A 144179-nucleotide genomic window follows, 5' to 3' on the forward strand; every position below is an offset into this window, starting at 1 on the left:
TATCCGGAGATAAATGCAATATCTGTTACTAATGTGACTTGGTGTTCAGTCCCTGCTCTAATCTACTACACTACTAGGAGTTAAGTTTCTAAATAGCTTTTAAAAAAACCTCTTAAATTCAGTCCTATAAGAATTTATGCATATACTTAAATTTACCCTGAAAACCCCCAAACAATCCCACTGGCCCAACCCTGTACATGCTTGACATGAGAATAATTCCATTAACTTCAAGAGATATGAAGTCATATGACGAAATTTACAGGATTAGCACTCCAGGGATGCCATACAAACTTAGAATGTTCAGTGTACTACTACTACTACTAATAATCTGCCAGTCCAGCAACTTTAACCTTACTTCTCAGGGAAGCTTTGCAAGTTTCCTAGCAAGCACCAGTAAGCCTTCAATACTTGAAGCATAATTATATTTATACTATTTTGAGGTAAAGACTCCACATTCCAATATTAATTCTGTTAGCTCAGTCCAATTAAAGATGTATTATACTGATACATCTCATAGATTATTATATTAAGGTAAAGAAAAAAAGATTAAGGGCAAATTATAAAAACAATTTATTAGAACATATTATTTCTTAAATCACTTATAAAACCTTACGTTTGCTACAATGATCTCTACAATGTTTAACTGGTCCTGTAATAGGCCTTCAAAAGCCATTCCTGTGCTGGAATCAGTGCTTTATTTTTGCATTTCTTGATGCTTCTGAATTCGTGATTTTTTTTTAAATGTTACGATTTTTCATAATTGCTAGACATACTCTTGAGGAAAAAGTACTAAACTAATATAAATAAAATTGAATGCACATGTAGACAACCAAAATGTAGCAGAAAACACCGGGTTAATGACATGATGAGAAAAACTAATTAAATACGACTATTTACCTGCATACCACATGCATCTGTCCCCCCACAAAAATAACCTTTTAAATTGGGTGAACATTTTAAACAAGGAAACTGATTTCCTTGCTGGAATGGAGACATAGGGTAGCTGCTAAAATAGCTGTTGGGGGCTCTGCTCTGTTTCCAGCCACATATAGAAGGGGCAGAGCCCATGCCTTAGCACAGGGGTGGGCAAATTAAGATTCAGCTGCCACTTGACGAGTTTTGGTGAGCTGTTAAGGGCCACACACACAAAATCTTTCAGAAGATATAATTTTAACAAATTATAGAGAAAAACTAAAGTATACACTATATTTAAAAAAAATCAAATATCTACTATTTTTTTATTTTATTTGAAAAAATAAGTTTTGTGCTGCAGCTGAAGCTGCCCAGATACTGCTCAGTTCCCTCTTCTGCCAGCAGCTTCTCCTCCTGCCCTTGCTGCACTGCTTTGGGCAGCAGGTAGTGCTGGGAAGTGGCAGCAGTGGCCATGGGGATGTGCTCCAGGCAGCACACACCCAGCCAGGTGGGCGGGAGGAGAGCTGCAGCCAGGCAGCTCCTGCCCCAGCTTCAGGTTGCCTTCCAACCACTTGGAAGCTGGAGCTCCGTGCATGCAGGAGCTGCCCAGCTGCACCTTCCACCTCCCTCCACATGGCTGGGAGTGGGCTGCCCTGTGCACATCCCCATGGCCACTGCTACTGCTTCCAGTGCTACCTGCTGGCCAGAGCACTGCAGCAGGGGCAGGAGGAGGAGCTGCTGTGGGTGGTGGGAGCAGAGTAGTACCCAGGCTGCTGTATAGCTTCCCACTGAGAAGCTACGCATGCTGGCTGGGGCTGTCAGCCAGTGCAGTGTGGGCTGGCCTGGGAGGGGCTTCATGCAGAACACTGGGAGGGCAGCTATGGGCCACATGCAATCAACTGGCATCTCATATCCAGCCCCAGGCCATAGTTTGCCCATTCCTGCTTTAGCATCACTCACGCTCTCCTGGCAGTTCCATAACAGCAGGTTTCACTCTGTTACCAGCTGCTGCCAAAGTGCATTAGCTTTTGGCTGAGCTACTACCTAGCCAATGGTGAGCCCAACATCCTATGAAGTGGCCTTTAAGATTCTGGAAAAAAATCTTTCTCTCTATATTCTACCCTCCCAAAACATGTTATGTGTCTTGGTTGCGGGTGTGATGTATGCAAGTAAATATAGTAAGATTTTCCCTGACAATGACAACACAAAGATAAACTTAGAAGGGCACACCAGTAGAATAATACCACATCACATTAGTTTGTTGGGATGAATGCCTTCTTTCAAAGCAAACCCCCCACCCAAACCTGCTGATATACCACAGGGACAGACCATAAAATATTAGTTAGTATTTTGAAATAAGTGAAAAAAGATTATTAAAAAATTTCCCCAAAAAACAAAACTAATTTCAGTTGTATTTCTATCTAAAAAAGACACACAGGATTTAATGTGCAATTTGAATTGTATATTGAGATGTTTAATTACATCTGAATCTATTATTTTCCAAAAACTGTATCACAATTCTGTAATAGTGTTTTATGCAATTGCTATAGCAAACAGCTTCCATATCAGAACCTTTTCTAAATTGGCCCCAATTTAGGTAGGTATTTAAGCATGGAACTACTCTGAAACGTGAATAATTCTACTGACATGAATTATAATATTCATATAGTTAAATTAAGGCACAAACTCAGCCCACTGTAAGGAAGCAAACAGAATATTTAGAGCTTCCATACTATAGTTATCTTAAATTTCTTTCATTTATTTTTTTTACTTCTGTAAAATGCTATGACTAGGATTTCTATTACTGTCAGGGTAGTCAGAGTACAAAATTAATCCAGTAAGATGGCTACAGCAATGGAAGTACAGTAAACGGGAACATGCATCTTTCAATGACCTTTCAGTTTTCCTTTTCACAATTTTTAAGTAAATATATTAACTCTCTCTTCCTATTACAAATGCCACGGTTTGATGCATGATCATCTAGTGTAGCGCATGAGTGTAAAGTCTGATACTGTATAACCTGGAATGGAAATTCCCTGAGAAAAGCTGTAGGTCATGTCTACACTACACTGTGCAGGACAAAGCTAGGAAACCTGCCATTGTGAAAATGTGCCACTGCCCACTAACTCTCAGTCTGTGTGTGCTATATCCCCAAAAATTAATGTGACCACTTTTTGGCACAGCCTTAACGCATCCAGTATTACTCTAACAACAGTTACAAGATATTTTTTTGATAGGAGGTATGTGCATAGCAGCAATGAGTTGGTAGAACATGTACTCCAGCCCTGTCCAATCCAACGACGATGTGCAATTAATGTCAGTATTCAATCCTGCAAAGTGCCAAGTAGCTTCAATTTCCATTAGCTCTAACTGAAGACAAGGGCTCTTTGCACCATGCAAGATTTGGCCCTATCTAATTGAAATAATTTAACCAAACATTGTTATGTATGAGGTTTTCAAAAACTTGATGTAATTCTGGATACTCTGGTTGTGGTTTTCTGATTTCTGGAGTCTGTGCCCTAGCTCTTTCAAGCACACTTCATGATGTTTCTGACTCTAAACAAAGAGAGAGAAATGAAGTCAATTAATAGTACAGTTGAACTAGTTCTTGAAATTTCTAAACCACCTGTCATTTTCTAAAATCTCCATCAGAACTACACAAACAATGAACAGAATGCCAGAACAGCCCCAGAATATTAGATCTCTGCATTATTTGTCTTATTTCACAAACCAGAATTAATTTGTCAGAATCAAATTATAATCTTAAAGAAACTCAGGAATACTATGATGTCCTACACAGCAGTTTGAATTTTGAAACCATAAAAGATTCCTAGCATCTTAATTCCACTTTAAACTCAAAACTCTGGTGTTCTTTTTTTGGTGAGAACATCTGTTACTAACCTCCAAATAGTATAATTTTGTAGTTTAGTTTACATTTTAATATGAAGTATGATTGAGAACACTATTACAATAAAATCCTTGGTATCCGGCAAAAGCAGGGAATGAAGGGTGCCAGATATCTAAAAATACCGGTTACCTGAGAAGCGCAGGTTTCCGGATGGATTTGGAGTGGGGAGGGTGGAGAAGGGGAGAGTAGCGGTGGCTGAATGTGGAGCAGGGTGTGGGGACTAGCAGCAGCAGCACATGGAGCAACAATCTCCCAGGGTGATAGGTGGTGGCAGTGGCCACTGCGTGCGAGCTCCCTCCCCCACCACATGCAGCCGGCCAGCCAGAAATTCTGGTTAGTAGAGTGTTCTGGATAGCAGAATGCCGGATAACATTCATTTTACTGTACTTACTTGATAAAGCCACATATAAAGAATGCAGACATTTTTGGTTGTCTTTTATACTTGTTAGAATATGATTTCAAGTTTGAGTCGGTAAAAAAAAAATTAATTTTCAAAAAGAGGTTAGATTCAATTATAATCTTTAGATTTAATTCCAGCAGCGGATGAACAGGGATCCAGGTTTTCTGTTTCTCATGGAAAAATGGGGTAAACCATGGATTTTAACTTTTACTGGAGGCATACATGGATTTCTCATTTTACTGGAGAAGCCCACAGATTCTGCACTTTTGCAACGAACCCTCTGTAAGGGGCAGGGAAAGAGAGGAAGAAGGGTGGTCAGGCAGGAGGCACAATGTGCATGAAGATGCACATGACCCCAGGCAGCCTGGAGAGCAGCACCTGTAGGTAAGTATGTATGGGGGAGGGAATGGGAAATTGAGCCCCTGTAGGGAGGGAAGTTGAAGAGAGTTGGGCAGGGATGGTGTGGAACTGGGGCTGCTGCCCAACTTGGCAGCGTGTGGGGCTTGGGGCCTGAGGCCACAGTGCATGGCTACAGGGCTCCAGCAGGGAGCAGGACAGGGCCACGGGCAGCTTGCCCGGGGGCAGGGACAGATTTCTGGAGCTGCATACACTCCCAGGGAGCAGGGGGAACCTGTGCAAGATGTGGGGGTGGGTACATACTGCAGGCTCAGGCTCCTGTCCTGTTTCCCTATCCTGGGGCCTCTGCAGCCCAGTGAGCACAATCTGGCATGGCAGGGAATAACTAGGCTGCAGAGGCCCCAGGGGAGGGCAGCAGGGTGGGAACCTGAGCCTGTGTCCGCCCCCACCCTTACCTACCCCAGCGGAGAGCCAGCCTCCCTCGCCTGAATCCACAGCAGGCAGGCAGCGGGGGCAGCCAGGCTCTGCTCTGCTGTCGCAGCCACAGCCTCCTTCCCAGAGCATGGTGCTGTGGACCTGGGTCCCTGGCCCTGTAGCCCTGGCAGCTGGAGGCCCACTCTGGCAGGGCTGGGGTGGGGTGAGGGGCACCAGCACGGTCAGGAGCCTGTGGGGGCCAGGGGCATGAGCAGGGCCAGGAGGCTGTGGGGGTGGGGGAACAAGGGGCACTAGCAGGGCTGTGGGGGGCCTTTTGTTTTAATCACAGATTCTGGGGTTTTAATTTTTTTTAAAAAAACCCACAAATTCTCTATCAAGGAAAACCAGGATCCCTGATGAACAACTGAAGATGGTAAACTTTCTGAACCCTATCCTGTTTCCAGCATCATTATACCAGCAAGAAGAAAACAATACAATTCTTGTTTTTCTTTTCATAAGTCAGTCTCAATTTTATTTTATAGATTTCACAGATGTTAGGGCTGGAAGGGACCTCAGGAGATCATCAAGTCCAGTTCCCCCGCCCAAAGGGCAGGAAGTCAGATGGGGTCATAGGATCCCAGCAAGATAAGCATCCAATTTAGTCTTGAAGGTGTTCAATGTAGGTGCTTGAACCACCTCCGATGGCAGACTGTTCCAGACCTTGGGGGCTCAGACAGTAAAGAAATTATTCCTTACGTCCAGCCTGAAACGGTCTCGCAGTAGTTTATGACAGTTCAATCTCATCATCCCTTGGGGTGCTCTGGTGAACAAGCGTTCACCCAGATCCTGGTAGTCACCCCTGATAAACTTATAGGTGGCCATCAGGTCACCCCTGAGCCTGCGCTTTTCCAGGCTAAAGAGTCCCATGGCTCTCAGCCTCTTGTCGTAAGGTCTGTTTTCCTGACCTCTGATCATGCGCGTGGCTCTTCTCTGGACTCTCTCAAGCTTCTCCACATCCTTTCTAAATTGTTGAGCCCAAAACTGGATGCGGTACTCCAGTTGTGGCCTCACCAAGGCCAAGTACAAGGGGAGAAGGATGTCCCAGGATTTGCTTGAGAAGCATCTATGGATGCAGGCTAGCATTTTGGTCACTTTACTAGCCACAGCATCACATTGCAGGCTCATGTTCATCTTGTGGTCAATGATGACCTCCAAGTCTCTTTCTTCCATAGTGCTACCCAGCGTAGCAGTGCCGAGCCTATAAGGATGCTGCAGGTTTTTTTTCCCCAAGGTGGAAAACCTTGCATTTTTCAGTGTTAAACACCATCAGGTTCTCATCCGCCCATCTGCAGAGACTGTCTAGGTCACCCTGGATCGCCCTCCTGTCTTCGGGCGTGGATGCTTTGCCCCAAAGTTTGGTATCATCGGTGAACTTGGCCAGTCTGCTCCTGACTCCAATGTCCGCATCATTAATGAAGATGTTGAACAATATAGGTCCAAGGACAGAGCCCTGGGGGACCCCACTGGTCACAGGATACTATGACGAGTGACTGCCATCAATTACAACCCTCTGGGTCCGACCACAGAGCCAATTTCCCAGCCAGTGGATCGTGGTAAACCCAAGGCCACAGTTGGTCAGTTTCGCCAAGAAGTGATCATGGGATACCAGACTGAAGGCTTTTTTGAAGTCAAGATATATGACACCAATCTCTTCTCCCTTGTCCAGGTGATAGGTCACCTGGTCGTAGAAGGAAATGAGATTGGTCAAGCAAGACCTACCCACAACAAACCCGTGCTGGCTGTCCCTCAGGATGTTGGCATCTGCCAGTCCATTAAGGATGGCCTCTTTAATAAACTTTTCTAAGATCTTCCCCAGGATAGAAGTCAGGATAATAAGCCTATAGTTAGCCGGATCCACTTTCCTCCCTTTCTTGAAGATAGGCACCACATTGGCCTTCTTCCAGTCTTTGGGCACTACACCAGAGCGCCAGGAGTTTTTAAAGATCCATGCCAGGGTCTGGGCTATGACGCTTGCCAGCTCCTTGAGTACCCTGGGGTATAGATTGTCAGGGCTGGCTGTCTTGAAGGTATCCAGCTTCTCAAGATGTTCCTTCATGAGGTCAGCATTTATGGAGGGCAGGGGATCTCCCTCACCTGGACCTCCCTGTCCTGTAGTGGGCATGGGCATCCCATGGGACTGATGAAAGACTGACGCAAAGTACCCATTTAATAGGTTGGCTTTTTCCTGAGTGTCACTTGTCCCATCTGGTTTAGCAGGGGTCCAACATTGCCCTTGCTTTTCCTCCAGCTCCCCACATATCTGAAAAAGGACTTTTTATTGTCCTTGATGCTCGAAGCTGGTTGGAGTTCAATTGCAGCCTTGGCTTTCCTGGTTTGCTCCTGCAGGACTGGACCAGTGCAGCATAATCGTCCTTGGAGATTAATTCTGTCCTCCATCCTTTGTAGGCTTTTCTTTTTAGCCTTACGAGGTCTGCTAGATCCCTGAAGAGCTAGGGGGGCTGCTGTTCCCTCTTGCTGCCTTTCCTTCGAGATGGAATAGACTTGGCTTGTGCATTGAGGATCACTCCCTTGAGGAGCAACCACTCTTCATGAAAATGTGTTATGAAACTGAAGGTGAACAATGTATGTGTTCTGAGTTAGCTCACAATAACTCTTCTTTCAGATGCATGTAATTCTCTTTATTTTCAAACTGTCAGCCTAGAATGGAAACCATTAGAAAAAAAAACTTAGCCTTAGCTTTGAAATGGAGAGATCAGAGAGATTTTGCTGAAACCAAAGACAAATGATTTCTAGTTCTTATTAGCATCTGAAAATAGCAATTCTCTCAGATCCTCTCTTTTTTGTTTCAGCACCAGGTGTGGTATTTGAAATAATTCAGAATGCAATAGGAAGTCTCTAATTATTTGACTGAGGTTTTTCCCCAGAAAGCTAAGCAAGCTCTAATGAAGCCCCACTCTTCAAACCTTTTCCTTTCTCCATTAAACTGAGTTTCAATAGAAGCATGATCAGGCCCAGACAGACCATAAAAATATACATATTTTAAATATGAACAGATATATAGGCTTCTTTCATAATGTGAAAAAAGAATTTAAAAAGTGACAAGAACTTTCTACCCAAAATCAAAATGTTAGGAGGGAGAGAACAGTGAAAAATTGGGAATAAGTTAGTAAACCAGAACTTCCCTAACATCCTATTGGAAGAAGCAGTAAAGATGACTCTTAGCTTTCTTGCATATTCACATCTACAGTCCTCCTCCAATGGCAGATCTTTCTTCTGGGTTGGGAAGCAACAGTTTTGGGGTTTTTTTTGCATTCGTGAGGGTTCCATGAATTTATTCCAGTAAGATGGGGTACTAAGCTATCATTTAGCTTCTAAATAGTACAGGGTCATCTCTGTAGAGAACATGCATCTCCAACACTAGACTTCATGGTCAGCCCTTGCCACTGAGACTGCTGTTTTATAAGGCAGTGAAACAGGGATTGTGTATAGAAAGGGCCAATTGGTAACAAGAAATACTATTTAGATTCCAGAGAACAGTCTCTCCAACTAGGAGATAAATCCTCATATGGTCCAAGAATCTGGCCACTATAGAATATCAGAACAGCTGATGTACAATAAACCTTGTCCTTGTTTCCATCACTATGACGTGTTCTTGTGTTCATTCCTTAGGCCTAAAAACACTGGGGATTATTGAAATTGGAAGGTATGCACATAGGATGTCTAAAGACCACAAAATGAGAAGTGTCTAAAAAGGACCAACTCTAACCTTCTCTGGTATAGCAATTATGATAAATATTTTCTTTTCTTTGGGGCTTATGAAGTTTATGGCGGAGTAACCCAACTTGAGAAATATGTTTTGAGTTCTGCTGTTTATGGGCCACTAAGTCATTAAAAAAAAACTGTCTGCTGAGAATATTTTGCCAGGATATTCTGAAACTCTGGATAATGAGAGACCTTTAGAGTTATGTCATGATGAGGACAAAAAGTTCCAAAGCCTGCTGACATATCACAGTGGATCTTGCTCCCCCTGGCTGTCATAATTCTTAGATGCATAAGAATAAAGCAATACTGTGAAGAATGACTCTTGGCACTGGAACATTTTACAGGAAACTTACCACTTGAACAGTTTGTATGCACGTTTGCAGGTTGTCCAAATGGATCTCTCATCCTATTATTGCTAGCTTCTTTGACGGAATATAATGGAGAGCAGTACTCCTTCACAGACTATCATTGGGTCCATCCCATACCACTTTAATGATGACAAGGGCAGCTATAGGGAAAGGTGTACTAGCTTCTCCAGAAGATGTTTGTTTAGCTGATATACAGACTAGTTGCCCTTGCAAGAAATGAAAATAAAGTCTGGTGCAAGTCCTGTAGGTGCAATAAAGCATGTGGCCTACCAGACAGATGCAAGTAGTCATTGATGTCTTAGAGTGGACTGCAGGTAGGGACAAAAGTCTGGTACACTTTGGAGTCTCTCTGGTGGCAGATAAGAATGTCAAGTCCAAAATCGGTCCTACAGATACTATTTTTCTGTTGAAGTCAGTATTGATTTCTCTGAACACAGCAGAGTCTGCTACTTGTCTCATTCCCCACAAATGAGCCAAGCATTTAAATCAAGGGATAAGATTATACCGGCAGGGATCACCACATTGAACATAAGCTTGCATATGAATGCTGTAGCTACCTCAAGACAAGAATGACTTTCTTCTTCAGAGTCAGGAAAGAATGAAACCAAATCTTTCCCCTTTGTTGATGGCAAACTTCTTTCCACTGCTCCAATAACAAAAAGTGTAGCATACTCCCATAGGAAAGGGAGTGTGAGAGTGGTTAGAGCTGATCTGTGAAGCTTAAGCCAGGCTGGGCCTACTCACAAGTTAAAATACAGAATATTGATGACAACCGCATAGTGCAAGAGCATGTAAGTTTGTGGCTGGACCTTCTGAAAAGAAATAATGAGACATCACTTCCAACATATCTTACTATACCTATGATGATTTTAAACAGGCTCCTATGTGCCTGGTATGTTACTGTGTGAAATGTCTATCCCTGATTAATTATTCTAGTAAATATTTCTTTGCAATTAACTCATGTTTATGTGCAGGAAGAGACATTCTCCATATAGATTTTGATAGGTGTTTCCTCCTGATTTACTTTACTTTTGCCTCAGTGGTTCCCTTGATCTTCCAAGAACAACTCAAAACCTTTGTGTTTTCCCAGTTGTTAACCAATTTCTTGGTATGTTCCAACTCATTAGAAATTGATAACCTCCTATGACTGAGAAAGTCCCAATTTTGATTGAATAACTTTTCTGATAACTAGTAATGAACAGTTTGATTAACAGGATTTTCATATTAATCATTGCTTAGGTTTCCCTCTTGACTTACACAACTGCAAGAATGCTTTGAAGATGCTGAGTGCTAAAGGGTATAAAAAAGGAATGAGCGAGGTAATAGAGCATGCTTCAAGAGTGAAAAATGGCTCAACACAAGAACTTCTACTGCGCCCAGCTGATCTTCTGGTGAACAGAACCATGCCTTGAGAAGTAGACAAGACTGAGACCACCTCTTTGCCTGTATTGGTGAGATACTATCATCACTTTTACAGCTAAATATATTGGACTTGGCTTTGCTGTAGGCTCATTTAACAGTGACCAGTTGTAGTAAATAAAGCCTTTCTGTCTTTTATCAAACAGGTTGTCATGTCAATCCTTTGACTAGTCCTGAATCCCATTTCATAACTTAACAGATGGCACAACTAATCTTAACTGTTTCTAGCAACCAGAGATGTATAATTAAGATGTTACAGAACCCACAAAAATGAAACAAACTGAACGCATGTAGAGGGAGTATGATAAAGTTTAGAGGGATGTGTTCTGCTGTCAAGCAAACTATCACATTTCTTGCTTGGATGCGATGGAGGCTGGTGAACTGACACAGGTGGAATCAGAAGTCTTTATCTAGGTAATATTTGTCTTTTTTATGCATTGTGGACAGAGGGCATTTTTACATGTGCCTTGGGACATGGCATTGAGTGCCTTAATTAGTAAGCTGTGCTAATTAAAAGCACCCACACATCATGTGTATTAGCCCTGCACTGAAAAAATAGATGGTGGGGCACTTTGAACTGAAACTCATCTTTTTTTAGCACAGTAATGCAGAACACTGCCAGAGCGCATCAATTTCCGTGCTCCAACAGACTTGATTAATCTGCTCCAACATGCTGGATTTCCACGTGTGCTGTATTTCCACACATCTGTAGGAGCCCAGTGTCTGCCACCACTCTTGCTGATGCCTAAACTATTTATTCTTAAGTGGAAGAGTACATAACCATGTTCCCTCTAAGGAGTAGTGGTCCGTAAGTGCATTGCTCCGGTCTGTGAATGTGCCACTTCAGTCCTGCCTCCCCCTTTCGGTGTAGTGTGGGACACTTACCAAAGGTAAGCTCCTTGGTCAGGGTAGGCAGTGAACACCTGTACGCTCTGGTTGCTGGTCCTGTGTGCCTGCCACGACTTGATGTTCCTCTTCTTGGGGGAGAGATCCTTGCAGGGGGTTTGTGGGACCCCATGTCTTAATTTCTTCGTGGGGCTCCAACCTCCCCTTTACTTCACCCTTATCATATCCATGGCCAAGACGGACCTTGGTATCCTGAGGTCTCACTTATAGATAATAGCTTCGCATCTGTAAAGTCTTGCCACTGTGGGGCAGAGACCTCCCCGGTGTCAGTTCCTTGTAGGTCATCCTTTGTCTGTGGACTGTGGCCTCTACAAATAAACTCACCTCAGTCTCGAGGTAATAGGAAAACTCAGAAATATATTGACAGAAAACAATCGACATCTGGTGGTAGGCCCCTGGCTCTTGCCTCCCAGGTCCGTAGGCCCATGGACTGGGTGTCTTGTGCCTCTCCCTTTAAGAGCTGTGCCTTGCAGGCTCAGCAGCTCATTGCCATGCCTCTCACAGCTGTCACCCCTTTCCACATTGGCATGAACGACGCATGCCCCCAGAGGCTGGGGGGTGCGGCGGTGGTAAGCTCCCTCAGGCAGCTGAGGGAGAGGGGCTAGCGACCACCCACAGATGCCGCAGGCAGCAGCAGCAGCCAGCAGGAACTGGGGACCACCCACAGACACCGTCTGTGGTGGTGGCGGTGAGGGGAGGTGGGGTAGCAAATGGTGACCACCTGCAGATGCTTCTGTCAGCACTTCTGTCAGGGGGTGCACCACCAATCTCAGGGGGTGCATGTGTTCCCACATGCACCCCTATGGGTTGCCAATGCATATTGCCCCTGTCTGACCTGAGGCTGGGTCTGTCTGTGCTGCTCCAGCCACTTGCCTCGGTGACCTCGCTCAGCTCATTGTCTTGCTCAGGCCCAGGTACCATAGCCCCATAGGCCTCACGCCACCAACCCCTCCACCCCCATCTCAGTCCCAGGCTTCTGCCCCTCCTCAGGGGCTCACCACCAATTTGGTGCCTCTGCCATACATGGCCTACTCCCCATGCCCTCAGTGTCGCATGCATCTTCCTTATCACACTTGGTGGTGCTCCCCTGTCCTTCTCTCAGGGTTTCTCTGGGGCATGCCACTGCCTCTTCCTCGCCATGCTCAGTGGCTTTTCCAGATCCTTCTCCTGGGGTTGCAGTGGGTATGCCGCTCCCTTTTCTTTGCCATGCTTGGCAGTTTTTCCCAGTTCTCCTCCTGGGGTTACATGAGGGTGTGCCACTCCCTTGGCACATGGCACACTCTCCCCAGCAGCATCCTGCAGCATTCCCCCGCCTCACTCTCCTCTGCGCACCCCCCAGCTGCTATCCCGGCCTTCTTTTCACAGGCCCGTTCCTCTCTCAGGCCCCGCCCTCGCTCCCCATTGATTCACAGGCTCAGGCTGCTCTGAAAATATCATGCCTGAGCCTGCCAACCCAGTGTCCAGCCACAGCTGCCCCTCATCTGTTCTCCTGTTGTAAGTGATGGGGAGAGTCAGGGTGGGCTGTCTCTTCCCCTTTCACACTATGGGCACCTAATTTTAGGCACCCAAGATGAAAAGTTTCTGTATAAATTCCTGGTAGAATAGGATCCTTTTTAACAACTCAGAAAAATATTTATCCATATGACCAAGTGATTATGGACTTTTATTGTCAGAAAAAAGAAGAGCCTGCTAATAAATACCTTTTTCAGCTCCAATTTAAGTTCAGTATTTAAGCCCAGTAGAATAGGCTGCACCATTACAGAATAATGCACTAGGCGTTCTGGAGGTCTTTCCTCAAAGCTTTTTGTAATTCTGTACACAAATTACGTTCTCTTTCTAATAGATTCATAGATGTTAGGGTCTGAAGGGACCTCAGTAGATCATCAAGTCCAATCCCATGCCCTGGGAAGGAAAGAGCGCTGGGGTCAGATGACCCCAGCTAGGTGCTTTTCCAGTCTCCTCTTGAAGCCCTCCAAGGTAGGGGAGAGCACCACCTCCCTTGGAACCCATTCCAGATTCTGGCCACGCTTACTGTGAAGAAGTTCTTTGTAATGTCCAAACTAAATCTGCTCTCCATCAATTTGTGGCCATTGTTCCTAATTACTCCAGGGGGGAGGGCTAGTAACTAGAGCATCTCCTATTCCCTGCTGCCCTCCCCTGATGAATTTATAGGCATCCACAAGATGACCTCTCAGCCTTCTCTTGCGAAGGCTGAAGAGATCTAGGTTCCTCAGTCTCTCCTCATAGTTTAATTTATGTTAACTAAATCATTTGGATGCTTATCTTGCTGGTATTCTATGACCCCAGCTGACTTCCTGCCCCTCAGGCAGGGGGCTGGACTTGTTCTTTTGAGGTCCCTTCCAGCCTTAATGTCTATGAAATCTATGAAATTATGATTTAGTATGTTCTCTCAAAGTACATGGCAATTCAATAAGAAATATTAATTAGGAATGTACTACTTTGCTTAAAATGTTTCAGTGTCCATAAGCAATGAAAATAGTTAAATAATTTATGATAACCAAAGGTAGTTAACCAAAGACTGAGGCACTGGTGTCATCAGGAAGGCTTTGGCTTCCATGACCACAGCCCACTCTTTGGTGAGAGAGGCAGTGAGCTTCTGGGAAGGGACAGCTTCCACCTCTCTCCTCTGGGGAGGAGGCTCTTCTCAGCTAGACTGGCTGACCTGCTCCACCGGGCTTTAAACTAAGCCCACTGGGGGAAGGGCCACTGCTGGCCTGCTAAGCAACACTTGCAAAGCCAGCAGGTCAAGGCACTTAAGGGAGCCCACCCCTGCCCCAGCCCTGGAATGAACTGTAGGCAAGGTAAGGGCCCCCAAGGGGACACTTGCATACCTATACACAAATGCCAGGAGCTTGAGGAACAAACAGGAGAAACTTGTCCTGCTACTAAATGCAAATAACTATGATGCCACAGGGATAACGGAAACCTGGTGAGACTCCACCCATGACTGGGCCACAGGTATAGATGGCTACACCCTGTACAGGAGGGATCGAGTGGACAAAAGGGGCAGGGGCGTAGCTCTCTATGTCAAGGAAAGCTACGCGTCCCTGAAAGCCAACATTGGCACCCATGGTGGGCTTCCGTGTGGAACATGGCACAGGGGATCCTATGGTAGGAGTCTACTACAGACCCCCTATCCAGGGTCAAGACCTTGACCGGGAGTTTGCCAGGGAATTGGCTGAGGCCATGCGCTCCCGGTGTATAGTTGTCATGGGAGACTAACTACCCAGACATCTTGTGGGACGAACGCTCAGCCAAATCTGAGTGGTTGCAAAGATTTCCCTTGTGCGTGGATGACCTCTATCTGACGAAGGAAGTCTATGGGCTGACAAGAGGTAAAGGGCTGCTTGACCTGGTACTAGCAACCGGGGATGATCTAATCAGCAACCTAATGATTGGAGGAAAGCTGGGTGACAGTGACCACGAGCTGATCACCTTCACCATCCACTGTAAAGCTGGCAAGTCAGTCAGTAATACAGAAGTCCTCAGCTTCAGGAAAGCTGACTTTGACAAGCTCAGGAGGCTTGTCAGTGAGGCCCTAAAGGGCCACAACCCAAAGAGGAGGGGAGTTTAGGACAAGTGGTTGCTCCTCAAGGAAGCGATCCTGGATGTGCAAGCAAAGTCTATCCTGTCTCAGAGGAAAGGCAGCAAAAGGGCACAGCAGGCCCCTTGGCTCTCCATGGAACTAGTGGATCTCCTACATCTTAAAAGGAAGACCTACAAAAGTATGGAGCCTTCAATGTGATGCTGCAGCTAGTAAAGCGAGCAAAATGCTGGCTTCTCAAGCAAATCCCGGGATGCCATTCTCCCATTTTCTGCAGCCTTGGTGAGGACGCAGCTGGAGTACTGCGTCCAGTTTTGGGCTCCACAATTCAAAAAGGATGTGGAGAAACTTGAGAGAGTGCAGAGGAGAGCCACGTGCATGATCAGAGGTCAGGATAACAGACCTTATGACGAGAGGCTGAGAGCCCCTTTCAGCCCGAATGTCTATGAAAACATAAGTGTCCATAAAGGGTTATATACTCACATGGTTTACTTTGCAGACCAGTTGCTTATGCTCCTCCTGCCTCTCTCTCAATTCAGTTTCAAGATCTAGTATTTTTGTCTGAAGAGTTTGTTCCTTGGATGACATTTTTTCCATTTCTTCAGACACCTGTAATTATAAAGACAGAAGCTATACTGCTATATCTAGGCCTCCAATTAAATCCCTCAATAAACAAACTTTTAGAAAACTAGATCATCATTGCTAGATCTCTTTAATATTTATAATCTGTTAATAAATTTATAATTTGTAATCCTGTTATAATCTTTTGTCTAGCCCCTGCCAATTAGTACTTTATTGTACCTGAGTACACCTGGGAAACATTCTGTTGGAAAATGAAGTTGCAGTATATGGAAATAAAGTAGGGTCAATAGAAAGAAAAAAAGTAAATGTGATCTGAAATAAACTTTTTTTTTTTTTTTTTTTTGAGGAAAAAAAATCAGCGTGTCACTATTATTAGAATGCAGAGGACAAAAAATAACAAACTTGCACAGATATTTTATTATTGCCAAAAGCTATCCCTATTCTGCCCAGCTGTATATGAGTCTGGTTATTCAGTCTGGGAAGTCAAAGGCTGCCAGACGTGATAGTTACATCACTTCCTATGTTCTGTTGGCTATAAAACCTGTTACGTCTTCATCGCGCCAACTCAAAAGGCTGGTAAACTTAAGAACAATTTTGACCTTTCCAGTTATATTTTCAGATGTATTTTCTGATTGTTACAAAATAAAATTTCTTGTGACATAAGTTCCTACACCTCTTAGGCTTTTTGGTTTACTGCTTGTAGTGTATCCTTTCTGCATATGATTATGCAAGGAGTTATAAATCTGGAGTGTAGAAATCAGTAAAGCTTCAGCATCAAAGTCCTTGTGGCCTGCCTATTCTAAAATGAAAAGAAAATGAAAATTGGCAAGATGAAGCTTTTGATCAGAATCTCTCACTTCTGCAGATTTAAACACTGGATGGCTGAAGCCCTTTATGTGGTTTGAAGAAAAGCATTCCTTTGCATAAAGATAAATTCCCAGTTTCAATAAAGTCGGCAAAGTTCTGCCATTGACTTCAATAGCACCAGAATTTCACCCAAGGAGCTGAATCCTGAAATTCATATTTACTTGGGCAAAAATCTGTCTCACTAAAGTTCTCTCACATTAGCCCTTATATAAATAATATTCTGCTCATCTCTGGTCTAGTTTTCACACGTACTTGAATCCCTTAGCTTTTGGGGGTTTTTTTGTTTTTAATTTCAAACTGGGGAAATGGCAATCAAATTTAGAAATACATTACAGTGTTTTTACCATTTTTCTCCCTTCTTCCAAAGCAGCCTCCAGCTGTCTTGTTAAAGCACCATATTCTGTAAATTTCTCTTTAAGCTGCAATTCATTATGCTGAAGACTCTTTTCTTGGTTTGCTAGCTGATGTGCAAGCACTTCATTCTGTAATTCCATTTTTTCTAATTGTCTTTATGCAAGAGAAATACATATATGAGATTACGACAAGAAAAATGTAAAAATGAGAAGTAGTCAGTTACCAGATTTTACCTTTTAAGATCTTCATATTTCTTCTGAATATTCAAATTTTCCTCTTGTAAAGAATGACCTCTCAAGGAACTGTTACTGTCTTCCATCTGTGAAGATGATAATTCCACCCTATGAAATGGAGCTGGAGTCTGGACATTGTAAGCCAAATAAATTTACTGTTAAAATCAAATGAAACTATACCATCAAAGCAAGAGCTGGCTTACATTTTAAAGAAGTATAATACAACTAAAGCAGCAGACTAAAACTGTAAGTGAAGATTTATTATGGCATTATTGTGCAGCAGCACTAGTAGCATAACTACAGGTGGGCAAGTAGGTCACTAGCCCAAGGTACAGACTTACAAGAGGCACAAGAATGGCAGCTGCTGAGGCCACCACTGCTGCCCAGGACAAAAAACATCCTAGTTACATCTCCAAGGAACACTTCAGAAGAGCTGGCTGACAGATTTCAGAAAAGCAGTGAAGCATTGATATAAAAAAATAATTAATTTTGCAGAAAGATATGCTAGAGGGAAAAAAAAGGAAGAAAGTCAAACTGTTGCCCACTGAACCCTGAGCCTCATTAGGCAGTCAGTACTAAAACAAAATAAACTGGCCATACATCTGTGCAGATAGCCTCCAGTGTATTCCAGAGACTGATGCAGAACAGCCCTAGCATCTGCGTAGCTGGGAACATGCTTAGCCACAATGGAAGAATTCTCTTTTCTGGGAGGGTAACCTAGGTCATTGCTATTTTAAAGCAAGAAAAGGAAGAAGAGTCACTTCTGAACACTCTTTGATGGGTTGTCAAATTCTAATGTGCACCCACTCCCCTGGCCACTGGCCTGGGAACAACTCATTTGCACTTGAAAAATATGCTTGTGAAGACCACAGCAATTACATATATATAAGTTGTTAGAAAAGTATTTAACACATTTTGGTGTCTTTTGGTGCAATTTTTTACTTACAAAACAAGAAGGGAAAAAAGGCAACATACTGCAACTCCTAGCAAGTGATACATAATCCTATTTTGCAGAATACTGTGAAAAAGTGACAAACTATTTATCATAAACAGAATACTTACCTTATCTATTTGTAAATATTTTGCTTCTGTTATTTTGTTTTCATTTAAAGCTGTTTTGTATCTAGTTTTCAGGCCTTCTGCTTCCATTTGTAGTTTTTGTACCTATGATACAACATATTTTACATATATATGCAAGTAGTATTTCATCCACTCCCTTAAAACTGGAAGCATGCATGTCTGGCAGCAAAAAAACCCCCCTTTAATTTCTAAATTGGATCTTTGTTTTTCTATCACACTTCGTTACTACCTGCATTCACTCAGCGTATGAACAGACATCACATTTGTCCTGGGATCACACAGACCTACAAGTGTTCTCTCCCACTTCAAGTCCCTCTGAAGGATGCCAGATGAAATGTACTAGGGCTGTGTGAAACAGCACTGTTCTGCTTTGACTTCTGTTTTGATGGGACAGTGTTTTGTTTTGAGTTTCGTTTAGTTTTGAAAGCACTGTTCTGTTTTGTTGCATCAAAACTGTTTTACTGTTTCAATGTTTTGCCCATAGGCTATAATGGGAAAGCACAAAACTGCCTATAACTTTGTTACTTCTTGCCTGATTTGGATGAAACTTGCAAGGATGGTAGCCCATTCTAAGGGCATGAAGCCTGCCAAGTTTCAAAGACATAGATACAGAGGTTTCTGCAAAACTGCACCTCAAGTTGTTGACAAACAAACCTGTCATTTGCTAGCAGTGGCAGCCTCCTGTCATCCAGGAGGCAGATCCGGGGTCTGTACCCCTGGGAGGGCTGCGGGGCTCTGCTGGACTCCTCCCGGGGTGTGAGCCCCCAATCTGCCTGCCAGATCGTAGGACGCTGCTGCTGCCTCCTGGGACCTGTGGTGGGTGCAGCCTGCACCCAGTGCCGGGAAGATTGGTGCTGCCACTGGCCTCAGCTGGGTGTGTGGGTGGGCCCCTGATCTGCCTGATGGATCACAGTAGGCTTCTGCTGCCAGCTGGGACCAGTGCCAGCACCAGGAAGATTGGTGCTGCCGCTGGCCCCAGCCGGCAGCGACAGCATCCTGTCATTCGACACGCAGATCTGGGGGCCCATACCCCCGGGAAGGCTGGGGGATGTGTCAGAATCCTCTTGGGGGAGGGGAGGGGTGTGGCCCCGGGATCTGTGCTGGATGACAGGAAGCTGCTGCTGCCGGCTGGGACCAGTGCTGAAGCCAAGTAAGTTTGGCTTTGAAACTCAAAATGTTTCAAAACTTTTGAAATGTTTCAAGTGCCCTTGTTTTGTTTTGAAGCTGTTTTGAAGGCTTTTGTTTCATTTTGATTTTACTGTTTCAAGCTCGAAATGCTTCAAAACAGCTTCAAAACAAAACACCCAGCGAAATTTTGCACTGCCCTAAAATGCATTTTTCCCTGGGCACCCTGTTGTTGTCTGTGCAGTTATTGCAGTTCATTCCAGGGACAAGCCTGTTAAGCTGTGTGCTCTTGCTGGCCACCTCCTGGTGAATTAGCAGCAATGCAGCTTAAAAGGGCTATGCTTGTAAATGACTGTGCCACTCCTGTTTTGATACAGGCCAAACCCCAAGACAGTCCCAGGACAGCTGAAGCATCTGTTCAGCCTTACTCATTCTTCTCCCTTGCTCACTGCAAAACACATAACTGGGAATGCCTGGGCAGAAATCAGTACTACAGAAAAAGGACTGGGGAGCAGGGGAGGACAGAGGTATATAGTAGACCACAAACTGAATGAGTCCTTTGGAGATTGCTCCCTATTGCAAGCAATGCACTTTGCTCTTCTACAGATTTAAGCATCCAATACTGACTAGGTGGCCAACAAAATTTATTTATTTTTGAAGGCAAACAAACTATGACTTCACAACAATGCTCATATGGCCCCAAGACTTCCATGCACCATCTAGTAACCACAACGTGTGCACTCTTTATCTTCTGTACCAGACCACTCTGTCTTCTGAAGAGATTAGGTCAGTTAGGTGTAAGGGCCCCTCTATGCATGCATGTAAAGGCGCCATGGGATCTAATGTGCAATCCACATAATTCTGTGGATTGGCATGCATGCATGGCAGGAGGTACAACTGTGGTGCTGCACATTAGACCCCATCCCCGGTGCAGGGGGAGCCCAGGATCGTGATCCTAGGCTCTCCCTGCATTGGCTCCCATGGCTCCAAGCCCTGCAGCTGACAGGGTTCACAGTGTCAGCAGTGTTCTCCTCGCTGCCCCTGCTGTGAGCCCTGCAGCTGATGAGGCTCGCAGCAGTGGTTGCCTTCTCCCTGCTGCAAGACCCGAAGATGATGAGGCTCACAGTAGGGGCAGCACAGGGAATGCTAATGCCTTTGCAAGCCTTGTGAGCTGCAGGGTTGGCAGCAGGTGGTGCACCCCTGTGGTTGGGAGCCCCTCAGCTGATGGGACTCCCAGCCCCAGGGGAGCACTTGGCCACATGTTCAATTAATTGCGTGATTAGAATACGCTACAAAGTTATTAGACACTTTTTGTGGAATAACTTTGTAGCTTATTGATTGTTTTATCTTGCCATTAATGGATTGACTGTGTAGCCGGGTCACAACTTATGGTGTGATTGGCTGGTTAATCACACCTTATGTGTAATGCGTAGAGGGGGCCTAAGTGCTAGATATATTCTTTAAGATAAACACACAAAACAAGGCCCTGAGTTTTCAGATGAAGACCCTGAGTATTAAGTGAAACACTTCACTTACTTTACAGAGACTGTTCTATCATAAAATCTCATCTAACAAGGCCGAAAGTCTATGTAGCATTAACATATTCATTTAAAGACACAGACAGACTAAACAAAGTTCTCTGTGCTTATCATGAAAAACCCATACACTCTGAAACAACTCACATGAATCCATGCAGGCATTCTGGAGATAACTGCAGTTTAACCTGCAATTTACCTTATTTCAACTAGTAAATATAACCTGGAAAAGGTTATCTTCAAGCAACTCAGGTGTCTGAGACAATTGGCACTGATCCTGCAGTTCTAGGACAGATGGGCTACAAGAGTTTATAATTCAGGAAAGTATAACAGACACAGAAGCTATGCAGTATGTCAGAGAGGCCGATGAGAGACAGAAGACATGAGAGAGAGAGAGAGAGAGAGAGAGAGAGAGTGCGCACATGCCTACTGACTTAGAAAGCTCTGGGAAGCTGCAAGTACATGGGAGTGGCATGGTGGGACCCAGATATAGCAGCCTAGAGAGGATCCAGTTGGGGAAGTTAGGCAAAAAACAAAACCAAACCTCTCATGTGTAATTTCAAAGGATAAATTGGGTCTACAATGTTTAAAAATCTATAATAATAATAATAGGCTCATTCTGTCTGTCCGGAGCAACCAGAGTGCTCCGGACAGGTGGCAGGCTCTGCCCTAGGGAAAAAAAAAAAGCAGTGAGGGCCCCGGTGCTTCCCTCTGTGGTGGTGACACCCCTTGGGACTGCTGAGGCAGGATGGTGGTGGATGCTGTCTGGGGGGGTCCCCCTCAGCTCAGGGCCCACCAGCAGCTCACTCCCCATGATGAGGCCCCTTGCTGCTCCCCTGCCTCGGTAGAGCCTGCCTGTGTGAGCTTCTCCTGGGTCACGCAGCCCCTGAGCTGTGAGCGGGCCTGGTGCTTCCCTCCAGGCGGGGTGTTAGTTGCACATATGCAGCTTTAGCTCTCAGGCAGCACCTGCTGGATCTAACAGTGCATGGGGAACTGGAATCCCAGGTGTGTCCAAGCTTTGCAGGCTTCCAGCACCCCGTGCACCATCCTTGCCACCTTCGCACTGTCAGAGATCACCCAGGCTGCCCTGGGAAGTTGGCAGGAGGGACAGTGCCTGTCAAGGGTGAAAATTTTTTATTCCGTTACAGTATTCGGTCAAAGGATAACTAAAAATCCTATATTTAAAGAAATACTTTTGCAATAAAAATTTAATCACAAATATTTGGTGGGTTTCAGCTAATGTAAAAAAATTTCTTCTTCTTTTGGGACACCATGGTTTCATGTATTCCAGTTTCAAAGATATTCACCACCCTAAACACACAGGACAAATTCATCCGTGGCATAACAAATTTATTATTCATCAAGGACAAAATTAAACTTCCTTTAATGTCAAGGGAAAGTTTGTCTCAGACATGTTGGAACAAGTCCCAAAAGCCAAGACTTTAAGAACTGAGGTATGCAAATTTAAAGTCCCTAAATCTATAATCTGGCATCCACATATGTGGCATGATTTTCAAAGGGGCAGAGTACCAGAAGTTCCAGTTGAAATCTGTGACCACAGTTTTAAAGTTACGCAGCTGTACCCTCTTGTTCAGACAGTAGTAACTGAATTTCCATTTCTTATGTATGTAAATTATTTATAATTTAAGTTTAGATTTGGTTAGAGGAGATCTTATTGCAGAATGGGAAATTCTGTCTACAAAGATAACTGTGCTATGCATTTAAAAGACAGATTAATATTCAGTTAAAGTGTTTTTACAGTGAAACAATTAAGTATAACCCATCCAGGTTATTCCCATCCAACCTATTTCATGAAAATTATAGCAACAGGGTGCAGGGGGGCATGTGCAGGAATTTCATCCCAGCCTCATGTGGCAACCAGCAAAGCCCAGAGGCCTGGGAAATACCAGTACCCACGGTTCTGCTTTGTAGCCTGGAAGACAGCAAGCATAACTCTACACATCTCACCTTTTACTGGACCTTACTGAAGTATCAACCAGGAACAGAACCTGGGCAGAGAAAATGTTCTCGTTTTGGAATAAAAATAACCAACAAGAAGCAGAGGCAGATCTAGGAGAATTCAGAAACAGCAACTTGGACTGCAGGCGGTAGCTGAACCTCCTGCTCCCAGCTTCCCCTGCTCCTTACATCAGGGTGGGAAGACCATGCCACAGGAAGTCCATGAATCAGATAAGAATCCCCTTTGCATACCCTGCCTTCCCCTCTGTGCTCAGCAGCACATCCCTTGTCCACCCTCACCCACCAGTGCTTCTGCACCCAGATGCCCAGGGGTGCTCTGGAGCCACTCCTAACTTGCTCCAGCTGGGCTGTATGAGGAGCCAGACTCAGCTAGTCCCCAGCCACTGTTCCTGCAGCATGGTCTGAAAGTGAAGTGTGATCATGCTACTGCACTGTCTCTATAGCTGCCCCTAAGCAGAAGCAATTATAAGGAATGAAATCATAAAATTATATTAGTTATTTTCTTTTTTCTTCTCACTGTCTTCTCAATTTGCTGCAGTGAGAAAGGCCCTCTTTACAGGAAATATTTTGAAAGGGAAACTCTGACTATAAAACCAAAATGAAATTCTAATATAATGGCTTATTATCAACAATGGAGAATGAACTGCAGCTGTGTTGTGGGGGCAGTAAGCATGACTCATCTCTTCCCTCCCCAGATGAAGGATGTCAGCCAATGGCAGTTTCCATCTGGAGTCAGCCTAGCCACTGGCTTGAACTTGACCCTAGTAACTACTGAAGGTTGACTGCTAAGGAACCCGCTGCTTTCTATCTTAGAGCTGGCTAGGAGTTTTATTATGGCTCTCTGCTCCAAAGACTAGGCCTGCTGGTTATGTTTAAAGTTTGCAATAAAATTGTTCTCCGGCCAATAATCTAAAAATAAAAAACAGGATGAGTCAGGTTTGTCAATCTAATGCATCCTTACACAACAGAGCTATATAAAAAATCTCTGAATAACTGAAGACTTTTCTTCTCTGTCAGCAAAGTCACATACTACAAAGGGACTGTTAAGGAACATAAAAACAGATTTATTCACAAAGTATGCCCTCATGGATTTTTAGCTGGTGTTTTCCCAGCACATATAAACATATGTGCTGATATAAACATATGCCTGAAAATGGGACTGTTAAAACACTACTCGTTCCAAAAACCCCAAGGCTGTTGAAGCAGAGGTACTTACCTTTCCAATGCAAAACAACATTGGCAAATTATCTCACAATTTTATATTGGAGCCATACTTTTCACTAGAGCCTACTTAGCCCTAATCTCACCTATGCTTACTGAATAAACTCTATGAACATAAAAATGCTATTAGTTCTACTGAATGCAGTGAGAACTCAATTCAGTAAAAAACATAAGAAGGCAAGTTTGCAGGATTACTTTTAAAAACCAATTTCTGTTTCCAGCTGTAACTCTTTTGGTTACAACTGACCTATGCATTAAAAATAAGATTTACATCACTATCTCTAACTTGCTTACAGACAGAAAATGATTAAGTAGCACCCTAGGTCCATTAGTCACCTGAGTTCCATACTGCTCAACCAGGTTCTCCTGCTGTTTTGCTTTTTCTTGCAAAACTAATAGCTCAGCCTCAGCAGAAACAGTGTTGTTTTCCAGAACAGCAAGGGAAGCCTATATTAAAATACATAAAGAAAATAAGATTTATATTCTTATATTGTAGAAAATTATCAAACCAAAATACATTTATAAATCACTAGTGATTACACTGCTGATATTTAATTGTAAAGTTATCACACTTTTATATTTGGCATGGTAAGTAAGTACATCTGAAATCAATAACTCAAAGTGCGCTCTCTGTTACCATGCTTGGAATTTTAGTAAAAATTGTTTCAAATTAAAAAAGGTCATTTGGACATAAGTAATTGTATAGATAATTCTGGTAAGAAGAACATTTGGCAATCTTGTTCAGGAGTTATAGCTGAGCGATCCTATTTCTAGCTCTGCCTGCCTGACTTCCTGCATCAATCTATTGATATTCCTTTTTCACCAAATGTAGACATGGATTATAATATCTAATTCACAGAAGTCTTGTGATGTCTGGGATCATTTGATGGAAGGGCCTACCATCAAATGCATAGGATTACTAAAGGAGACCTTAAGATAATAAAAAACCTCTGATTAGCAAAAACTAAATTAGACCTAATTACCCTTTATTACTATCTCAGAAATTAAGGGGTTTTCAAAAGTGTAATAACAACACTCTACCTTTAATCTTGCATTTTCAAGATGAATATTTTCAGTTTCAGAGTTGACAGAATTAAGCTTTCCAAGAATTTCTTTGTTTGAAATTCTTCTGCGATCCTCTATGTTTTCCAGTTCCTCCGAAAGATTTGTGATCTGCCTTTATTAAACAGGCAAAAAACTTCTGTAAAACTTATACATGTTTTCTATTAACTTAATTTATTCAAATTTAAATTGTGCTCAATGTGTATTCCTTTTGCTCTTGTGCATTTTTTTAAAGGAACTTCTTATTTTTTTCATTCTCAATGTTTAGAGAAGCAATAGAGAGCAATATTTAGAGAAGTGGGAACTCATTTACCCTTTCCAGTAAATAGTAAGATAGAGTTAGTGGTTCCCAGACTTTTTAGACCAATTGACCACTGTTAACTTTCAAAATTTCTCATGGCTCACCATGCTCCTCTTACAATCAAATTTTCAATGAAGAAGAGATAGTGTTGGGTAGTGTAATCTTCAGACCACTTCCCATCACCTCATGGACCATGGCCTGGAAAGGATGTGAAACAAATGGGGCTCATGCAATTCTAAATAAGATGATTAGATGGAATGCACAGTCAGACTTCCAGGCAACTACAGGACTGAATATAGTCATACTATGTATGACACGGTGATACAGAACTTTAAGGGGATGATGAATCAATTAATAAAAAAGCCACCTTTAACTATTAAAGATAATAACAGGTTCTACTTAACTCTTCCCTATTTATATAATCTATTTTTTGTAATACAGTTAGATTGGACAATGAAAATTATTTTGATTTCTGGTTGTTACATGCTGGCATAATGCTACTGTTATCCTCTAACCCCCCACCCCAAGTTAAATTCCAAACATAGAAAAGTTTTAATTGAAAGTTTATTTTTACCCATTAAATATTTGAATGCACCTTTTTAACAGACGTTTTATAAAACAAACAGTCTGTATGAGCCCTAGCTTAAATGGATGGGCAGTCATTAGTCTACTTTGCAAATTTATGGAAACCTTGTTTAAACTACCATTCATATTTCTACCCATAAATATGTATAAGGGTATCTCTTTCCTTCTGTTTTATTACAGGGAATACTTGGGTAAATGTACACATCTGAGGGTAAATCTTCATAGAGAGCCCAGCCTGTAGGGGAACTGGCACAGTTCCTACATAACAAGATTGAGATAAAATACCAGGAACCTAGGTTGAGAACTTTTTCTATGCTGCTGTTGAGGAAAGCATTGACATTGGGGCTTGCAGCAGAGCATCACTGTGTTATCAGTGCTTACACAGGTCCCCATTAGCTATCCCCCACTGTAGCAGAACACCAAGATGTGTTTGCTCCTGTAAGGCAGAAGCAGCCTGGCCTGGGAGCTGTGTAGGCCAAGCAGACCTCTACAGTGGCCTGTGCGAAGCAGCTAGTATTTACTTCAAATTCATATTCAGCTGATTCAGAGGACAGTGATTCAATTTGGTGATTCCAATCACTGTCCTGAATCAATTCAGCTGAATCTGATTCAGACATTTGGCTACTTCCAAATGAGCTGAATCTCTGAATCAAACAAGGCCCATCCACTGCTCGCTCTCCCAGCCCCGTCAATGACTGCCCTGCCTGGCCCCAGTGTCCCAGCCCTTTGGGGGGGGGGGGAGGGAAGCCCTGCACTCACTGGCTACTGCAGCATCCAGTAAGCGCAGGGCTTTTTTTGCTTTTTTTTAAAGCGCCAGGATGCTGAGGCCAGGTGAGGCAGCTATTGACAAGGCTAGGAGAGCAGGTGGGGGTCAGGGGTTAATCAGGGTGGCTCATTAGTGCCTGGAGAAAGGGGCACACAATTTAGGTAAAACCCATAGTGCTTGAAGGGCACAGCTACCAGAGAGCAGAGAGCCCACAGCGCAGACTGCAGACTCTCTATATGTCTGAACAAGGGTGTTTGTGCCCAAAAGCTTGCCAAGAACAATTTTTCCAGCTATTCATGGCTATCTGCCCCTCAGGCACTATGGGCTCTACCTAAATTGTACACCTCTTTCTCCAGACACTAATGGGGCCTTCAAACCTTCCCTTACAGCCTCATCTTGTTCCTCTGGTATAAACAGTAACACAAAGTATAAGCCACTATGCTATACCTTAAACCTTAGCAATGCCAACAGCACCATGCCCCTTTATGGGGACAGACTTCCACCCTAGCAATGTGCCCCTAACCCAGTGTACTCCCTAGGTACCTGGGAGGCTTCTGGAGTCTTGCAGCACTTGGGTAGTATAGCAGGCAGCACCAGGTCTCAAGTAACTTCATCATGCAGGAGCTCCCCTGGCAGTTGCCAGAGAATGAATGGCCCTGCAAGCTCTGGACCTGGGTTTATATGTCCCAAACCTGTCTCCTTCCAATCATGTGATGCCAGCAGGTGCTGCCCAATTACCCCCTTAGGCTGTTACCCCAGCAACCTGCAGCTGTAGAGTAAATTTGTGCAAAGCTTCAGTTACTGATTTGATTTGGAGGAGATTTGGCAGGATCTGGCAGACCACAGACTCTATATATGCCTGAAGAAGGGTGTTTGTGCCCGAAAGCTTGCCAAGAACAATTTTTCCAGCTGTTTAGTTGGTCTAATGAAAAATGCCACCCAAAGAAGTCTGTCTGCCTATGTCCTTGCACCAACATGGCTGCAAACCACAAAACTGATAGCCATGAATAGCATTTGGGACAGAAAGTGCTGTTTACAAATGTGGATTACTCAGTTACACAGGAACTTGCTAAATCCATGTGAAAAAAAGGCCACTGTGTTTACATATCTTTCTGTTTCTTAAGGTCTAAATTCTGCCTAGATGTTAAAAAAAATGAGAATATGCATATGAAAGAAATAGAATTGTTCATATTTTTCACCAGTTCCAGTAGTATTCCCTGGAAGCATTACAATGATAGAAATTATTGTGATATATTATTTCATGGTAATTTGCAAAAAACACTTTTAGTAGTTTAACTTACTTCTTCAAGGTTTCAGTTTTAATCTCTAACACCATCTTTTCTTCTACAGCCTTCTCATGATAATTTTTCCAGACACTGGATGCTGAGAGTATCTCAGACAATTTGACTTCCTGGAACACGCACAAAATACAGATCATGTAACATAAGAACTCCTTTTAATTTTCACAATTTCCTAAATGCAAGAGATGCTTTAATATAAAGCCTTTTAAAACTGAGTCTCTGTAGTATAAAGCCATGTAAACTTTTGCCTGCAGTTATAAGATAAATTAAACGAAACAAAGCTTCCCATAAAATTTAAAAATACAAAATTCCAAAGACAGAATTAAGAGCCCACAGAATGTAGTCAGAATTATGACTTTATAGTGTTTACTAACTGCAGACTACAGCAAGACTTCAAAGGATGAGGCAGAAATGCTTTCTTAGAACAAAGATCTTTGACTGCTTTATCTCTGACCTCTCCTAGACATGCAGGTAAAGGCACAATGGGATCTGGTGTGCAGTCTACACAATTGTGCTTTCTGCCATGCCACATATAGTATGGCAGGGGGTGTGCTTGTGGGATCATGCATCAGATTCTATCACACATTGTTGCTGTGCAGGGGGAGCCAGGAATCACAGTCCCAGGCTCTTCCTGCACCAACAAGTAGCAAGCTTCCATGGCTGGAAGCCCCCTCAGTTGATGGGGCTCCCAGCTGCAGAGGCACACCATATGCTCCCAGAGCTGGGAGTCCCATCAGCTGATCCAGGCTCCCAGCCATGCAAGTGCATCTGACCACATGTTCAGTTAATGGTGCCATAGAAACGAGCCACAAAGTCATTACACATTTTTTGTGGAATAACTTTGTGGCTTATTCCTTGTTTTACGATGCTATTGATTGCTTTAACGTGTGGCTGGGTTACAATTTAAGATATGATTAACTGATTAATCACGCCCAAAGTATAACATGTGGCAAGAGCCTCTCTAACATGGTCAAATAATATTTGTTAAAAAGATTAAACAACAGTCAAAATAATTCTGGGTCAGCATATTCAAACAATGCAAATAATAAAAATGAGGGAGGCCTTTCAAATTTAGAACATGGAAGCTTAGCTGATGTCTCCTGGGTCTGGGGGTGCTCCCCAGTAGATCTGGAAGTGCTTCTGGTCCACTTCTGGGTCTGCTGCTGAGTGCACTGGGGAGCCCTTGCGCTCCTGTGGGATGCTCCACCTGCCCCAGCTTCGCAGCGTTCACAAGCCATGCCTGGTACCTCCAGGTATGTAAAAAAACATTTAAAGCTGTGTCTATGACCGAATCACTAATTCTCCGGATCAGCATCGAATCTTCAAATTTGGATTCGGCCAAATAGAATCGGGACAGTGATCTGAATCAATTAATTGAATCACCATCCCCGATTTGGGCTGAATTTGAATCAAAATCAAATATGGCCCATTTCACACACCCCTAATACAGCCCATTAAAATGAACTGCTTTGGAAGCTCCATCTCAAATGTTACAACAGGAACCCTCAAACTTGAGGATATAGACAAATCACATGCCTCACACACAATAAATGCAATGAAAGGATGCAATACATGTTTGAAAATAAATCAAGCCAACAAAGAAGACAATAAAAAAGCTAATTAGATCATGATACATTAATTGGCAAACATACTATAGCAGAGTGGAGGCTACCTTTTTGGCAGGCAGGCTGTAAACTTGCCCTAAACCTAAACCCAAAGCCTTCTCAAGTGCCATTTCAATCCCCTTCCCTTGTCCAATTTGCTGCTTGTCTTCTGCTTCCTATCATACCTGCCACTGTACTGCCTGTCCCCTCCCTGATCTACCGCATGTCACATGCAGAGACTGCACATGCCCCTTGTGGCATGTATGCCGTAGCTTGGCCACCATTGCTACAGCATTATAACATCATTTTAGACCCATCAATTCTATGAGATTCTGTGGTCAAAACATATTCCTATCTGTTGGGAAGAGCGATGGAAGGTATTGACCAGGCATTATATGCAGCAAAAATGGGCTATTTATGGCATTTGGAGTTATAATCCACCAACTCCAAAAGGATTTTTTGGCAAAGCCCTGATTCTCTAGGCCTTTTGAAGTGTCTAAACTGGGAGGAAGGGGGGTGGGCACGGGCAGGGAAGCAAACAACTCTCAGCTAGATCCCAGAGACATTCTAAGAGAATTCTACTTATGCCTTCAAAGTGTTATCAAGCTCAGGGGAAACAGCTTGCAAATAGACATTTGAGCACCTACAAAACCTACTACCTGCTAGATATATATTAGAAAAATATGATGTTTGAGAAATAGAGAACTAAAACATCAGAACCCCAAATCAGCAATTTAATCTGCATGGGTAAACCTCTCTGTTTAGGCTGAGCTCCAGTAACTTCATAGCCTGTTCACTCAGATCAGGATCAGGACCCAACTACAAGAAAAGAAGCTTCTCCCTCAGGTCTCAGGAATTAAAGGCATCAAACCCAGCAGCATTAACCGGACCTGTCTTGAGGAAAGATCAGATCTCCTACCACACAATTACAAAGTGCACAAGCACGTGGTTCTAGTTATTCACTAAATTAACTCTAAATATTTTAGGTAAAAGACAGACAGTGAATCTAGCCATAGTTTGTCTGTCACCAATTTTAATGACCTTTTCTAAACTGGGAAAAAAATTAAAAGGTAGAAGTGCAGCATGCAGTCACTTATTATTATTCTCCAAAGATGAGGTAATCATACTGGTGGATTGTACTGATTACTTAAAACCAGTGTTCAGTTATACCAACACAGCACTTACTCGCTCTTTAATTTTGGAAGCTACATTTTCAACAGCTGCTTCAGAATGGTCAGCTCTTTGTTTCTGGACTCTGGTTGCTTTTTTCAGGGCGTTCTTCTTCTGTTCACTTGTCTTCTTTAAAGCTAAGATCTGGTGTTTGTGTTCTCCAATTTGAAACTTCCACTCAGTTATTTTCTTTTCAAGGCTCTGCAGTATAATTAAGCAACAACTCATTTCATATTATGAATGTTATACGATAGATTTTGATTTGCGTATCATAATTATACGTAGGAGAAAGACTCAGGAGTTCCCAGTATCTCAGATCCTTGTACAAGTATTACAGCAGGGACTGCAAAGAAAGGGACAGCAGGAACAGAGTAGTAACAGAGGTGTGAGTGGATCTATCTATTACTAAAACATGCTCCTGGAATTGAACACGAGAATCTCCACATTTCCCCTCTTTTGCCAAAAAACAACTGAAATCCATTAGAGAAAAAAAGCATCATCAGCTACTCCACCTTTCAGGGCTAGTTCACACAGAAAATAGCAGCTTAATATCAATACTGATTTCTCCAGTAGTTCAACTGGTAGAGGTCTGTGCATTGATGACAAGCTGGAGATCCATATGGTTTCACAGGAAATCCTGGTTGATTTTCAGTTTGTTTTGGTAAAAAATAGAAAATTACTATTTTTAAATGTTTAAAAGAACACAGTCTAGCACTCAAAAGTTAGGGAAGACCAGGATCCCCTTGAATACCTGCATTATTATACTAATCTTTACTTAGATGGTCACATACTATTCTGTCACAGGACTGCTGCCATTCGGTAAATGAAATGGTCCTGGTCAGGACTGGGTAGGGAAGAAGGCTGCCTGTACAACCTTCCTTTGTATTACAAAAGTTAGGAGCAGTTTACTAACTGAGGCAGAGCATGGTCTCATGCGTTCAATCCTGTTCTGGCTGTTGGGAAAACAGCATTTGATCATATAATTAATCAAGACTGTATCATTATGTCTAAACACATGAGAAACAAATTAACATTACAAGGATAAACTTAATTCTGGCATTTCCTAACTTCTGAATGTCTTTCTTTAAAAGTACGGTGATTTCTGTGATAGTCTTGGAGACCCCTGCTACATACTGAAATCCTATTTAATTACGTATATTAGAAGAACATTAAAGTCACAAAGTATGATCATTACAAAATCATTTTATTGCTAAATATTTCCATCTATTTGGATTTTTAAACCAAACTGTTCAGCATAGCATCTCACCGCCTACCCCAGTCCTGCAGTTTACATTTGTTTGCCTCCATATCATCTCTACAGATGGCAAAGGAAGATGACATTATATATTAAAGCAAAGTACAGTGACATTCAGGAAAGACAGCAATCACATGCATGCTTTCAGTCAGCTTTAAAAAGGACCTCACACACAATTCTGTTTAGTATACTGCAAATCCCTGATGTTACCAATAACTATAAGCATACAACTATTTCCATATGAACAATCTTAAATCTCTGCTAATGTTATTCAGTTTTTCCACCACCCAGTGAAACAAACATATCAGTTACACATAACATATAAAATACTTTTGGGGCCCTGTTAGTTTAATACATAGAAATAATTAAGGTCTACAGGAATATAAACTAGGCATTGAGCCCTCTCATGCAAGCTTAGGCTGACAATCCTTGTAATGTGTGTTCTTGATATGACGGGCCAGAGGCCAACAATCCATAGAGAGGTTTTTTTGTTCACAATAAGAGTTGTGTTGTACCCATACAATAAGAGTCATAAAATGCCCATATTCTGCATGTGGGGTAGATGCCTGTCAGTTCAGATATACCAGAGACAATGTGTGGCTCCCAAAACTTATCTTTGATCAATATAATGGTCTGTGAAGTCACCATGAGTCAGATGGTTTTGCATATGGAAGACAGCTCCAGCTTGTTGGGGTGGAGCACACCCCACACTAGTGGAACACACTATTTACTGAAACAGATGGATCAAAATAATTCAAAAGTGTGTGTGAAATGAAGCATTCTGCACTTACTTTTCTTTACTGTTTAAAAATGTGACAGATGTGATAATACCTTCAGTGAATGAAGGAAATTTTGGAGAAGACAAAAAGTTCAGATGTAGTCAGTTTGTTGCTTATAACAGCAGAGAAATCCATATGGAATATAATGGTTACTCACTTGTATCCCCACAGGAGGTCACTATCACACTATGAAACTCAGCTTTTGGTAGCATTCAGTTATGTAATTTTCAAAGACTTAGGTAAATTGAAACTTAAAAAACTGATTTCCTAACATGCAGAAAATAGCCAAGCCCTCCCAAGATATGAACAGTGAATTTTTAAATTAGTTTGAAAATCCATCTTAGATGACTACTCTCACAGAATCTTTATATAAGGTTAAGATTACTGCTTTAAATAGATCATTTAATAATATTTGCTTAGAGATTAATAATTTTGCTGCATGGCTTCACAAGAAAGTTCCCTTCAGGAAAAACAAAGCATCAATAGCTTTGTTTTTTTAGATGAAAAATAACAGGAGAAAACATATTGTTTGAAAACTCCAAATAAAAAGGAAAGATTCTATCCTACTTCTAATTTCTAAATGTTGACTTCTTAATGGTAGACATTACATATAAATGGCAGTAGCCATCATTGTTCATAAACACTGATCTTGATTTTTTTTTAAATCCCTTCCATTCCTAAAGCATAAATCCATTATTACTAAAGTGTAAGAGCTACTAGAACAACTTGTCCAAGAAACAAAAATAACAGCTGTAAATCAATGAATCTTTAAAACTATGTCAACTGGATTTATCTTTGTATTTCAATAAGTCTGCACAGTATTTATATAATCATTAAATCTCAAACATCAGATTCCTCAGTCAAATCAAAGCCCTTGCATGCAAGAGACTCATGGAGCCCCCACCCCTGTATGCCAGATCCAGTAATTGCACTGCACGCAGTGCCTGCCCCAGACCAGGAAGAGTGGTCGCTGCATGTGGCTGCATCCTGGACTGGTCACACTGGGCACTGGGTGTGGCACAACCCCAGACTGGGCAAAGCGGGAGCTGCAGCTGCTGAATCTGGAATGTGGTGGGGAGGGAGGGGGTCCTAGACTGGTCTCACATAGGGCCAGAACCAGGAGCTGCATGATGTGGATCTCTGGGCCATATCCACCCCATTGGCTGCATCTTTGACACCCCTGGTCTAGAAGCTTACTGTGCCCATTTATCCAAAAGGCCCAAACTATATAAATAAGATTTCCATTAATTTTTCTGAACTGTTTACCTAGTATACCGTTGATACAGTCTCCAACTGCAAAGCCCTGGTTTCTCAGATTATATAAACCTTCTCTTCCATTAAAATACAAGGAAAGTTGTATTTTTCCCCCCAGTTGCTCTAATTTTACATAAAATGGCAAAATTAATCCCAGGTGCTTGAAAGTTCAGGTAAATGACATGTTATATCACTGTGCGGTAAATTTTCAGACATTTTAGGTATCTATGCATAAAAAATTAGCACACCTCCTTGCTGGTAGCTTAAAATGGCAGAGCAGCTATGAAAACTGGTGTTCCCCTGCCAGTAGAATACGATTCCACTCCCACTAGGTTTGCAAAGAAACTTGCACAATTTCTATTTCCCTCAGATTTTATGCAGGGAGAGAAATCATGGCCCATTAAACCATGATTCTGTAGGTTAGAAAGTAGCACTGAATTAAATCAACATCAAAATAATTAATCTTACTTATGCTGTCCAGGCTGTAGAATGCTTTGAATTAATGGTGAATCAAACTGGCATGGCAACCAGTCCTACAAGCAGAACAAAGTATAAAAACACCCAAATAAATCTGGTTTATTTTTAATGGGAGTATGGTAACACAGTTTTACTCACTGTTGTTGCCATTACTTAATATACAAGCAAGAATGAGTTTCACTGAAGAGATTTGACATTATCAGAAGTTCTATGTCTTGGAGTTTGACCAGGAGAGAAGTGTATGCAGCACTGATAACTTTAACAGCATTGATCAGTAAAAGTGAACAACTGATTTTTTTCTCTACTCTAAGGCAGAGGATCGGGATCCAGATAAGCAAATGACTGACCATGTAAAGGTAACTGTGACAGACACATTTGAGATTATATAAATTAACAGGGGTAGTCTACTTTTAAGTAAGTCTTAAATTTCACATTTTTTGCAAATCTCAAATACTTGAAACAAAAAAACCCCCCACCAAAACAAAACAAACTGTGGCTACATTCAGTTCCTGCCTCCTTGCCTCATGATCTTCTCTCTTGTGATTTTCTAGCACTGAGAACTACTACAATAGCTGTATTCCCTCTCTGCTTGTTAGTGCCAAATGTATGTTCCTTTCTTTGACCCTGAAACTGTAAACACTTTTAGACATATTTAGGCATCTAGGTAGTTCCACTGTCTTCGATGGTAATATTCATGTGCTTAAGTTTAAGCATATGATTAAATGTTTGCCAGGACCAGGGTATTACTTTGGATACTTTCTACATTGTTTCATGAATGTCTCTAACAATATAAAACTCATTGTCATTAGATAAATGTGTTGCAATATAGCTCAAGAAATACAAATGTCATGATTTTTCATTTCATAGATTTCATAGACATTAGGGCTGGAAGGGACCTCAGAAGATCACCGAGTCCAGCCCCCCCGCCCCGCCCAAAAGGGCAGGAAGTCAGCTGGGGTCATAGGATCCCATTTTTAAAGTGTTGAGTTTTTTTATTCTACAGGTCTAAACCAAGGATTTATATTAACTATAATACAATTTTTTGAGTTCTGCCCTCTACCCCCAGCATACTTTCATTAATTTACCAGTTAACTGAATCTGAATCTAAAGGAAAAATATTTGTAACCTGTATTTTTGTTTGCAACTGACTGTTTTCCATCTCTTTTCTTTTAATCTGGTATTGTAGATGGCCTTGTACTGCTTCAACTGACTTGGACAGGTGGTCTGCTTTCCGTGCATTTGCCTAGGGAAGACATACAAACACAAATCTTTTAGTCATGCAATTTCTTTCTTTCAAGTACTTCCACTGCATCATTGATTATGAACCAATCAACATTGTATGGGTCATACATGTGCACTACCATAAAACACATTGTTCACCTGCACCCAGATACAGTACATTTGGAAGAGCTGTACCACTTTATTGAATACCCCATGATACAATTTACACTGAATCACCTCCCTTTGCTGGTTCGGAGTGAATGGGCCTTCCATCACCTTTTGGAGATAACAGATCTCCCATCAGGACTAGCTCAAGCAACTGTTGATTTAAAGGGCAAGGATGGTGACTGTGACCAGCGATTCACAATACAAAACTAAACCTGGATCCAGCTCTTACAACTGGGGTCCTCCTGTTTTAGAACCAGTGACCTAGAGGAAGATATTTTTATATAATTTTTATATAATGTTTCTGAAATGAAATATTACCTATACCATATTTTGAAAAAACCTGTTTTAGTGATAGGCATCTAGTACATTGAGATAAGCACACACATTGTGAGGAAAACAATAACTAACTTTTTCAAGTTGAAGCTGAGAAGAAAGTTCCTGAATATGTCTCTCTCTTTCCAGCATTTCTTTTTTGAGAGCCTTCAAGGAAGATAAATTAAAACAAAATAAAAAGGTTAGACAATACACATATTAGGCTGCATTTTTACAATCTTGGACCAGGATTCCACACTTAGGGGAATCATTTCTTAGGGTAACTGAGTTCTCATTTACAGAGAGACAACCCTAGCATTTTCAAATAAAGGATGCTTAAGAACAAAGCAACTGTGACCCTGAATATTGCACAATTGTGTCTGAAGAGGCAGGAACACATTTAAGTGTACATATGCAGTTAACATAACTTATTACCCAAATTTAGCAAATGTACAATGCTGGTTTATACTATATTACTAAAATATTTTGGGATACTGCCTGTTATATTTACCTCTAATTGCTGATGGATATGATATATTTACAAGTTGAAAAACAATTTTTGTTTGTTTAAAATTACCTTCTGAAGGGCCACAAGAGGGAGACTGGGCAGAGAGAAGGAAGACAGAAGAAGGAACAAAACACAGAATCATAAAGAAGTAGGGCTGGAAGGTCATTTAGTCCATAGATCATCTACTCCAACCCCCTGCCTGATGCAGGATCATCCTTATCCTAGCTATCTTATACAAATCGGTTGCCTAACCCAGAGGTGGGCAAAATACGGCCTGACAACAATTGGATCCAGCCCGTGGGCAGGCACTTGCCAGTTGATTGCATCCAGCTCACAGCAGCCCCCACAGCGCTCTGGGGCCAAGCCCCACCCAATCCCACCCAAGATAGCTCATGCCACGCTGCTGCCTGCACCTGCCCTTTGCCCCCATGCCTGCCTGCCAGATAGCACCTGGTTCCAGCCCCATCCAGCATGCACAGCTTCCCAGTGGGGCTGCTGCTGATGCTGCCCAGGTACTGTTCAGCTCTCCCTGCCTGCAGCAGCTCCTCCTCCTCCTCCCCCTGTTGCACCATTCTGGGAAGCAGGTAATGCAGGGAAGCCATGGGGACATGCGTCAGGCAGCAGGTACCCAGCCCAACAGCGGGGAAGTTGCAGCTGGGCAGCTCCTCCCCTAACACATGGGGCTTCAGCTTTAGCTCCCAGATGCCTTCTACCTACTCCACCTGCCTGTCATGATGAGCAGCCACCTGTGGGCAGCTAAGTGGCCACACACACACAGACACCCACCCCACACCATCACACACACATACACACACCCATCACACTTCCCCCAGCAACACATAGAAGTAAGATTTTATTATGAGCTACTATGCAATTGCCTCTATAGACACTACTCAAAAAATAAATCAGAAGAAAAATTATTTTTGAAATCAATTTAAAATATGTTATAGCAGATGTTTGATTTTTAGTACAGGTTTCCCTCGCTTTATGCTGTACATGCATTCCTGGAAACCAGTGCATAACTTGATTTTGCATAAAGGGAACCCACTTTACAATGTAACAAATAGGGATATATTCCAAGAGACCCCCAGACCCATTTCTACCACTTTTACAAGACAATTTTGGTATTCACCAACAGCAGACAGTTCACACAAGCACAGAGTGATAGTGAATGTTACCATAATGGGAACTGCAACTACAGAAACACATGTAGCAGACAACGAGCGAGGAGCAAAGATCCACATAGGAGACTATATTTTGGTGCACATCACTCCCATAATGCACTGCACAAAGCAGCTGACTGCAGGCTTCCACCACACTGATTACCTAAGAGTGAATTTACCTTGCATATAATGAATTTTTGGTATAAAAAGGGTCATCGAATAAGAAAAAATTTGCACATACAGAACTCATATAAAGCAAAGGAAACCTGTATATCATTTGTTTGTTATCTATAATTTATTAAAATTATATATTCTGAAAGATTGTATGTGTGTGGCCCTCAATGGCTCACCAAAACTTGTTAAGTGGCCCTCCAGTCAAAATAAATGCCCCTGCCACAAAGGAAGGCAAAAAACCCCATGGTCCATATCAACCTGACCCTGAAGTAAAATTCCTTTCTGACCCCAAATATGGCAGTTGGTTTGACCCTGATAAGAGAGGCGAGACGCTCTACCAGGAACCTCTGGGTTTAAGTCCCAGCAGGAACAGTGGCAAACCCCACTCAAAATCCCCAAACCTAGTTACAGCCACCACCCAGTGCCTCTAAGAAAGCTTAAAAAAACCCAACCCTGGCATACACAGCAGCAGCAATTGGAAGGAAATTACCTCTCAGCCCCACTACAGCAACCAGTTAAGTCCAGAGGTACAGGATATACCCATAGTAGAACATAGGCACAGCTACACCTACATCATTCCTGAACAATGGCTGTCCAGTAGGACCGTGTGAAGCTTTGGTCCCTGATTCAATTCGGTGCAGATTTGGCGCGAATCACCGGCTGAATCTCCGAATCCAAATCAAATGAGGAGACCCTTTAATCTCTCCCAGTTGAACTGGAACCCTCCGAATTGATTCGAAGAGATTCGAAAAGATTGGCGATTCGGATATAGACGCAGCTTTCAATGTTTTTCCTACATATCTCAAGGTACCAGGCGGCTTGTGAATGCTGCGATGGTGGGGTGGATGGAGCATCCCACAGGACTGCGGGGGGCTCCCCAACGTGCTCAGCAGCAGCCCCAGAAGTGGAGCAGAAGCACTTCCAGTCCACTTCCAGGTCCACCAGGGAGCGTGCCGGGCCCCGCCCCCCACCGGCTTGGCGACTGGTGCTTCCTGGGCTTGGTGGGGCATCTGGGGTCTCCCTGTGGCTAGTCACCGAGCTGAGGGGGTGTGGGGAGCCCCCTCCAGTACACTCCCTGGCAGATCCAAAAGTGGATCAGAAGTACTTCTGGTCCACTTCTGGGTTCACTGCTGACCACGTGGGGAGCTCCCCTGCGCTTCTGTGGGATGCTCCATTTGCCCCAGCATCGCAGCATTCACAAGCTGTGCCTGGTACCTTGAGGTATATAAAAAACATTTAAAGTTGTATCTATGAGCAAATCACAAATACTCTGAATCAGCATCAAATCTTCAGATCTGGCCAAACTGAGTCGGGGACAGTGATTAGAATCAACGAACTGAATACGGCCCATTTCGCACACCCCCTATTGTCCAGCCTCTTCTTGAGCTGTCTTGAAGAGTCCACAACTTCCACAGGCAATCTATTCCACAGCCTCCCTGATCTAATGTGAAATATGTCTTTCTTAATATCTCTACTTCGCTGCAAATTCAAGCCACTGGTCTGTATCCTATTCTCTGCAGCAAGAGAAAAACGGTATTTTCCCTCTTCTTTATGGCAGCACTTCAAGTATTTTAAGACTGCTATCATGGCCCCTCTTAAGCACCTTTTCCACAAGCTGAACTTGCCAAGGGAAATGGTATATTGATTAAAGAACTAAAAACAAAGAAAAATGAATGAAAATTAATTTTCTGGAGGCAAAACTAAAAACCTTAAAGACAGATCCAATAACATTTATTACCAAACTATTAGTAATCTTTTTTGTGAGGAAACACCTCCTAACTGTAAAGAGTATTGGCTGGAAGGTTTTCAGATACATGTATATTCTACCCCTCATTCCAGACTGATCCTGCTTTATAAACTGCCTCAAAAGTGTCATCTGTTCTTAGGGTTGCCTAATATTGCCATGTATCAGGAGATTGCCTAGGTGCTTAGATTTCATTCAATTTCCAATGCAGTCACTTTTTCCCAGGACTGGAAATCAGGTGACTTGGGTTAGATTTCTGGCTGTCCCTTGCTGTTTTGTTATAGACAAGCCATAAGACCACTCTGCACTCCAGTTTTTCCCCACCTGTGAAATGAAGGTAGTACTTAATTCTAATCTGTGTACAACAACATGAGATTTTTCACTGAAAAGCACTGTGTAAAGTGCATTGTTGCTCCTCTTGAGTATTCTGGTAAATACTCTGGTAAACCAACTTCAATTTCCAATACCTTAACATTAAAAAATGCTACTGAAAGAATGATGTGTTTTGTTGTAATATTCATATGACACAAAAAATATTGTGGTAGTGTTAGAATGATGTTGTAATTATGATGATCTGGGAAAAATATGAGGGGCAAGGATTTTTGTGAGTAATATCTGTTATTGGACCAACCACATAGTTGGGAAGGACACAGACAAACTTCTGGGTACAACAGTACCCTTCCTCAGGGTGAGACTTCCTTGAGAATTTAAATAAAGACCTGAGGAATGATAACTTTGGTAGAAAAAACTTCTTATGTCCCTCCCAGGAATACATTTGGTCAGATAAAAGATAACACTCACAAAATTCCTTGCCTCTTACAAAAATTATTAACATTTCACATCTCACAAAATAACCATCTGGACTCATCTTTCATTCTAAGGCTCTCATTACTTATATGGTTTTGCCCTTTTCTCATATGTGACTGATGGCATAACTGAGGGGCTAATTCACCGAGTTTTAATGCTTCCTATTTCCATATTCTTTTTCAAAACTGTGCAGCCTGCTTACAAGTGCTGCTGTCTGGGTAGGAATGTGATCCCATAGTGGCATGAAATATTTTATGAATTACAACAAAAATGGTAAATCATTGGGAACAATTAATCCATGTTTTTCTTCCTACCTTATATCACCTGTTCACTTATATCAAAATAAAAAGATTATGGCATGTTTGAATAAACATAACACTAATGTAAAAACACCTTGACTTAGAAAAATAAGACTAAACTTTCATCAGTGCAAAATCAACTGTTGTTCCATTAAAGTGTCTCTGGATTTACATTGACCAATATCTGGTCCATATTGTTTACAAGATAATGTACAGAATATTCAGGTCTGAGTAACACATTTTAGTTATAGTCTTGCAAAGTATCACTACAATGTATAACTCACTTCCATAATCAAGATGAGATCATACTCCTGCAAAATATAATTTGTGAAATAAGTAATAAAAAACAAAGTGAGAGCTAGGCAAGTATCCCTAACATCTTCATAAATGAGCGTGCAAGACAAGCATCAAAGAGCCCTTCACCTCCAGTGTCTGAAAACTGCCTGGTGAATTGTAGGAGATTGTGATCTTTTTGTTTTGATATGCCTGGATATCATAAAGGGCTAGACATTGCAGTTTACTTACATCAATTTCAGTTTCAGTTTCAACTAACTTCTGCATCAAAATATCAATACGTTCGCTGCTTACCTGCAAGAGAGAAAGACGCACATTAAATTAATTTAAATGAACAACTTCCATAGCATATTACTATACTTCCAATGAAATTTTACACATATGAAACTCTAATCTAAAAAGAAGAGCAAAAATGAAAAAACCGTTTACTTAGATATGCATGAGCAATTGGTCAGAAATATCTTAAGTATTCCATTTACTTTGAGAACAGAATCTCTTAATAGGGGAAGCACATCAAGGTTAGTTCCAGGTCAAACCAAAGTTAAACACACACTTAAATCCATAATTATTTAATTTCCCTCTACAAACAGTCACTTAAACACAAGTACATATTTCATGCATCATATTTTGAAGACTATACAAAGCATTTGCATCAGAGTGTCTGAAGTAGTCCGATGCTACAAATGCTGGTTTTGTGAACCAACATGAAACAGCACCAAAAAGATCCCAAAATCCCAAGTTACTTTATGCCACAAAAGCAAATGAATTTGGAACAGCAAAACAAATGTACATAAACATAACCACTATATAATTGTCAATTATATGATTCGGCAATTAAATTGCCCTTATTTATTAGTTTTTTTCATTACAACTGAAATTTTAAAAATTACAATGTAATCAACCCACAAATCAGGTTGATGGAACTTCCGGCTAGTAAATCCCAACTATTTTAACTTCAGCATGCTGAGAACGAACCTATTTAGGTAACTCAGCACCTCACAGAACCAGGCCCAGAATGAATAATAAGTAACAAGAGAGAGACAAGCAGCAAAATAGGGTGTCTTGAACCACAGATGGATCAGAAATAAAGTAAAAAGACAGAGAAAGTTAGAAAAGGGAACAAAAGAGAATTAGCAAATTAGACTGTACTCTAGGCCTAACATGCCTGCTCTACTGCCATGATGATGGATTTTAGGGAAAACATTGCTTTTTGGGGTCATGACTTGAGATGAAACATACATGCATGAACAGACAGAGCATATTTATGTATTCCCTTTATGAATTCACTCTATACCTGCATGAGTAAGAACATTTATGAACTGGACTTTTTCAAATACAAATGAAATAAATGACGCCCATACTTCTAATATAATGAACTTTATATATTTTTCATTTTTGTTTTAGTGACAAATAATAGAAAGCAGACATGTTTTTTCTCCTTTCTTTTCTTTTTGTTCTTTCCTTAACATTCTCTCCTTCCCTGAATATTTTATGCATACAAGCTGTAGAAAAGAAGAAATATATCCTTCCTCCTCTGTTTTTATTAAAAGCTATTTAAAATCTTCTTTGGAAGTTAAGCTATTTGAATTCTTGTTTTAAACCTAACAGTTATCTGAACTAAAGATTAACAGACATTATAGTGAATTAAGATATTCTACAGTTTTACACTAGCACAGCACAGATTTTCCTAAAAAGCTAACTCTTTCCAGAGTAAAAATGTGTTTTAAATAACCTGAAAAGGGATTGTTTTTTAACTTGAACAGTAAAAGATATTTGAAACAATATTTTGTATTTTTTATATAACAATTTTGTCTTTGAAAACACAGCTAGAAAAGAACAAGGATCATTTAAAATGTGTTTCAGTTTACTCTTAAATTAAGTCAAGATTGCTTTGGATCATCTTACTTCTTTATGGTCTGTTGTTTGTAGTAGGTGCAGTAACAATTCCTTTGCGTATCTGAATGCTTCTAGTTCTTTAAGCAATAAATCCTCTTGTTTAGAAATCTTTATCACATCAGATGTCGAAAGATTACATGCCTAATAAAATATTGAGCCACAAATGTATTAGACTTTTACTGAAGTAGTCAAAATAATAAATCATTTGTTGCCGTTACACTACAAAATAACAACAGGAATGTTCAAAATATTGCTTAATTAGGTTTATACATTGTAGCATGAAATACTGAAATGCACTATGCACTCTTCAGTCTGTGAAAGAGATAGCAAGCATATACTACACTTCAATTTAAACTCTTGCTGACAAAAATGAAATTCTCTTCTTGTAGTCAAATTAGTTATACTGCTCTAATGAGACAGAATTGGTCACTAGATCTTTTAATAAGAAGTCCTACCATAAAAGTTAATTTCATTTTGGTTTACATATTACTTATTCAGGAGACCCTTTATTTCTATACAGCTGGAGATAGATGGGAACACTGTTGGAAACAGAAAAGTGGGAAATCCCAAGAACAAGTCTTAAACTGATTACTTATAAGGAAATGCAAAAATATAGATGTCTCAATCTTAAATGTAAAACAAGAAAAAACAAAAAATGTTAAGGGAATATCTTCAACTAAAGGTTGAGTTCTATTTACTCCTGCATTGTTACTATCTACCATACAACATCATTTGTAAATATTGGCACAAACAAGCTTGCTCACAAACCCACAATATGCAATAAGTTTCTGCTCAGGTAGCTTAAAATAGCTTAAAAAATGCTGACTTTTAAATACACAGATGGCACTTGGGTTCAAAGTTAGTGTTGATTTTGAGATGAAAACAAATCATCTCAGCTTTCAAAGCTACTTCAAGATACTTGGCTACAGTATCAGATTGCATCAGTCAACATCTGGCAAGTTTCCTATTCAAGCAGAAATTTCACTTCTGTAGAAATGAGGGGAGATAATTGTGCCTGCCTATGCTCAAGCAACTGCTCCCAAATGGCACAGGGCCAGGTGATCCAGGCTCAGACTTGGTCTTTCTCTGGCACTTGTGCTCGCTGTGCACCACATCCTCAGGGAAACCCCAATGCTTGCCATGTCTTACTCTTAAATTTAGTTGCAAGAGGTTCCCATCTGTCTTGGACTTGCTTGGAGGTGTTGCATACGGACGCCCTTGGTGCTCCATACGGATGTCCTTGGTGCTCCACCTCCTTACACCCCTTCCATACCCAACCTGGTGATCTTGGCTGTTTAGCCGATACCTTCAGCCCACTTGGACACTGCTGAGTGCGTCATCATGCCAACTGGTCCTCCGATGCATTTTAGTAAATACAGTGTCTGGTTGCATGCTGGTCACAGGTCAGCCAATCCTCCTGCCATGCTTGGCCTGTAAAATGCCCAGCAGACACAGAAGAACAATCTTCCTCCTTGCGACCATATTTCTGGGATCAGCCGAGCAAGCTGGTCTGACCGAACTGGCCTTCAGACTCAGCATTCCTGAGGGTTTCTTGTCCATCACCCCAGCCTCTTGCCCAGGAGTAATGCAAAAATCACAACAGCAACAAAAAAGAATCAGGAGGGTAGAGTCTTTCCTCCCTACTCACACGTCCCTGTGTGTTGCTGCGGCGTTAGTCCCTTGGCAACCTTCTATTGTCCAGCACTGGGCGTTGCTCATCAGGGTGGCAAGCTCCTCTTCAGAACTCTACGTGGCATCCCTGGCTTGCGGTATGGCTGGGCGTGCTAGCCAGAAGCATACAGCTGCCTCCAGGCTGTTGCTCTCTGGCTTCTTCCCGGCAGACGGCTTTTGAAGATGGCTGCTGGTGCTGACTGATGACATCATCCTCCTGTGCTGCCCCCAGCCACACTAATAAGCAGCTGATGAACCATGAGGGTGGCTCCACTTGCAGTTCCCCACTCCTTGCCACTGTGCCTGCCAGGTAGGTTTTTCAGGGTCATGGGCTTTCAGGGCCATTTCCCCAGGACTATGGGGTTTTCCTGATGCCATTCTGGCCTGGGAAAGGGGTCTCCACCCCTTCACTCTTATCACTCTGTGGCAATAATAAAAATACTAGCAAAAGATGTCCTAGGACATTAATTCATTTTCAGTTCTAAGGATGGATACCTAAACAAATGATTATACAGAATTAAAATATAGAAAAACAAAACACGTGTGCTTACATTTGTAATTCCCAAAACAGTTTCTTTAAAAGTTGGCAAAAACATTTCTGTCGAGCTGACTGCCATCTCTGCTTCAAGGAGTTTTTCCTGTAATGTAGCCTTTTGCATAAGGGCTTCTTCTGTCAATCTGATTACAAGAAAAACTTCATAAGGATATCTAAACATACTAGCTATACATGTTTACTAAATAAATATAACTTTTAAGCAATAAAAATATGTGATCCGGAAAACACAAATATTCTCAAATCTGATCAATGAAACTTGACTCCAGCTTTTTTTTTAAATCAGTGCAAATGTTACTTAAGTATGATCCTCAGATTTTGGCTTTCACACAGGCCTCAATCCCTTTAAACGGTGCATTACAAAGAATAATTACTTTCTGCTGCAGAACTCCATATCACCATAACCCAATACAGATGCAAACATCGTGATTTAGCCCATAGTACTAAAAACTTAAGGTTTTTCTTTTTCAAAGTTCTCTTTGAAGTATTAATTTTTGTAAGACCATAACATGAATTGAAACAAAATTAAATACATTTTCACTTATGCAATGGTTTGCTTTTTCATTCCACCTAACTTGGGGACTGAAAACACTCAGTGTCACTTGGTAATTCTCATTCACCAGCGTAATGGAGCCACACATTAAGGGCAGAGTAAGGGCAGTTGCTGACATTCCCAATGTCAGCAACTACAGAGGAAACAAATCGTTCTTCAGACAGCCTCCAGAATACCACACAGACCTGAACCTTTCTGTTTCTAAAATATCTAAGTGGTATTTACATGGCTTTTAGGTATCTACCTATCATATTTTCTTACATACCACACATCCCTGAATAAGACATCCACCTTGTTTTTGGGAAGGGAGAATGAAGAAAAAAAGGAAGAAAAGTGGAAAAAACAGTTTAAATTGGGGAAAAATCAGTGGTGAGGCAGGGAGGGAGTAAGGCTGGGACTAGGGAAGGGATGGTGGGAGGGGTGCTGTGCAGCCCGATGGCTGTTCCCGGGGCTGCAGCAGGGAGCAAAGTGGGGGCACCTGTCAGTGGGTGCGGGGTGTGGGAAGAGGGGGCACAGCACTTGCTGCTACATGCCCCTGGGAATGGGCAACAGTCTGTGCAGCACCCCTCCCACCATCCCTTCCCTAGTCCCAGGCTGGGGGGTTTCGCTGGGCTCTTCCCAGGGGACACATGAGAAGTGTGTATTCAAACCCCTTTGGGTTGAGTGAGTCTAGAAGCCCAAACTTCCATTTCTTGAACTAGTGTCTTAACCCCTAAGCTACAGGGCAAAAGGTGGGTGGGCTTTCATCCTCCTCCTCACACTGTGCTTTACACTGAAGCCCATGCTGGGATCAGGTAGGCCCTCTTTGAATAAGTTGGATCCCAATATGACAGAAGTGCCTTCTCATAGCCCTGACTCAGATGCCTAAGCTCCAGGGCATTCAGATCCCCCTCTTCCCAGCATTTTCAATTGGTTGTTTTAGGTGCCTCCTTGATAAGTGCTTAGGTGCTCTGGAGGCACACAGACTACCCATTGAGAGCATGGAACTCATACACCTCCTGGGAAAGAACACATTTGCTCTTCTGGAATGAGACAGAACTGGGCCAAACCTTATGATAGTCCTTGACCCAGGTATGAATGGCATTTGTAATAGGTACGTAGTTTTGTATTGAATACAATGCAATTTTCCAGAATTGAATGAGGACATATAAATGCTGTTAAGAATAAAAAAACTTTTATAATGAAATTTTCTAATCATATTTTCCTTGACTAAAGCGTACCGTCTCATATCATGTTCACTCAGATTTTGTGGTAAGCAATTTTCCTGTGATCTGCGTTCAAGTTGTAGCGATAGTTCTTTCAGAATCATCTGGTGCTTGTCCATAAATCTGGCATGTGGACTCAAATTCTGCCTCAAGGGTTCCTCTTCCAAGCACACTGAAAACTTAGACATTTAATTTTGTTTAATTTTTATCCTCTTCCAATTATGAAAAGCATAGATCCTCCAGCAGTAACAAGATGCAGTCAAAAAGTTAAAAAAAAAAAAAGCTTAGGCACTTGCTGAAGATCTCCATGCATCATCTTTTAATTTTATTCTTTCCATGCATCATCTTTTAATATTATTTTGAGAAATAATATTCTCTCCAATAGCCACTTTCTCCACAAACCTACTCTCTCTCTCTCATCTATAGGTGAGAAGTCTTGTCTGCTGTTTCAAAACATCTAAGAGAGATTTTTATACCTTGAAAATCACTATTTCATAATGAGAAAAACAGAAGTCCAGAATCATGATTCATCTCTATTTCCTTTGATGAAAAGGCATAAACAATATTATGCATCACAAGAGCCAACGCAGTAGCATTTTTATAATTATGTCCATAGATAGTTTAATTAACTCTTTAAAAAGACTAGAAAACTATACAGCTATGATTTAAATTGAAGACTAAGATCATGGGCAGATGTAACTTCAAATTGTTTTTAAAGTGGGGACTTGCTGGGCAGAAGCATGTATCAACTGTTCTGATTTAACTGTTACATCTGTCTTTAGGGATTAAGTATAGATATTTGGGAGGTTAAACTGGTTTGAAGTGGCTGCCCGATTTAAACTTAGCTCATCCCAGTGCTAAATCAGTCTAAAACTGTAACTGTACAGAAGCTTCATGAACACAAACTGGTTTAAAAATTGCAGACCCTGGTTTAAGATAAACCTGGATATATGCAGTATCAAACTTATTTGATTTAGATCAAACCAGTGAACAGAACTTCTGTGGGCTTGCCCTTCACAGTAGGGCTGTACAAAATTATGCCACCAGTTTTGTTTCGACACTGTTTCGACTTGTTTAGAGATTGAAACAGCAAAATCAAAACAAAACAGATATCGTCGAAACAGCCCCAAAACAAAACAAGGCAAGCAGAAACATTTCTCTGTTTTGCCCATAGGCTATAATGGGGAAGCTCGAAACAGCCTATAACTTTATTTCTGGTCTGATTTGGATGAAACTTGCAGGAACAGTAGCCTCTTCTGAGGGCATGAAGCCTGCCATGATTCAAGGAGATAGATGCAGGAGGTTCAGGGAAACTGCACCCCAAATTCTTGAAAGTAAAACTCATGTCACATGTATGTGTTAAGCCACAGCAAGGTCAAAACTGCAGGCCTGCTAGGCCCTGCTGTGGCCACAAAGCCTGCCAGCTGTTAAGCAGACAGGTTAAGGGGGGTTCCAGCAGGCAAGCAAAACTCATAGCAGGGCTGCAGTTTTCACCTCGCACTGCCCCAAGACAGTCAGTTGCACAAGGACCCATGACACAAGTTTTGCCTGTTAGCAGCTAGACATGCAGGGCCCCAGAACCCCCCTGCACCTACCTCCTTAGCAGCTGGCAGGCTTTGTGGCCTCAGCAGGGGCTAGCAGGCCTGCAGCTTTCACCCTGCTCCACCTTAACACACATACAGTGTTACCCATGTTACGAGTTTTACTCGTCTGCAGCTTGAGGTAGTTTCCCCCAACCCCCTGCACCTATCTCCTTAAAACATGGCAGCCTTTGTGGCCTCCACAGGGGCTAGCATGCCGGCAGTTTTGACCCCGCTGTGGCTTAACACGTACACGTGACATGAGTGTTGCATTCACGATTTTGGCGTGCGGTTTCCCCAACCCCCCTGCACCTATCTCCCTGAAACTTGGCAGACTTCATGCCCTTAGAAGGGGCTGCCATTCCTGCAAGTTTCATCCAAATCAGGCCAGAAATGGCCAGGTTATAGGCTGTTTTGAGCTTCCCCATTATAGCCTATGGGCGAAACAGCACTGAAACGGTGAAACTGTTTCAATGAGACAGAACAAACCAGCTGTTTCAAATCGAAACCAAATTTGAAACAGAATGCTGTTCCGTTGAAACGCTGGTCAAAACAGCCATTTCACATAGCCCCAGGGCTGGAAAAACCCAGCCACTGGCCCCAACACTGCTCTTTTCATCAGCCCCATGCTGGGCTATATTTTGCACTCTCTGGCCCAGCTATGCCTCTCCACTGCCATCCTACAAAGCCGCTCTACGTACAGCTACCTTTATCAGCATTTGCTGCTGGAGCTGAGCAAGGAAGTCCTGGTGTGGGGAGGGGTGGGAGGAATGCAGGTGTAGGCTTGCCAGCAGGGGGAGCTAAAAGTAGCCCCTGATTCTACCCCCCTCCAAGAACCCCCATGGATAATGTTAGGCACTCCCAGACCCCAGAAAAACCCTGTGGGTTATGCCAGGCCCCCTACCCCACCCACAGGTCACAGCTGCTCCCCTAATCCTCACAGGTCATGCTTGCCCCCAACTTACCTGCAGGTCGTGCCTGCCCACCCACGTGTAGGCAGACACCTCATCCCCTCCAGACTACTGGATCCCCAATTCCTTGCTAGCCCCCACAATCCTGACTTACCTAATAGTGGGCAGCCATTTTGAGCTGATTTAACTTCCCTCCTAATGCCCCCAAATGTCTGTATTTAGCCTGCAAGTGGAAGCAAACTGAATGAAACATGGTTTAGTTCTACTACAGTGGTTTAGTTCTACTTACATGACAATATGAAAGGACAGACATAACAGTTCCATCAGAACATCTTATACTGTGACAATTTAGTGCTGGTATAACTGTTACACCTGTTCACACCCTATTTATCTTATGTTTATATCTACCCCGATTCCTTACTTGGTTCCCTGAACTGTCAGTTTCTTCACTTAAGTCAGAGAAATATTGTTCGTGTTGGTTGACTCCTTTTGTTCTAAAATCTCTCTCATAGGATTGTATCATGGAATAGAGTTTTGCTTCCTCTACAGGTGAAATAGCTTGTATATGTTTTGTTCCCTGAAATAAAGATATTGATAATTATGTAATAGTTAGATTAAACTAGAATCATTGCTAAGTTGGCATTATAGACAAGCTGTCTTAAAAGTATCAAGATAAAACAAGTTACTATGCCAATAAGTAGAACTGTTTGGTCCTAACTGTGGCAGGTCACTATTAGTGCCTGCCACTTTGAGGGGGAAGATGTGTGGCAGGGTACTGTTGGTGCCTGCCACTTTAGGACCTGAGCTGAACAGCCAGCAGGTGCTTGACTGCAGCGGCCATTTTAGATCTCTGGCCACCTATATAATCAGAGCAGTTCCCTGCTGGCAGGCCAGGCAGTAACATTGCTTGGCTGCAAGGCTCTATGCAACATTCTGGAGGTAAAGGTAAAAGCTCTAGGGGATGGCTTGGAGGATCCTGGTCCAGGGCATGACCTAAAACTGCACCCTGCTGGGAGTGGGTGGCCTGGTAGGGCTCTCAGTGGTATGGAAGCCCCCAGGAAATGCCAGGCCAGTTATCACCCCTGTGAAAAGCGGGTTGGGGTGCCTTAACCCCAGCCCTCACCTTTGGCTGGGTCATTTATCATCAGCAGTAGTTGGGGCCAGGGCTGTGGCCACCTGAGCCCTGTGGGGTGCAAGACCCCGAGAAGAGAGAGTGGGGACCAGTTACGGTTATGGCCACCTGAGCCCTGTGGGTGCAAGACCCCAAGGCGAGAGAGTAGGGGCCAGGCACAGCTGTGGCTACCTGAGCCTTGGGGGGTGCAAGGCCCCGAGGAGAGGTAGTTGGGACCAGGCATAGTTTTGACCACCTGAGCCCACCAGGGAGGGAAGCCCCATGGCCCCAGTGAGGGGGTGGAGATGTGGAGCCCCTGTCAAATTGTATTGAATTGATCAACCTCTATGATTGTATGAACAACTAAAACTCCATTTTGTGCTTGTTCCCTGCTTGACATGAGTAGATGGACTTTGTATGCCCTGTGTGCATGAGTCTGTGTGAGATGGTGAATGGTGAAAGAATAGTAACTATTTTCATGAAAGAAGAAGATTTAATTGATTGTGTAAGCAACAATCCGCCAATATAAATTACCAGACAGTAAACAAATTAAGCTAATTAATGGATGGCTGAAGAACTCATCTGTGATCAGGTCCAAAGAAGAAGGAATTTTGCATATCCTGCCATTTGAACTACACAATACTTCAAGGGAAAGACACCAACTACAATGCTTCAAAGACCCAATGCTTCAAGGCAGAAATCAAGACTGAAATACCAACTCTGAGATAACCAACTTTACTGGAATGACCAGAAGCAACCTCTAATTAAAAAAACTGAGCATGGAAAACCCCAACGCTGAATAAAGACTTGAAATCCCTATAAAAGTGAGATGCAGACATTCCAAAATGGAGAATCCACTCTCTGCAACCTCACTGAGCACAGGCATGCATGCCTGTATATCCCCGCTTGTATTGTTTCACAAATTGCCAATTGCTTAAATCACAAACGAGACTTTATAAAGGGGGCCAAGGCAAAATGCCGCATTTATTGATTACATGAATTAGACAGAGGTTCTGACACACCATTCATACAAACACACAGCGATTATCATACACATCATGCATAAACATACACTGATGCATTGGAGTACTGCATCCAGTTCTGGCCACTGCACTTCAGGAGGGATGTGGATAGCATTGAGAGGGTCCAGAGGAGGGCCACTCGCATGATCAGGGGGCAGCAGGGAGACGCTGTGAAGAGAGGCTATAGGACCTGAACCTGTTCAGCCTCCACAAAAGAAGGTTGAGAGGAGTTCTGGTGGCCACCTATAAACTTGCCAAAGGGGACCAGCAGGCAGTGGGAGAGTCACTGTTCTACTAGGGGTAACGAGGGACAAGGGACAATGGCCATAAGTTGACAGAGTAGATTCAAGCTAGATATCAGGAGGTACTACTTCCCAGTCAAGGCGGCTAGGATCTGGAACCAACTTCCAAGAGAAGTGGCGCTCACCCCTACCCTGGGGGTCTTCAAAAGGAGGCTAGACGGCCACCTAGCCAGGGTCATTTGACCCAAGCATCCCTTCTTGCCCATGGCAGGGGGTCAGACTTGATGATCTGCTTAGGTCCCTTCTGACCCTACCAATTATGAAACTATGAGGTTATCCTGGTTGTAAAAATGGGTCTCAGCCTTGAAGTGTTCTTGTTGCCCATATGGCAGCATTCCTTCCTCTGTTATCTCCTTCATGCTCCCGGGGCTTCAAAGGGATTCTTCAGCCTTTTGTTATTTAGTTACTGGCTGGTAATTTACACATCTGGTACCTTATTGCTAACATAAACAGCTACATCCTTTTCCTTGCTCTCATGTAAAAACTCCCATTCACTTTTCACTCACCCCTTCACCCATACTTCTCTCATGCCCAGGGCATACAAAGTTCATTCACTTGTGTCAAGCCAGGAGCACTATAAAATAGAGTCAAACAGCTGCTTCATAGAAGACAGAGATCAAATCACTAAATTCATATTGAAATATTCTAAATTAGATTCAATTATTAAAGTCCCAACCACGTGCCACAATATCCTCAATAAGCTTGGATCCGGGCATCCAGTGCTAATATTGAGAAACATTTGCTGGTAACTATAACATCTTACTGGAGTGGTTTGTATGTCTGTGTGAAAAAGACTTACCAGATAAAGCATAGAGGCAGTGGGACGCTGCACCGGGAGACAAGCACAGCAAAAGTGAAACCGCAGCAGGTAGAGCGAAGATCAAAGAGGAAAAAAACGGACAAGCAGAGAGGAGCCAGGAACAACTCCCATGTCAGCCTGGGCATGTTTTATAAGAGCGTGCTGGGGCCAATTAGCCAGTTAGATTGGCTGGGATAAAAGATCCGGCAGAAGACCAGCAGCGGGGACCAGAAGTAGAGTCCCCAGCTGGCCTAGAGGGGCTAGAGCGCACAAGCAGTCACAGCAAGGGGACTTGGTGGGTACCCCAGGAGGGGGTCCCTCCAAGAACGCAGGGCCAGAGAGGGCCCAAGGATTTACCTATGGGGTCAGCATGGGCAGAGGAAGTCTACAGTGAAGACTGGAGTCCGGTAGGACCCAGCAGTACCAGGATCCAGACGCAGCTGGATGGTAGATATCAAACCCAGGGAAGAGGTAATGTGCCGGGGGACAGAACAGTGCTGAGGCCAGACGTTGTAAAGGCAGAGAGAAGGGGGCCGTAGGAGGTGCTCGGGATAGAAACATCACCACTAGCCTGCAGCCATAAGATCCCAAGAGCCCGAGCGCTGAGAAGGTTTGGGACATCAACCTCAATGACACAGGTGACAACATCGTGGTTGGCGTTATGCGCGGTGGAACAGCGGGAACGACCAAGGGAAGGCGCCGGGGAGGTGGGACCAACCATCATTCTCTTGATCCGAACAAAATCATCATCAAAGATGTAGCAGGAAAGGCCCCTGGGGGACCCGACCCAAAGTCACTCAGTAACCAAACTGTTCATTCCAAAGAGCTACGAGGTTTGAAAAAAACCAGGGGAGAGACACGGAAGGTTACAGTCTGTCTATGTCTGTTTGTATGACTGATTATGTATGTCTGTTTGTACGACTGGTGTGTCCAAGTTTATGTAGCGGTTTCATGTAATCAATAAACACGGCATTTTGCCTTATCCCACTTTTTAAGGTCTCGCTCTTAATTTAAGCTATTGGCAATTTTAAGTGGCATTAGCTGTTTATAATCCAATCTTGCAAGTTGTTAAATTTTCCAGTGCAGGCGTTCAGCACTCTCAGCTTCTATAACAAGATTGGTCCCTTATTAATGATAGAATATATAACAATGAGAATTATTTAGGAAGAATGTTAGTGTGGCAAAGTGGGGGTCCCAGACCAGCCATAGTGCTAGTTTCCTCACGTGCCTTTGGACATGCCACTCACCTGTCTTGCCTGCCACACCTTGTTGTTAATTAAGGCAGGAGGCTGCCCATTCTTGCCCTGATGCCAGGGGGCGCTATCTGCAGCTCCTTTTCTCCCCTGCATTGCAGCCCAAGCCTTGCAGATGGCATCTAGATGACAATACTTTCGGCTTACAGCTAGGCCAATCTTAGGCCTTGTTGTAAGGCTTCAGTTGCACACACATTCATACTGCCCTCCTCTCACTAGGGCCTCACACACTTCACCCCCTCTCACAGGGTCTCTTTCATACATCGACAACTTATACTGCCTTGCTCCGTCTTGGAGCAGGCCCCTTAGGCCATAGGCTTTAGCTAGTTTGTACCTTGGGTGGCAGATGTACCTTCTTTTGGGCCTCTCCTATGACCCTCAGTCGGGTAGTGGCCAGCCAATTACCTGACCGAGTCTAAGCTTGCCCTGGCTCGTTCTGGGGCAACTCTATACATTCAAACATACTGGGCTCCCTGCCCTCTGGTTTTCCCCCTCACTGGGGCTCCACACCACCCCCTCACCGGATCTCCATATCTCACACTGTCCCCATGCTGAGGCCATGGTGAACTGCATAACATGGTACTTTGCAAGGGCCAGGTTCACAAATCAAGCATTATGGTTACAGGTTAGGGGCTGACCCTCTCGGCAGCACTGAGGCAGAGAGGGATCTTGGAGTCAGGATTGACTCTGGGATGAATGAGTCACCAACGCGACAAAGCAATAGGCAGAGCCAACTGCACCCTGTCATACATCAACAGGGGCAACACTAACAGGTCCAGAGAGGTTTTGCTCCCCCTCTATGCGGTGCTGGTCAGGCTGCAGCTGGAGTACTGTGTCGAGTTCTGGACGCTGCACTTCAAGAGGGACGTGAAGAACCTGGAGAGGGTCCAGAGGAGGGCCACTCGTATGGTTGGGGGCCTCCGTGGCCAGCCCTATGAGAAGAGGGCTGAATCTCTTCAGTCTCTGCAAGAGGAGACTGAGGGGGACCTTGTGGCTGCCTACAACCTTATTACGGACCACCAGCAGGGACTTGGGGAAAGTCTGTTCACCAGGGCCCCCCTTGGAGTCACCAGGAACAATGGCCACAAGCTGAGGGAGGATAGATTTAGGTTAGATATTAGGAAGAACTACTTCACTGTAAGGGTGGCCAGAGCCTGGAATAGACTCCCCAGAGAGGTGGTGCGCTCACCTTCCCCGGAAATCTTCAAGAGGAGACTGGATAGGCACCTGGCTGGGGTCTTATGACCCCTGCCACCCCCAGTGCTCATTCCTGCCCATGGCAGGGGGTTGGACTCGATGATCTGTTTAGGTCCCTACCGACTCATTGAGTCTATGATTGAAACCTGAAAACATTTATGAAATCAGATGGAAAAAGAAAGCTTAAATCAGGGGGAGGCAACATTTTTGGGCAGAGTACCAGAAAACCTGCAATGTCTACCTTGTAAGGTGCCGGAGTGCCAGCATGCCAGAAAAACAAAATCAGGGAAGGGGGTACATGACAGGACACACTGCATATTAATTTAGTTAATAATCATAAATGTTGCTTTATTATGGTAAATACCAGGCTTTCTAAAAATTCTAAACTTGGTAGCAATAAATAAAACTATGTATACTACCTTTTTTTCTTGTGTATTTTTTTGTTAAGCATGTTGTGATGACAGAGAGAAAAAAGAGAATATGAGAAAGAAGAAAAAAAGGAGAAAGGAAAGGGAGAGAAGAGGGAGAGCGAAAAAAGAGGTAAAGGGAAAAAAAGACAGACAAAAAAGGGGACAGGAAAAGAAAGAGAAAAGGGAGGGAGAAAAGAGAAGAGATAGAAAAAAGAGAAAAAGGAGAGAGAGAAAAAAGAAAGAGGGGGAAAGAAAAGAGAAGAGAGAGAAAAAGAAAAGAGGGAAAAAAGGAGAGAAAAAGAAGGGAGAGAAGAAAAGAAAGAAAAAGAAGAGAGAAGAAAGGAAAAAGAGAAAGAGGGTATGTCTCTCACTCCCCACATCTCCCACCGCTATCAGCTGCGGCTTGGGCTCACTGGTCCAAGACAGTGTCCAGCGGAAGGAGAAAGTGACATCCCAACAGGAGCTGCCAGGGCTGGAGCACTCAGGCTTCCCCCATGGTCCCAAAGCAGGAGAATCTTTTACCTGGGGCTAGGAGGGTGTGCCCGACCAGGGCACAGGCAGATGGGCACTCCATCCGACCCAGGTGGGGACAATACCAGGACTCTGAGCACCAGGTGCTCAGGGCAGGGTCCAGGCTGCACGGGAAGAAGCAGAGATAGGGGGAGGCACCATAGGCAAGCCAGCCCCTTCAGAAGGCAGTGGCCAGACAGGAAGTGGAGCTACCACAAGACTTGGCAGACCTGGGCTGCAGTGGGTGGGCAGGTGGGTATGCCCAGCTGCACCCAAGGTGGGGCCAGGCCTGGCCCAGCCTAGCCTAGCCCAGCTCACCCCACCCCACCCCACCCCACGCAGCTCCACAGGGATGTGGCGCAGCCACCCTGACCATGAGTGGACGCTGTCAGCCAGGGTAGGACCTCGAGCTTGGTGGGGTTCTGCCCAGCATACAGGAAGGCTGATCCCAGAACATGAGCCAGTGTGGGGGCTGGGCCATGGGTTCCCGCCAGGCCCTGGGAACGGCCACCAGGTGGCACTCGGGGCCAAACTGGCCAGAAACCTGCAGCACAGCCTACCCTAGCCCTGTCCCCTGGAGGAGAGCTGCAGGTGGGCAAGACTGTGGCCTGAACAGCCAGGGTGGCAGTTCCTAGGGCCCCTGGGGGGTTCCACAGCCAGGCCCTGGCACCAGGGACAGCTCCACCTTGCTCGCACGTGGGAACACATGCACCCCCTGAGTTTGGCAGTGCACCCCTGACAGAAGTGCTTCCAGCAGCATCTGCAGGTGGTCGCCACTTGCCACCCCACCTCCCCTCACTGCTGACACCACAGACAGTGTCTGCGGGCACTCCCTGATTCCCACTGGCTTCTGATGCCAGCGGCGTCTGTGGGTGGTCACTACCCCCTCCCACAGCTGCCTGAGGGAACTTGCCACCACCACACGCCCCAGCCTCTGGGGGCATGCGTCGTTCATGCCAATGTGGAAAGGGGTGAGAGCTGTGAGATGCATGGCAGTGAGCTGCTGAGCCTCCAAGGCACAGCTCTTAAAGGGAGGGGCACAAGACACCCAGTCCATGGGCCTACGGACCTAGGAGGCAAGAGCCAGGGGCCTACCAGCAGATGCTGATTGATTTCTGTTAGTATATATTTCTGAGTTTTCCTATTACCTCAAGACCGAGGTGAGTTTCTTTATAGAGGCCACAGTCCACAGACAAAGGACGATCTACAAGGAGCTGATACCCAGGAGGTCTCCACCCCACAGCTGAACCTCCTGAGATTTCTTTTGGCCCAGGACTCCAATTTGTCTAGGTCACTCTGAATCCTAGCCCTACCCTCCAGCGTATCTACTACTCCCCCTATCTTGGTGTCATCTGCAGACTTGATGAGGGTGCACTCTATGCCATCTTCCAGGTCTTTGATGAAGATATTAAACAAAACCTGCCCCAGGACTGACCCCTGGGGCCATGGGCAACCCGTGCCACCTTAGTCAGGAGGGGAACATGCCCCCCAAGTGACCAGTCAGTGAACAGGCGGGGGTCCTGCAGCCAATTGCACTTACTGGGACAACCATGGTGCTCCCACTCCCCAGCCAGCGCTTGCAGGGGGGACACCAGTGCTCCCGCCTGCCCCTCACCCATCACCTAACCGGGGCGCGCTATCTGTCAGGGGGTGTACCAGCGCTCTCAGGGAACCCTCATGCACCCCCTTCACATCGCCACTGCTTGGGGCACTCCACTTCATACCAGCTGCCAACTAGACATTGAGCCATTGATTATTACTCTCTGAGCCCAAGGCTCCAGCCAGTTTTCTGCCCTTTTCCAATCATCCAGGACTTCCCTTATGAGGAAGATAATGGCCATCTTCAAAGATAATGGCCATCAGCTCTGCAATCACATCAGCCAACTCCCTCAGCACCCACCGATGCATACAACCCAGCCCCATGGACTTGTATATGTCCAGCTTTTCTAAATAGTCCCTACCCTGTTCTTTTGCCATTGTTGGCTTCTCACCTCCTCCCCAAACTTTTTTTTACAGTAGTCTGGGAGCTGACCTTGCCTGTGAGGACTAAGGTGAAAAAGGCAGCAAGTCTTTTCTGCATCCCCTGTCACTAGGTTGCCTCCCTCATTCATCAGTTATAAAGACCTGTAAAACTATTTAATACCATCTGAACCACAGTCACTGCTTTTAGTGGAGGATCTTTTTCCTGGGGTATTTCTATGTGACTGACCCGAGATTACGTTATTTCACTTCATGGACTTTGGAGAAGCATCTGCAGGAGTGGCAGAATCTTCATTGCTGGCTGGATTCTTATGAGAATGAGAATTGTACTTAGGAGGCAGGATCTTCCCATGCATTTATTTAAAAATCATTTAGATTTGAGCATCCTGCCTTCTTGAAAGAGATTGAGGATTTCCTATGTATAGACTGGCCTGTCATTGTTTTATAATAAAAAGTATAATATCAGAATCAGGATTATGGGTTGAATCTGTTCACCCCAGCCAGTGACAGTGGTTTTTATAACATAATCACTGTTAATAAAACTGTATAATTCTCTATCAGTTTTTAGGTAATCTTGTCCTTCCCACCCTATTATCCATGTTTGAAACCCCAATACATGACTAGGGAAAATATAGTCCAAGTTTACAAGCCTTATATTATTAGTATATTATTATACAGTACTGTATGACACTGAAGAGACTCAGGACAGGACCATCATGGCTGCAAAAACATTCCAACCCTATTATTATTATGCAGCACTTACACATTACCAAAGAGTGTGGTAGGTGCCTCACTGACAGATTAAACAACACTAAGGGCACACCTATATTATCTCCATACTGAAGACAGGGACTGCTGCCAGGAAGCTGGTTCTGACTACCCATTCCCACTCAGCATACACCAAGTCTTTGGATGGGAGCCACGTAACCCAGGAAGCTTTCCCAGGGCAGCCAGCTATAGGAAGTAACTCCTGCATAACAGCTGTAGACAGACTGTGAAGCGGTGAAGAGTCACGTTAATGCACTCAGTCTTTGGTAACTGTCCTTATATTCTGGCAGTCCCAGTAAAGTTGACTACTTGTATTCTGCGAGTCCCAGCTGATGAATTGCTTTGTGCATAGTAGATGTTTTGTAGTCAATAAAACTTCTGACTGTTTGTCGGACAAGTCATAGAGTTCTCCTTGCCCACTTAGAAGTAGGGCTTGAATGAGTTTCAGCCCAATAAGAAGCGTTTAAGTTCCTGAAGCAAGTAAGAATTTCCTCTCCTTCCCCCTTCCCCTCCATGCTCATTCCCCCTCCCACAGCCACTACTGCTGGTGTCTCCAGCTGCCACAAGGATAGGGGTAGCAGGAGGCTCCAGAGCCATGCTTCAGCCAAGCTCCAAGTGGAGCTGCGCTCAGCCAGGAACAGCAGCAGCAGCAGGCAGATCTCTCCTCCCTGCCTGGTCTCCATGGTATTCCTTGCTACCCTGGGACCTGGCACAGGGGAAGGGAACCCCACCTCCTGCCGTGTCTGTCTCCAGCTGATCCTGGCTTCACATGCAGCTCAGCTGAAGTGGGACAGGAGCAGCTCTGGGGTCTCCCCTGACCTGCCCCAGGTCAGCTGAGGACAGAAGGTAGAGGAGGATGGAAATGGGAAAGGAGGGAATGTGGTATTGAACAGGGAAGGGCAGGGAAGGGGTGGGAAAGGAGATTCTTACCTGCTTGAAGGACTTAAAAGTCCCCCATGGCTGCTCCTGTCACGCAGTCTTCCTGCTCCGGTTGGGCAGGGATAGTGCAGCATGGTAGCTGGCCCATCCCTGCCCGCCTTTTTCTGAAGGCCTGGATCTGCCCTTGAAGACAGCTGACCAAATACTAATTTACACTGGCTAGTTTCATTTGCATCTCTCAAGGTTTTTTTTTTCCATTGGTTCTACAAATTAAGGTTTTCAAATTTACATTTCATTTTTAGTTTTATATTCTGAAGACTATCTTTTTAGTGACTCCATATATAAAACATACCATGTTTTATATACGGAATATATATATTATACTGAATGCAAATATTTCTCATGTCTTTTGAAATAAGCTATTCTTGCTAATAATGTTAAAAGACTGTTTTGCTACATTCATGTAAAGCACAACAAACACAAAAATGTACAACCGAGATCAGTCACATTCCTTCAAAGCAGTATTTTGGGAGAATAAGCACAACATTTAATTTATCCCAGTGTAGCCACAGCCAGGGAAACACAAACCTAAGTCTACCCATTTTTTCAAAATGGAGTTTTGATAAGGGCATCTCTAGCTGATTAATTACAACCTGGTGAAACAGGCATGAAGCCTTTCTGAAGTATAACTACTTTTGTAAGCCACTTTGTCTGTTCATCTACTTGGATAAACTGATTCTATAGAGAAATAAAGGGTCAGATCCTTTTTCAGCGTCTTGAGATGTAAGCAGGTAGCTTCCAGTGACCACTACCTAAGTCACTACATGCGCCTTTTAAAAATGGTCCAACAGCAAAGGTAGGATATTTAGAAGTGCAAGGGATGAAACCAGTGGTTCTCAACTTTTTTAGGACCCAAGGCCCCACCACAGCTTTTCTAAATTGAGTGGTGCCCAGTTTCATAAACTAACTGGTATATCCCCGTGCTTATCTTTTTTTATTATTATTATTCTTAATATATTTCATGTTCCAGGTCAAATCAGCTCTAAATCATATCAATTGAGCAGGACTCAATTGTTCCAAAAAACCATATTGACTGAGCAGGCAAATCTCAATCATCCTAAACGCCACCTAGGGTGCACCCGCCAGCATCTTCTGTCGCAGGCCCAAGCGTGGATTCGGATGCCAGAAACTACAGGCCAGCATCCTCCATCCCAGACTCTTTAGCTCAGGACTTCAGATACAAAGCAAGTGCTCATCTCCTCACACAGGGCTAGGGGATTCTCCAGGCAGGGTCAAGCCAGAGCCTGGATAGTCTGCTGATCTCCTCACAGCTCCTGGCACCCTTCAAAGCCTGCGGCAGCCCCCACGGGGCCCTGGTTAAGAAACACCCCTACCTCCCGCTGGCGTTCAAGGGGGGCTGAGCACCAGAACCCCGCAGGCAGTTGCAAAGTCAGGCCAGGGAGACTGCCTCCCATCTCCTGTCTAAAGGCACGAGTCAGGGCAGGTCGTGGGGCTAGGCCCGGGAAGGGTTTACCTGAGCCACGCTCGCCTGAGGCCGAGGCGGAGGCGGAGGCGGAGGTGGCGGCGCCGCCCCGCGCCCGCCCGCTGCCGACATCCCGCGGAGCCAGAGCCGATCGCCGGGGCTCCGCGCACGGGACCAGCGCGACCCTCCCCGCCAGGGCCCGTCGCCGGCCCGCGTCCTCCTCCGCCACAGCCGCTGCCCGGGCAACCCGCACGCGCCGCCAGCAGCGCCCGCCCCGCGGGCGGCGCCCGGAGCCGGGCGGGAGCACGCGGTGCCCGCCGGCCCCTGAACCCGCGCAGGGCACCCAATGGGGCTCAGCCAGCCGCTGCCGCTGGCCCCGCCCTGCGCACCGCAGGCAGCGCCCGCCGGCCCCCGGCTCGTGCGCGTGGCGCCCCCAGGCTGGCGCGGGGCGTGCGTGCCCGCGCCCACCGCAGCACTGGGGATCGGGGGCCACACACGGCCCGTGCTGACCCCTCCGTAGAGCAGCCGCGATCGGGGTTGGCCGCAACTGGGCCTGCACAGAAGCTCATTGGGCCTCCGGGGCTGCATGAGTTGGACAACCCCGGCCTCACAAAACACAGATACGCGCGTTCCGGCGGCCCCGGGATTCAAACGGGCATTGTCTGCTCCAGGTTTTGTACGCTACGAAGCATCCTGCTTTTCATGTGTACGTGGGGTGGGTCGACAGGGGTGCAGTTACACCCCCTTTGTTTCTGCTTCACCCAAACTTTAAAACCCACCTTCAGGGCCAGGCCCGCTTCCCCTTTCCCCACTCTGCTGTGGGGCCGGGCTGGGCCCACCCCACCTCCCTACTGCCACTTCTGGGCCAAGCGTGCCCCCCCACATCCTCCGTTTTGGGGCCAGGCCTAACATGCCACCCCCACCTTCCCCGCTGCCATTTCAGGGCCAGGCTGGGCTACTCTTCCCCCACCGTCTGTTTCATGGAGGGGCCAGGCCTGGCATGCCCCTCCCTCACCCTTCCTGCCACCATTTTGGGGCTGGGCCCACTCCTCCTACCCCCGGCCCCCCCCATCGGCCCAGGTCTGCTGCTCCCCCCCCACCCCCGGCCACCACGGTGGGCTGGCTTCGCCCCCCACTTTGGGCCTGCTACTCCCCCTCACCACACCCCACATCAGGAAGGAGCAGCATGGACGACAGAGGGGGGGTGAGGCCCTCCTATATTCGCCACCTGCAGGGAGCAGCGGGGAGAGGGGCTAAGCGAGAGCTGCCCCACCCCCCACATGGCGTCCCGACCCCATTTCCCCCCATGCCGATGCAGTCACATCCAAGCAAAGGGGGAGGCTAGCCTCGCCCCACCCTCGTTCGGTCCACTCTGTTGCTGCTGCCTCCAGGGAGCAGGGAGCTGTGCTGGCCTTGCCCCACTCCAGCTCCATCCCGTGTCCCCACTATCATGCTGGTGCTCCACTGTGCCACCACCTCCTGTCCGAACTCTATTCGCACTCTGATTGGTTGTTTCCATCAGGCATCAGAGTGTGAATGAAGTGTTATGCATAGTCAGACTACAGCTTTTATAATATTAGAATACAACTGAAATGGACCACCTGCATCACCACATGCAGTCCTTCAATATAGGTCTTATACTCGTATAAGACTGTACTAGCTATACAAGGCTATATGCATTTAAGGCCTAGTTTTAGCATGCCATATCAAGGAGAGTTTGTTGGAAGGATGATGGAAAAAATATATAATTCCATATACTGAAGTTCCAAATACAATGGAGGATAAATCCTGCCTTCTTTTATACTAAGGGAAATCTCAAATTGCTTTGTTTTTCTTTACTTGTTGTTATATTTGTTAGACACCGACTCCATGCGGTGCCCAATGACTAGGGACATGATGATCCAATTGCTCATAGATCCTTTTACTCATTAGCCAGAGCAAGCAGAGAGCAAACACCAGCACACATTGCTTGCAACAGCATTATTCAGAATGGAGACAGCTTCGGACTCGCTCCCAAAAAACCACAAACCAGGGAGCCGCCCTGAACAATAGTTTTCCCACATTTTAAGCACGTTGGTTCGTGCTTGTTACCATTTATTCCACCCTCACTTCTCCTTTGTTCCACCCATTTCTCCTCCCATCTCAAGCTCTGCCTCTGTTTACTGTTTGCTTCTTTAACATGGACTTGCCTATGCATTTCCTTCATTTACATGCCTCTCTGCTAAGAGTGCCTGCATAGGGCCATGAACTTGGCTTCTCTCAGTCACTTACTGGTTCTTTTTGGTTTCTTGCTGACTTCAGCAGCCTCTCCAAGGTCTTGCTTCTACTTTATCTCGTAACGATAGCTGTTGATCTGCATGCTGTTTCCTTTTACCCAATGATTTATTCATCCTGTATACTATTGCTTTGTTAAGAAACTTACTTGCCTAGCATTTGCAAGGTTATTTTAATACATCATTCTGCCTTGTGGTCAGCAGCTTTTGCTGAGACACAGATTAAAGCCTAGCTTCAGCTGAAAATCAAGTGTTCCCCAAAATCCAAATATTGTCACTCTAACAATATTCATAGCTATTGAACTATGAACAGAACCTGCATCATATGTCCAAAGGTACTTGCAAAGGTACATTTGGTGCTTTTAGGAACCATAGCTTTGAGCAACCTGAATTCTGGATTGAAAATCTCAAAACCTGACTTCCCATTGATATATGTCAAAGATCAAAGTCTTTGATTTCGGATGCCGATGGCAAAAGGTCAGAGGCTAACACAACAAACTCTGCAATTGTAGTCTATCTCTCTGTATTAAGAGTGCTGCATATACATACCCCTGTCTGTGCCTCATTTCAAATCACTTGAGCTCCCATATGAGAGAGAGAAACTGACCTTGACAGGCCAGCACGAAAGATAAAGTACCTATAGTAACGAGATTAGCTGACTTTAATGAAACTGTAAGATCAGAATAATGTGTCGTGCTTACCCTCTTGTGACCAAACAGGCTCAGTACCACCTAAACTAAAAGAAAGCCCCCCCCCCCCCTTTCTTGAGGGATGGGCTGCCAGCATGAAACCTGAGCAAAAAGAGAGCACAAGTGCCAACTCGTTAATTATTCATGCCTGGCATGTAGTAATTGGTCACCTGGCCAAGTATAACTTTGAAAGAACTTCCGCCCAAAGCAGAGAACTGCGTATACACTCAAGAAGAACAGTTTGTGCACAAATATTATCTCTCCGCCTTCGTATCTTTCTGGCATACCCCCCCGTCCTTGCCAGCCCGTCTATCTCTGTCGTTATCTTTCTTATCAAGAGCTCTCAGTAATCTCAAACTGCAATGGCTTATGTGAATTGCTCGGAATCTGTAACAAGCAACTTTCTTACCCACCCTGTAAATGCTGGGTAACATGATATCTGCATGCTGTAACTGAATAAATCAACTCCTCTGCCTACGCTGCATCACATCAGTAGCGTAAGTAAAATAAACTTTCTGTGTAACCAATGCGCTTTAAATCATCTGACTCCTGCTCCCCGTTAACACCCACCTGTCCGGTCATAAATCCCCCCTCACACCAAGCTGGTCGTGCTGACCCAGGCTCGCAGGTCAAGGGTGCACCGGTCATCGAGGCGCGACAATATAGAGAATGTATTTCCTTATATGTTACCCATCATATCTCTAATGTCATTGGAGTCATTTCAGAGACAATTCAAAATGTTATTTTCTCAGATGGTGATACACCGAACACTTGATCTTTAAAATAATTAGACCTGATTTTCCAATAGAAGGAGAAAATTGTTGCAGTAAATGATAATGAAGGTGCCTGAATACTTCTTATGTGATAAAATATAGGCTCAAACGCAGCATACTTTCATACATGAGCAGTCTTGATGAAATCTCTGAGATTGATAATGTAAATTGAGCAGGATTTGGCACTGACTACAGTAGAATACAGATTATACAGTAAGTAGGAATAATAAAATGAAAGTGTTACACACCCATGGTGCTAAAGGATTGCCAAAGTGTAATAAACCCAGAGTTTAATGGGGAATACACCTCATACAGTTCAACTTAACTAAAATCTAACTTTTATTAATACATTAAATGTTATCTTAATAGAGACAGAGAAAAAGAAATTTAGTCCATTGATCTTACCAAATGCCTCCCCCTCCCCCCGTCTTTTATGTTTTTTCTTTAACTTTACTCCTCTGATGACTCTCCATTTCTGGGTACCACTGATTGGGTTCCCTGTGATCTGTTCATGTTTTATCCTGTCAGCATATTCCTTTGTTCCAACAAACCCTTCACATGCACACATCTTAATTTATTCATTTACTAGTGACCTAATTTGGGCATGCCCTGGACTCCTAATTTGAGCTGTCCATCAACTCTGGAAATTCCAAGGGCTCTGCAATTGGGCACTGTCCAATTGGTCCCCTCTTATCACCTTTCATTATCAACCCAAACAAAAGTGCTGCTGTTCCTGTGTTATGTACACACAAAAGACACATTCACTAAAAACTACACTGAAAAGACTTTGAGGCAGAGAACATTAAAATAAAATTAAAGGAAGGTTAGGAAGTAGTACCATGCAATTAAAGGCCTTAAAAATAAAAGGTGAAGTGGATGGGTGTATAGGGAAAAAAAGGCTTCTTTAAATATTGTGTAAACTCTGCTGAATGTTTGTCAGGACTCAATACCTTATCTAAATTAAAGACTATAACAGCTCTTCTGATTCCCATTTTAAGAAATCAGAGCCCTTAAAGCATTTCTTTGTTCATTGTTTTATTTTGGCAATAGTATCTGATCAAGCAAAGTCTCCATTTTCGCTTCCTAGTCATGGATTTGGCTGATGCTTAGCTGTGGAAAATGTGCACAAAATATTTAACTGATCTTTTTAAAGGCAGTTTCTCTGATTCGATCTCAATATTTCTTTTGGGAAAAGAAGTATCAACTTCTTTAAAAAAAAAGATCAGGCTATCCTGCTAGTAATTTTTATTGGACAGGAGGGCTCAGAGAGAGGAAAGCCAAACTTGATAGATCCATGTTGAAGGAGGGGACAAAAGGGAGGCTTGTCTGTTCTATGGTGTTGTTACTGATTCACCTCCGTAAATTGCTTAGCAGTCTTTCTCTGGGAGGCTAACAAGAATCTAGCAGAAATGAGTCAACAAAACTTCACCTACCGCTTCCCATCAAGATCATTATCTATGGAAGGGAGAGGGGGAGGAGTGTCAGGTTTATATTCCTAACCTATTACATTTCCCAACACCCTACTTCCCAAAATGAGATAAAGAAATAAAACTGTAATCATAATTCTGTTTCATAGATTACAGGTTTTCTAAGTGTTGCTAAAGAAATAAGATTTTTCACTTCTTCAGTCTTACACTGTTTGCAAAATGTTCTGTTCCCCTAAGCTCCAACACCTGGACAGTGCACTGCTTCTTGGGCTCCCTCCCTGCAGCAAGCCCCTCTTTACTGATCATATTCTGTCTTGGATGTGTGCAGAGAGCACAGAATTTCTTTATACATAATCCTGCAAAACAGATATATGTTTACTTTTTATTTCACACAGCTCCCCCTGCTTAATGACAGCTTCTCTCTTTTCCCCTTTGCAGCATGGTAAATTCTCAGATGGGTACTGTGGGATTCTTTCACTCCCCTAAAGAAGGAAGCTTGAAAATAAATAATATCTTAATGTAGTTGCTTGGCTGAGGTATAATATCACAACTCTGTTGTCTTCAATGGAGTTAGGACAGTCTATCTAAGGGTATCCTTTCTTTCTCCCTCCAAGAAGACTTTTGTGAAACAGTGGGTTGTCTTCTTACACAAGGACCCTGTTAGAGTGCTAGCATATCACTCTTTACTCACCTTACAAAATGGTAGGAACTCAAACAGATGGATAAAACAATTGGAAGGTTACAGAATCTATTGTTCTCATGGCCAGCATATTGCAATATGAATGGGTTATAGAGCCATTTTGACATCACTGATTCATTTTTTACCAGGTAGTTTTAGCCAAGAGTCATTTTCTGTAGTTGGGAAATACTCACCATGTATCTGAAATATGATGAATGTGGAATTTTACTTACTGCATGCATTAACTTGTCTTGACACCTAGATCATTGGATCAGGATTTCCAGGCTTCTTTAAGCTCACTGTAAAACCGGTTTTAATGGCGCCACTGCTTGTTTTTTATGAGACATTTCTGGTTTCTTAGCCAGGAATTTCAAGATGAGATAATTGGAAATCTGAGCTACTTGTTAGAGGCCTCTGAGATCTTAAAGGAGAAAGAAAAAGATGTTTGTTTTATTCCTCTTATATTAAATATTATTTTTAATGTCTATTTGTGTTTATTCATCTTTTTTTGTATTTGCTTTCACTGGTTTCTGTAATTCATACTCTTGGTTTTTCCTGTCTTCAGTTTGCTTCTTCAGTAACTGCTTGTATTTTTTATTATTATATGGGATATAAGGCAATATATTACTGTATAAGTATAGTAATTTAGTGTTATTTAATATGTCTGTGAGGCACCTACCACACTCTTTGGTAATGTGTAAGTGCTGTATAATAATAATAGGGTTGGAATATCTTTGTAGCCTTGATGGTCCTGTCCTGAGTCTCTTCAGTGTCATACAATACTGTATAATAATATACTAATAATATAATAATATAAGGCTTGTGAACTTGGACTATATTTTCCCTGGAAGTCATGTATTGGGACATTAAGCATGGATAATAGGGTGACAAGGACAAGATCACCCAAAAACATATCTAGCAACAGAAAGTTCCTGGCAAGGGAATTGAAATGAATGATAGAGAATTGTACAGTTATATTAATACTGATTATGTTATAAAAACCACTGTCACTGGCTGGGGTGAACAGATTCAATCCTGGTTCTGATATTATACTTTTTGTTATAAAACAATGACAGGCCAGTCTATATGTAGGAAGTCCTCACTGTCTTTCAAGAAGGCCAGATGCTCAAGTCTAAATGTGATTTTTAAATAAATGGGAGAGGGAGATGCTGCCTCCTAAGTACAATTCTCATTCTCATAAGAATCCAGCCAGCAATGAAGATTCTGCCACTCCTGCAGATGCTTCTCCAAAGTCCATGAAGTGAAAGAACATAATCTCAGGTCAGTCGCACAGAAATACTCCAGGAAAAAGCAGCGACTGTGGTTCAGATGGTATTAAATAGTTTTACAGCTGATGAATGAGGGAGGCAACCTAGTGACAGGGGATGCAGAAAAGACTGATGTACTCACTGTCTTTTTCACCTTAGTCCTCACAGGCAAGGTCAGCTCCAAGACTACTGCACCAAGCAGCAAAATTTGGGGAGGAGGTGAGCAGCTAACAATAGCAAAAGAACAGGGTAGGGACTATTTAGAAAAGCTGGACATATACAAGTCCATGGGGCTGGGTTGTATGCATCGGTGGGTGCTGAGGGAGTTGGCTGATGTGATTGCAGAGCTGATGGCCATTATTTTCGAAGATGGCCATTATCTTCCTCATCAGAAGCCCTGGATGATTGGAAAAGGGCAGACATAGTGCCCATCTTGAAGAAAGGGGAAATGGAGGTTCCAGGAAACTACAGACTAGTCAGCCTTACCCAAGTCCCTGGAAAAACCATGGAGCAGATCTTCAAGGAATCCATTTTTAAGCACTTGGAAGAGTAGAAGGTGATTAGGAAGAGTCAGCATGGATTCACCAAGGACAAGTCATGCCTGACCAACCTGATTCCCTTCTATGATGAGGTGAATGGCTCTGTGGATGTGGGGAGACCAGTGGATGTGGATTACCTTGATTTTAGCAAGGCTGTTGCTGGCAAGCCAAGAAATGAATGGACTGTACGGTGGATAGAAAACTGGCTGGAGCCTTGGGCTCAGAAAGGAATAATCAATGGCTCAATGTCTAGTTGGCAGCTGGTATGAAGTGGAGTGCCCCAAGCAGTGGCAATGCATAGGGGGTGTATGGGGGTGCCCTGAGAGCACTGGTATACCCCCTGACATGCAGCGCTCCCTGGTTAGGTGATGGGCGAGGGCAGGGAGGCAGGCAGGAGCACTGGTGTCCCCCTTGCAAGCACTGGCCGGGGAGTGGGAGGGCCGCTGCCATTTCCTAACCAGTGTGATTGGCTATGGGGGGGGGTCAAGATTGGCCGCAGGGGGTGCCCCCCCTGTTGCTGACTGGTCACTTGGGGGGCATGTTCCCCTCCTGACTAAGGTGGCACCAGTCGCCCATGGCCCCAGGGGTCAGTCCTGGGGCAGGTTCTGTTCAATATCTTCATCAAAGACCTGGAAGATGGCATAGAGTGCACCCTCAGCAAGTCTGCAGATGACACCAAGCTAGGGGAAGTAGCAGATACACTTTAAGGTACGGCTAGGATTCAGTATGACCTAGACAAATTGGAGGATTGGGTCAAAAGATATCTCATGAGGCTCAACAAGGACAAGTGCAAAGTCCTGCACTTAGGATGGAACAATCCCATGCACCAGTACAGGCTGGGGGCTGATTGGCTGGGCAGCAGGTCTTCAGAAAAGGACCTGGGGGTTACAGTGGACAATAAGCTGAATATGAGCCAGCAGTGTACCCTAGTTGCCAAGAAGGCTAATGGCATACTGGGCTGCATTGGTAGGAGTGTTGCCAGCAGGTCAAGGGAACTTGTTATTCCCCTCTATTCAGCACTGGTGAGGCCACATGTGGAGTACTGTGTCCAGTACTGGGCCACCTACTACAGAAAGGTTCTGGACAAATTGGAGAGAGTCCAGTGGAGAGCAACAAAAATGGGCTGAGGCACATGACTTATGAGGAGAGGCTGAGGGAACTGGGCCTATTTAGTCTAGAGAAGAGGAGACTGAGGGGGGATTAAATAGCAGTCTTCAACTACCTGAAGGTGAGTTCAAAAGAGGCTGGAGCTAGACTGTTCCCAGTGGTGGCAGATGACAGAACAAGGATCAATGGTCTCAAGGTGCAGCAAGGGAAGTTTAGGTTAGATATTGGGAAGAATTTTCTTACTAGGAGGGTAGTAAAACACTGAAACAGGTTACCCAGAGGGGTTGCAGACTCTCCATCCTTGGAGGTTTTTAAGATCTGAGTAGACAAAGCCTTGGCTGGGATAATCTAATTGGGGGTAGTCCTGCTTTGAGCAGAGGGTTGGACTAGATGACCTCCTGAGGTTTCTTCCAACCCTAATTTTCTATGATTCTATGAAAAATATGAAGTTATTTCAAATTAGTTAATTGTCATGTCAAGGGGAGCTTTGGCTAAGGCTGAAGGATTTTACTTTTCATCTAGTTGGATGCTATAAACAATATCCACAATTTTTTAGGTGACCGTCATCATTTAAAAGAATGCATTCCCACATCAGACTATGAATTACTGATCTTTCCAACTCCCATGTTTTTGTATGATCTTATTAAATCTCTCTTTCCCCATTGAAAGCACAGGTTAGATCCTGGTGGCTGGATATCAAGGTATCAGGGGTAGGCAATGTTTTTGGGCAGAGTGCCGAAAACACCCACAGCCTCACATGCCAGAGGCAGGTGGGGGGGAGGGGGGGGAGCTGCAAAGGACCCAATCCTTGAGGTGGCAGCACAGCCCTAGCCGCTTCCCCAAGGTGCGTGTGCCAAGCAAAATCCTTCACGTGTCACAGTCTGGCACGTGCTGGGGGCTGCCTACCCCTCATTTAAGGTGTATGCATCATGAAATCACTCTGGTGCCTTGTTCCCAAGAGGTTTCCTAACACCAGAAAACAGGCTCCCCACAGTTCCCGCACCTCTTCCCTCCCCCGGAGTGGATGCTGCTCGTGCTGGGCCGGAGCCCCTTGGGAAGGACTGGGCTGTTTCACTCCCGTGTTTGGATTACGTAGGGGTTTTGCTGTTTGCTGCTCAGGGGCCGTTTCCCCTTTAGGTGCACTCTCTACACTCATGTCACTGCTTGCTGTCACCCTTCCCTTGCCCTGCCACCTCCTCAGGAGGATGCTGAGGTCCTTCCTCCATCTGCACCTGAGGACTGACCACCCCAGCGTCGCCTCTGGCCACGGGCCGCCTCGGGGCGCAGCGGGAGCCTGCCCTGCCCCTCGTGCTGGCTGCTCCAGCCCTGCGCCGGGCCCCGGGGAAGCCGCCTGGCGCCGAGCCGCGGAGGCGGGCGCCGGGGGCAGCGGCCCGGCAGGACCCGCCCCGCGGGGGCGACGGCGGCGGCGGCGGCGGGGCAGAGCCGGGCCCGCGGTCCGCGCAGCATGAGCGGGGCCGCGCTCCGGCCGCTGGCGCTGCTGGCGCTGCTGGCGCTGGCGGGCGCGGCGGTGCTGCTGCAGGACAGCGCCTACGACGGGCTGCTCCTCGCCGTCCACCCGCGGGTGCCCGAGGACCCGAAGCTCCTCGCGAGCGTCCAGGTGAGCGGCTGCGGCGCCTCCGCAGCGCTGCCCCGGCGGGGCGGCCGCGCGTCTGGCCGCGGGGGGTCGGGCGCCCCGCTCCTGCCCGCGCGACTGAAGCTCTGGCCCGGGCCCGCGCTCCTGGCCCGGCTGCCGAGGCGGGGGCTTGGCCGTGCCCGGGCTGCCAGGAAGCGGAGCCGGCAGGTAGAGCTCAGAAGCCGACTGTGCCCGGCTGCTGGGAAAGGGAAGGCCTGGCAAGCCCGGACTGGGCCAGGTCTTACCGACCTCAAGTGAGAGCGTTCAAACATTTTTTCCAGCAGCAAATTAAATGTCAGGCTTTATGGCCTGTGGTTTTGTCACCCCAAGGGGGTGCGCGCAGAAGCCGTGGTCTGGGGTCAGCGCTCAGCTCCTGGCTGCCTGGGAGATGACATTTGTGGGCTAAGGCATCTTTCTTAGTCACAGGGGAGAACCACTTTCCCCTGCAGGGGGTAGTACGCTGACCGAGGTAACGCATTGTTAGCCTCCCACTTTCACTTCCAGTGGGAAGATCTTGGCTATAGGTGGACTTTATGTAAATCGGAGACTCCTCCCTAGCTTGCTTCTGTTGCCGCATGGCTGAGAGCAAGCAAAACTCGGGGGCATATGAACCCCAAGCCACATGCTCGGGGGCTTGGGCCTACATAAAGGATGCCTGTCAAAGGATTTAGAAGCATCTGAAGCCTCAGGCAGGGGTGGAGGATGCATGCCAGTAGCAGGGCAACATAAGTTCTTGAATGACTCACGGATTTGGAGTTGATTTGGTGGATATGGCTTGGAACATGAAAAAATTTCCATTAAAAAAAAAAGGTTTGTGGGCTAAGATCAACCAAAAGCATCCGAATCCCAAGACCTCCGGACTTGGGCCTACACATAGGACACCTGCCAATGGATTTGGGAGTATCTGAAGTCCTAGGGTGAGAGCCTGGGATGGAGGATGCTGGCTGGTTGTAGCGCTGTACATGGTGTTTAGAACTACTGAGTTCTCCCAGCTTGATGGATATGTTTTTTGGAACAATTGTATTTTGCTCAGTTGATATGATTTGAAACTGATTTAGCTGATTTCACCGGCAACATAAAATATATTAATTAAAAAGTGAAGTTTGTAGTCCTGCCATAAACCCCATGATTTATTTTAACCTAAAGCAGTGTGATGTGATAATGCCTGTTCATAAGATACACTGAGATCCTTGTATGGGAAGGGGTATTACATACACAATATATATATATATTCAGTATTTTTCCTTTTTCAGAATTATTGCCTAACACTTTTCCTGCTTACTGACTAATAGTAACATATAATAAGCCACAGAACTAATACCCAAATAACATAAAATAACAAACCACTTAATTAATGGTCCTGTTGACTTACTGTTTTTCTTTCTGTTAATTTTATTACTAGGATATGATAACAGAAGCATCTTTCTATTTATTCAGTGCTACAAAAAATAGATTCTATTTTAGGAATGTAAAGATTTTAATACCTCCTACATGGAAAGCAAACAATTATGAGAAACCTAAACAAGAGTCCTATGACAAGGTAAGGTTCAAAGCCTGTCTTAGAAACTAAAATATTCTGACAATTAAAAAGTTGTAATTGTTTTTAATGTAATGTTCAGGAACATTAAAAGGCAAAGTACGTACACAACAATATCTGTAACAACCAGGAGAACACCAGCCAGATTCTGTGATCCAATAAATAGTAGGGACAAATAAGGAAAAAAAGAGGTTGTTTCATTGTTCCCTGTTCCTGTCCCACTGGCACAGGACTAGTTAGGAACATAAGACCAAACTAATTGGTGACTAGTTAGGTCTTATATTCTAAATATCTGTAAAGTAACATGTGGTTTTAAGGTATAAGAATAACATGAATAAGAACAACAACAACGTCATGGTTAAAAGTGAGAGGTAGCAGAAGCCAGTGGATTTGGCATGGGTCTGGAATACAGGAAACCTCAAACTATAATACTGGTGTCCCCATTCATTCAGTGAGTGCTTTGGATAACTTATTTGAGGCCAAATCCTATAATCCTCATTCATTTTTAATTAGTCATGATGCAAAAGTCCCTGAGAAACATCACGTAAGTATCTATGTAGATAGTGATTTAAGATTTGCCCTTAATCACTAATCGTGCCATTTCTTACCTATAAAATAAGAATAATGATATTTTCTACTTATTTCACTAAAATGTTGTTATAATTAGTTAGGGTTTGTAAAGGACCATGTAAGGATTTTAAATACATAGTCAGGTAGTTTTTAACATGTCATTTTTCCCCACTCTAAGTTATTCATTGACCCAATCTCTTTAGATGTATTTAGTCTTCTTTTACATTTGGATTCTGGCAAACAAAAGTACAGTATACGAGAGATAGTTCAAGCTCAGACAGACTTAGGGCACTGACAGATGTGCAGTTAGGTCCCTGTCCAGTTACAGCATTCCCCTGGACCCATTAGACATTAGCTGTTGGGTCTGGGGGGTTGGGGATTGTCCCGGCACCCGAAGAAGCTGGGAAAACTTACCAGAAGGATGGGCGGAGAGGAACGCCGCGGCAAAGGGAGAACCCTCGCGGCTTGTCAGCCGCGTCTATGTACAGCTGCGGCCGGCAGCTGACGATGACATCAGACACCAGCCGGGAGATGTAGAAGTGGCGGCCGCCGCTTTGGGGGCGGTGGATGGCTCGGGGATCATGCGGCGGGACGGGAAAGCACTGGCAGAGGACCCCAGGGACAGAGCCCGCCAAGCTGGAGCCCTGGAGGAGGAGGCGACCCTGATCGAGAGCCCAATGACAGGGATGACGTCTGATTGTGCGAGGAGCAACACATCGGGTGAGCGATGAAGGATCGGGATGATCCAAGAAGAGTTTGGGGACTCCAAAGTAAGTTCTGCAACGGTGGGTGCGGGACTTACTGAAGAGGGGCGGAAGACCGAGAATCCCTGGGCTGAAGGGAGATCGGGGCGGGATCGCCGCCAAGACCCAGGGACGTCGGGTCAAGGATCAGGAGTGGGACAACCGGAGGGCTACTGAGGGGGGAATCCCTTCCCCTCCCGTCCCAGGCTACTTAGGATCTGGTGGAGGGATAGCGATATAGTTAGTGACGACACAGGGGAAGAGCCGCACTGGGTGGAGGGCTTGTGGCGAGGGGTCGATAGAGGGTGCAGATTAGGCTCCGGTGTAGGTCACGGTGAGGAGGTCAACCGAAAGGTAGCAGCATAGCGGCATCCTACAGTCTGTGGGATTGAGTAAGTAAGCTGTGGGAGAAGCCGGTAGAAGCAGCGAAGCCGGATCAGAGAAGCGGAGCCCAGAGGTGGTGGGAGGCTGGGGTGTAAGGGGTGGCGAAGCCCTGTGTGCAACCGGCAGGCCAAGCCCAGGCCACTGAGGGACCCGTGCACTAGCCCCGCCCCACTAAGGAAACACCAAGTTGTGGCCTCAGGCATCCAATGACATGCCTGGACCCCTCACCTGTCCCTTCTATGGGGTAACCCACCAGGCTGTGGGGGCTGAGGCTATACAGCACCCCATCTTTGCCTTTCACTAGGGAGGCACTGGTGTGGCATTTCCTGGGACCACCCTACCACAGGCAGCCCCACCACACCATCCTGCCGCAGCAGGGTGTAGTTTTAGGTCATTCTCCAGGACCAGCAACCTCCTCCATCCCCACAGTTTCTACCCTTAACATCCAGCTGTTCTGGGAGCAGCAGTACTCCAGCCAGAAGATGTTCACCCTTTGGCTCCCCAGCTGCAACTGCCAACTCAGCTCCTAGGGTCTAGGCTTATACTGAGGCTGCCCAGGCCTTCATCCAATCCACGAGCCCTCTTGCGATCATGTGACCACCTCATTAGGCCTCACCATACCTGCTGGCAGCTCCACAGCCTGTTTAAGCCACTTACAGTGGAAGGCACTAAAGGTGCGGTGGGACACATAGCAATCCCCTGGAGTTTTGCATACTACTAGACTCAGATAGTTGGCCATGTGTCAATGTTTTCTTTTTTCTCTATTGCTTTCCTAATCCATTGTCCCATTAACAAAGCTTAAAAGGGCAGTGATACTTGTTTGGGTGGAGACTTTGAGACTCAGAAGACTTGGCATACAAATGAAATGCAAGACAACAAAGAGAAACAAAGATGGCTCATTGCAATAGACAGAGCTAGAGCACAGTGGTTCTTAATGTTTGGTCTTTTTTTCCTCATCAGGAGTTCTGATCTTTGTTTAGTTTGATTTCAGTGAATTAGAAACATCCCACCCATTACTCAGAGCCTTAGCCCATCTACTAGGAACTCTGAAAGCAACAGATAAATGCAGTATACTTTAACCAGACTCAGTAATAGGACTAGTCAGAAACTATGTACCCTCCATTCCATATAAATTCTTAAGAAAATAGATAAATTCCCAAGTGGATGGTGCCATTGCTCATTTTCTATATTTTTAGGTGGCAATTGGATAATACTATGGTAAGGATCAATCCGGCTTAGCTTTGACTTTATCACGCAAAATATTTGGCTTCAGTCTTATAGGAATTACAAAAATGGTTTGAGTTCTGGAAAAACTGTCTTACCAAGAGAGACTAGAAAAGCTTAATTTAGTTAGTTTATCCAAGAGAAGTTTAACAGGTACATTAATCACAGTTTATAGTACTTACCTAGTAAGAAGATTTCTGATAGGAGAAGTCTCTTTTAAGTTAACAGGCAAAGGCACAACAGGATCCAAAGACTGGGAGCTGCAGCTAAATGCATTCATATTAGGAAGAAGGTACAATTTTTTAAAGTGACTGTAAGTGCTGGATTCTATCACTTTTGTTTAAAGCAAGACTGTACAGCTATGGATACACAAAAGCGAAATAAGTTTGAAGGACGTCGTAAATTTCTATGGCCTGAGTTAGGCTGGAAGTTGGACTAAATTATACCAACTGTCCAGTTTGATCATGAACCCGTGAATCTTATTGACTTAAGATATATTTTTCTTCCCTTCTGCCTCCCAACAGTCACACTTGAAAGACATCAAAAACAGCCCTAAGAGTGGTCCTTTTTTAACCCCATACACACTATCATCCCTATCTACTATCAAGGCACTTACAATACCAAACCACTCCACAGTATACACTGTTTACATTTCTGCACTAAGGCCCTGCTGTCTTCCCATTTTTATCTCCTTTCATGGTTAACTATTCGATACTAAAGTGAAGGCTCATTAAGGTATTTCTGGTCTTGCTTTTCTTTTGGCCATTCTATCTCCAACTGAGGCTGCTGCTCGACTACAAAACCTCTGGATTATATGAGTATATCCAAGTAATAACTAGTATGCAAGTTTGCTGCTCAGTAAATCCCTCTTAATTCTGTAGTTTGTGCACATTCCTTCATTCCCTTGATGGCCTTAAACCAAGAGATTTTTTGGGTACAGACAGTCCTCAACTTACAATGTTTCAAGTTACAATGTTTCGCACTTGCGTTTATAAATTGACACCCTGTTTCAATTTTATGACATCAGTTTCAACTTTACAACACTTGATCCAATGCAATGCTGTGTCGCTTATCTCCCTGGAGAACATCTGTCCAAACTTCTTTGCACAGTTTCTTTAAGAAAGTAGACAAGACTCCAGAAAAACCTGCAGCCAAGACTCCTGAGAAGACTCCAGCCGAGAACCATTCAAAAAGTCCAAGCAAGAGCCTTTCAAAAAGTCCAGCAAAGTATCCTAAAAGAAATCTTTCCAAATCAATATGATTGCTATTTACAATATAAAAATGTTAATGTATCTATATTACTTATCTATAATAGATCAAGTACAAAATTCTGGAGTGTTTTTAGTGAAAATAGGGTATCGGGCCTTGGTTCCAGACCCAATCCCCCATTTATAACATTGTTTCTTATGAGAAAATTGGTTCCGAGTTACAATGTTTCAACTTAAGACGCAGTTTTCAGGAACCAATTGTGTCATAAGTCCAAGGACTGCCTGTATTCTTGTTGAAGTTGCCCCAATTTTAGGTACAGGAAACCTGTCCTACAATTTTATACTGATTTATTTTTTATAATGTTTTATCTCTGGGAAAATAGAATATTAGAGAAAAAATATTGAAACGGCATATTGCTGATTAATGGTTTCAAATCATGTTGTGAAGATGACTAATGGCATACTAGGCTGCATTAGTAGGAAATCAAGGAAAGTGATTCGGCCCTGGTGAGGTCACATATGGAGTACCGTGTCCATTTTTGGGCCTCCCACTTCAGAAAGGATGTAGACAAATTGGCAAGAGTCTAGTGGAAGGCAACAAAAATGGTGAGGGGGCTGGGGTACATCACTTATGAGGAGAGGCTTACTTAGTCTAGAGAAGAGAAGACTGAGAGGGGATTTAATAGCAACCTTCAGCTACCTGAAGGGTGGTTCCGAAGATGATGGCTCTCAGTGGTGGCAGATGACAGATCAAGGAACAATAGTCTCAAGCAGCAGCAAGGGAAGTTTAAGTTAGCTATTAGGGAAAACTTTCTCACTAGGAGGCTAGTAAAGCACTGGAACAGGTTATCAAGAGAGGCTGTGGAATATCCATCCTTGGAGGTTTTTAAGACCTGGCTAGACAAAGCCTCAACTGGGATGATCTAGTTGGGGATGATCCTGCTTTGAGCAGGGATTTGTATTAGAGATCCCTTCCAACCCTAATTTTCTATGCTTCTAAGATTCTATGTTATCAATACTAGGCAAAGATTAATATAATGAAAATAATTCTAAAATAAACTAATGTGTTTTTGCTGTTACAGGCAACTAGAAAGTATAGAATAGCACATCTGAAACGTAGAAACTGACTGTATCTTTCTTGGCTTGACATAGGAAAAGCAGCAAGTAAATTGGATAACTTCTTGTTTGGCAGTCCCTCATAGTTGAGAATGATTGTCTTCCATGTTTGTCTTATCTGCGTGTCTGAAGATGGCTGATGAGGCCTATGTTCAATCAACAGACTACTGCATCTTGGACACGTGTTTCCATGGCAGGGAGGGGGTGGCACTGGATTACCGATTTGGTCCATGACTCACTGTTTGTGCTGCTCCCACTTTTTATCTCCTGTTGTTATGATTTTTCCAACCAAATTTACAATAACAGTGATTGCTAGACTGTAGTGTCTGCCTTCTTAAACATAGGAAGACTGATTGTTATTTCCACTAGGGTCATATTATACCACTCTAGCAATTTAGAGAGGTCTTAATATGGGTGTAAATATATATTTTTCCCATTTTCAAGAACTTTTATAATGCTAGGAACATGTAAAGTGGCATAAATGTAAATGTAAATTAGATTCACAATGCTATTTATTGTATAGGATAATAGAAAAATAGGATTGAAAGGGAGCTTAGGAGGTCCTCTGATCCAGCTCACTGTTCAAGGCAAGATCATCCTTGTCTAAACCATGTGTTTGTCTTAAAAACTTCCGGGGATAGAGATTTCACAACCTCTCTGGTTATCCCTTGCAATGCTTAGTTATACACCCAGCTAGGACACTTTTCCTAATATCCAACTTAAATTTCCCTTTTTGCAATTTAACACCATTACTAGTTGGCCTATCCCCTGTGGCCAAGGGCAGATCCAGAGCACATACAGCAGTGCAATCATACTCCCCCTTTGGCTGCATCTTCTTCTTTGAGCAGGGGCGGTAGGACTAGGGTGAACTCTCAGCACAAGTGCTAGCTAGAGCCCCTGCTTTCATGTAGCCCAGAAGGTGATCACTGCCATTCATCTGCTTTTCCCTGCTGCTGAATTCACCAAGGAGCAGAGAGAGGGAGAGGAAGGATGAACATAAAAGCAAGATGTCTGGGTAGACTTGCATCAACTTGTGAGCTCAGAGCTCATTACACACATGGAGCTTCAGCAGGAGTCCACACTTACCAGGCAGTCAATTCAGAGCTCACTGTGTATGTGTGGCACAGCCAGAGTTGGGAAGGGGAGGGAGGCACACCCCCTGTCCCTATTCCTGAGTATATAGGTCATCATCCTCTTTAAAACTATCTTTGATTTGCTTGAAAGACTATTTTAAAATCCCTCTTGTGTCTTTTCTTCCCCAGACTATATAATCCCAGCTTTTCCAACCTTTTCTTGTAAATTATGTTTCCTAGAACTCTAATCTTATGTATTGCAGTAGCATGTAGGAACTCTAGTAATTTACAAAGACCCTACTATATTAGGTGCTGCACAAGCACAAAGCAATACACGTCTATGCTTAATTCATTCAATAAAACATTTTTATAATTTTAGGCAGATGTCATAGTTGCTGCTCCTTATTGGAAACACGGAGATGATCCATACACCCTACAATATGGAGAATGTGGAAAAATGGGAAAATATATACATTTCACACCTACCTTCCTATTAAATGATAAGTTGATTGCTGTCTATGGATCACGGGGTAAATTTATGACATCATTCTTGATATCTCATTTTTGTTCTTAGTTGTATCTGGCAAAAGAAATGTGTCCATGGGAACTCTCTATGTAATGGTAGTTGCTGTCACATTCACAGATGTAAAAATACAATTAATAGGCCAAGAATAATAATAAATACTCTGCCCTTGTATAGTTCCTTCCAGCTGAAAATCTCAACGTGCCTTACAGAAATTAATTAAACCTCACAAAATCTGATCTGGGCACTTTGTAGAACAGAGTTAATATATTCCTCTGAAATATACTGAACTCTCTGAAGAGAACTGTAAAAAGTTATTAAAAATATGTTTCTGTTCTGCGTAGTGAATATAGACACCATATTTTGACACTAATAGAAATATAATATCCACTGTAAGAAATTGACAGATTTATAATTATTATTTATAAATTGTAATCCATTATTTATAATTTAGTGGCTATTTTATATAAAATGAAGTGAAAAAACAAAGCTAGGTTAGCTCAGAAATGGAAAATGTATGAGAGTTTTGCATATAAGGAGGAGCATATCTGATTTTGTAATAAAATGAAGAAAAATGTATGCTTTAACCCTTTTTTGCAAATGGTCCATGAACCTTTCCTTAGCATGTACGACTTGTCCTACCACTTAGAAACTCATCCTATCTGGAGAAAATAAAGAACTGGCTCTTGGAAGTGGCACTGAATACCTTGGATGTCTAATTGCAATTCAGTGTGCATGTTCTTCCACTCTGTCACTGCACATTTCTTTAAGCTTGACAGACATATAATGAAGTTAGAAGCCCATTTTAAAAAAAAACAAATATTAAAACAAATAAAACAAATACATTTTCAAAAGCTGACGCTTGAAGTTAGGCAAGTAGACATGTTATAGAAGCTCCTAAGTAAATTAATGCCTCTCCCTGTTTCCTCTGGGAGTTACTGGATACTTTGCTAATGTGATTACTATTCATCTTTATTGGCTAAATATGTACACACTGATCTTGTGCACTACAAACATGTACAGTCACAGTAATTTTAAAGTTACCACAGTTTACATGCTCTATTCCCACAGGCAGAGTTTTTGTCCATGAGTGGGCCCACCTTCGATGGGGGGTGTTTGATGAATATGATAGTGACAGGCCTTTCTATATAACTGGACAAAATCAAGTTGAAGTTACAAGGTAATTAATTAGTTTACTTTTACATTCAAATTTTGGTGGGCTTTATCAGTAGGGTTTGTTTTATAAGGGCCCAAATCTGGTTTGTTTCTGTAGGCACGTCATGTGTTCTTTTTTCCTATGACTGTTCAAGTGGTAACTATAGAATAAAAAAAACCCCAAAACAAAAATAAATTCTACAGTCTTAGTATTTTTTATTGGCTTAATGGATTAAAGCGACTGAGGAAGAAAAAATTAGTAGAATTTTTTCTTCTTTGCACAGACAAACGTTACTTCTACAAAAAGCTGCCTCTGCATTACTGGATTCCTGCAAGGCAAACTGATTAAAATCAGGTTCCACCCTGAATTGGGGCCAGTCTGGCATTTCTAAATAATAAGTATTCCATTTTTACTTCCAGGTGCTCATCTAATCTCACTGGCATCTATGTCTGTGAAAAAAAATCCTGCACTGAAGGAAATTGTGTCATTAATCAACTAACAGGACTTTTTATTGAAGGATGCGCATTTATTCATGAGAGAAATCAAATGGCAGCGGCATCAATAATGTACATGCAAAGCTTATCATCTGTGAGTACAGATAGAAAAAAAACAGATTTCTGATAATTTGTCCTTAACCATTTCTTTTAGAAATGCTAAGTTTATTTAAAATGTTAAAGTTGTTTAAAGCAAATGATAAAATCCCAAAGAATACTCAATTGTTTTGCACCAAGTGATGTCTCAAATATATGTGACTGGCCATAATTCTAGGATATCTAGAATATCTCTGGGACATTTGTTATAGTTGACAAATCACTTGGTACAGCTCAAGTCATTGTCAATATGTACATAGTAAATATTTGAGGATGTCCTTAGAATGACTGTATTAGCCATGTCCAATAGGATGATTGTATTAGACATGTGTTAAAACAATTAGCCATATTATTATTTTTACAGGGACAAATTCTGTGATCCTTATTCCCATGATAGTTCCACTTTGTTTCACTGAAGTTTTGCCTGAATAAGGATTGGTTTAGGTTGCTCTTATGAGCTGAATTCTGCTGTTTATGTGGTATTGCCGTGCTGTGCATGAGAGAGAAGTGCACTGCTTAAGCAGCAGTATTAGATGTCATGCTTTCTATGAGGAAGCAGTAGCCCTGTGGCTTGAGCACATGCTGACAAAATGACTGTTTTTATTTTTTATGCCTCACTGCTATCACTAAGTGTATAACCTTGGGAACTTATTTGACCTTTGATGTTTCTGTTATCATATTGATAAAAGATATAATAGTGATAGCTTCAGATATTTTCAGATCAAATGCTGGAAGGCACTATACAAATCCAGATTATTATTTTTCTTACAGCAGTACTTACTTTCTTTCATTGCTGTTTGGCTTTCTTTGGGTTTCTTTATTTTTGGTCTCTCTATTTTGCTCTATTTGTTTCTATTTCTAGGTGGCTGAATTCTGTGATGAAAGTAACCATAATAGAGAAGCTCCCAATATGCAGAACAGAATGTGTGACTATAGAAGCACATGGGAAGTAATAATGAACTCCATGGATTTTAAGAACAATCCTCCACTGAATACTACCAACCTCATACCTCCTCCTACCTTCTCATTGCTGCAGAACAGAGATAGAGTGGTCTGCCTGGTTCTTGATGTTTCAAACAGCAAGAATGGGGTAAATTCTCATTCAGATATACTGAAATCTCTTTAGTGGAAATGTATTTTCCTTTGTGCACTTAGACAATTTCTTTTTATTCACTTGGAAATATTTTCACCAAAGCAAAGATTTGCTGAAACATCTGCATATACTGTTGCTCAGTAAAGTATTTAGATTTGTAATTTTATGTATTTAGTAGGGTCCTTGGAGCCTGTGCAGCAACACTTTTTATTGTTCTAAATTAAAATTGTTCTTGAATATACACTGTGGAATATTTTATGCTGTTTTTGTCTCTTTGATTCTGATCTTTTCAGTAGAAAATTTACAGCTGCTTGGCTTCTTTATTGTGAGTTATTTGTTGTTTGTTTTGAACTTCTTTATATAGACTAATTGGATCAATCAGCTGCATCAAGCAGCAGAGCTGTATATTCTGCAGATTGTGGAAGAAAATTCCTATGTTGGTATTGTCACTTTCAGTCACTCGGGAGAGATCAAAACTCAGTTGCGTCAAATTGTCAGTGATGATATAAGGACACAGCTTGCTTCATTCCTACCAACTGCTCCAACTAGTGAGGGAACAAATGTTTGCGCAGGCTTGCAGCTGGCATTTGAGGTAATGGAAAGTGCCTAATTTTCTCTCACTTAAACAGGACAGTCTTAATTTAGCCCTTATTTTCTCTTCTTATTTTGTAACAGGTATAAAATCCAGAAGTTAATTAATGCAGGAGAATTTTCAGTATATTTCTTTTGATTTACTTCCTTTTACAATTTTGCATTTTCCTGTACCAGACCAAATAACTGTGCAGAGTGCATAATACATTAGCTTCATATTAATACTTGGTACTCTGTTATTAGGTGATCAGAAAACATGATGGAAATACATATGGCTCGGAAATTATATTGGTGACAGATGGAGAAGACAGTGCTATAAAGAAATGCTTTTCTGATGTGATTAACAGTGGATCAGTCATTCATACCATTGTTCGGGGGCAGTCTGCTGCAAAAGAAATTGAACAGTTTTCTAAAGAGACAGGTAAATTTTTTAATGACATTTTGGCCCCAATCTTGAACACAACAGGTTTTCTCAGTTCTGCATAAATGTTTGCAAAACTGAGATTCTGTCCTCGCAGTTTTGTTTTAAACAATCTAGGCAACTAGATTATCATAGTTGGTGTCTAAGGGCAGATATTTAAAGGTTCAGTTAAAGCCACTTAAAATGGTCGTGATTGATGTGGGCTTTCAATTTCAATTCCATCTGTCATTCCTGTACCATTCTCAGTATTAAAGGCACCCCATCCCGCAGTGTACTGGCTAATTCATGCAGACACAGTTTGTGCTCAGCCATTCGTACCACCTTATGCATCCTTACAGAGCAGTTATATTGTACTCACATGGCCTGCAGGCTCACTTAATTTATCAGTTGGTTGCTGGTCAGCTTCTCTCTGCTAATAGCTTTGTCCAGTACTTTTCTCTTCCAGCCACTTTTCTGTACTGTACTAACAGTAGTTGAGATGGGTTACAGGGTTTAGCTCAGGGGCGGGCAATTATTTCAGGCAGAGGAACACTTAACAGGCTTTGGTGAACTGTCAGGGGCCGCATAGGTAGCCCTGCCCGTCAACAGTTGCTACATCGGGAGCAAAGGTCCTGCCCCCTAATGCCTGACCTTTGCCCCTGGAAGCCCTTCCCCTTGCTGGCCCCCTCCCACCAAATACTCCTTTTGGGAGTGGGGTATTGCCATCTTAGAACCAGAAAAAACCCAAATCATACAGGACTCCATGGAGAAGCAGGAGGTAGGGCTCCCTCCACTCCTGGCAGGGTGTGGAGACCTGCAGGGGAGACAGCAGGCTCCAGTGTGGGGCTCCTCCTGCTGCAAGTGTTGGAGCTGCAGGCGTGCAGTGCAGACCCCTAGCAATAGAGCAGGCTCTGCTCCCTCCCCCCATGCCAGGCATGAACTCCCTGATTTCCTGCATGCCATGTGGGGGGAGTTTGTGGGGAAGTCTCAACACCCCCCCACCCACACCCTGCCTAGCTAAGCTCTGTGCTCCTGCTGCTCCTATGGGTGAAGGCTCTGCACTGCACTCTCGCTTTTGCCCAACTGCAACTCCAACCCACCACCAGCCCCCCACTTCCCTACCTGCAGCCACAAGCAAGCAGGTTCTGGCTGTAGCAGGAGCCCTGCCTGGAAGCTGCTGGCTGGGCAGAGCCCTTCTGCCCAAGAGGTTCCACCCTCGTGCGCACAAGGGCTGGGCAGGGTGCAATCCATTGTATGGGGTGCTGCAGGCCAGATGAAAGTGTTTGCTGGGCTGGATTTGGCCTATGGGCCAGATTTTGCCCACCCCTGGTTTAGCTGATCATGGTGTATGTCAGGCAAATAGCTTCTTGCCAAGCAATTTGGCAAACAAGCTTGTAAATGGCTTAGATAGTATTTAGGTGCCTAAGTATCACTGAAATCAATGGGGATTAAGCTTCTAAATACCTTTAACATATGGCCCTCTATTCTTGAAGAGTTCAATAATTTAAGGCATAATTACTAATTTGTGATATTTTCCAGTTTTCTCTGCTTGAAATGTTCAGCAGCAGATTGCAAAATTCTCAGATTTAAACATTATTCAGATTTTTTTGCAAATTTCTTCTTCCTGTAGAAAAAAGTTCTTTAACAGTTCTCTGCAAGTTTTTGACATGCTGCCCTTGCCCTTTATTCCTTGGACATATGCTCGTAATTCACTTGTTAATGTTTCTCTTCTTATGTAACAGTCAACATGGCTTAGTTCAAAAGTGACCATTAATTTTGGATTGTCTCAGTTTTTAGATATCCTGCTTTAGATGTTAAGCCTAAATGATGCTACTCCTGAGCCATAGATGCTACTCTTGTGCCATAGATGACTTCAGTAAAACCAGTGGGTTTTATTTGGGCAATTACTTATGAGCACAACTTCCAGAATCTTGCCCTTCATGTCCAGCAGGACACCCAAAAGCAGGGATATTCCAGATCATTAGTTGTTTTTGAAAATATTATCCTGGAGGAGCACCCATGTCTCTAACTGAAATGAATACTAGCTATGGGTGCTTGGTACCTTTGAAAAATCTAGCCTTGGACATCTGAGGTTGCCAGGCACTCAGAAATTGTGACAAGCCAAAAAAAGTGAAAATAAAGGAGACTTCTGAAAATGTATAAATGTAGTGCCCTAAATATATAAAAGTAGTGCCTGATTCTTATTCCTGCAAGTCGCCTTAGCTTTGTTCTATTCATTTAGAGATGTTGTTTTGGATCTACATCATTGCTAGAATACTTCCTAAAAGCAATGCAAAATGGTTTTAAAATAACAAGAGTCATTATGAGATAGTGAACTCAGGGTGTCCTGATTAAAGGAACCTTTTGGAAGTATTAGGAGAGCTTAACTGAGACCTTTCAGTTGCTGCCTCATTTGTCGTCATGAATGCACAGGTGCCTGCAGGAGCCCCTTTTCTGTGCCCCCCTCCCAAGTCAGCACTGGGGCAGTTGCTTCTATTGACCCCCACCAGTTACACCACTGACCTTATCAGTGATATACAGTATCCCTCTCATCCCCTTATACTGATTTGAAAAATGTTTAGGTAAGACTGTTTATCAGTTTCATGAATTAAGTATTTTGAAACAGTATGCAAAATTTGAAATTAAGTTCCAACTTGAAAATAAAACCTGTGCTCTTTTTCAGGGGGGTTAAACTTTTTTGTCTCAGATAGACTGAAGTCCAATGACCTCGTTGATGCTTTCTGCGGAATTTTATCAGGAAGTGGAGATACCTTTAATCAGTCCATTCAGGTCAGTTTTATAAGTGCAAATAATATTTCCATTTCCTTCTCTGTTGATATCACCACTGTGTTCACAATAGTTCTGCATTATATTCAGTACATTATTTTGAATGAGTCTTGTAGAGAATGAGATAAGAAAACTAGCTCAAGCAAAGTAAGAATTAAATCTTTTGTAAGATTTTAATCAACTCTTAAGCCCTTTCTTTTCCTCTTGTACAGCCCTAAGCAACTTCCTTATCTCCATTCAACTTTACATTGACCACCTTTACAGTCTGGTTTATAATCTGCCCCTTACTTGAATTCGTACTAGGCTCTAATGCTTCCACACTGACTTATGTACAGTCTATCACACTATAGTATTTTATCTCAAAGTCTACTACATGTTGAAATATGTGCATGTTTTTATATGGAGGTGCCAGGGAGTTATTACATACTCAGCAGGTATCCCACATTGCCTACTAATTTGACCTAAGAAATTTAGAAGACAGAAGTATTTCTAGCAGAGTTCCTTTTACTGGTATGAGGAGAAAGCCATGGAAATGGAACTCTTGCAAATCCATTTGAACCAAACTTTTAACCATTTCCAGTTTCCTTCTCATTAGGAATAACTTTGCTATAGAACACATGGGCTACACCTCTGTCAGGAATATTGAATGTATCTTAATCTTTTGTATTCTAAGGTCGATATTAGAGAGAGACAAAAAAGATTCAGAATGCGATCTGAGCATATGCAAAGAGATATTTGGGAAGTTGACTCAATAATACAGAATATCATTGGGTTTGACATGACAAGTGAGGCAAAGAAGCCCCGAAGGGAAATACCCAGATACTGTAGGGAAAGCTTAGAGTGGACTGTATTAAGAAATCTACTCTCAAATGTAAATGAAAAGAAGAATATTATGAATAGACAGGGCCCAATCATCAGTTGTTGGTAATCCTCAACTAGGGATTGCCTGTACATAAAATCTGTAGTACTTTATTTGTCCTCCTACCTTACTGTGGATAAAGTTATACCAGTGTACATGCTTATGCTGGTATAGTTTATTCCTACATGGAAGAGAAAGTAGCATAGCTATATAAAATACCCTTTTTGCCAGTATAACTTGCATCTGCACTAAGTATTTTTATTCTGCCTAAATATCTTGCTACTAGCTGGTACACTTTTCAAAGGTAGAACTGGACTTAAATGGAGCACTGAAGCTTTGTGTTGACACTAAGTGAACAATAATTATTAACATGAGAGCATTGACCCCAGCAGTCTTTCCTGCTCAAGTGCAAGGGGGGGTGGACCCGATGATCTGTAAGGTCCCTTCCAGTCCCTGACAGCTATAAAACTATGAAACACAAGAGAGAATTTACAGATCTAACTACTATCTTCCTGGGAAAGATAACACAGGTCCTTCATAGCTGAATAGTTACAGAGTAGTGGAATCACCATCCTTGAAGGTTTTTAAGGCTTGGCTCGACAAAGCCCTGACTGGAATGATGTAGTTGGGGGATGGTCCTGGTTTGAGCAGGGAGTTGGACTAGATGACCTGAGGTCCCTTCCAACACCAATTTTCTATATATTTGAGCATATCTGAAATTTTACCCGGTAGAGGATATGACATCCAACATTTTGAGAAGAAACATGTGGAAGGTCTTAACATCAACTCAGTTATGCTAGTTTTACTTCATTGACTTCAATGTAGTTGCTGCTAAAATCATGTACTGTGGTGTAAAAGGAGAATTGGGTATATATGTACACGATAAAGATGAATTTGATTATGTATAGTTTCCTTTTTCAGTATTGGATATAATTATTATGGGTAAGATGAAAAACTTTTACTTATGAGGTCATGCAACTTTAGGACTGATGGATAATACAGTAAATATGTTTTTCTGATAGATTGAAAGCACTGGTGAAAGTACCAAGGGTTATAAACAGTTCAGAAGGACAGTGACTATTGATAGTACAGTGGGAAGGGATACCTTCTTTGTAGTTACCTGGCAGACCACTGAACCACCGAAAATAACTCTTCTTGATCCCCATGGAAAAAACTACACCAGTGAGAACTTCAGCATTGATACTATTTTCCATGTAGCTCGTCTTCAAACTCCCGGCATTGCAGAGGTAAAAATTAAGCTCTCTCTTTGTCATTCAAGTCTAACTGATGTATGAAATAAGATACATATATCCAGGCCTGAGGAAGTGCGCATCATGCCTAAAAGCTTTCCTAACATCTCTCCAGGCTACACAGTTGGCCTGATAAAAAATATCACTATAAACCTTGCTTTTCACATATTTCCTGGACCATTGTGGCTAAAACAACACTCCAACTCTACTATATTAAGTTGGAGTCATTTAACAGTATAAGATAAGACTTTTCAAACTATGATAGCTGACCCTGATTTTTCCACTTTAGTGGAGAGTTCTCTCTAAGTTTAAAGAAACAATTTGAGCTCACAGCTATATCATTCTGAACTTTCTTTATAGTAGAATTCATTTCTTTTTCTCTGAATCAGGTTGATACCCAGTATGTCCATTCTTTTCTTCTTAATTTGCCTACTTAATATCTAACATTAAAATAGCTTAAATGAATGATTAAATGTTATAAACCCACTTTAAAATAACACTGTTGTAGATAGATATTTCATTTCTTCCAAAAGCTATGGAGATTTCTATTATATGGCACCTAGAATAGGTCACAGATTTTGACTGTATGGTCTAACTCAGTGGTGGCCAATCTTTTTGGCAGGCATGGCATAAACTAAGCCCCGTGCCCTCCCTAAGTGCTACTGAGATCCCTTTCAATTCCTGACTTGCTGCTCTGTTTCATACTCCCTGCCCTGTGCCCCGGTGTTCAATCTGATGCTCTGCTTTCTGTTCCTTGCCCTTTCTGCTGCTGTGCCACCTGCCGCCTCCCCTATATACTGCATGCCACACAGAAGCTGCCTGTGACGCTTGTGACGTGTACTGTGGGCTGGCCACCCCTGATCTAATCCTTCCTCTTAGAAGTAGTCCTTCATTGCATAATTAAAGAAGTAAGAATAAAAAAAAATCATTCATAAGCAAAGCCTGATCCCATCTGAAAGGATTTCCAGAATTAGGGCACGTGCTCTGAGTGTGCCAGGGATGCTTTAATTAGAGTGGCTCCAAGAGCCACTTAATTATGGCTGTGGCAATTACCACACTCCAGCAGCCTCAATTAATAAAGCCTGCTCTGACATACTGTAATTGCAGTGCATTGGAGCAGCCTTGCTGCTTGTGTATAGGTACCCTTACAGCCTAAATTGTAATCATATTCATACTGAGTATTTACTCAGTGAATAGCCCCTTTGATTCAAACGGACCTACTTAAGAGTAAGACTACTACATACCTGAAGATGAGTAAGCTGGACCTCACAATTAAAACATATAAACAAAGGGGACTTATTTAACTCTTAAATATATTTTTTTTCAGGCTGGGAAGTGGACATGCACACTCACTAATACTCATCTGTCCCCTCAAGTCCTAACAATAACAGTAACTTCCCGAGCAGCAAATTCTACAATACCTGCAATAACTGTGAAAGCCCACATGAACAGGGATACAAACTACTACCCTAGTCCAATGGTTGTTTATGCACAAGTTAGTCAAGGACTTTCACCTATTCTTGGAGCAAATGTGACTGCCATTATCGAACCAGAGAATGGAGACCCAATTATTCTGGAACTTTTTGACAATGGTGCAGGTAACAAAGACTTTGTGATACATTTGAAAAATGTTATAAAGCAAACTTAAAGGGTTCTTTTAAAGGGGATATTTCCAGGGTTTCCTAAAGCAGGGTATGGCATACAAACCTTCAGACCATACAGAGATGGGAGCCAGGTATGGCTGAAACCCCCTGGGCTGGCAGGGGACACCAGGGAGCCGGGCATGGAGTAGGTGCATGAAGGGGGAGAACCTGTTCCCCTGCCACTCTCTCTGCTATTGTCCCTGACCGATCTGGGGGCAGGGGGAGCCCCAGAGACTGGATCTGGCAGAACCCCAGAAACTGGTGGCAGAAAGGGGGTGCACCTACACCACTGCACCCATGCCCCCCATACCTCCCAGGTCTGCCCCCAATTGCTTTTGTATTGTGTAGTTCACAGTGAGTTTCTTATAATAAGTTGAGAGATACTGGCTAAGATTTCATTTTTACTTATATGACTGCATGCGACTTTACTGGAGATATTCCTAGTTAGGTCCCTGTTCAGCAAAGTACCTCATCAGATGCTTAAATTTAACTATGTGAATATTCTTGTAAAAGCCAGAGTTATGCAATGTATTTTATTTGAGTTAGGGCCCAGCCTTCAATTCCCATTTGAATCAGTTAACAGTGGGTGTGTCTACACATGCATTAATGTGCCTTTTTTAATGCGCATTACATTTAGTATCTCCAATGTGAGGTACTAAATTAATACGCACCAGACTGTGCTAATGCACAGTAACACATTTGCATGCTTTTTTAGTGACTCAATGCACAGTAGACTACTTAACTGTGCATTAGTGTAATGTCATGATTTTTTACATGATGTTTTAATGTGCAGTTAAGTAGTCTATCGCACATTAAAATGCATGTGGAGATGCACCCAGTAATAATATCCTTCACTTTATAAAATTATATCTTTAAATGTAATTATTTCGAGCTCACACTACTTTTGCATTAGTAAGTATTCACAGGGTCAGGTATTTATAAATATAAAGTTCCTTCGGTTAGGAACGTGGTCTGGATTCTCCATTTCCTTGCACAGTGGGTAGTAATTTGCACAAAATATAAAGCATAACAATTCTGATCTAGTACCATATATACTCATTATGAATTTACTTTGCATAATTTTGATGACTACATAGAGTACAGGACAGTACAGAATTGGTCTCTCTGTGTAGTTAGGTATTTGATGAAGTGATGTGTGCTTTTATGATGTACCGTAAGTATTATAAAGCACAGGTTTTCAATTGACACTTGGTAATTATCACTATATTATTTTGTTTATAGAATGTTAACAAATAGAAATGTTGTTGTCACATTGCATTTCACAAATAGAAACTATCCAGTAGCTATTGCTGTGATGAAACTGATCTCAGTAACATCAACACTCATTTATTTAATGCATGGCTATAATTTTTGCATACATCTTCACAGCAAAGACCCCAGTTATTGGAAGACATCTACAAATATGGAACTGTAATACATCAGGGTCCCAGGGGCAATTGTGATGCCTCCTGGTGGCTCCACAACTGTGCCTTGCACTGCCCATAGGGTGCCCTCTCTTCTATCTCGCTTGCCACATCTTCATGTTTCTTATGATTTTAGAAGAGAGGCTACCCCTAGGCCTTCACATGGCCCCAGGTCGACTGAACCCATGCTAAGGTTCCCTGGCACCCTACTGGGCCGCACAAACTGTGAAACTACAGGGCACCTCAAGCCTCAGGGGCTAATTGCTTGGCTCCAATCTTCTCCTACACCACATCAAGCCTTGCAGGTGTTATTGTAGTGTTGTTCAGTTGTTGGGGCTTCCCCCTCTGCCTGTTTACTCTCACTAGGCCTTCTAGCTTAGGCCCACTGTATCAGACCTGACTCTGAGGCACTAGCTCTGGTTTGGCCTTTTTGGGCATCAGACCCCTGGCCCCTGCCTGGCTCTGTGGCCTCACTTTATGCCTGCTCTGGGCTTAGTAGTCACTTGAGCCTACCCTGGCCGGCTCAAGGGGATTGCATGCCCCACATTCACCAACAGGACCCCTGTATACCACCCCTATAGTCCCAACCCAAACTGCCAGTGTAAACACAACAAACACAAGCCCCCAAGCCATAACATAAATGCAAAGGGAAAGCAGCACTCTGCCCCTTTAAGAGGGAAAACTTTCCCTCATCCCTCACCTAGGATAGCCTCCCAACCTTGGGGTATACCCTAGTGAGATCTCCTAGCCTCACCGGGGATCCAAATGCAGCACCACAGTCCCTTCAGGAGCCCTGCTGCTGGGAGCTTTTCACCCTGCAGCTACTAAGGAAAGGCTAGCCTGCTAGCCTAAGCTTCAGGCTTATATCCTCCCAGGGCCCTGCCCACTTCTGGTCAGCAAACTGCCACATAATTGCCCTGTTGCCAGTATGACCTGTAGCTGCTGCACCCTGCCTGGCCTGCAGTGCCCCCTCACTGAGCTGCTTCTTTCTCTAAAAGAACAGAGCGCCCCAGGCTCTGTTACAGGAACTAAAATTTATGTCTAACGTCAGTGGGATTCCATGGAAAAATAAGATGAAAATCCAAGAATCATTTTGCAGGATAGAAACCTCATTGTTTCGTGTTTTAATTTTTCCAATGGGCCTTGCTTTATTTGTCTTCTACGAAATGTAGCTGTTTTTTCAGAAAAGAAATAGAGTTCCTTGCCCTGCATTATGTAGTAATTTAATTTACCTGAACAATTTCTGAAAGCATAGTTTATATCTGAAAGTAGCCCAAGAAGTGTGCTACCCATTTCTTGTTCTGGCACTCTTGAGTTGTTGGCAACTGTTTTATGCACAGTTTATCACACTGTACTTACTACTGAATCAGACACCTGCTTAGTTTCCTGACACTTGCATCAGTTTTAATGGGGCAGGGGAAAGCAGGGGTAGCACATAAGGAAGAATATAATACAGGATACTTTTTGCTGATGTGCAATATCATCTAGAAGAAGAAGCAATCATGACTTTTATACATGACTTATCAACAGTGATGTGTATTGCTCCTCATTTACGAGGGTTATCATATAAGTCTAATACCCTGTGTACCAGGTGTACTTATGCTTACAAGGGTGAAGTCTTAGGGAATAAGGAATTTGTTCTTTTCTCATTAATCAAAAATGATTTCTCATAATTATTCAGGAGATAGCACGGCTTATCAAAGAAATGTTATTAACCAGTGCTTTACCGGACATGGGGCTTGTCTGCATTAGAGCCTCCTTGCACTCTGCTAGGCTGGCATACCTATATCAAGACAGCCCCCTAGTGGAGATGTGATTCCACAAGAATTTTTATGCCAATGAAGCTACCCTGCCTTCTGGAACAGAAAAAGCGAAGCAGACAGAAACAATCTTCTGGTGGCACAAATGTGTCCTCACAGAGGTATAACAAGCATATTTTGTGTCCTGGGCAGCAGCAGTAAAGACAGCAGCAGCCAAGCCACCAATGGCACTTGGACCAGCAGAAGCAGCTCTGTTCTTGCATCCCTTCTAAGTGCCCAGAGCGTGTGTCTCAGCAGTATTGCCAATCCCACTGTCAAAAATCATTAGACTAACTCTTAAAAATCAAGAGGTTTGGAATGTAAATCATGAGATGCTATTTTTAAAGTGTGTGCATGTGTGTGGGGATATTTGTGAAGGTTTGGAGGGCTGTGGGTTTGTGTGTGTTGGGGGTTGGAGCCTGGGGGGGAAGTCCCCGCAAACCCTGGCAGGATGCGGGGCACTGTGGGTCAGGAGTAAGCGGCAGCAGCAGGGCTAGATGGGCTGTGGCTTGGGAGTGAGGGGCAGACACACACACTGACACATGCAGACAGGCCAGGGCAGGTCATTTGACAGAGCTGTGGGCGGCTTGTCCAGGAGTGTGGGGGGGGCAGCTCCCTGCCACTGCACGCACCCCTGGGGGAGGTATGAGGGGCACATGCCCCCCAGATTTGTGCATGGGGCAGAGGCAGTCTGCCCACTGTAGGATGGGGTTCTGCACTGTGCTGCTTTTGCCCCAGGACCTACACGAAGCTGCCTGGCAGGCAGGGGATACACAGCAGGGCTCAGAGCCCCAAGCCTGCAATGGGCAGCCTACCTCTACTCTGCACACAAATCTGGGGCTCTGGAGTGTGTGCAATGGCAGAGAGGTGCATGCCACCCTCCAACCCCTGTGCTCCTGGACGTGCTGCCTGTGACTCTGTCGCACAGCCTGCCCTGGCCCCAGAGCCTCGTTCACCCCAGCCACTGCCCCCATCCCTCCCTCACCATGGGGGCTTTGGTCTGCCTCCCCCTTCCCTGTCCCCCCACCAACTTGCCAGAATGGTGCTGTTCTACATGTTCCAAAAGACAAAATCCTGAGATATGATCTCTCTATCTGGAGATCATGAGTCAGAGTTAATTTGACTTGGAAATTGGGAGTCTCATGATTTTTTCACAAGAGTTGGCATTACTGTCTCAGTCACCCATTCCTCATTAGACAACTGTGTCCACACTGGGGTCTTTGCTGCTATAGTGAGGGAGTGTAATCTCTTCATGCCCTTAGCCAACATGGCTATGCCAGCAAAACTTCGTGGAGCAGATCTTCATGAACGACCTGGATGAGGGGGTGAAAAGCCCATTGGCCAAGTTTGCGGACAACACCAATATATGGGGTTGCATGGACACACCCGCAGATAGGCTCCAGATACAAGTAGACCTAGACAGGCTGGCATGTTGGGCAGAATAGAACCAGATGAGGTTCAACATAACGAAATGCGAAGTGCTGCATCTGGGAAGGAAGAACCCCCAGCACACCTACAGGCTGGGCATCTCTAACCTGACCAGCACTACAAATGAAAGGGATCTGGTGGTGACAACAGACCTCAGCATGAATATGAGCCAGTAGCGCATCTCCAGTAAATCCAAAGAAGTGATTCTCCCACTTTACTCAACATTGGTGCGGCTGCAGCTGGAGTATTGTGTCCAATTCTGGGTGCCATACTTCAAGAAGTACGTGCTAAAGCTTGAGAGGGTCCAGAGAAGGGCCACCCATATGATTAGAGACTTGCATGGCAAGCCATATGAGGGGAGGCTGAGGGATCTCAGATTCTTCAGCCTAAAGAAAAGAAGGCTGAGAGGAGACCTGATTGCAGCTCACCACTATATCAGAGGCATACATCAGGGGCTTGGTGAACAACTTCACCAGGGCATCCTGGGGGAAAACTAGAAACAATGGCCACAAACTCCTGGAGGATAATATCAGGCTGAACATTAGGAAAAACTTCTTCACAACTAGGGTGTCCAGACTATGGAACAAGCTCCCCCAAGAGGTGCTGCAATCACCTACCCTAGAGATCTTCAAGAGAAAACTGGTCACTGGCTGGGGTCACCTACCGCAGGTGTCTTTCCTGCTCATGCAGGGGGCTGGACCTGATGATCCTTCGGGGTCCTTTCCAGCCCTATGATGCTATGATCTGGATTTACTTCATGAAAAATATTCTAAGCAGTCTGATGATAGACTATAATGTTTAACTGGTATTATTTGAAGCATAGAAGGGAAGAAGGAATAGTTAAATGGAAAATTTCTTAAAATTTTTGAAATATCTTTTATGAGGTACATTTCAGAGTTTGTTCTTTGTGAGATCCTGGAATAATTTCTTTCTAAAATGAACAGTTTCGCTATTTTCAGAAAGAAAAGAATCTCCAGCAAAGGTAGTAAAATTAACCCAAATTTTCTGTACATTTTTGGAAGATTATTAACAAGGATTCTCTAAGAGTTCCCTTTAGATGCACCTTCCAGTCTGCTTGAAGGATAGCATTTGCCTTGTTGTTATATAACTGAATGTTGTGATTTGGTTATGTTGTTCTTTTTTACTGTAAATTACTTACATTTAATGATATATTTATTTGTTCATCTGTGCATGGAAGTAGTATCCCCAGGACATGAAATTCCACCAGTGATTCTCATACTATGAAATTGTAGCTGTTTCAGTCACTATGCAATGCATTCAGTACATATCCCAATGTCAAACAACTTTATTGACTATCTAGTACGAATTACTTCCTAATTATTATGTGTCACTAAAGACAGTGAAGCAGCAAGGCGATAAGCAGAGGAAAATTTGCCTGGCATTCCTGTTTTATGCTTGCTTTATATGAAAGAAGAAGAGCTAAATAAATGCAATATTTTAGTGTCCTGTTAACTCTGTCATCTTTAATGTTTAGGGTCAGATGTTGTCCAGAATGATGGGGTCTATTCCAAGTATTTGTTCTCTTTCCCTGGAAATGGGAAATACAACCTGAAAGTCCAGGCTCAAGCTAGCAAGATCATCAAACTGCATGCTGCAGTGCCTTGGAGTCATGCTTTGTATATACCAGGCTACGTAGAAAATGGTACGACAGAGCAACGTGGGGTGAGCCATGTAAAATTCCAGTGTTTATATGTGAAGAAACAGTTACATCACGTTCACTCACAAGTTCCAGTAGAGGGCATTACAGCAATGGTAGTTTGGTTAAGGGATCTTCGCAGGCGTGTCTTGGCACAGGTTACTTGTGGAACATCAGACATCTGTGGAATGTTCTGATGTCATATGTCATGGCCCAGACTCTGCTCCACCCCTGTGCTGAGAGAGGAAGGGAGAGGTGGTGGGAGACAAAGAAACCAGCATGGGGTCAGTCCTCCACATCCAGCAGGAGCCCAGCCAGAGCAGAGGGTGGGAGGAGAGAAAACTTGAAAAACTGTTTGGGGGGCAGGGCAAAATAAAGAGAAAGAAGTGAGAAAAAAACTATTTAAAGGAGTAACATTTTGAATGTGTCTCAGTGAATTAGGATTGGGTTAGAGGGGAGAGTGGTCTTAGGAACAGCTGGGATGACTGAGAGTGAGGAGCTGCCTTGGCCCAGATGGTGAGACCATGGAGTTGGAAAAGATGCTTTCCCCAGCTCTTGGTTCCCCCAGGGGTTAAGCTGCTCTTGGAGCAGCTGCATCAGTTTCTGCCTGAGCACAGAGCCTCAGGGGGCCTGCTTCTTTGGGACGCTGTTCCCTGCTCAGAGTAGAGCAGCAGGGACTCAGCCAAAGCACAGAGCCCCTGAGAATCAACCTCTGCAAGGCTTTGTACTCAGGCTAAAACTGAGCTTCCTGAAGCCAGATTATGCAGCTGGAGGAAGCAGGCCTCCCTGGTTCCATGGTCTCTCTGCAACTAAGCCCAGAGCAGTTGTTCTCAATGGGAGAAAGAGGGGGGACCATCAGAGTTTTGGAGGGTAGGAAGGGGTAGAGTGGCTGGGAGCTGTGCACCCTGGGAGGAATGAAAATAAAGCATTTTACCTCCCGTGCCCATTCAGACAATACCCTGGAATGGCATGGGTAAAACATTTCCAAGATCAACCATTTAATACCCCTTAATTAATTGACTACTCACATTTTAAATGCCTTTGTGGTGTTTAAGGTAACTTGTGCCAAGGCCCTTAGTTTTGAGTGTTTCTAAGGTACTGTTTTTATCTAAGTTATGCTCCGTTTAACGAGTAACAATACTGTGCTAACTAAAACATTTTTAAAAGTAGGTTTTAAACAACTATTAAATCAAGCAACATTGCTTAAATAGTTGTTTAAACAATTATATAATCAAACAATTATATAATCTAGGTGGGAATGAAGATAGTTCATTCCCAGAAGAGTTTAAGTTATGTCTGTAAAAAGATCAGGTTTTGGAAGTTCTGCCTCTTATGTCTAGCAATAATCACACTGTAATTATAATCAATCTTCATCTTAAAGAAGGTTTAAGCAAAGGTAAAACTCCTTTCAGTATTTTTAAGTCCCACTTTCTTCCCTTTGATATTATTTTCATTCATATTAATTCATCGTTCTCAAAGATGTAGAGAAATAGACACCATGCTGCGAGTAATTCTGGTCTCTTAACTCCATAAGGTTCAATTTAAGAGCTTAATTCTGGATTTATTGCAATATAAGTGAGGTCAGAACTGGGTTTTGTTTATCTGCAGAATTCTGTAATATATAAAGTTCAACCCAAATCCAGGTTTTTTTGTTTATTTTTGTATGTTTGTGCATGGGTTTTAGGTACGATCCAGATGAATGGACCAAGACCCTCAGTTACGAGTAACGATGATATTCAAATCAAAGTAGGAGGCTTCAGTAGAACCATCTCAGGAGGTTACTTTACAGTGTCTGAAGTACCAATGGGCCCTGATACTGATGTGTTTCCACCCTGTAAAATTACTGATCTTAGTGCCAAAACAGAAGATGATAAGGTCATTTTATCATGGACAGCACCAGGGAATGATCTTGACCAGGGACAAGGTAGGTTTTGTGGTTTATTTACTGCTCTTTTCAGTGAAATTAAATTGCAGTAGAGCAGGTTAGCTATTCCCTGGGCCTGGGCTCAAAATTTACCATTTTATGTATGTAAAGAGTGCCTTTGTAAATACCAGCACTGATTTTCCTATATAGACAATGTGCTTCCAAGTTTTGTGTCGTCAGCAAGTAAAGACAGTCTTTGAAAATCTGATTCAATATTTCTAGTCCTTTGAACTAAATAAAATAGCATAATGAACTACCTTTTTATTAATTATAAATGAGTTTTGCAGATTGACCTCATCAGACAGTCTGAAACATATTTCATTACACATGACCTGGGATGAAATCTGGTTTTGCCATAAGTTTCAGTGAATTTAACTCTCAGTTTGGGTTTGATTTCAGACACATTTTGAAAGAATTGCAGCAACGGTGTTCACAGTTTTGATGGGAAGATTAACCTTTGCTAGTTCTAAAGTCTTCTTGCCCATCCAGAAGGGAGTCAGGTGCTCTCTAAGTGCAAGTGAAAAGTGTGGAAATAAAAAGAGAAAGCTGTTGGCTCAGAATGAAGAGGTCTATGCAGTAAAATGACTAGGCCAAGTTCAGGGAAGTCACAGAGCTGGGAAGCTTTGGCTAAGTTGATAATAAGATGCCAGTATCTATTAATTTCAAAGTTTTTAATCTGTGACTTGAGCAGTGGAATCAAGTTTACTGGTTCTCAGTTTATCTGAGTAACCGCTGTATTTTCTCATATACCACGTGCCCCAAATAAGCAACACATCTTGTTTTGGGAAGGCAGAATGAAGAAAAAAAAGTTTTTTCCAGAGACCTGACTGTAGAGCAGGGGCAGGCAATTGTTTCAGGTGATGGGCCACTTACTGAGTTTTGGCAAACTGTTGAGGGACGTGTTTCCCTTTCCAGTGCAGGGAAACAGGAACAGCCCCATGGTCCTAGGCCGGAAACTCTTGTAGGCAGGGGTTTCTGCTGGGGGCGGGGGAAGAGCAGGGCTGGGCAGGTCTTGCTGCTAGGTCTTGCCACTAGCTTCCTCTGGGTCCTACTGCCCCTTGCTCCTCTCATCTTTAACAGGCAGCTAGGAGCAAATAAATATGAATTTTCTAATTTTTTTAGAGGCCTCATGGGCCGGATAGAATGGTCTAGTGAGCCAGAACTGGCCCCTGGGCCGTATTTTGCCCACCCCTGCTGTAGAGTCAGCGTCAAGTGCAGCATCAGCAGAAGTTACAGTTTTAACCCGCTTACAGCTGCTGTTGATTTGGTAGCAGCTTAACACCATAGCTCTGACCCTGAACAGTGAACTCTACCCTTTCCCACTTGGGCCACCAGGGAGAGAAACATGGCATCCATTATAGCATCTCCATGCTTTTGTTTCAATGGTTCTCAACCTTTTTTTTCCATTTGTGGACCCCTAACAATTTTCAAATGAAGGTGCGGTCCCCTTTGGAAATTTTGAATGGAAGTGTGGAGCCCTTTTAATTGTAAGTATGGGTATTCACATACTTTTCATTGATCATAGTTATCTTTCACAGCCTCTGAGACATAGTATACAGACCCTTAGGGGCCCGCAGACCACAGAATGAAAGCCACCATTTTATTCCTCCTTGGAATTTCAGTACAGAAATTCGAATGTTCACAGAAATGCCCCACTTAAGTTATGCACCCTAATTTTGGAGGGCTGATTTATGGGGAAATGTGCATGTGGTATATTAGTAAATATGTTATTAAGAGTCTGTCCTATATGCTATCTTTACACTTCAAATGACTGAAGCACGTAGCTGAGAAAGGCAGCCATGAGAGTAATGACTTGATTACTTGTAAGGAAACAGATCAATATCTTTGATGGGAGGTGCTGCCTGTATGCTGCAAAATCTGTTTTAACATATTTCCATTTTCAGCTGCAACTTATGAAATACGAACAAGTGAAAGTCCTCTGGAATTAAGAGACAACTTTGATGAGGCTACTGTTGTGAATACCTCCAGCCTGACTCCTCAGTATGCAGGTTACAAGGAAATATTTTCATTTAAACCAGCAGCTTTTGCAACAAGAAACACCACAATAATTTATTTGGCTGTGCGTGCCGTTGACAAAGCCTCTCTGCACTCTGCTATATCTAATATAGCACAAGCAGTAATGTTTGTTCCCCCAATGGACTTGCTAACTGCTAATAATAAGTATAGTGTCTCAACTATAATCTTGATATTATTTGGCCTATTAGCAACAGTTTGTCTTATTACAGGTGTGACCTTGTCTGTTTTAAAGATAAAGAAGAAAATGTCTATTAGAGAACCTGCAACAAAGTTACTGTGACTTAAAATGAAAGTTTCTTCTAGTTATTTTTTAGCATGTGTTTGCTTGAAAGTGATATGCAAAAATAAAATGTGCTACCACTGAAAATGGCTACGTAAAAATAAATGGAAAGTCATCTATGCAGTTCTGTATAAAATTACAGCAATTTAGAAGCAGTATCAGACTGCATGTAACATACCCTTGAATGGCTGGATCATATACAAACTTCATTGCATGTACATATGTACAGCAAATAATGCATATGTACATCCATAACACAAGCTAATAAAACTTTATGCTATGTTTACCTATTCTGTGTTTACAATATGATAAAAAGCTGTAACTAAAGTGAGCAAGATCTTAATTTCACGTGCAAAAACTGACATACAATAACTCTGTCATTCAGCCATTTTGGCCATCATGATGACACTTCAAATGGCTCAGCTGAGTATCTGAAACAGGCACACACAAAGATAAAGATTTGATTACTTCTAAAGAAATAGTTCAGTAGTTTTAATAACAGGTGCTAACTATGTGCTGCCAAAAATTCTAATATTATAAAAGTCTGAGTCTGTCCATAATGCTTTATTTGCACTCTGATTGGCTGTCTCAGCAACCAGTCAGGTTGTTCTACACAGACAGAGACAGGCAGTGGAGCACCGCCATGACAGTGCAGACTGAGGGGCCAGAGGGGAGGGGGGCGAGGCCAGTTCCCCTGGCCTCACCCCCTTCCCCTGCTTCTTGGAGGCAGAGTGAGGCTGCCTTGCCCCCCCAAGTCTGCTTCTTGGAGCCAGGGTCCAGCGCACCCCCCTCCAACAGCCAGCAGGGAGGGGAGGTGGCAGGGAACAGGGGAGGGAGGGGAGTGACATGGGGACAGGGGGTTTACCAGTGGCTGCACCCCACCACAGCCACTGTCACCACTGCTGCTGTGGTAGTGAGCCCTGGCCCAAAGCCATGGGGGCAGGTGGGGAACAGCCCAGGCCCTGGCCTGAAGCAGCAGGGGGAGGTGGGGAGCAGCCCCCCACAGCCCACCATCCCTGTTTGTGCCCCTTGCCCCCCACCCACAGTCTCTGCCCCTGCCCCCCAGCTGCCAGGGCTATGGGGCAGTGTTTGCCACTGCCACCTCTGCTGCCCAGCGCATGAGCTGTGGGTGGGCAGCAGCAGCAAACACTGCCCGGCGTGGCAAGTGGGGGGGGCTACAGCTGCTGCTGCCGCCGTGTGCAGCCCTGACCGGCGAGCCCGGAGCCATCGCGGGGCCCAGGCTGGCAGCAGGGCTGGGTTACAAGCTGGTGCTGAGTGTAGGAAGAGTGGCCCTTTGCCCACCCCATGGCCAGCACCCTGCCTGAGGCTGCCTGTGCCTGCTCAGGACAGTCTCGCATGGGTTGTGAGTGACTGAAGCAGGGACGACCGGCCATGGGGCAGGGGAGGGGCTGCTTTTCCCCAGACTCCTTCCCTGTCCTTCTCCCACCCCCCCTACTGCCCCTTACCTGAGCTTCCTGCGCCGGAACAGCCACGTGGTCCCAGGCCAGAAGCCCCTGCTGGAGGGGTGGGGCTGGATGGGCCCTGCTGTTGTGGGAGCCCGCTGGGCTTCCCCTGGGTCCTACTGCCCCTGGTTCCTGTCATTTTTGACAGGAGCCAAAGAAAGAGAAATATTAATTTTCTAAATTTTTTAGGGGCCCCACAGGCCTGATAGAATGGCCTCGTGGGCTGTATTTTGCCCACCCCCTGGCACACCTTGGGTTCCCCTTGGTTTGGCTAACTAAGGGAGACCACTATTTGTGCTTCAGATTGAGGGAAGCACCCCAAGTTCTTGAAGTGAGTCAAGTACCCTTGAGGGCTGTTAAGTCTGTGTTTTTCAGGGGGCACAGTGCCAGGATCAGGCCAGTCCCTGGGTGTTGGCAGCTATACTCCCAGGCTAATGGGTGTGCTCCAGGAAGGAGGTCAGCCAGACATGAGGCACCCCCAGGGAGGCACTCAGAGCCTGGAAGGTGGTCGGGTGCAGTGAGGTAGGTGGGTCAGCACAGTAGCACCCCCTACTGGCCCACCACAGGGGGGACCTGTGCCCCCCAGATCTGTCTGAGGGGTGGGGGCAGGGCAGGTATGTGCTGTCCCCATGCACACAGAGAAAGTATGGCCAGGGCAGCACAGAGCTTGCAGAGGCAGGCAGCTTTCATGCATGGCTCCACTGTGCCCTGTTGCACCAGTCACACATGCTGTGCTCCGGAGGGCCTGGGGGGGAGGTGGGGCAGCAGCGCAGGGAGTGCAGCATTTGTGACCCAGGCTTTGAAGCTGGCCATGAACTGCAGCTGGGGGAGGGAGGGTTTGCAGTCTCTCCAGTCCCAGCCAGAGATCCTGACTAGCTGCAAACCTCTCCTCCTGACCAGAGAGTGCCCAAGCTGGCTGGGGGTTGAGGAAGTGGGGGAGGCTGCAAATTGCCCCCCACTCCTCCTGGCCAGAGTGGCAGGCCATCTGCAAACCTTCCCACTCCCTCAGCCCCCAGCCAGCTGAAACACTCCCCAGCTGGGCAGTCTGGCCAGGAGGCGGGGTTTGCTGCTGGCTGGGAGCAATGGGGTTTGCAGGCGGCTAAACACTCTAGCTGGGAGTGGGCAGGATGCAAACCCTCTCCTGGCCAGAGTGCCTGGCTGGAGAGTGCCCAAGCCGGCTGGGGACTCAGGAAGCAGGGAGGCTGGAAACCTCCCCCGCTCCCAGCTGGAGTGCCCAAGCTGTCTGGGGGATGAGGGAGAGGGGAGGTTTGCAGTCTGCCAGGCACTCCAGTTTGCAGCTGGCCAGGAGTGGCAGAGATTTGCAGCCAGCCAAGCAGTCTGGCCAGGAGCAGGTCGGCTACAAACCCCATCCCGGCCAAAGTGCCAAGCTGGCTGCAAACCTCCCCATTCCCTCAGCCCCTACCAAGCTTCCCCCCACTGCCCTTCCCTGCAACCATCAAGCCCCACTTACCTACAGCAAGAAGAGTGAGCCTGAAGCAGCCTCCGGTAAGTACGAGTGTTGGCCCCCACCTTCCCCCTCTCCCTTCACCTCCAGGCAGGGTTGAGGGTTTCTCTGCCCCTTTTGCAAACAGCTCTTGTAGGCTAGAACTCTGCTAGCCTGCAAAGCTCTTTGCAAAGGGGGAAATTCATGGGTTTCTCTTCTAAAAGGGAAAACCCGCATTTTCGCTGATAAAAATGGGAAATCTGTGGTTTTCTTTGTTTTTCCATGGGAAATGGAAAACCCGGATCCCTGCTTATAAGGGAGGATAAGGCAAGATGCTGCATTTCTTGATTAAGTGCTTAATATGCACACATACACACACCATATTTATACTCCAATTTTTGTTGTGCATTGGTATACGTTGCCAGTTTTATCAGTGCTTGGATAAACTTAGTAGCCAGCCAAGTTGATGGGGCTTTTGCCGATTCTTCCCATTAGGCAAACCGATGCTTTAGGATGACATGCAGAATAACACCCAAAATTGATATATTTTGTCCCCCCCCCCCCCTTTTTTTTTTTTTTTTTTTATTTTTTTTTTTTATAGCCTTGTTAATTTACCCAGGGTTTTTTGGCTTTTGCTGGGTTATTACTGTGGGCTTTTTGAAGATTGATTGCCATTTTTCTTTTGCTGTTTTGGGTGGATTTTTTGTTTGGTTTTTTACTTGTTTGTATTTTTTAAGCCAGTTGCCAGCTGATGTTTTTCTTTTTCACAGACATAATTTTACCCTTTTTTTTTTTTTTTAAACCACATACAGCATACAAAGAGTAAAAGTTTGAGCACTTCTGTTAAGCTACAGAGCAATAGAAAATGGAGTTTCTTAAGGCAATGCAGACCTTATGAAAATATAAAAGATTAAAAGCAATAGGCAAAAAGTGTATTTGTCTAACATATTTTCCTTGATGTTTTAAAACAGACCAAAAATCAGGAAGCTATACATATTAAATATTTATACTATTATTTTTTAATTTAAACCATTTATTATAACTTATAGTAGATAGTTTATTTTAACCTTTAGTAAATATTTATATTGCCTTTGTGGGTGGGAGGAAAGTTTGATTTTTTTTTATTTAAAATATACGCCTGTATTTTGCCACATTTAAATTTTTTTTTTTGCCTGTGGTTTAAGAAATGCCTTTGTTAACTTGTTTTGATTAACTTTATTAATTACACTAAGAGCCTTAATAGCTGACACTGAGTTTTTAGAACTATTTTTGTTTGCTTTAATAAACTGTTAACACTTAAATCTTTTTTTACACACAATGTTTGGAGAGTGAGGGGAGGTAAAAAAAACCATTTTTTACCTCCTTTACCAATGAGATTGCAGGTACACTTTTAGCAGGGTTTTTTTGCTGTGCAAGACATACACAGAGCAAACATACCACACTGCTTACATGTTTTGTTTTGCACTAACACCTTAACAGTTTTTGCAAAGCAGCTTGGTTATTAGGCTTTTTAAGCTTTACTTTTGTACAAACATTTGCAGTTTTTAGCACAGGGGTTAATTTTTTTTTTTTTTGCTACTGATTTTTATGGGACCAGCAATAGAAGGTATTTTACTTAACCATTTTAGACACTTTTCGAAATTAAGTTACAACTTTTTTTTAAGGTTGCTATATATATTTTTTGCTCTAAAGCAAAATTGTATTTATTTATTTATTTATTTTGCTTTTCTTTTAATGTGGCACCAAGATGTATTTTGTCACACTTTTTTCCCTTGGTTTTTGCCAAGGGTTTTTTTTGTTGGAGTATGCTTTGCTTTGCCTTTTTTTAAATGAAGGGTAACGCATAAGACAGTGGGAACTAAGGTTTTAAGGCACCCCATATTTGCCCCTGGCTGCATTCTCCACCATTTAAACCCCCAAATGTGGGCCAGTGGTAGGGCCACGAGGCAGCTTGGCCCTGGCCTTTGGCATTTGTAACAGGGGTATGTAGGGGTGCACATGCAGCGGTGAAGGAAGGAATGGAGCTGGGGGAGGGGCAGGTGCTACACATCTGGAGAGAGGCATGGGACTAAGCCATGAATGGCTTGTCTGGAGGTGTGGCTCCTGCTGCTACCCACCCCAGGAAGCATGGGGAGCATGTGCCCCTGGATCTGCACGGGGAAGAGGGTGGGCTGCTCCTGTGGGCTGGGGCCGGGGCTGTGCTGGGCTCTTCCTCATGGGAGCGGGGGCTGGGCCCTGCAGCGCTTGGGGCAAGCAGCAGCAGTGCTGGGAAAGGGGCTATAGGGGGGGCTGCAGCCACCCCAAAATTCACTGTAGCCCCCCTCCCAATGCCACCCACCCTGAGTACAACGCAGCCCAACCCCTCTCCAGGAAGAGCCTGGCTTGGTCCAGCCTGCAGTGGCAGCCCACTCTTGCCCCACACAGATCCAGGGGCACCCCCCCCCCCCCATGCCTCCTGGAATGCGTGCAGTGGCAGAAGTCGCCACCCCCTCCCCATGCCAGGCACCCCCCAGACATGCCACTGGTAGCTCCATCTCACGCCCTGCTCCAGCTATGCAGCGCCTGCCCTGGCCCTAGCCCCAGCTCTAGCCCCATTCCCTCCCTCACCTCCCTCTTGCTCTCAGCAGGAAAAAGAGAGGAAACCATTACAGTTTTAGAGGGAAGGAAGGAGTGAGCAGCTGGGAGCTATGTACCCTGGGAGGAATGAATATAAAGCATTTTACCTCCCGTGCCCATTCAGACAATACCCTGGAATGGCATGGGTAAAACATTTCCAAGATAAACACCTCTTTGAGTGGGTTATCTTTAAAACATTTAGAGGGACTTATGGCCATTTAATACCCCTTAACTAATTGACTACTCTCACATTAAATGCCTTTGCGGTGTTTAAGGTCATTTGTGCCAAGACCCTTAGTTTTGAGTATTTCTCGGTACTGTTTTTATCTAAGTTATTTAACCAGTAACAATACTGTGCTAACAAAAACATTTTTAAAGTAGCCTTAAAGTAGGAACATTTATGCTCCCTCCTGCAGCTGCATTGCAATCCCTGCCTGCTTGGCATTGGGATGCACATGGCATTGTGCAGCTCTTGGGGTAGGTCTCAAAGCGCAGCGCACAGCAGCAGCTGCCTTTGTCCCATGCATAGATCAGGGGCACATGCACCCTGGGCCTCAACTTGTCCCACTACTCAGCCTGGCTGGGGCCCCACTGACCCCAGCCCCTGCTCTTGCCTGTGCCTCGCTCCCTCCTTTGCCACTGGGGCCTCAATCTGCCTGCCTCCATCCCGCGCCTCCACAGCCCTTTCCCTTCCCTCCACCCTTTTCCCCACAGACTTGTTGGGGGGCACACATGCATGCATGCACTCAGCCCCCACAATTATTTTTTTTCCCCTCTGCCTATGGCAAAGGGGTCAAGAGAAACAGGTAGGTTACCTTTTAAAAACCTGAGAATCCAGACCAGAGTGCAAGAATGCTTGAAAAAGTTTTCTAACTCCTACTGTGCCTGCAGGTAGTATGGATGGGGAAGGAGAAGAAGTGGGGAAAATAATATGGAAATGAAAAGTTGGAAATGGAAGCACAGAAGAAAGTTATATAACCTTAGTAAATTCTTTTTCCTGGATTTCTTTCCTAAGAGAGTGCCATGTCCTTGTGTGATCAGGACAACAACAATTACTTTAAGTTATTTGGTCCCATTTACATAACCAGACTTTGTGGGCACATCTATACAAGATGCTAATGGCGCAGTAGACTAATTCTACTGCACATTGGTGCAGCATGAAAAAACCATGCTAGTGTGCTAATGCACAGTAGAATTAGTCTTCTGTGCAACAGCATCACTTAAAAAGTGTGTACCAGTGCTAATGCATGGTAGCACTGATAACAGCGCATTTAAGTTAGTACCTGTGATTACAGGTACTAAAACTTAGTGCACTGTAATTATGGCATATTAATGAACATGTAGACAAATCCTAAGAGCATTTGAAAAGTCAGTTTAGATTACTGATAAAGATATAGCTAACCGACACACAGGGAAACCAATATAAGCCAATATACAAAGTTCACATCTAAATCCTAGGACAAGTCATACTTTTATTTTAAAGTGCAATAGCAAATGGAACTTATCAGGTTTTATACAGATAGCTGTCGGTGTTGTGTTGCAAAAAGATTACTTTTTACATTGGGCTGAATGCCATTTTTAAGTTCAGATAACAATTTGATCTGGCTTTAGGAGGAACAGAACTCCCAAGCCTTGGGTGTTACTCAATAAATAATATTACTGAATGCAGGGCTCTATTTTTTCTTCACAATGGATAGTGAAATAAAATTTTGGGAAGAGGCTGGCATAAGCTCTGCAGTGGACCATAAACAGGTACATGGGCACATTGCAGAGTGATCCATCAGAAGCAGTGATATTCTCTCTCCTAGACAACCTCTGTTTGTTAATGGTCAGATGTTTGGGATTTCTTTAGTATTTGACATCACTGACTTATATGAATGAGTGTATGGGTCTTCCATATCAGACCATTCCCACAAGGCAGTGATGGGCAGCATCCCAGGGGAAGGAAAAACACCAGCAGCTCATTCCCACACTACAGACGTCTATACGGGCCCTGTATGTATTATGGGTGTGTTATACTGAGGTACAGTGTGCTCTCTCTGTATGCGTTACCTTCTGGAGGTAGTATATTTGGCTTCATTTTATCCTGGGTGCACTAATACATTCTCTAGGTAGAGAATATTGTCCTATGGCCAGTGCTGCACTAAACTGGTTAGTGCAGAGAAGATTGCTCACTTGGCAGTCAGATGATAGACATGGTAGGAGAAGTATCATTGGAAACAAGACAAGACAAGAGCTCCAGCACTCAGGTGGGACTGCCCTCCTAGCATTCAGATCCCACTGTTTAACATAAACTCTACTTCATTTAGTTATCATCAGAAACTGTTTTGCTTTTAAACTGATCAGCTGTCTGAACATTCATCATTATGTGCTTTGTCAGGGTAAGGCCTCGACCGCCTACCAGCGTGCGGGCCGCTTACCGGGTGCCAAGGCTCCGCTCACCTGTGGTTGGGCATTTTACACGCGCTTGCCTTTCCTGCCATGACTTTGATGTTAATAGAGTTGGTTCTGATGGTCCGGCGTGTGTTGTCCAAATATGAGACTCCTCAGCATCCCGCGGGTCCCGCGTTGATGAGGGCTCTGCCACCCCTACACCCTCACCCGTTCCACCGGGTGGTGGCTGACCATCTGGTCCGTCCACAGATCCGTCCATCACTCAGGCAGTCCACAAAAGAAAGATGCAAATCAAAACCGGCGCTGTGCTCACGACAGTTCTCTCGATCGGAGCAGCTACTCCTGCCATCTGCAGTCATCCCCGATACAAAACTTGCCCCCCCGTGGGGTTTGAACCCCCTCTTTGGCTCCCCAAGTGCCCCCTGTGAAGGTTTAGTCGACCTCCCTTAGTCATGGATAGGGACACAGCTCAAGAGTGAGCCCTATTACAGGGACTACGGTAGCCACCGTCAGAGATTGCCCTTATACTAGAGTTTATAAGGTGCTCGGCTCCTGACGAGTCCCAGCCGTTCTCGGCCGGGCAAAACAACAGTCCGAAGCCCCGCAGGGATAGCTGCCTGGACTCAAAAGCCCCGCTGGGGCTTTCCCTTTCCCCAAAGGCTCCTACCGCGATTGAAAGCCGCTCGCATCTGCTGCAACGTGCTCCGGCCGGCTTCAGCTCCGTCGCCGCCTTCTTCCGGTTCCACCTCCCTCCTGGTCGTCCCCGGCCTCTTTTTTATGCCGGCCCCGAGAGTACCAGCACCTCCCTTTCCCACACACCTGGGACACACATCTTGGGCCTCTGAGCACGTGACTCGTGGGTTCCCACTTGGGTGGGGAGCCCCGGAGCCTGCAGGCTCCTTCTCTCCCTCACATGCTTTTCTGAACTTATTCAGAAGTTTTCTCCTTCTCAGGACTGAGCAGGGTTTCCAGCCCCCTTTCTTTTTCTCTTGACTTTGGCTGATTTTCTGCATTTCTCTTAAGTATTCTATTTTCCTTTTCCTCAGCAGCTTCAGGAGACAACTAATCTAAAGGAGTTTATAGGCAACTAGACTAGGAAGGTTAGTATGGGTGTCAGTGATGAATCAAATATAAAATAGTGTCCAGAGATACCTGCATCTTGTATCATACTGTATAAACACCTCTCAGGAAGGAGCGTCACAATCACTGGACAGGGTGTTGGCCTAGAATGGGTTTTGTGTTTTTCAGTTTCTATTGTACTTGGGGCCAGGTGCAGTAATTACATTTCTACTAGTATAAGTGATTGGAAACTAGACTAGACCCATAACAGAACAGAAGTTCAGCACACAGACTGGTTTAAAATGGCAGAACCTGATCTAAGGTTTGCCCCCACCCCCCACCACTCCAGCACCAATGGGTGAACATGTGTTCTGTTCACTACCGATCTAAACTACACCACATAGAGAAAGCTGTGTAACTTAGATTAATTCCACTTCAGGCTTTTTGAATGTCTGTACCTAACCTGGGGGTATACACAGCACAACCATTTCAATGACCACAGCAGGGCAGCACAAAAATCCAAGTAAACCTGTTATAAGTAAAGGCCCAATGAAACCTGTAAGCAAATCCTATGGAGATCAAAAACCTAACTAGGGGGTTAAGAGGGGCACTGGCTAGGAGATGGCACCAGAATCCCACCCCAGGAGTCTTTGCCATGGCAGGGATAGCTATGTACAAAGCTATCCTTGCCTGGCCAAAGGAGTTAGTCAGGGCAACACCACACCAAGCACTCTCTAGGGAGTGGGAGTGCGTGGAGCAAGCAGGATCACGATCTCTCCACCCAGAGGAACCTTAGTCAGAGCAGGCACAGCACAGCACCCAATATGTACAGAGTGGTGGGGAGTGAATGGGGGACTATGGGGCTCCCGTGGCCTGAGTGGAGCTTCTGCTGCTACAGCAACAGCAGAAGTAGCTTGGGAAGGTAAGTCTTCTTCTCATCCACGTTCCCTCACCTCAGTCTACAATAGTTGGCATACCCCTATGGCACCCCTCCTCCCCTCTCCACCCCAGCACTCAATCAGCACGCTACACCTCTGCATAAACCTGCTAGTGAGAATACAGCTAGCTGTATGCCACAGCAAAACACAGAGCCCTAACCCACCTCCTCTGTCTGTCCCCACGCATTCATTTCCAACATTAGTTCATTAAATGTTTTTTTTATACATTTCTTAAGGCCATGAGCTTAGACTTACAGATGTGATCCAGCATGGCCCCGCATGTGTAACCCCATGTACCAGATTAGGTGGCAGCAATAAAAGCCATGGCTCCGGGAGCACTAATGCTGCTATGGCACCTCTTCCTTGACTTGTGGGGAACCACACTGGCAAATAACACAGCTCCACAGAGAAGACTCAGCACGTGGGCCGGAGTGTCGGTGCAATATTGCAACATTAGCACAATTCCAGGAAAACACCTCAGGAAATTAACATCTAAAAAACACGTTCAAGAACAACTGCTTAATCAGGTCAAATTCCGGTCAAATTCCAGTCTTAACACAGGTTAGTTTTCTGTGGCCAAAACGATGGTATAAAAAACCCCACAGTTACATAATTTTTCTAACCAATCAACGTGGAGAGAGAGACAAACAGTGATGGTGTTTAAGATTATGATTCTTTTAGTGTCATTTCAACTATTGCTCATGGTGAGAGGGTCTATGGTACAGCTGAAAAATGGTGGCTATGAGGACATTGTTATTGCAGTTAACCCCCGGTTACCAGAAGATGACAAGATCATTGGAAATATACAGGTAAGAAGGCTGGTGTGCATCTGCATGTCGTTCAGAGATACTAGGATTCCTTGGGTATTTTCTACCTCTGAAGTAATCGTGGTGTTAAAAGCGCAGATTCTGCTCCCATTGATACTGGAGGGAGTTTTTCCTCTGATTTTCAATTCCCTAATCACTACCTATGTTCTTTTCTTGAATTTTTCTTCTCATCTGTTGTTGCTAATGAGAGCACTAATCTCTTGGGGCTTAATTTAAATATTATTCGTCAATCCAGTAGAAACTCATTTTCTACTACTTCTTTCCAAAATATATTTAACCAAGAGCATTTCTGAAACATGATTTGTGTCAAGTTTGAATTTTATTTGTCAAGTTAGAGTGCCAATGCCAGCAAACCAAAAGATCTGGTAGGATTGCAAACCATAAAGCCCCCCCATATTAGTGGCCTTTATTTCTTTGCTGAAGGTAGCATTACAGTTGGAGTTGGTTAAAAGTTGTTCTTCACACTTAGAAGCTTGTGATCTGCAGTCATAAGTATTGCAGGTGCTAGTCACAAGGTTGACCTTTTGAACCCACTGAGGGCAGCCAAATAAATAATGTATCTGGGTCAAATGATGTATCTGGGTCAAATGAATATGTATCTAGGTCACTGAATATGTATCTAGGTCACAGGTGAAAAATTGTAATTGGCAGTCAAAAAATCATCCCACTTTAGACACCAGGTGATTGGTCATTGCTGACTATAAATGAGAGCAGATTCTGCCATTAAGTGGAGAACTCCTAGCACACCAAGGAGACACAGTCAGCAGATTGGCCACCTGCAGACATCTCCCCACCAGCCGTTCTTTATTTGGTGTATCTCGTTCACCGGTACTCTGATTGTTTTGTCAAAGAGCTCTTGGAAGGTTGATTGAAGTGCATTCCCTTATACGAGCTGTTGACCAGTTCTGGGACTATTGAGTTGGGTAGCTGCACCTATCCTGGGCTTCAGCACCAGGGTAGAAAGCAAGGGCTCGGCTCAAGAACCCCGTGAACCAATAGACCCCTCTAGTTTGTTTTGCACTGTAACTGAACGAAGCCAGCTATCCTGCCTATGCTACGACCATCTGTAGCGTGAGTACAATAAACCTTTGTTATAACCAATACGCTTAAGTGACCTGACTCCTCCTCGCTGCTAATCCCTACCTGTCCGGTTATCGATCCCTTCTGTGCCAAGCTGGTCTGTGCCAAGCTGGTCGTGCCAACAGGTCAAAGGGTACGCCAGTTACGCGGTGCAACAATTTGTAATGAATCAGCAATTACTGCTGTACAATTCTATCATTAGCCTCTACAGCCTCATTAAAAAAGAGCAAGAAAAGTGTGTGAAGTTGCAGTGCTATTTCTGTACTTCATTACAGTTTCCAAGTGAACTACCTCTATCCCCTTTACAACCTCCTAAATTCTATATTTCTATATTATTTTTATAATTCTACATTTCTATATTATTTTTCCATCTCCTTCTTCCCCATCCATGCTACCTGCAGGCACAGTAAGAGTTGGGAAAATGTTTCAAGCATTCTTGCCCTGAGGTCTGGATTCTCAGTTCTTTAAAAGAGCACCCCACTTACATGTCTCTAGCCATCAACTCTCCTGCGGGGAGGAAGTCCTAACTAGGACCTTGGGTTGCAGTCTTCTTGCAATACATTGGAGCACCTACACATGAAATCAATGCAAAGCAATTAACTCTGATACATATTGTGCCAGAGTTACTGCTCCTGGGTGCTGTGCCTTCACGTGCACTTGGGACTGCAGCACATTAAGCCAGGCTGGAACATCCCCAGCTGGCAGGAGACCTTAGGGGTCAGCCAGTCAGCCCAGGGCTGGTCCAATCCAGCTTAATGTGCTGCAGAGTTGCTGGTTGGGGCACAAGGGCGTTCCAGTGAGGAGCTAGGCAGCAGGCAGCCCTGTACTGAAGCACCCTCATGCCCCAGCCAGACATATCAGCATCTACACATGTATTGCCTTGGAGGAAAGAACTCTGCCTCAGGATAAGGAGGAGGTGGGTTAGGGCTCTGTGTTTTGCTGTGGCATACATACAGCTAGCTGTATTCTCACTGTTGGAGGCTCCAACAGTGAGAAGGCTGAGGGGGGATCTAGTGGCCTGTTATAAACTAGTCAGAGGGGACCAGCAGGCATTGGGGGAGTCCCTGTTCCCCCGTGCACTGCCAGGAGTGACTAGAAATAACTGTCACAAGCTGGCAGAGGGTAGGTTTAGGCTAGATATCAGGAGGCACTACTTCACTGTCAGGGTGGCTAGGATCTGGAACCAACTTCCAAGAGAAGTGGTGCAGGCTCCTACCCTGGGGTTCTTTAAGAGGAGGTTGGATGAACATCTTGCTGGGGTCGTTTGACCCCAGTACTCCTTCCTGCCATAGCAGGGGGTCGGACTAGATGATCTGCTCAGGTCTCTTCCGAGCCTGACCAGCAGTTCCCTTCTGGTAGCCGCAGGAATGGGAGCTCTGCGGCAGAGCTGAGCAGCTGGAATTGGGGGTTGCAGCTTTACCGCGCTGACTGGCTGTGATGATGCTAGGGATCAGAACACCCTAAAGGGAGGTATGGTTGGGAGCCCTAGAGGGGCTTGGAGTTATGCATACTAACCTGCAGTGAGGAGGCTCTCCGTTTTACTGTTGTAGCCTAATAGGGCTCAGGTTTCAGTTATTGTTAGACCATTGCAACGGGTTAGGCTGCAGAGGTGAGATTAGGCCTCACGGGGGCTCCCCAGCAGCTTGGGGGTTCCCGATGCCCAGATGTGCCCACTAGTGCATCAGTGCCACTGTGGGCACAGTGCGATGAGTGCCAGAAAGGCGCTCAGGGTGTGGGGTTGTAACCCCAGCTGCGAGAGGCGCGGCAGAGGGCCCCAGAGTGGGGCGGCGGGCGCGAGAGGTGCGGCAGAGGGCCCCAGGAAGGGCAACGAGCGCGGGGAGCGTGGTATAAGGCCCCAGAAAGGGCGAGAGGCACGTGAAGTGTGGCAAAGGCTCCACAGAGGGCAAGGAGCAGGACAGCCCGAGAGGCAGGCCCTGTGGATCTGAGGCCTGGCCAAGGATATTTTGTCCATCCTAAGGGGCAGCCGGTATCAGGGCGCATGGTTGCATGCGGCCGGCCCAGGGGCTGCCGGTAGAGGGGCTGCCAGTTGGCAGGACGGGACTGGGAGAGTATTAGTGAGGGGCGCCGGGGAGTAACAAACCCCTAGGGGCGCCAGGTGTGAAAAGCCCGGGGGTGCCAGAGAAGGGCACCAGGGCAGGACGAGCCCGAGGGGCGTCGGGGAGGGCGCCGAAGGGCAAAGGACCCAAACAACATCCAGAGAACAGCTGCGAGGCTTGGGGTGTGCTAAAGGGGAGGTTGGAGGCACGCATAGCCCTTAAGGCAAAGGTGCACAGAGGTACCCCATATGGAGTAGGGGTAGGAACACTCAACACTGTTCACCAGGGGGATAAAGGCAGCCTCCCATCTAAACCTATTTTTCATCAAAGATGTGGCGGGCAAGAATCCGAGGGTGCTGGAGTCCACCTTGAGTGAAGGTAGGGGGCGATAGGGAGTTCACTGGCTCGCTCCTAGACCCCACTCCCTCACACACTGACAGACCCAGACCCACTTCCTGGGCACCCTGACCCAGCTGCCCCGCATCCACTGCCCAGGGTGGGACCCACGCAGGTAGAATGCATGACCAGGCAGCTGAGATGGGGCCGCGGACCGGTGGGGAGTGGTGTTTGGGAATGAAAGGGGCAAGCGAAGCTGGAGAGATCCTGGGATCTTGGGGCAGAGATAGTGGCTCTGCCCCGGTCCTGCACTGTCACCACCCCAAGATCCTGGCCCCAGCCCGGGCCCAAGATGCAGCACCCTGCCCAGCCACACACCCTGCCCATGTAGCTCCTACCCCATCTCCCTGGGATTACACGGAGGTGGCAGGGCAGGGCTCAGGGCAGAGCCCCAGTTTGCAGGCAGGTCCATGTGGGGAGTATCCCTGTACTGTTCTCAAGAGACCAAGGAGTTAAGCTTATAGAATGATAAAACTTGTTAATTCAGAGAGCTGTACTCTGCCTGCTGTTCTGCTCTTCCCTCCTGCAATCCCTGGGCAGTGTAACAATTTATACATAACACTCGTAAAGTGTGTTTCTGGGGCACAACCCCTGCCCTAGAAAGTCTAACTTTCATGCAGTTCCTGATCCCTGCTCTGCTTCAGGGAAAAGGACAGAGCTATTCAAACAGCCAGTTTTCAAACAACAAAGTTATTATTACAGAAAATCTTTAAAGATAATATTCATAATGAACCATATGCAGGCTTATTTGCATAGTTTTCTGACCAAGCCATACCCCATTCTCTGTGCAGAGACAGGTATGTCTAATTAAATCCTCTACCTTGATCTCTCTGTGTTGTGATCACATGTGCATCTGCAGACCAAGTGTGAATGATACCCAGGGTCGGGTGGGCTCTACCCCTAGAAACACAGAAAAATAGGGCTAGAAGGGACCTCAGGAGGTCATCCGGTTTAATCCCCTGGAACATCACTGTTCAAACCATCCCAGATATTTTACTGATAAGTTAAAATGACTAGTCCAGAACTGAACTGTACACATCTTCCATCTCAAATACGTATAAGTTTGAGGGTGACATTCTCTGGAAGGTTCTCTACCAATTCTCAAAAGTTATGGAGGGGTGCCTCAAGCCCCAAAAGATTAAAAACCATTGATATGGATACACAGCACATGGAGTAAGTTAGTGCCTGGTTTATTCCTTGTTCTTTTGGGAATAAAAATCTGTATAGTTCATAGTTGCAAGAAAAAGTTTATCCCATATGCCAAATAGTTTTCTAATGTAAACTGTTCTTTTTGTTTCTGACCATACAATTTTTCTCTGTGGGTATTTTCCTTGTGTAAAACTTGGAAAATTTAGCCAATTCAACAGAATCATCTCAGACCAGTCGTAGTCTGTGCCGTTTTCTAAACCACAGCTTATTTATTTTAGGCAGATGTCATAGTGGCTGATCCGTTCTTGAAGTTTGGAGATGCTCCGTACACTCTGCAATATGGAGGATGTGGAGAAATGGGACGATACATTCATTTCACACCTAGCTTCCTGTCAAATGATAGTTTGCTTGAAGTCTATGGATCACGCGGTAACACAATCTATTTGACCTTCAGTACCTACTTTTGGTGTTACTACACAATGCCCAAGATTTTCACGTGTTTCCTGATTTAGAGTGGTTTTTTTGTTTGGTCTACCTTGGATACCTTGAAAAAGCACGATTTTTCAGAAAAAGGCATGAACATCAGGTTCCTGCAAAGTAACGTTTAGAGAATGGACAGATGAACAAATAATACTGAGTTAAAACCATGGGGAGGATGTGGGGAGGGAAATTGCTTTGCATCAGTTCCTCTACAGAAACTCTGTATGTGCACTGCCCCTGACATCTGAACTGTGGAAACTTAGCTCCGTCCTTTTGGAGTTAAGTAGCTCTTGGTTAGTTGTGACTTACTGTGGAATAGAAGTTGACCCACAAAACATTTACTACAAAGGAACAGATGTCTGGTAGATTCTCCTCCTTCCAGATCAATACAATTTATTTGCCTGTCTATTCCCACGGTGCTCAACCTCTCCAACTCCACAAGTCAGATGCCGATACAGGAGATAAGCACATGGGGTCAGGCTGCAGGCATGATCCAGCATGCCCCTGCATGCCAGATCTAGCCAGGATGAAAGTTTGCACACTAGTGTGACCCGACATGCCAGTCTGGTGGCAGCAATAATAGCCATGACTCTGGGAGCAATAATGCTGCTGCTGCTCCTCTGCTGCCAGGTTCCTGGCCTTGTGGGGAACCTCACAGGCCAGACAACACAGCTCCACAGGAAAGACCTGGCATGTGGGCCGGAGGTCTAGCTCTGTAAGTAGAACATTCAAATAGAGGCACTTAAAATTGCTTTAAAAATTCTTGGCTAAGACTGTTATAGTAATCATGGCTTGTTTTCCCTTGAATCGTTGTCTTGACTTGGAAAAGGTGTATATTTACAGTCTGTGAGGCAAGGATTATTGTGAGTTATATTGTGTAGTGTACAGTTACATTGATATTTCAGTAAGCACAGCAAGCAAGTTTGACTATGTCAGTAACAGTGGGTGTAGTTGGGTGATTATGACAATAAAACCAGCCTGAAACCAGTGGATTCCAGACTAAAATAAGATCACACTCATGTTCTTTCTTGCATCTTTTGAAAGTCTCATTTGCCAAGCAAGACTTCTTGCAACTGCACATTCAGTGAGAACTAATGTTTCTTTTTAACTCCTTGAATACATTTTAAGCAGCTTGTGCCCTGCTATTTATAACCAAAGAAAGAATAGAGAACCCCTTCCCTGTTAGACGATTAGACATTTTTGTATACTGTAGCCTACAATGACCCTTCTCTTATGCCCATTTAACCTAAACATAGTCAATGTGTATATCATATATCATTGTTTCATATCCAAGTTAGAAACAGGCCCTTCTGTGTTTCTTTAAAAATAAATAGAGGAAAGTCGTTAGCCATATTAGTCCAGAGTCGGTCAGAAGCCAGGGTAGATATGCACCTTTATAGATTATATATCTGTCTATCATAAGCTTTTATGAACAGATGCTGTGCAGAAAGCAGAGTATAAAGTGGAATGGGCGATTAGAAGAGATCTTTTCAAATAGATCTTAAGCAAAATCGGACGTTCCAATCCTAATTTCCTTAAATTTGGGAAATTATTGGGATTCAAGTCCATGGTGCATCTGCATCATAGTAGAACAAAAACTTAGAGGGTCATTGACCTAAAATTATAAAAATCTCTCAAGAAATATTTTTCTCTAGAGATTTCTGCCAAATTGAGACAAAAGTCTCTTTAGAATAGTTCATGAGACTCTTGTTCAATCAAACAAATGAAAGTTTTGGCTCTATCTAGCAAGGCAATCGGACACATACCTCCTTGGTTTAACTTCACCTCAATGGGAATTTAATTTCCCTATTGTTTGCTATTTGCTTGGGTTCTAAAAGAAATATGAGTTATGATTTCCCAGACTAGTGTAACATGAATCACCTTGCTTAATACTAGCAGAAGTTGGGCAACACTGGGTGTGTCTAAACATAAGTTTATGCGCACCTAAAATTAATGCGCCTTAGCCTAAGGTGCATTAAGGCGATATAAGCATGTGTCTACACGTGCATGCCATAAGGCACCTTAACATGGCTTGTTGGGTGAACACGTTGGCAGCCTGCCCTGGGCAGCACTCTGGACAGACCTCAGAAGCCCACGGCAGTGTAGCTGGGCAGTGCAACCCAGCACTGGCCAAGGGAGTGGGAGCCTCCAGTCCCACCAACTGTGATTGGCCCAGCCCCAGCCCCAGCCCTGACCCTGGCCCTGGCCCTGGCTCTTACCCCATCCCCATGTTCCTGTCTCCCCAGTGTCGAATGAGAGCAGACTGAAGCCGAGCCCGCAGGGCCCTACACTGCTGCTAGGTGCCACCAGGAAGAAGGTGCGGTTGGTGCTGTTCTGCAAGGTGCGGATGTTGGAGCTGGAGCAGTGGTTCTGGCAGCAGCAGCACCTGTCGGTGTGCCAACCCATTTGGGACTAAGTTGGCAGAAAGGGCAGGAGATGTGAGAGCTCCTGTCAAAACACAATAGAAAGCTTTCTGCAACTCCCTGAAGGAGAAGAAGGTAGCAGAGCGCAGGCAGGGCCTTTGCTATTGGCTTCCCTGGGCCTCTGTCTCAGGGTAGGTTTTGTAGCTGGGCAATGCATCCCTGCATGGGTGAGACACTTTCCTGCCCGCCCAGGATTCAGGCATGCTCAGAAGCTTGCACTGGGGCTCCTGCCCAGGACGGCAGGCAGGCTGGGACTGTGCCAGCACGGCTTTCCCTGCTCCACTCACCTCTGTTCTGGGTAAGTGCCTGGCCTCCCTGCTAGACGCTGCCTGTGAGAGAGGCGGCATAAACTCCTGGGGGTTCACCTTGGCTCAGCCCAGGTAGGCTGGGCGCAACATGGGGAGGGGCTCAGGCATGGATCAGGCAGCCCAAAGAGAGAGCTAGTCCCTGCCCATGTTGCACCGAGCCTGCCAGGCTGAGCCGAGCTGAGCCTCCAGCAGCTCATGCTACCTCCCCCACAAGCAGTACCTGGCAGGGAGACCAGACGGTTACCCAGGACAGAGGTGAGGGGAGCAGGGAAAGCCATGCTGGGCACTGGGAGGACATAGACCCAGCCTGCCTGCTGTCCTGGGCAGGAGCCCCAGCCCAGGGTTGTAAGGGTGCCTGAAGCCCAGGTGGGCAGCAAGACTTCCTGCCCCTGCAGGGCTGCATTGCCCAGCCACAAACCTGTACAAAGAGAGAGGCATGGGGGAGCCAACAGCAAAGGCCATGCCCATGCTGTGCTACCCACTTCCTCTGCAGGGAGTCATGCGGGGGGGTTTCCTTTGTGCTTGACAGAAGCCCTCATGCTTTCTGCCCCATCTTGCAACTTAGTCCCAAGTCAGTTGCCACATTGACAGGTACCACTGCTCCCAGAACTGCCACTCCAGCTCCAGCATCTGCACCTTGCAAAACTTCACTCACCACGTCTTCTTGGTGGTGCCCGGCTGCAGTGTGTGGCCCTGTGGGCTCAGCTCTGGCCTGCTCCACCAACATAGTATCAAGGTGCCTTAAGGTGTCTACATATAGGTTAAGGCACCTTAACTAATCACACCTAAATCTGATACCTGCTTTATGCAGGTATCAAATTTTGGTGTGATTTACTTAAAATTACTATTTTAAAGCGCATTAAAGACATGCATGTATAGACCCATGCCCTTAATGAACCTTAAAAATGACTAATGCGCTGTATATCGGCACATGTAGACATGCCCACTTCATGCAAATGGAGGCATTAAATCTTTACCAAAAGCTGTAAAAATCCAAGGGATTTAATCTAAACCTGGTAATCTATTTGGGTTTCAAGTCCTGACTCTGAAAGGGGCACAGGTTTGCATTAGCAGAACTTATTAAAGAAATTAAACCAAAGTATGTTAACATTATTTGACCTGAAGTAAATTTTAAAGTGTTGGGTTTAGAATGCTCATGTGTTCTTCTTTTTCACAGCCAGAGTTTTTGTACTTGAATGGGCTCATCTTCAGTGGGGGGTGTTTGATGAATATAATAATGAGGCACTATTCTACGTATCTAAAGACTCTGGAGAAGCAAGGGTTGAAGCAACTGGAGGGATGTGGGCAGGGCTCGGTCCTGGGGCCTGCACTGTTCAACATTTTCAACAGCAACTTGGACAAGGGGGTAAAAAGCACCCTGTTCAAATTTGCTGATGACACTAAGATGTGGGGGGATATGGGCATGTTAGAAGGAAGGAATAGGCTACAATCAGACCTAGACAGGTTACAGGGGTGGGTGGACAAGAATGGGATGGGATTCAACACTGACAAATGCAAGGTGATATACCTGGGGAGGAAGAACCAGCACCATACCTACAGGTTGGGGAACTCCCTTCTCATCAGTGCAGAGGCAGAAAAGGGTCTTGGAGTCATCATTGATGCCAAGATGAACATGGGCCGGCAGCGTGGGGATGCAGTCAGGAAGCCCAACCACACCTTGTCATGCATCCACAGGTGCATCTCAAGCAGGTCCTGGGAGGTGATCCTCCCCCTCTATGTGGCACTGGTCAGGCCGCAGCTGGAGTATCGCATCCAGTTCTGGACATTGCACTTCAAGAGGGATGTGGACAACATGGAGAGGGTCCAGAGGAGGGCCACTTGCATGATCAGGGGGCAGCAGGGCAGGCCCTATGAGGAGAGGCTACGGGACCTGAACCTGTTCAGCCTCCACAAGAGAAGGCTGAGGGGGGATCTAGTGGCCTGCTACAAACTAGTCAGAGGGGACCAGCAGGTACTGGGGAAGTCCCTGTTCCCCTGAGCATTGCCAGGAGTGACCAGGAATAACGGTCACAAGTTGGCAGAGGGTAGATTTAGGCTAGATATCAGGAGGCGCTACTTCATGGTCAGGGTGGCTAGGATCTGGAACCAACTTCCAAGAGAAGTGGTGCTGGCTCCTACCCTGGGCTTCTTTAAGAGGAGGCTAAATGAACACTTTGCTGGGGTCATTTGATCCCAGTACTCTTTCCTGCCATGGCAGGAGGTCGGACTTGATGATCTGCTCAGGTCCCTTCCGACCCTACTAACTAATATCACTTGCCAACAGTGGCAACTTGCTGTCATCCTGCACGTAGATCCAGGGTCCCGCTACCCCGGGGAGGAGTCTGGCACAGCCCTGCAAGCCCTTCCAGGGGGTGTGGGCCCCCGGCTTGGTGTGCAGGATGACAGCAGGCTGCTGCTGCCGACTGGAGCCAGTGCCAGCACTGGGCTCTTCCCAGCACTCAGTGCAGGCTGCACCAGGCAGACTCGGGTGCTTGCGCTGGCCCCAGACACCAGCACCAGCATGCTGTCATCCACATACTTCACAGCCGGTGAGTAGGGAGCCTTAAAAAAACCCAAAAAAACAACAACAACAACAAAAAAGCCTCACACTCACTGGCTCTAGCAGTGGTGAATGGGGCCTTTGGGTGCTCATGACAGAGCCCACCACCGAAGTGCTGAGCAGCAGGGATTGCCCTCCTGCCTGGCACCATGCAGCAGCTGCACTGTTGCTTGGATGCAGTGCAGCTCAGCAGGGTGCTGCCTACTGCCCCAGACCTGGGGCAGCTCCACGTGTCAGCCAGAGCTCCCGATTCACTCCCTAGCTCTCTGATCAGTTCCCGCCACTCTTCCCAGGGGGTGTGGCCCCCAGATCTGTGTGCAGGGTTTCAGCAGGATGCTGCTGCTGGCTGGGGAAATAGCCCAGAGCTGCCACCATCCCCAGCTGCTGTCATCCCACATCATCCGGGGGCCTGCACCCCTTGGGAAGAGCTGGAGGATGCAGTCAGAGAGCTGGGGGAAAGATTGAGGAGCTGGAGAATTGAACGAGAAACTGGGGGAACGTTCAGAGATCTGAAAACATTTCCTGCCCCCCCCCCCCCCAGCCCCCGGTTGAATTCCCCAGCTCCCTGTTCAATTCCCCAGCTAGCAGGTTGTTTCCCCAGCCCCTGGTTCAATTCCTCAGTTCCCTGTTTGATTCCCCAGCCTCTGGGTCAATTCCCCAGCCCCCAATTCAATTTGCCAGCTCCCAGTTTGATTCCCCAGCTCTTTAATCATTCCCCCAGCTCTTCCCAGGGGGTGTGGGCCCCTGAATCTGCATGCGGGGTTTTAGCTGCAGGCTGGGGCCATCGGCAGCACCGAGCAGCTGCCACTGGCCCCAGCGTGCAGCAGGAGCTTGCTGAAACCCCCCAGGGGTTCAGATCGGGGGGGCCCTGCCCCCTGGGAAGAGCTTGGGAAATGATCAGAGAGCTGGGGAATTGAATTGGGAGCTAGCTATCAATATCAGAGCAGTCCTTCCCTCCTCTTACCCCTGCCTTTCCTTAGTTTCTGTTTAGCTGCAAGCTTCGAAACTTGAAACATTTTGAAACTTTTGAAACATTTCAAGGGCCCTCATTTCAAAGCTGTTTTGAAGGCTTTTGTTTCATTTCAATTTCATTCTTTCAGGCTCAAAATGAGTTGAAACAGCTTCATAACAAAGCACCCATGCAGCCCTAGTTTCTAGCCCCTGTTACTTAAAAAGATTGCTGTAGAATAAGGGCTGCAATAAGCAGGTAGCTGACCTAGCTGCGAAGGCTGAAGAGATCTAGGTCCCTCAGTCTCTCCTCATAGGGCCTTGCCTGCAGGCCTCTGACCCTATGAGTGGCCTCCTCTGAACCCTCTCAAGATTCTCTGCATCCGTCTTGAAGTGCGGTGCCCAAAACTGGATACAGTACTCCAACTGCAGCCTGACCAGTGCCGCATAGAGGGGAAGCATCACCTCCCTGGATGTGTTCGTCTTGCATCTGCATGATTGATTTCTGTTATTTACATGGGAATGATTTGTAAATACTAAACCTTACTAAATACATGCTTTTAAATAAAATAATTGTTATGAAACCAGTAGTGGTCTCATATACTCACAGCTAGAGTGCTCTAGCTTAGGAATCTGAAGCATCTCCACTATACTGTTGACTAGGATGCTCAGTTCTAGTCTGAGAACTGCACTGTTACTTTTAACTTAAGCCATTTTAAGGGAATCTATGTGGAAACTGTATAATGCTACAATACAGGACAAATGCCAGTGGGGTTTTATATGTTCTGGTTTAGTGTCAGTTTAACTTCAAGTAGGGATTCCACAGGTATGTGCTGTGTGTATTAATAGTCATGCCTGCTTGTGTTCTACTTGCTACCACCACTGCAGAATTATTCTTGTAGGGGGACTATGTGCCATTACAGAAATGCTCACTGAGGAACTAATCCAGTTTGTCTTCTTAATTGCCTAAGCAGCACATGGGCAGAATTTTGGTGGCTAACTTCTCTCTGATCTGGATTGGGCCTAATCCATAAACTACTAGTTGAGGTGGTGCCTCCAAAATGGACTGGAAAGTTCCCTGTGTGCCTGACCTTGGGCTTCAGAGTATGTTCAGAAATGATCCAGGCTGATCAACTGGGTGCCTAACTTCTGCCTAAGCTCAGCAGCAATTCAGTTTGGTGCTGGGGAAGCACCTTTAGTCTTTGGAGAGGTTTGATCCACTTGCCATGCTTGAAACATGCCCAACTTACACTGCAGTCAGGTCATGACCACCAGTGGAGTACCAAACAGTATACTTAAAATCAAGGAGTTATCATCTAGGTTGCTGAGGGATTAACCACAGAATCCACCAATGTTATTCCTATAGAGATGTTTTTCAGAGCAGCATTTTACTTTGAGGGAGAAACATGTCTCAGAATCCAAAATTACTAAAAACAGCCTGGAAATGAGTGATCATTGTACCTGATGAAACATGACAAAATAACCATCCTCTGCCAGACAAAGCCATATAGATTTAAATGGGAATAGCTGGGAAGCTTTCCCAGACCAGGATTGTTGACTCAAGTGTCCATTTTAACTGATTCCTGATGATCAACCCCAAAGCATGCGCAGAGGGCAATGCACAAGTTCTAAATCATCAAGTTGGCCATTTCAGTGTTGCACTGGTTTAGGCTAGCACAATGCTCATAGCGAAGGTATGTTTATTTCTACAATTAAATTACTATTCTGGTTATTTTAATAATTGTATTTCAGGAGGTTTGTGATGTTATGCTGCAGATACACTGGAATCCAGTAGTCTAATTGACGCATTCAGAGGAATTTCATCAGGAAGTGGAAATATTTCTCGACTCTCTATCCAGGTCTGAGTTTCAAAGCTATTTTTTCCCCATGTTAATAGGCTATTTTTTCCCCAAGTTACTAGTAAATTAAGAGAGATTTATCAAGGTAATCCTTGATCCTGTGATGCCTGTGGCTCTTCCTCCCTTGCTGATCTCCCTTGAAGGTAGAAACAGCAGTAGACACAGGAGGTCTTCTGTCTCTCCAGACAACTCAGTTCTGCGCAGAACATGGGACCTCTCATGATAGTGCCAAGAGGGCTGTAAGCATGGGCAACTGGTGCCATCTTAGTCAGGGGGAAACATGCCCTCCCAGAAACTGGGGGTGGGGCCTGCGGCTGATCGCGCTCACCTAGAAGCAGCCATGGGAGCGCCGCTTCCGCGTCTTCTGCTTCACTTCCAGGAGCACCGCTTCATCTGGCGCTCTCACTCCTCGGCCGGCATTTGCAGGGGGGGCACCAGCGCTCCCACCTTCCCCACCTGCCTGTCACCTAAGTGGGGAGCCTTGCCTGACAGGGGGTGCACTGGCGCTCTCAGGGGGTGCATGTGCACTCCCCACACATCACCACCAGCTGTAACATTACTCATATTGTTGTGTTCCCTCCTCCAGCAGTGGGACAGAGTCCCTTTACCCACTCAGGGTTCCCTCTAGATAGCCATAATATCAGAGTTGTTCATCTTAGTAAGATGAAAATTATTTTTATTTTAAGTATTTACCTACTATCTAACCATAAATCATAATTAATTTGTCTGACAGCTTGAAAGCAAAGCTCTACAAGTTGCAGTTAGTCAGTGGACGAAAGGGTCAGTGACAGTTGACAGCACCGTAGGAAATGACACCTTCTTCGTAGTTACATGGAGTGGCTCTTTTTACCACACATTTTCCTCAGGGACCCTAATGGAAAAGAGTATGGAAATTCTGACTTTACCATTAGTGATACAAACCTCCGAACAGCTTGATTCATTGTAGCAGGCACTGCAGAGGTAAAGTTAAAGTTCTTCCTTTTTGTGTCTAAACTCTTTAATACCTTTCATGGACTAAAATGCCTAAACTCCCACTTTTTGACACCTTTCCTACCACTGCACTCCTACCAAATACATAAGATTTCTGCACAAACACACTACATTAAGGTGAAGTTAAGGCTGAGCATTCATATCTGTAACTTTAAGTACACAAACCGTTCCACGACTGAGAGAATTCCTAAAACCTAAAAAAAAAATCAGCTCTAAAGTTGAAATTAAAAGTAATCCAAACATTTTAAAATATTAACAGCTCTGGCCAAGGTATCCAAATGGTCTCAGATTTGGCCTTGTAGTGATACCCTAACTCTAACTGTTCTTTGTCCCACTGAAATTCTCCTTTAATCTAATATATGATTATCTAAGAGGAAAAAGGCTGCTCATATTATACTAAGTTCTTATAATAAACTTATAATATTCTTTATATTTGATTTGCAGTGGGGAGATTGGTATTATCAGATTCAAAATACATATACAGCCTCTCAAGTCATATCAATGACAGTAACCTCTCGAACAGCATCTTTGGATGTGCCTCCAGTGACTGTGAGAGCTCACATGAATAAGGATACAAACAGTGTCCCGAGTCCAATGGCCTGTTCTTGGTGCAATGGTGAAAGCTACTGTTGAACCTCAGACTGGAACTGCAGTGGATCTGGAACTTCCTGACAATGGCTCATGTAATTTTTTAACAAATGTCCTTGCTCTTTATTTATCAATTTGCGTTCTCCCCACTTGCGTTCTGCATGTTAGAATCTACTACATTGCAAACTTACGTAAAGGAGTCAGTCACTGGTATGCAATGAGCCCAGAATAAGTGGTTTCAGAGGAAGGAAACTGTGAGTCTGGTCTTTAGTAGTGGTACTTTAAGAGGGGGGAAGTGCTTTTAGGATGCGTGAATGGCTTGGTATCCAAACTGATACAAACATACGTACCCTGATTTACTGTATTGGGTGTAATGGGAGAAGGAAAAAGAAATTGTGCACAGGAAGGAAAGGCAAAGTCTCTCTTCAATGTCTGTTTTCTCTCTTGGGCTGTTACCTATGATGCAAATAACTACACAGGGACAAAAGATGGCAAACAACTCTACGCCTAAATTCACTCTGAACTTTGAGTATATTTTACATATGTTAGAAAAGATGTGTAATAACTTTGTGACTGATTCTTATCACACCTGGAACTGAACATAAGGCCAGTGCCCAGCCTCTGGGGGCCACAGGAGCCCTTCAAGATTCCTATGTGTTCCAGAGGCTGGGAGGCCCCTCAGCTGATCAGGGCTTCCAGCTGAGAGAGGACACCATGGGCTCTCAGGGCTGGGAACCCCATCAGCTGATCAAGTGTGTTTCCCCAGTGGAAAGCCCCATTCAGCTGATGGGTCTCCCAGCCTGGGGAGTGCATAGTGTGCTCCTGCAGCTGGAAACCTATTTGCCAGTGTAGGGGGAGCCTGGGAGCAGGCTCCCTCTGCACTGATAATATGGTGCAGTGGAATCTGATGCAGGCATCCCAGGAAATGCAACTGTTGGGATCCCGCATCAGATCCTATTGTGCATTCAACCTTACTTTTATATCTGTCTGGAGCTTAGGAGTTAGTTTTTCTAGTTTGTCACATGCCATATGAATCTTGACTGCAGCATTAATGTTAACCCACCAGGGGAAGTGCCTTGCTGGACTTGGTCCTTGCCACAGGCGACGACTTGGTGAGGGGTCTGCAGGTACTCAACCACCTGCGTGACAGTGATCATTGCCTGCTGGAATTTACTATCCAGCACAGGGTGGTAAAAGCAAGCAGCAAGGCAGAGGTTCTTGACTTCAGGAGGGCTGACTTCTGTAAGCTAAGAAGGTTAGTGGGAGAGGCATTGGGGTCTCAGAGTTTCACTGAGATGGGAGTCCAAAACGGGTGGTTATTCTCTTAGGAGATGATCCTCCGAGCTCAAAGGGAGTCAGTCCCAATGCACACCAAGGTGGGAAGGAGTGCTAAGAAGCCCCCATGGCTCAGCAAAGGCATCCAGGGATGCCTGAGGGCAAAAAAGGAGGTGTACAAACAATGGAAGCAAGGGGCTATCACCAACAAGGATTACACCTCCATTGCTCAGGACTGCAGGGAGGCTGTTAGGAAGGCAAAGGCAGAGATGAAGCTAGGGCTAGTGCCCAGAATTAAGGATAATAAAAAGTCCTTTTTATTAAAAAGAAGTAAAAAGAAGGCACGGAGTTATGTAGGGGCCCTACAGGATAGGCTTGACAATCTGGTGATTGCAGCAAACAAAAAAGCTGGCCTCTTCAATGAATTCTTTGTCTCCATGTTCCTGAACAGGAACCGAGACATCTCCCTCACTAGAATTGCAGATGGACCCAGGGGTGGCACTGCCATGCCTAGGGTCAGGGATGACCTAGTTAGGGAACTTTTGGAGGGGGTGAATGTATTTAAATCAGTAGGTCCAGGTGCTCTTCACCAAAGGGTGCTGAGGGAATTGGCAGGAGTCATAGCAGGGCCTTTGGCTTGGCTCTATGAGTGCTAGTGGGGCACTGGCCAGGTACCAGAGGATTGGAAAAGGGTCAGTGTGGTCCCCATTTACAAGAAGGGGAGAAAGGAGGACCCCAGCAATTATAGGCCAGTCAGTCTTACCTCAGTCCTTGGGAAGACCTTTGAGAAAGAGAAAATTATCAAGAGGCACATCTGCAAGGGCCCAGCAGGGGAAGTAATGCTCAGGGGCAACCAACATGGGTTCATTGAGGGCAGGTCCTGCCTGACTAACCTGGTTTCTTTTTATGATCAGGTCACACAGTCCCTGTACAAGGGTGTTGGGGCGGATGTCATCTTCCTGGACTTTAAGGAGGCCTTTGACATGGTTTCTCACCACATTCTCTTAAAAAAACTTGGTGACTGTGGCATTGATGCCTACACAGTCAGTTGGGTCGCAAATTGGCTAGATGGCCACACTCAGGGAGTGGTGGTGGATGGTTTGTTTTTGACCTGGAGGGATGTAGGCAGTGAAATCCCCGTGGGCTTGGTCCCAGGGCCTGTTCAACATCTTTATCAGTGATCTGGCTGTAGGTATGGAATGCACGCTGTCCACATTTGCTGGACACCAAGTTTTGGGGCAAGGTGGGCACGCTGGAGGGGAGGGACCAAATCCAGCTAGATCTAGACAGGTTACAGAGGTGGGTGGATAAGAATAGGATGGAATTCAATGCAGATGAGTGCAAGGTGCTGCATCTAGGGAGAAGGAACCAGCAACACATCTATAAGCTGGGGAACACCCTTCTTGTCAACACAATGGGAGAAAGGGATCTTGGAGTCACTGTTGACTCCAGGATGAACATGAGCTGCCAATGCAAGGAAGCTGTCAATAAGGCTAACTGCACCTTGACATGCATCTACAGATGCATCACAAGTAGGTCCAGGGAGGTGATCCTTCCCTTCTATATGGCATTGGTCAGGCCACAGCTGGAGTACTGCATCCAGTTCTGGGCGCTGCATTTCAAGAGGGATGTGGGACCCCATTGAGAGGGTCCAAAGGAGGGCCACTCTCATGGTCAAGGGGCAGCAAGGCAGGCCCTATGAGGAGAGGCTAAAGGGTCTGAACCTATTCAGCCTCCACAAGAGAAGGCTGAGACGGGACCTGGTGGTGGTTTACAAACTCACCAGGGAGGACCTGTAGGAATTGGGGGAGGCTCTGTTCCCCCAGGCACCACCCCGGGTTACTAGCAATAACAGCCACAAATTGTTAGAGAGAAGGCTCAGGCTAGACATCAGGAGACATTTCTTTATAGTTAGGGTTGCCAGGCTCTGGAATGGGTTCCCAAGTGAGGTGGTGCTCTCTCCTATCTTGGGGGTCTTCAAGAGGAGGCTGGATGATGATATGTCTGGGATGATATGACCCCAGCATCTGTTCCTGCCCGGTGTAGGGGTCAGACCTGATGATCTGTTTAGGTCCCTTCTGACCCTAAGCACTATGATACTATGAACCCACTGCCCATTAACTAAGCTAGTTCAGGCATGACTGTGCAAAGATAGTCACAGGTTTGACAGCAGTGTAGATACAATTTTGGTGAGAAATAAAGAGATCATCCTGCAAGCTGTCTCCTTCACAGAGTCCTGTGCTCTGACACTGTTTCAGTCTCAAGACTGCCAAGAAGGTCTCCACCAACCATAACGTGAGACTCTCCACTAAGTTCGTTTCCCAGAAAGAAGAGCAATTACACAGGTACATGTGTAAATGCCACATTGTTACCTGGATAAATATGTAATTCCTTTACATCACAATGGAGACAATATCATTTCGGCTGACGTCCATATTAAAATAAGTTACTCCAATAATAACAGAACCACCTGTGCTTAACTACTGAACAACCTAAGTGACCTTGCTTACCAAGTTACCTTCTTTTTGGACGTTAATTCTTAATATTTTATGCCAAGGTGCTGATGTTGCTAAGAATGATTGAATCTATTCAAGGTTCTTCACATCTTTCCATGAAAATGATAGATACAACCTGAAAGTGCAGGTCCTGGGAAAAGATAAGAGTACCCTGTCACAGGACACTCCTGTGCCCTGCTCCTAGTGGGTTAGGAACTTAAAGGGGGAGGTGTGTCACAGGGCACTGAAGTGCTCTGCTCCTAGGAAAAGGTACAGGTGCCGGCTGCCAGGGCAACCGCAGTTCAGTCAGCTGACCGGAAGGGGGCAGGGCCTGGCCTATATAAACAGCCTAGGCTGAGGCCAAGCAGGCAGTTCCCTGCTAACATCCAAGGGTGAAGGAGCTCTGTGAGAGTAGGTAGCTTAGAGAACCTTGATGGCCTGATCAACTTTGGCTTGAGGACTGGGAGGAGAAAGCCCTGGTAGGGATTTGAACGATGATTAGCCAGCGGGCTTAGAGTTTGCGGTTGAGCCAGGAGGCTTAGTTTGAGTTATAGCCGGTTGGCTCGTGTTATTGCTTTTCATAGATTTCATAGACATCAAGGCTGGAAGGGACCTCGGGAGATCATCGAGTCCAGCCCCCTGTTGTTTGTTGTTACACCGGAGGACTGGATGAGGCTGTAGGGGTTGGAGGAGGCCTCATGGGGCTCCACAGCGGTGTGGGGACCGCGGTGCCAGAGGCGGCACAGCATTGAGGGGTGCACTAACCCTAGCCCTGAGAAGGGGCACAGTGCATTGGGGGTTAGGTAAGGTCAAGGCTGCCTGAGCCTCATAGACCCGAGGAGGGGATTTAGGGGCCAGGTACAGCTATGGCCACCTGAGCCCCAAGCGCGGAGAAAGGCCCTAGGGCAGGCAAGGAGCCCCAGGGAGGGCGCACAGGCAAGGAGCCCCAGGGAGGGGATTTGGGGCCAGGCACGGCTATGGCCACCTGAGCCCTGACTGTGAGGCAGGAACCCAGAGTGGGCAGGATTGTGAGAGAGTGCCTCGGTGTAGGTACAGCCGCAAGAGAGGCCAGAGCGCGTCTGCGAGGGCGTGGGCTATAGCAAGGCAAGCAAGGGGGTGCCATGAGGGTGCAGCAAGGAATTTTGACAAGACAACGTCCGGTACATCTGAGAGGCTTGGGGCGTGGTATCAGGGGTGGTAGGAACCACGCATTGCCCTTAAGGCATTAGAGCATAGAGTCACCTTAGACGGGACACAGATTTGAATACGTCAGGGGTACCATGCCGAGGAGGATAAAAGGCAGACTCCCTTAATATTCTTAATATGAAAGACGTGGCGGGCGAGAATGAGGATGCATTGACACCAATTTGGCACGGTAGGGGGTGCCAGAAGAGATCACAGCCGCTCTTAGGACCCCGCCCCGTGACATACCCGACTTGGCAAGAGACAAAGTCAAGCCTTGTATGTACCAGGCTACGTAAAGAATGGTAAGAAACTTTTATAAAAGTAGTAAAATACTTTTGCATGCATAAAATATGGCTGAATAGGGAAGAGCTTAGCTTTACAGAAATGATTTTTAATCTTAAAATCAGTTAAATGTATTTTTTTCTATTCACATTTGTATTTTTCAAAAGGAACAGCTGGCGGCACATTACAGGTTTCCCTCGTTTTGTGTGGGTTCTTTATGTGTGAATTTGCTCTTATGTGATGACCCTTTTTATACCAAAAATTTGTTATATGTGAGGTAAATTCACTTTTATGCAATCAGTGTAGTGGAAGCCCACAGTCAGCTGCTTTGTATGGTGCATTGTGGGAGTGACGTGCACCAAAATATAATTTCCCATGTGGATCGGTACTCTTCGGTCATTGTCTGTGACACATGTTTTTGTAGCTGCCATCCCTATTATGATAGTGCCCTGTGCTTGTATATGCTCTTGGTGAGTATCAAAACTGCCTTATAAAAGTGATAGAAATGGGTCTGAAGGTCAGTACAGTTGAGGTCTTGGAATGTATCCCTATTTGTTACGTTGTAAAGTGGGCTTCCTTTCTGTGAATTCAAGTTGTGCACTGTTTTCCAGGAATGCATGTACAGCATAAAGCGAAGGAAACCTTTATTTTGCTATGTATGAGCACCACGTATAATACTCTAATAATGTTTTATTCTATTATAAAAAATATAGTTTTAATAGAAAATACAGTTCTTTTTGGGAGTCAAGAGCATCTTAGAGTTGAAGAGCCTGAAAATCAAAGCTAGTTCTAAGTCTATTTTTAATCAACTGAAGATAGGTCAAAATAGAATTAAAAGTTTCTGATTCCCTATCCTCTCTCACTCTCATATTTCTATAATCATATATTTGTTTATAAAAATGCATATACCCAATGAGTAAGAAAATGGTTACCTTGGATTAAATGCCTTCTAATGCCTACAGTATCCAGGAAGAGATGGGTAGAAGCAAATTTATTGCATCTATAATCCACTGGAAACCTTCATAATACTCTACCTATCTTAAATGATAATTAGCACTGTTTCTAGCTCCAGCTGCTCTAAAATCTGTTTTGCTTTTGTGGTTTTTCTAAATCTTATGCCAGGCTGGAGAATACCTGGATTCACTTTATTTTCCATCTTTGCTTCACCTATTCCTGTACTAATCTGAACTACCCTAAGTTAAAAAAATACAGGAAGGGAAAAGAAATTAAAGGTGAAAGAAAATGTTACTGTTTGGAGTTTTGTACTAATAAACTATTAATTATTTTGGGGGCAGGTAAAATCAAAATGAATGTACCAAGACCTGAAGTCAGTAACTAGGAAATTCAACCAAAGCTAGGAAGCTTCAGGAGAACTACACCTGGAGGTCCTTTGTTGTGGAAAATGTTCCTTCTCAGTATGTTAATGTGTTCCCACCTTCTAAAAGAATTGACTTGGAGCTCATATAGAACAAGGCAGCATTCACTTATCATAGTTTCATAGTTGGTAGGGTCGGAAGGGACCTGAGCAGATCATCAAGTCCAACCCCCTGCCATGGCAGGAAAGAGTACTGGAGTCAAACAACCCCAGCAAGGTGTTTGTCTAGCCCTGTCTTAAACACCCCAGGGTAGAAGCCAGCACCACTTCGCTTGGAAGTTGGTTCCAGATCCTAGCCACCCTGACAGTGAAGTCGCGCCTCCTGATATCTAACCTAAACCTACCCTCTGCCAGCTAGTGACCGTTATTTCTTGTCACTCCTAGTCGTGCTCAGGGGGAACAGGGACTCCCCCAATTTGACTGTGTAAGTGTTGTGGACAGCTCCAGGGGGAGATCTGGATATGGGACAAGGTAAGCCTGTACGTTATTATGCAGATGTGGAAATGATGCTTTCTTGTCACCTGTATGAAATTACAAAGCACAAGGATCCTGTCAGCTAGGCTGAGATGAGAAAATGAGTTATCTTTCCCATTTTGCATAATGTGATAGACACATGAGCTTGGTTCCCCAGGGACATGTAGCAGTGGCAAGTTGCCTCTGGTTGGCATGGGGGCTGGGGTCAGCACTAATCTTGCTCCAGCAGCCTTACCTGAGGTCCTGGGGGCTTCCTGGAGCTTCAGCAACAGTGATCCTACTGATTGGAGCCTGGCCATCACGTGCAGTGTGGCTCTGAGCAGCCCACTCCACTTTGTAACAGTGCATGCTGCCCGAGTGTGCTCTGCTTCAGGCTTTTTTCCGTGGCTTTTCTGACCTTGCAGGGGAAAAAAAAGGAGCAGCGCACACTCAGGCAGCATGCCCTTGCAGTGCGGAGAACACAGGACTGTGCAGTATGTGGTGCACTCATCTGGACATGCCCTATGATTTTGCCTATTCTAGGTTTTCCTTGCTAAAAATTCCTAGCATAGACTAGGTCTCTAAGTAACCAGAAGTTCAACACAGTATCCACTGTGACATCCCCTAATCCTCCAGAGAAAGGATTGAGAAAACTAATGTTTCCAAACCACAACATTTAATTTTACAGAAAATGAAATGATTTTATTCTGCCTATCTCATGCTTTCTTATGCACATTCCTACAACTCTTGATGAGCAGCTCATGGAGGGAACAAACTCAGGTTCTGTTACATGGCTCTTTACTACTACTCCTACAGCTCAAAACAGGCTGTATAGTTAAAGCATATTTGAGTAGGAGGATTCCACAGGGGTGTAGAGTCAGCCTTTTTCCATTCTCTAAATCAGTGGTCTCCAAACTTTTTTGATCACATACCCCTATCAGTAAAAAATTTTTGGGCATGCACCCCCAATATATGTATATTTATAGGAATAGAAGTTCTAAAATTTTCTTCCTGCACCCCAGTGGAATGTCTTGTGCACCCCCAGGGGTGCACGCACGCCACTTTGGAGACCACTGCCCTAAATTAATGGCACATGCAATTGGAGGAGAAGCATTTAGAACCCAAATAAAAAAAAAAAAAAAAGGTTGGAAAAGTCTGGACCAGAAAATAACCATGTAGCCGTGAAAAATGAACAGTCCTAGTGCACTAAAAAACATTTAGGAAGTCAAGCACAGTTACAGCAACATCCCTGACAAATGGAGCTGCCATTCTGCTGTATATTTTAGTTTCTGCCAATACTGGTGGATAGCAGAGACTTCTTTCCTCTCTTTTATGTATACCTGGATATTCAAAGGAAATGATATTGTGCAAGAAGCTTCTTATCCTATCATTCTAATCTTAGCATTATAGAAAATCTTGTCAAGTGTGTTTGAGGGTGGTAAATGAATGGGCCATACTCTGCACTAATATATGGAAGACTTCCATCCCTGGGTATGTTCTTCTGTTCAGCCAATTCATTGCTGTAAGTGCTTGTAACATAATTCACTTAAGGCTGATTAAGATAAAAAATACACAACTTAACAATAGATCCTTGGTCAAGTTAATGTGTGGGCCTGACAAGTTCTAATGCAAACCCTGTCCAGGTCTCTCAGAAAAAAAGGCTGGTAGTTAGTTGAACAAACTAGTCAATGGTTGCCTTGGGAATGCAATACCATTTGAGTTTCAAAAAAGATAGGTTTCTGCTCTGCAAGTTATTTACAATCATCGTATGTATGCACATTGAAACATGCATGCTAACATTCTTACCCACTTCCACTTTTTTCCCCTCAGCTAAACAATACTTCATAAAAATGAGTGAAAGTCCTCTGGACTTACAGAATGCTTTTGACAAGGCTACATCTGTGAACATGTCTAGTTTGATACCTCAGCCTGCTTGCACCGAAGAATCATTTCAATTTAAACCAGAAAATTTCACAATAGAAAATGGTACCATAATCTATATTGCAGTATGTGCCATGGATAATGCCTTCCTGATTTCAGAAGTGTCTAATGTGGCTCAAGCTGCCCGTTTTTTCCCTTCCAAGGGAATCTTTACCTGATACTCCTTATAATAGTGATAACAATAATAGTGGTAATGTTCTAATGGTGGCATTAATAATGGCTGGATCTACGTTATTCTCTGCATTATTGTAAGTACAACTGTCTCTTTTATTTAAGAAAAGTAGGGGAGAGGCTCTGGCATCAGAACATAGTAAAACTAACAACAAATCGAAAACTCAGTATAAATTAATCCTTATGATCTATTCATGACTTTCAGATACACTTGTAAAATACTGATAATTACACTGATGTGGAAAAAAAATAGTCTGTGCTGCAGGATGGGGCTGGTCATACTGCCAGTGCCACCAGCAGTGCAACAGCTAGCATTGCCCTGCTACAGTCTGACTTCATATTATGTAGGGTTACCATATGTCTGGGGTTTCCCAGACATGTCCTCTTTATGGGTCTTCTGATCTCCATCCAGGCATTTTTTTGTTTTGTTTTTTTTTTAAATATCAACAGATGTCTAGGATTTGGGATTTTGCTCTACCCAGCATCACAGTTTTCCCTGGCACTGGGCTGCAGCAGGGCAGAGGAGGCACCTGCTCCTTCAGCAGGGGTAAGAAGCGGCAAAGAGGCAGCAAGGAGATGCATGGCCAGGCCACACCAGTGCCTGTGCTCATGGGGCAGGGCAGCTGGGACACGCTTGCAGGGGGCTGTGGGTTGGGAGTGAGAGGCAGTAGCAGGGCTGGCAGGATTGTGGTTTGAGAGTGAAGGACAACAAGGAGGGTGGGGGATTCTGGATTGGGAGTGCAGGGAACAGGCAGTGCCAGGGGACTGTGGGTCAGTAGTGCGGGGCATCAGCAGAGCTGGGGGGCCTGCAGGTTGGGAGTGAAGGGCACCAGCAGGGCTGGGGGGGCTGTGGTTTAAGAGTTAGGGGCAGGGCATGGCCATATCACTGCCTTCCCCCACAATCATATTACACCCCCCACCCCATCCCTGACCGGTGGTCTATTTTTGAAACTATAAATATGGTAGCCCTATAATATATTATGAATAGGTTAATACAAGCACAGCTGTCTCCTTGAACAGTGTTTCTGCACTGAAATCTTGTTTAGGCAAAGGAACCAATGTACAGATGACACATACCCTAGTAAGAATTTAGTCTCTAAAAGTTAGGTAAATTTGGCCTGACAAAATCTTAGGGATTTTGAGATGTTATCACTTTGTAAATTTGGGGCACCAGAATAACTTTCTTTCTGTTTCACACTCTGTTATATATTTTATTTCGGACTGAGCAAATTTTATCATTTAGGACCTTTTCATGGTTCTATTTTATCTTCTGCAATTTTTCCTGGTTCTTAACCATTTTATTATTTGTAATATTTCTTCAGGTTTACAACCATTTTGGTTACTTGTAACTTTTCAGGTTTTAATTATATTATTATTAATAATGAAGTCTATTTTAAGATTTAAGAACACTTAATTGGTTGTAATAGCAATAAAGAGAATTCTGTTATAAATAGCTGGTGTTGCACTAGTTCTGTATCTATTTACTGTATTTTCAGGCTGAGATCTTCAAAATTTTTTCTTATAACCATTATTTTTGCAATATTTCATTTTGTTGGGACACATGTCTGGAACCTACCAGGTAATCCTCAGACTAGCTGAAGCTTAACAGAGCTGTGCTTGGAATGAACATATTGAGGATCTCTATACTAGATTTTAAAAATATATTAATTTGTAAAAAGTCTAGTGAAGGAAAGCTTAGTCAGAAAAAGGGTTTTGGATTAAACAAACTATGGGACTGATCTGGTTTTGCAATTTTGGTATTTCCCAGATATTTCTTTTCATGGTATGAAATTGCCTGTAAATCTTATGCTGCCCTTACAGGTAGCACTAGTGGTAAATTCCCTCTTTTTAATTAAATATACTTTGTGTGGTATGCTGTGTTGCTGTTGCAAACAGGGACGGCAAACAAGCAATTTGCTGGGAGCGAAAGGAGAAAGGGGAAGAGGAAAAGGATTCAAGCACCAGATCCTGCTCCTGGAACCTAAGTGAGCTAGTGCTGTCTCTGTGTTCAGCTTGGTGAGTGCTTGTTTGGTGGACTGCGTGTTTGGGCATGTGCTCTGAGCAGTGCTGAAAGTGCTGCTAGCTGAGTGATTGCTGGGTGATTGCTGCCTGTGTCTGACAGAAGTCCTAAGAAAAGGGCAGGATGAGTCCAGGCTCAGAAGGAACCCAGGGCAGCAAACAGCCTAGGGCAGCTGCAAACAGTTCAGTCAGTATGTTGCCCTCCCTTTAAAGAAAGAACTTATCTTAAAGGCTTCTCTTCAACTGAGCATAACAAACCTAGATATTTAGCATATGTAGCTAAAGTTCAGAAGTTAGATCAACACACACACACACACACACACACACACACACACACACACACACACACACACACACACACACACACAAAAAATCCACTGACAAAGAGAGGGAAGAGCATCTTTGCAGACAGGCTCACTAACCTAGTGAGGAGGGCTTTAAGTAGGTTTACTGGGGAATGGAGAACAAAGCTCTATGGCAAATGTGAAATCAGATAACCTAGAGCAGGGGTTTCCAACCTTTTTTAGTCTAAGTACCCCCCCAAAGGCTGGATGAGCATGGTGCTAGAGGGGTGGGGGGCAGTGGGTAGCAAGCGGCCAGAGGCGGAGCAGGGAGGCGGGGATGGGGCGCGGATGGGCAAATATGGAGCACTGCCACCTCCCAGGAGCAGGGCCAGGGTGCTGCAAAGGCAGCAGCACCCCTCTACAGGGCAGAGAAGCTCTCATGCTGCCCTCACCCCACCCCAGCCCTGCTCCTGAGAGGTGGCTGTGCTCCCCCTAGGACTGTTCCAAGTACACCCAGGGGTACCTAGAGGAAGTACAAGTCTGAGTGGACAACAGGGGAGACCTTCTCATTTTTCCTGAAAAAGTAGGACAATCAGTTAGTTGCCTCAGGGGTTTGTACATGAATGCATAGAGCCTAGAAAACAAGCAGAAAGAACTGAAAATCCTTGCACAACCACGAAACTTTGACGTGATTGGAATAACAGAGACTTGGGAGCTTGCATGACTGGAGCGCTGTCATGGCTGGGTATAAACTATTCAGGAAGGACAGGCAAGGGAGAAGAGGAAGACTTGCTTTCTATGTAAAAGAGCTATATGACTGATCAGAAGTACAATATGAAACTGGAGATAGGCCTGTTGGAAGTCTGTTGGTTCAAGTCAGAGGGGAGAGCAACAAGGGTGATGTTTGTGGTGGGTGTCTGCTATAGCTCACCAGACCAGGAGGATGAGGTAGATGAGGCTTTCTTTAAACAACTAGCACAAGTTTCCAGATCAAAGGTCCTGGTTTTCATGGGGGACTTCAATCACCGTGACATCTGCTGGGAGGACGATACAGCAGCACACAGGCAATCCAGAAAGTTTTTGGACAGAACCAAAGACAACTTCCTGGTGCAGGTGTTGGAGGCAAACAAGGGGCCATGTTCTTCGTGACCAGCTGCTCCCAAACGGGGAAGAATTGATGAGTGACATAGAATGGGATGGCAACTTGGGCAGATAAAGCACTTCAAGAATGTCCTCCAGGCCAACTTGAAAAAATGTCCTCCAGGACAACTTGAAAATTGACATCACCTTGTGGAAGACTATCACCCAGGACCACCCCAAATGGTAGAAAGTCTATTGAAAGGATCTCAGTATTTTGAAACTTTATGATAACAATAGGAGATGTAAAATCAGGAGCATGCTGCAGACCGAGTCAAGGACCCAGAGCCACTCGCCCCACCTGGATACATGTGCCTAGGTTACAAGATTCTGTTGATCCCAGATCGGCCTCAATAGCCATCTTTGGACCCACAGATAAGACCGTCATGGAAGACCGACTGCGAGGGATTGCCAGAGAGAGCTGGGGATGGTCCTGCTTTGACCAGAGGGTTGGACTAGGTGACTCCTGAGGTCCCTTCCAACCCTAATTCTCTCTGATTTTCTATTATTCTTTTGATTGTTGTGAATGTGATAGCAGAGGGAAATTAATGAAATATCTAAGTATTAAGTAGAAGTATGGAAGACTGTTTACTTAGTAAACACTATTGCTGGGGACAGAAGTTACACATAAACTGGTTTAAGTGATCAGAAACTAGTTTAAATCGGTAGCAGAACACAAGTTCAGTGCACATAAACCAGTTTCAAAATGGCTGAAACTGGTTCAAGATAAACCTGACTGAATGTACTGCCTGCGGGCTCAGAGAGTAGGGTTTGCTGAGCCTGGACAGGTCTAGAGGCTATCTGGCTCCAGACACTGGTCTCTCCTGCTTCCTGGGATTGGGGATGGGGGAGTTGGGACAAGTTTGGTGCTGGCCAGGAAAGGTACCCCTACTGGCTGGGGGCAAGAGGAAGTTTCAGTGTTCAGTTCAGTTGGCCCTCTTGCTCCTCCTGAAAAGCAGTATATCCTACAAGAAGTGGTCATTTGGGCCTCCTTGATGAGTGGCCTTATAGTAGGCCTGCCCACAATCCACCAGTAAGGCCAACTGTCAGGAAACTACTACGAGACTCAGGATTTCAAAGTCAACATAACTCTGACTTACGATCTCCCAGATCTTCGGATTCTCTCGGCTGATGAGTGGAGGAAAAGGGGTGGGGGGAGAGGGAAGGAGTGTGGGGGGCTGGAGATTGTGGCCCCCACAATGAGGGAGGGAGTAAGGCAGAAACAGTGGCAGAGGTGAATGGGGCCCTGGGACTGGAGGCGCAGGGGAGGGATGCAGCCCCCCTGCAGCAGCGCACAACTCCGGGGAAGGTGTGGGGGCACGTGCCCCCTGCGGGGCAGAGGCAGGCAGCCTGCTATGGCCTGGGGCTCTGCACCCTGCTGCCTTTGTCCTAGGAGCTCAACCGCACAACCCTAGTGTTCTCCTGCCACTGGGCAGGCAGGAGATGTGTCACACAGCCTGTGCACCCCACATCCCCTGCCCTCCCCGCAAATGGCAAAGGCATTATGTGGCTGAGCTCCTGGGGCAAGGCAGCAGGGTACAGAGCCCCAGCCCACAGCAGGCAGCCTGCCTTTGGTCTGTGGGGGCACATGCCCCCATGTCTCCTCCAGGGGTGTGTGCTGCTGTGGGGCACCACGCTCCTCCCCCATGCCTCTGGCCCCGGAGCACCATTCACCCCTACCCCTGCCCCTGCTCCTGTCACTCCATCCCTCACCCTGGGATGAGTTTGTTACATGATTTTTGGCATGGTGGGGTTGGCAATACTGATGCACTCAGTTCAGAAGGCTTCCCAGAGGCATCAACGTCCAGTATCCCAGTGTCTGGAAAGGCTTTTCTCTTTAATATGCCCACATTATGCAGAATGCAAGCTGCAGCCACAAAGGTGGGAACATTTTGCAGTCAAATCTCAAGGCAGAGCCTCAGGGACCTCCAGCATGCTTTCAGTCACTCAAAGGCACCCTCAGCCACTATCTGGCAGCTGCCCATTTGGTCAAGTTCTCCTTCCTGAGGTCCAGTTGGCCAGTGTATGGTTGCATGAGCCAAGGAAGAAGCAGGTATGCTAGATCTCCAATGATTGAGGGGAATGGTGAGGGTGAGGGTGGGGGAGAATGCACAGGTCAGCCAACTCCTTGGTGGGAGTGCTGGGGGACAAATTGTCTCCACTCTATTATCTACAGGAACCCAGAGTTCCTAAACACATGGGCATCATGGGCCCGTCCTGACCAACATTTATATGGCTGAACTTGCCTCAGTAGTCCATGACAGCTGAAGGATGATGAAGAAGAAGTCTTTCCTGTGGGTGTAATCCAAGGCATGGTGAGAGGGGCACAGAATGGGGATGTGGGTCCCATCAATGGCTCCCACACAGTTCGGAAACCCCAGCTACTCAAAGCCAGCAATCACGTCTTCCAGACCCACAAGCCAGAGCATCCAAGGCCCCAGCTGCTGTAGGAAGTGGGAACCTGGCTGCAGCCTCCCTGCCTTAGAGCTGGGAGCTGCACTTCTGTCTGCACCCCCTGTATCATGTGTAGCCAGCAGGACAGCCACAGCAACACTGCTGTCCTTGATGTACTGTGGCACTAGGGTCAGAAGCAGATGACACAGGTGCTTCTTCTGTCTGAGAAGTTTAACCAGTGCAATGAATGCTGCAGCTCTGCAGATGGCCACCTCAAAGATCCAAAGCTAGCTGGAACAGTCAGCGTGCTCAGAGAGATTATGATCAGACCAGACCTTGTGCCTGTCCAAGAGGTTTGAATTTCCAGGCATTGATAATTGACCAATCTGTGCATTTTGGCTCTCCCCTCAAGTCTCCACCCCCCAGCCAGCCCAACCAGGGAAAATATAGCCCACATGAAAAGCCTGGTGTCTGTTTCTTTCCTTGAGCTTCAAACCTGGCTCAGCAGGGGAGACAGCATAGTAAAGCAAGGCTCTGAAGGCATCTTTTGATCTTTATCGCAGAAGACCCCGTTGCACTGTACTATATGCTAAGCTCCATTAAAAGCCATAGTGCCATTTTCTAACTGTTAATTTTCTCATAGCAAAGAGTGCAAGTGACATTGACATTTACTTTTTCACCCCCTGGACCATCCCAGCAAGCCATCAGTGCCTATCTACCAGTCCCTGGGAATAGGAAAGAGCCCTGACCAGGACAGACAGTCAGCCTTGTAAGTTTCAAAAGAACCACCCTTCCAAGCGGTTCACTGAAACTCTCCCACAGCTGCTGAGGCAGGTGCTGGCCAGTCTCAGGGCACCAATGGATCAGGGGCTGGGGAAGCTGGGGGAACAGGACAGGAGGCTGAATCTGGCCCAGACTGGTTAATTGAACAGCAGAGACTCCAGTCTTTGTTCACCCCACCCTCCTGCATGAGCTGCCCTGGCCAAAGCAGCCAGTGGGATGGGGCACTGAGCACATGTCTCCAGCAGCCCCTTGCCCATCCTGGTGAGCAGTCAGGCCTGACTGCCTATGAGGCCCAAGAAGTGGGGGAGAACCTGAAATCAGGGCTTTTCTCCCTAAGCCTCCTAGTCTGGGAAGGGCTGACAGGGGCACCTATCCCTGCCAGCACAGAGGGAGCAGGGGAGAGCAGTGTCGAGCCCCAGATAACCTCCAAACCTCTGACCTGCCAAGTCCTGCAGACTGGAGAAGAGTGTGGTAAGCCCCAAAGAGCTCCCACACCTGGCTGGGCTCTGGTAAACCCTGCTCTCTAAGTGAGGGGGAACAAAGTTGGGGGCCTGATCATGTCTTCATGAGCTGAGGCTTCCTTCCCAGGCCAGGTGCAATGGCAGTGGCAGGGGCAGTAATTCCCTCCAAAGTGCTTTTCCTCACTGCTCCCAGCTCCCAGCCTCCCCTGGAATATGACTACCATTCCCTGCATAACATCAAAATTCATCAAAACCTGAGACCTTTAATTTACTTCCCTTTTATTTCTTTTTAAATTCTTTTTTCTTACTATTTTTAATTTCATCCTTAACAGTGGTTGACTTCCTTTATTTCATCACCCTTCATTTACCGCTATTTCCTTTCTACCTCCCATTAACTCTCTGCCTCCCAGTTACATGTTCCCACCCCCTCCATCCACCTGCGTCTCCCAGTCCTGCCCATAGAGGAGGGATAGAAGCCTGTCCTGGCTTACCAGCCTTCTAGTGGCAACTCACAAGTACAACTCCTAGTCCTGCCCCTGCTTACCAGGCCTCCAGTGGCAAGTCACACCTGAGTAGGTGGGGGCAGTCAGAGAAGGTTTCTAAGGTTGTGACTGCTCCAAACTCCAAGCTAGCACTAAACCAAACAACATTTGTGTGGCTCAAGGCACAAACTTACAAGGTCTTAATTTAGCCTGCTTGTTCTATCTCTACACTGGAAGATACAACCATTTAATTCCCGGAACTGCTCTTCACAGAAGCTGTTCAAAATGAAGTCTATCTGTTTTTTGCTTAAGTTATACAAGTGCTCCGTGTAGAATCAGGGAGTCCTGCAGAGGGCAACCAGCCTTGGGCAGGTGCCTGCAGTGTCCAGTCCAGGGACATGGTGTGGGACAAGCAAGCATAAAACAATGCTGTGCTAGAGACCAGTGGTGGGCTCTGGGCAGGCTACTGTGGCAATCCAGGGGTCACTGAAACAGGATCTGGTGGCCAGAAGCTGGCTGCAGTTGGCCCAGGGTACTGTCAGGCCTCAGCAAGTGCCTGCAGCACCCAGCAGAGTGCAACAGCATGGGACAGGCAGCTATGAGTCGACACTGTGCCAGGGACCAGAACCAGGGTCTGGACAGATTGGCCTGGGGCCTATGCTGCATGACGCAGCAACCAGAGGCTGGCTCCGGGTGACCCAGAACCCTGGCGTCCATGCAGGCTTTTAAGGGCCAGGGGCTGGGGCAGGAAAAGAGCTGCCCCAGCCCTGTAGCCCTGAGGCTAGCCTGCAGGTGGTCCTCTGGTGGGGCTGACCAGGATCAAATTTGCTCCTGGTCAGTGTC

At 44.8% G+C, this 144179-nt stretch overlaps 2 protein-coding genes and 1 long non-coding RNA gene across 3 annotated transcripts; 1 reads left to right on the top strand and 2 right to left on the bottom strand.

The window, feature by feature from the left end:
- Positions 1 to 553: 553 nt before the first annotated feature.
- Positions 554 to 61924, bottom strand: ODF2L (outer dense fiber of sperm tails 2 like). The gene is made up of 17 exons (XM_090048518.1): positions 61388 to 61924; positions 50044 to 50199; positions 47147 to 47310; positions 45372 to 45498; positions 43159 to 43290; positions 41485 to 41547; positions 36361 to 36432; positions 35690 to 35806; positions 30814 to 30999; positions 28025 to 28134; positions 25051 to 25186; positions 24346 to 24456; positions 18131 to 18232; positions 17069 to 17196; positions 16826 to 16988; positions 15516 to 15641; positions 554 to 3468 (listed from the first exon to the last, which is right to left on the bottom strand). Exons 1-17 carry the CDS (start codon positions 61922 to 61924, stop codon positions 3340 to 3342), a joined length of 2559 nt encoding a protein of 852 aa, XP_089904644.1. The 3' UTR covers positions 554 to 3339.
- A 9480-nt stretch (positions 61925 to 71404) lies between these two features.
- On the top strand, positions 71405 to 101559 carry CLCA2 (chloride channel accessory 2). The gene is made up of 14 exons (XM_090048430.1): positions 71405 to 71709; positions 73127 to 73264; positions 79959 to 80109; positions 81174 to 81282; positions 81678 to 81846; positions 82711 to 82938; positions 83306 to 83533; positions 83776 to 83953; positions 86616 to 86722; positions 88601 to 88825; positions 90156 to 90426; positions 96618 to 96785; positions 98464 to 98703; positions 100608 to 101559. The coding sequence occupies exons 1-14, from the start codon at positions 71557 to 71559 to the stop codon at positions 101018 to 101020; spliced, it is 2778 nt and encodes a 925-aa protein (XP_089904556.1). The 5' UTR covers positions 71405 to 71556; the 3' UTR covers positions 101021 to 101559.
- LOC149863655 (uncharacterized) lies at positions 96812 to 109660 on the bottom strand. Its single transcript, XR_016442507.1, has 3 exons — positions 109605 to 109660; positions 108986 to 109198; positions 96812 to 97015 (listed from the first exon to the last, which is right to left on the bottom strand). It is a non-coding gene; the product is annotated as an uncharacterized LOC149863655 (long non-coding RNA).
- Between the last annotated feature and the right edge of the window lie 34519 nt (positions 109661 to 144179).

The sequence above is a fragment of the Crocodylus siamensis genome, chromosome 5, assembly GCF_052110815.1.
Source record: "Crocodylus siamensis isolate JL-2025a chromosome 5, ASM5211081v1, whole genome shotgun sequence".
Lineage (NCBI taxonomy): Eukaryota > Metazoa > Chordata > Crocodylia > Crocodylidae > Crocodylus > Crocodylus siamensis.

What these genes read in the sequence shown, in the direction of transcription:
- ODF2L (XM_090048518.1), bottom strand. Translation starts at nt 61,924, where the DNA reads ATGCAGCCCCGGAGGCCCAATGAGCTTCTGTGCAGGCCCAGTTGCGGC. An exon ending in AATATTTACAAATAGATAAG is followed by an intron (nt 17,197 to 18,130) that starts GTAAGTATTCTG and finishes TACAATGTCCAG; the next exon opens with ACTCCAGCTCCATTTCATAG. An exon ending in TGGAAGAAGGGAGAAAAATG is followed by an intron (nt 15,642 to 16,825) that starts GTAAAAACACTG and finishes TTATAATTACAG; the next exon opens with GTGTCTGAAGAAATGGAAAA.
- CLCA2 (XM_090048430.1), top strand. Translation starts at nt 71,557, where the DNA reads ATGAGCGGGGCCGCGCTCCGGCCGCTGGCGCTGCTGGCGCTGCTGGCG. An exon ending in AAACTCCCGGCATTGCAGAG is followed by an intron (nt 88,826 to 90,155) that starts GTAAAAATTAAG and finishes ATTTTTTTTCAG; the next exon opens with GCTGGGAAGTGGACATGCAC. An exon ending in TGATCTTGACCAGGGACAAG is followed by an intron (nt 98,704 to 100,607) that starts GTAGGTTTTGTG and finishes TTCCATTTTCAG; the next exon opens with CTGCAACTTATGAAATACGA.